The sequence below is a fragment of the Bos mutus genome, chromosome 16 (assembly GCF_027580195.1).
Source record: "Bos mutus isolate GX-2022 chromosome 16, NWIPB_WYAK_1.1, whole genome shotgun sequence".
Lineage (NCBI taxonomy): Eukaryota > Metazoa > Chordata > Mammalia > Artiodactyla > Bovidae > Bos > Bos mutus.
In genome coordinates this window covers 2416779-2549867 of record NC_091632.1, presented here as the reverse complement: position 1 = coordinate 2549867, position 133089 = coordinate 2416779, and the positions used below count along the sequence as shown (strand labels likewise).

The 133089-nt window shown below is 52.2% G+C and overlaps 3 protein-coding genes across 6 annotated transcripts; 2 read left to right on the top strand and 1 right to left on the bottom strand.

The window, feature by feature from the left end:
• Positions 1-20761: 20761 nt before the first annotated feature.
• KLHDC8A (kelch domain containing 8A) lies at positions 20762-27009 on the top strand. The gene is made up of 5 exons (XM_005909662.3): positions 20762-21137; positions 23789-23953; positions 24191-24406; positions 24980-25081; positions 26019-27009. Exons 1-5 carry the CDS (start codon positions 20762-20764, stop codon positions 26210-26212), a joined length of 1053 nt encoding a protein of 350 aa, XP_005909724.1. The 3' UTR covers positions 26213-27009.
• Positions 27010-43216: 16207 nt separating this feature from the next.
• Positions 43217-63227, top strand: NUAK2 (NUAK family kinase 2). Its single transcript, XM_070384569.1, has 7 exons — positions 43217-43597; positions 52562-52682; positions 55101-55252; positions 55546-55611; positions 57470-57589; positions 58083-58215; positions 59028-63227. The coding sequence occupies exons 1-7, from the start codon at positions 43352-43354 to the stop codon at positions 60122-60124; spliced, it is 1935 nt and encodes a 644-aa protein (XP_070240670.1). The 5' UTR covers positions 43217-43351; the 3' UTR covers positions 60125-63227.
• Positions 63228-82176: 18949 nt separating this feature from the next.
• Positions 82177-120210, bottom strand: TMCC2 (transmembrane and coiled-coil domain family 2). Of its 4 annotated transcripts, XM_070384566.1 has the most exons (6): positions 119737-120210; positions 119372-119625; positions 107479-107991; positions 85233-86176; positions 83758-83893; positions 82177-83520 (listed from the first exon to the last, which is right to left on the bottom strand). In XM_070384566.1, exons 2-6 carry the CDS (start codon positions 119576-119578, stop codon positions 83209-83211), a joined length of 2112 nt encoding a protein of 703 aa, XP_070240667.1. In that variant the 5' UTR covers positions 119579-119625; positions 119737-120210; the 3' UTR covers positions 82177-83208. The 4 variants fall into 4 exon arrangements, with proteins under 4 accessions (XP_070240667.1, XP_070240666.1, XP_070240668.1 ...); XM_070384565.1 differs by having other exon boundaries at positions 119372-120210; XM_070384567.1 differs by lacking the exons at positions 107479-107991; positions 119372-119625; positions 119737-120210 and adding an exon at positions 94441-104515.
• Positions 120211-133089: the final 12879 nt, after the last annotated feature.

The following is a 133089-nucleotide window of genomic DNA, read 5'->3' as shown; positions in this document are numbered from 1 at the left end:
TTACTGCTGCTGCTAAGTCGCTTCAGTCGTGTCTGACTCTGTGTGACCCCATAGGCATCAGCACACCAGGCTCTCCTGCCCCTGGGATTCGCCAGGCAAGAACACCGGAGTGGGTTGCCATTTCCTTCTCCAATGCATGAAAGTGAAAAGTGAAAGTGAGGTCACTCAGCCGTGTCCAACCCTCAGCGACCCCATGGACTGCAGCCTTCCAGGCTCCTCCATCCATGGGATTTTCCAGGCAAGAGTACTGGAGTGGGGTGCCATTGCCTTCTCCGACACAACATTCTAACACTATTCCAATATACAATAAAAATTGAATTAGAAAATAAAAGGAGGCTTAATAAGAGGCTATATACATGGGTATATGTGTATATATAAATATATGTTAGTAGTTATTATTAACACAGGAAGTGCTTCCTTAGCCAGATTGAGATTTTTTTTTTTTTACAGGAAGCTAATAGCAGTTTCATTTAAAATAACACACATAGGGGAAAAAAATCAATAAAACAAAATTCCATCAAAAGGAGAATGGGCCATCAAAAGGAGAATGCCCTCTGGGCATGGCCTGGCGTGCGTGGGGCACCCTGCCACCCGAGGGAACAGGCCGGTGCTCAAAGTTCTTCCTCCCGAGACACGAGGTGCTGCGGGGAAAGGCGGCTGCCCCCTCGAAGGTCCCGCACCGCACGTTCGTGCGGAACCTGGTGCTGAACCATTCACAGACGACGACCTGCTTCTGGGTCGAGGTTTGGAGCTCCCTCGCTGCGATCTATTGAAAGTTTGTAAGGAAGTAATAAAGATATGATAAATATCTTTTAAACAATATATAGAAAGGAAATAAATACAAAAAAGACCAAAAAAATAGAATTTAAAAAATAAAATAAAAAGGAGAATAAATAATTCAATTTTGATTCCACACAATGGAATGCCACAAATAAAGATTAAACTACTTCCCTGGTGTAGTTCCTTGGAAAGGTTACTCACCCCAGCATTCTGGCCTGGAGAATTCCCTGGGCTGGATAGCCATGGAGTCACGGAGAGTCAGACATGCCTGAACGACTTTCACATGGGGTTCTCAAGGCAAGAATACTGAAGTGGTTTGCCATTCCCTTGTCTAGTGGGCCATGTTTTGTCAATCCAAAAGGAAATCAGTCCTGAAGGACTGATGCTGAAGCTGAAACTCCAATCCTTTGGCCACCTGGTGCGAAGAACTGACTTGTTGGAAAAGACCCTGCTGCTGGGAAAGATTGAGGGCAGGAGGAGAAGGGGACGACAGAGGATGAGATGGTCGGATGGCATCACTGACTCGATTGATGTGAGTTTGAACAAGCTCGGGGAGTTGGTGATGGACAGGGAGACCTGGCCTGCTGCAGTCCATGGGGTCATAGAGTCAGACACAGCTGAGCGACTGAACTGAACCCCTGGAGTGGGGAGGTTACAGACCAAGAGAATCATGAGAGGAATATACACAGTGCTTGAAGAGACCCCTTTTCCTTGTCTTTTCTACACTTGCAAGCCTTTCCCCATTTAAATTGGGAAGCAGGATTAGGAAAAATTGAAACTGTTAAAGTTGATACTCTAGATACGCTAGACTTTCTTTTTTGCTATATACTTTTTTACATTATTTTCCAGTCGAACTAGTTAACCGTCTTTTCATATGTTCATAGGCAGTTATGCTTTCATGGCATGACAGGTAATTAATTTTCACAGTTCGTTTCAGTGACAAAAAAAAACACCACTGTGTGGAGGCTACAGAAATTGTGGTAGAACTTTTCCTTGCTGTTCTAGTCTTAGTTATACCCTCTCTTAGCCAATCATATACCCATCAAAATTACCTTCATAGAGTTCCACTCAAAGGATGTGAAGCTAATATAAATACTCCCTGCTAAGTTTGCTGTGCAATCTTGAACCAAAATTAGTTTAACTCACAGTGTCTTCTGAGTCTTCTAATTCTGAAGATTGTGTTTCAACAACTGAGGAATCTTTCCTAATTTTGTCATGCTATATGGAATTGCACAGTTGTAACTTCCTCAGATGTATAAACAGTCCCATAAAGATTTCAGAGAACACTTAATATGCTAGAATTAAGGATGGTCTGTGGTCACCCACAAAAGTTGGTACTCATCTGAACTTGGTTGCATAAGTAACATTAATTAAAAGCTTATTATATGCTTGGAACTGTGCTAGGTATATGACTGGCATTATTTCATTTAACTCTCTCAGCAACTGTGACATAATATTATTATAATATTATTGTAAAGTAACTATATTCCAATAAAAACTGATTAAAAATAATGATATTATAACAATTCTGATTTGACAGCTAAAGACATCGAGACCCAGAAAGTTGATTTATTCAAGATCAAGTGGAAAACTGGGATACAAACCCATACCCATCTGACACTAAAATTTGATCTTAAGACTTCACTCTTTACAAAAAAAGGCTTTATTGAGATATGATTAGCATACCATATAATTCAATCACATAAAGCATGCAATTCAATGACTTTTACCAAACAGTTGCACAATCCTCACTACAATCAATTTTAGAACATTCTTGAAAGTGAAAAGTGAAAGTGTTAGTCACTCAGGTGTGTCCAACTCTTTGGGACCTCATGGGCTACAGCCCACCAGGCTCCTCTGTCCGTGGGATTCTCCAGGCAAGAATACTGGAGTGGGGAGCCATTCCCTTTCTCCAGGGGATCTTCCCAACCCAGGTCTCCTACATTGTAGGTGAATTCTTCAATGTCTGGGCCATCAGGAAAGTCCAAAAAGAAACTCGTCTATCAATTAATGAATGGATAAAAAATGTCATTCATACAATAGAAGGTTATGAGGGAAAAAAGAAACAAAGTTCTGAGGTAGATTTGTTTCTTTTTAATGCTCCTCCTTTTGGTATCATATCTAAGAGTTACCAATACTGTCCTGTGTATTATACACTTGACAGTTGATGGAAGAGAATATTTTAAATGTTATTACCACATGCTCACAAAAAGGAAGGAAATTAGTGTGAGGTGATAGTCTTAACTAACCTTATTGTGCTCATCACTTTGCAATTTATACATGTATCAACTCACCTGTACACCTTAGACTTCCGTAGGTTATGTATCAATTCTATCTCACCGTCTTCCCTTCACCTGGACTCTCAGTACTCCAAGGTATCAGCAGCGTCAGTCAGACCTTGGGTGAATCCCGTCACATGTCAACTGCTCAGCAACAGCCACAAGTTGTTTAAACTCTAGAAGGCTTAGTTTTCTCACCTGTGAGATGGGTGTACTGATACTCACTTTACAGAGATAGCTGCAGTGGGTTACAAGTAACACTTCTAAGTGCCTGCAATATTGCAGGGACTTGATGGATGAGACTAGACATTGGCTCCTGCCATAAGGTTACCAGATTTCGTAAATAAAAATACAGGATACCCACTTAAATCAGAATTTCAAATAAATGACCAAATTTTCTAGTTTACCTAAATATTCTAATGTAGCTGAGTGTTCTGTGTCTTACCTGTCAACCCCCAATGGTGTTTTTTTCAACCACACCCGAGTCTGCACAAACCTGGATCTATTCCTTCGTCTCTGCTTGGATGCCTTCCACTCTACTTTGCTGAAATCTGCCACCTGTTTGAAGGACTGGCTCCTCTCTCTGGAGGTCTTCTCTGGCACCCTCAGAGCATTGCTTGCTTCTTCCTCTCCACTCTCAAAACGCAGAGCAGACTGATCCTGCATCACTTACCTGCTTCTACTCTGGATATGTGCATCCTGTGCCTTATTTCCCCTGGAGCTGGAAGCTTCCTGAATCCACAAACCAGACCTGAAATGCCACCTGGTGTTTTGATTCAAGAGGTGCCCCATAGCTATTTGTTAAATTAAAAAATGAGACTCAATTGTCCTAAATCAGAGTTGCTTTCTATTTTCATTTTCAGAGTGGATTTTCCCTTTTAAGTCTAGAATCTGGGCACCACTGCCATATGGGGCTTTTAAGAGACTTAACTGAACCCTTACAATTTAGGATAAAGGGAAGAAATGTTCATCGTTTTCTTCTCTGGACAAGGAAATGAGAGTTTGGCTGGTGGCAGGGGGAAGACTCTGGACAAGGAATCGAGAGTTTTGTGGGGAGGAGGGTGGGGAAGACTCAGCATTGGCAAACCACTGGTTACAAAATGAAATAAATACAGCATTAAATGAAAATGTCTCTATGTGAACAAAGTTCTCTTTCTCGCGTGCACAGGCAGACTGATGTATTCCAGCATCTGTCTGAGTAAGGTTTGTACTGAAAAGCAGAAAAATGAAATCTCCGGGTGCTATTTACTGAGGGATTTGCTCCCCTTCTTTGTCTGTTCTGACTAATCCCAGAGTGGCTGAGAGCTGCCTATTTTGTTTCTGGGTTCAGACAGAAGGGAGAAATGTTTTCCAAAATCGCCATGAGATGGCTGGGCTCCCTGAGACAGGATTTGAGGAAGGACAAAGGCATCGTGTGGGCATTTTGTGAAGGGTGTCTGGACGGGGCTGTCATCGGTAGGCGTCTGTGCCTGCCATTTGCACATCTTACGGTAATCCTCCATTGACCGCCGCCTGCGCGCCTTCCTGCCCACTTAGACTGTCCCTCCCCGCCGGGCCTTGATGTCAGGCCCCTATTTTGCTGCTCTAATTCAATGGCTGCTAATTGGATGCTCTGCCGGCCTAATGGCTTCTTCCCAACTGCAGAGCTGACATTTACTCACTTGATTTCCACCCCTCCCTGTGCTCTCTGGCCTCCTTTGTGAGCAGAGCTTAAATTAGGCAGGATTTCAGACCCAGCACCTTTTTACATTCCAGCTTGGGCCTCTTTTTCGGGAGGAAGGGATGGCTAAGTTGAGAAGAACCCTGGAAATAGACCCTGCTAAGTCGCTTCAGTCGTGTCCGACTCTGTGCGACCCCATAGACGGCAGCCCATCAGGCTCCCCCTGTCCCTGGGATTCTCCAGGCAAGAACACTGGAGTGGCTGGCCATTTCCTTCTCCAATGCATGAAAATGAAAAGCGAAAGTGAAGTCGCTCAGTCGTGTCCGACCCTCAGCGACCCCATGGACTGCAGCCTACCAGGCTTCTCTGTCCATGGGAGTTTCCAGGCAAGAGTACTGGAGTGGGGTGCCATTGCCTTCTCCAGAATAGACCCTAGGCTGGTCAATCTTGACACCCGCAGATAAACCCAGCTTTGTGACTTAACTGTATCCCAGGACACCAGCTGACTCTGCGCTACCTTCCTTTGTTTGCTCTTTAACCTGGACCCAGCCTGCTCATTTCAACTGGAACTTGCTTTATTTCATCACCTAACATCAGACCACTGCCAAAAGACCCAGTGCTTGTTTTCATCATTGGCAAGGTTTGGGTTGAACATTAGACCCTCTCATTGCTAGGGTTTCACATTCAGAACTGCAGTTTAGGGCTATGATCTTAATGGCTGTTTTAGTTGTCACGATCCCAACTTGTCCCCTTCTCTTCCCTGTCCCTAGACATAAGCATCTTTGGAGAGATGAAGGAAGTAATCCTGAGAGGATTTCACGTTTGAAACATCTTCAGCATGTCATCCTCTTTGCATTTGTCTCTTACTCAGTCTTGTATCCCCAAACAGTACAGAGAAGCAAGAAGCGCCAGGGCCCCCAAACATTGGCTTAGAATGGATAGTCACAGACTGAGTTTAAAATTATTCTCAGATTATGGATTAGAGATATGTTTATTTATAGGCACCAGTCCATAGGACAAACAAACAAGGGAGATTCTGGGGCCATTTGGCAGCATGGATTCTGTCTTCAGCGTCATCCAAGCAGCTATCCTTCAGGCAAGCTGTTTGCTTGTGGCCTATAATCTGTCTCCAGGGATCAGTTTTATTTGATTCTTAATTGTATTCTACTTTCACTCCCTCCAGTCCCCTTACACATGTGCTCATGCATACACACACGCGCACACACACACACAATGCTTCTTTAATTGGCTGTAGCAACCTCTCTCAGGCATTTCTAATGTGGCACACAGCTCCTTCTCGGGCTGCTCTGATGGACAGCTGTCTCCCCGGGCCAATGCTTCATTAGGTGTGACAGCCTGCAGCCAACCGTCGCCATGCCACCCTGCTCAGGGGGCAAAGTGCAGCTCCGGGGAGTCTGGGAGACAAAGAGCAGAGGCCGTGGAGGGGAGATGGCTCCTGGAGCGGCAGGTGAAGCGAGCTGAAGTGCAGCTCTGTCTTGTACCAGATGATGACATTAGGAGCTGGGTTAATAAAGGAAACTTGGTTACCCGGGTGTTGCCTCTGTAACTGAGACCGACGTTCAATCCAGAATATCTGAGTCTCCACAGGTGGTCCGTTACCTCCAAAATCAATGCGGCCCGTGTATGGACGCCCCCTCCCTACGCAGCCCTCCTCTCCCAGTATTCGCTGTCTATCCGCCTCTGTCTTCATGGAGAGAGATCGGGGAAAGAGAATGTTTCCTGTGTTCTAGACACTCGTGACTGATGCACTTGTTTATATAAAGTCATATAAAAATCAAAGTGTCATTTACACACAATAAAATCCACAGTTTGATGGGTTTTGACAAATGTATACCCTGTGATAATCACCATGCCATCGAGTATAATCTCATAATCCTCCCGTTTAATTCCCATGAGAGATATTGGTGTTATTGGCTCACTTTTATAGCTGCGGAAACAGAAGACCAGAAAAACTACCGACAGTAACAACAGCAATGGTAAGCACCGCGGGCCAGGTACTATTCTAATACTCTGCTCACAGATTGCCTCACTTAATCCCCTCCACAACCCCACCAGTCCCATTTTACAGATGGATAAACTTGTCTCTTAGGGCTTCCCTGCTAGCTCAGTTGGTAAAGAACCTGCCTGCAGTGCAGGAGACCCCAGTTCAATTCCTGGGTTGGGAAGATCCGCTGGAGAAGGGATAGGCTGCCCACTCCAATATTCTTGGGCTTCCCTTGTGGCTTAGCTGGTAAAGAACCCGCCTGCAATGCGGGAGACCTGGGTTCGAACCCTGGGTTGGAAAGATCCCCTGGAGAAGGAAAAGACTACCCACTGCAGTATTCTGGCCTGGAGAATTCCATGGACTGTAAAGTCCATGGGGTCTCAAAGAGTAGGACACAGCTGAGAGACTTTCACTTTCATACTTGTCTAAAGTCTCACAGCTGAATAGCTGGTGGGATTTCTGGGGCTCAGTTGATGGTCTTACTCCAATAGTACCTTCTCCTCAGAGAATAAAAAAAATGTTACCCTAGTTAGATTTTCTTTTGCCCAGAGAGACAATCCTCCCAAAATAGAAGAGCCATAGAATGGAGAAGCCACATGTACCACATCTCTGCAATTGCCCCCGCTGTCTGTCTTCAAGCTCTGGACAGTCTGCTGTGCCCCATAGAGGAGATGGGGCTTAAAATGCAGCCTTATCTGGCTACCCCTTGGGACACTGCACTTTTCATCATTTCTGCAAGCCATCTCCTCAAGCAAACTGACCCAAACTGCCCTGAAAGGTTGGCAGCCTGTGCCTAACGTTTCCAGCAGTGCTGGGTGTTTCGAGGGAGCTGCTCCCCCTCTCTGAATGCTGATGCCCACTCTGCACAGAAGGACAAAGGTGTAGGGTGGCTGTTTGGGGCTCTGATACCAAAAGGTCAACTCACGCCTCTGCATTTTACCCACAGCCCAGAACAGGGAAACTGGCCATCACTGGATCAGGGCTGAAGTGGACATGTCATTTTTGCATAAAGTCCTGCCACAAAGGCCAGCCGCTTTCTCTCTTCCCTCCTTCTCTCCCACCTGGCAGAGGAGTCCCTAAATCCTCTTGCTGGTTAGTTTCCATGGCAGTCATTGTCTGTGTGTGCGAGCGTGTCCGCCCTGCACCCTCTCTCCTCAGAGATCAGGCCCTGGCAGCTGAGGCCCACAGAGGGAGAGGCAGGCAAAGCCGCCCAGCTCCATAAAGGGCCGAGGCTCTCGCGGTGGGGGATCACTCCTCCTGAGTGGAGGACCCCCTCCCAGGCATTGGAGGCAGCCCTCTGCGTAGGACATGATCCTAGTTCATCAGCCAGAGGCGGCAGCGGGGGACTCGAGTCCTGGAGGAAGCCCTGGGATCCTGGGGCCCCTGCTGTCCCTGCCCCCAGCCTGCTCCTCGGAGGGGCCCCGGGCGGACCCCCGCCCAGGCCTCTCCAGCCCCGTCTCCTCGTTTGTCTTTGGCAGACGATCACTGATACCCTTCTCCCCGGGTCAGGTAAGTTTTATTTTAATCCGTCTCTGCACTGTCACCTTGGCATTCCCAGTGCCTCTGCTGGGGAGACAGGCAGCAGTGTTAGAGACGGGCTGGTGTGAGACTGGGAGGGGTGAGCGTCTCTAACGGCCTTTCTTCCTCAGCTGGGCCACTCTAGCTTTGCAGTTAAAGGTTTGCTCCCAGATTGGACAACACACAACCAATATCCAGAACTTTTAGCTTCTGGTCTGAACTCAGCTCAATTTACTGAATACCAGCTATGCACAAGTTGCTGTGCTTGGTTTTGAAAGGATGGCAAGAATGACACACAACGCTGGCTCCCACCTTCAGACTGCTGATCATCTGGTGAGTCAGATAGAACCTCTACCCAAACGGTGTGTGGACCCCAAGGTCAGCCAGTCTGGATTTCACTCCCTATTCTGGCTCTCTGACCTTCAGCAGGTCACTTAACCTAAGTCTCAGTTTCCTCATCTGCCAAGTGGGGATAATACTGACTACCTTATAGGCTAAATTATACACATGCATATGTATAGAACGGAGAAGGCAATGGCACCCCACTCCAGTACTCTTGCCTGGAAAATCCCATGGATGGAGGAGCCTGGAAGGCTGCAGTCCATGGGGTCGCTGAGGGTTGGACATGACTGAGTGACTTCACTTTCACTTTTCACTTTCATGCGTTGGAGAAGGAAATGGCAACACACTCCAGTGTTCTTGCCTGGAGAATCCCAGGGACAAGGGAGCCTGATGGGCTGCCGTCTATGGGGTCGCACAGAGTCGGACACGACTGAAGCGACTTAGTAGTAGTAGTAGTAGTATATTATAGAACTATAGTCACTATAATAGTAACTATCTTACAGGCTAAAATTTACACGCACACATATATAAAACTGTTCACAAACACTAATAATCACTATATACTTGTTAACTACTATTAAGTTCATATGAAATTTGAATGATAAAAAATATGTAAAGAGTTTGGAATAGCGCTCTGAATATCAGTGGTGGTTATTATCGCGAAAGAAAATTGTTGTAAGTCACAGATAAAATTCTACAGAAACATGGGAAGATTGCTCTTGCCTGCCAGGATCATGAAAGGCTCCTGGAAGAGGTGACATTGAGCTTGAGCACTGGAGAAGGAAAAGGACTTCAACAAGCAAGAATGCACAAACCCAGCAGAGAGCAGCAAGCCACGACCGGGCCCTGAGCCTGGCTGAGAGGCTGAGCTGGACTTCGGGCCCCAGCACCTGGGGACAAGGGCCAAGTTGGGGTGTGACATTGTAAGTTCTGGAGTAACCAGCCCAGCCAGAGAGGAGGGGAGTGTGACACTTGAAAGAGATCTGGGCTGAGAGCCCCGAGACTAAGGTTCAGGTTCTGACTGAGCTTCCAGTTGAACTGGGTGCTCTGAGGCTCACGTCTTCACCGCCCCTGGGTTTGTTTTCTCACCTGTGAAATGGGAATAATAAAACTTGGTGCACTTCTCAGTTTTGCTATAATTATTCACCATGGCATCAGATCAGATCAGATCAGATCAGTCGCTCAGTCATGTCCGACTCTTTGCAACCCCATGAATCGCAGCATGCCAGGCCTCCCTGTCCATCACCAACTCCCGGAGTTCATTGAGACTCACGTCCATCGAGTCAGTGATGCCATCCAGCCATCTCATCCTCTGAACCGTGGCATAGGAAGGTGAATTTATAAATCAGTATGTGAAACACAAAGTACAATTCCTCAAGACGAAGAAGAATGAGTGTATCATCTGCAGGGCTCTGGGGGCAATGCAGAGGAATAAACTATTTAACAAGGAGGCTTATGAAAATCACCTAGTACAGCACCTGAGTCATAACGGTAGTTGAATGAATGATCTCTCTCATAACTGACTGATTGGCTAACTTACTCATTCATTAAATCAGTAAGCATTCCTGGAGTCTCCACTGCATGCCAGGCATTAGGCTTGGTGATGGGAGAGGGTGGTGAATAAGCAACTCAGGGAACTGGCAACCTGAAGACGTCCCTCTGCCTGATGCTAGAAGCTTCATCCTGCTGGCCCTCTTCTTTCTTTCAAGAATGATTGCTGCTGGTTGTTTATTTTTGGGTGAGTTTAGGTTCCCAAGACACACATCCTTCCATCCTTCCATGAGAACGCCTCCTCTCTGCCCTCTGCTGGTGGGGAGTTGTAAGGGCTTTGCAGTAAATAGCAATAAAAACCGCTCATTCCTGCTGCCTTCCATCACCCAAGAGAGGTACTAAATGCTTTAATATTTAAAGAGGAATGAATTTGTAATTAACACCTTAACTGTTATATCAGAGCCATTCTGGAGGTTTTCTATTTAAATGCAAATTGAGCCTTCCCGAAGGAAGCCTAATAAGTGATGAAAGTAGATGGCAAGAGATGAGGAAACGAGGAGGGAGGCACTGACTGTGCAGCTGTCTGTGGTGCTGTTGACCTTCTTCCTGCACGGACACTCCCCTCACCCAGAGACCAGGCTCTGAGCCTGAGCAGGGTCTGGGTCCCTGAAGCCAGAGTCTCATCCCCCTGTTCATGGGGAGGCCCAAGACAGCAGCCATGGGGGTGGGTTCTCACTGGGTGGTTGGAGTCATCTTAGCATCACGCTGGCCTGGGGATGATCCTGGCTTTGGAAGAAAAGTATTTTCAGACAGAACTGGGCTTGAATCTAGAATCCTCTTCTGATCAGCCATAAGAGCTTGGGTGGATTTCTGAAACCCTTTGAGCCTCCAGGCCTTCGTAATGTAAGCAGCTGTTAGTGCTTGCCCCTCTCAAGACTGCTGTAAAGAGGATGTGATAAACAGAGGAAATGCGCCTGCTAGACAGTAGGTGCCCAGCAAAGGTTAGTTTCCTTCCATTGCCACAAGATATTCCTGTGCCAGCTTAACATGTCAAGGGAAGCGAGAAGCAGGTGGTCAAGAAAAAGGTGGTATCCCTCAGTTTCCCTTTAAAGGGGCCTAAATGTGGGACAGCACAGAGACACTTTCTGTAAAAGACCGGATAGTAAATATTTCACGCTTTGCGGGCCACGCGCTCTCTGTTGCAACTATTCCACTCCCCACTTCAGTGGGAAAGCAGCCACTACGACACATAAACGAGTGAGCGATGAGCGTGGCTGTATTCCAATCTAACCTTATTTATAGACGATGAAATGTGAATTTCACATAATTTTCATGTATCACAAAACATTTTCCTTTGGATTTTTTTCCCCAACCATTTAAAAATGTAAAAACTGTTCTTAGATCACAATGCCCTACAAGAACAGGTGGAGCCCTGGATGTGGCCCAGGAGTCATGCTTGCTCAACACCCCCACGCACAGCCCCAGAGTGTCATGAGAGAACTTCACCTGTGATTCGGGAGAGTCTGCACTGAGACACCCCTCAGAACATGACTCCCGAGGCCGGGACACAGGATAGTGGCGTCATCCAAGGGAGAAAACAGCCCTCTGGACCAGGACCGTCGAACGCAAAAGGACTCACAGGACCCTGGTGATGGTCTCTGCCGGGGTGTCCACCCCAGGGTCAGGGTGCGAATAGAGGTGTCACTCAGTATACTTCCCTGGTGGTGTCCAGGGAGGACTGAGGACTCATGAGCACCGAGCAGGCGGCATCCTTGGTGACACGTGTTCTCGCCTCAACTGGGCAAGCGGTGCACGCTCCCTGGGCGCCTCAGCCCTCCCAGATGGCCTGGTTCACCCCGGCTCGGCCTGCGTCTCCCCTATGCTGGGTGCTCATCTCTATTCCTAAGCATGCACGCGCACAAAGCCCACTTGCAGCCAGCCTGTCACGCCTCTCCCTTCTCTCTTTCTCCAGCACAGAGGGAACGCAGGTCACCACGCCAGATGGCAACCTTGCTTCTGCAGCAGATTGCCGGTCTTCCATGGGAGGGAGGGTTAAAGCAGGGCACAGGGTGATGCCAGCTCTGCCGTGCCCACCCCACCCCCATGTGCCTCCGCCTGGTCCCTTCTCCAGAACCTCTGGGGAGGAGGGCGTGTGTGTGCGTTTGTGCGCTTGTGTGATGCGGAGCACAGAGGACAAGGGGAGGAGGTGAGGAGAGACAGTGCCAGAGGGAAACCACCCTCTTCTTCCATAACGGTCCCAACGAGGGTGGACAGACACTCTTTCCAGCTGGAGGATGAGCCGACCCTGCTTCTCGGGCACCCGTGGGAGATGGTGGACTCCCGGAGGTGGAGGTGAGAGTCACAGGCTGGAGAATGAGGCTGCTCAGCTAATAATAGAAGCTGCCCGAGGCCTGGCAAGAAGGGAGAGGCAAAAAATGCTAGGACCTCTGACGGTAGCTGCTCCCAGCTCCCAGCTCTCTAGAGGCCCTGGACTGAGTGCCATCTCCTGCCAGTCCAACCCATAGACCCCGGTCCTCGTCCTCCCAGCTCCATAAACAGCCCCAGAGCCTTCAATCCCATTGCACATCAGGTTCAGACAAAATCTGGGGTCCTAGGGAGGCAGGGAAGGAGAGTCAGGCCGTGGGAAGCCCTCCTCCTAATGTAAGCAGCGATGATCAACAGAAGAGCAGTAAGTGTGATTTGCTATGTGAGCCATACTCACCTCTGGGCCAGGCCCTGGCTGAAGACAAGACAACAGCCTCCAGCCTGAGCATTTGTCCTCTCATGAGACAGTTTCGCTGGGAAGTGGGGGCCCCTGCAGGAGGTGAGCAGGCGAGCCTTTTGTTGAGGAAGGCCTTATTCCTGGGACCCGACTGCATGTCCTCTGCCCTGCTCACTGAGAACCTGCCAGCCGGAGAGCCAGCACCCCCATCGGGGCCCCCAGTGCATACACACACACGTGCACGCCTGCGCCCGCCCTGACAGGCAGGCCGGCCCATCTGCCAATCAATCTTCCTCGCCCATCTCCCAGCTGGAGCAGCGGGAATGGTGTGTAAATCATTCAGAGCCCTCTCTCAGCTCTGCCAGGACATGGAGCTCTTTTTAATTAAGAAGAATGGAGGACGCGGCTGGCTCTGGAAATGGCGATATTAACTTACTAATGGGCATTTAAAGAGCTGTGTTTGAGTGCTCCGCGGCTGCCTCCCCCAGCTGGCAGCCCCCAGCTCCTCTGCAGAGCCGCCCGGACCCCTGCAAAGGCCTTACTATCCTCCAGGTCAGCAAGGGTGTAGGATACGGCCGGCCCCATGCCCTGGCCTGGTGAGCTGGGATAAACGCGCCCATTTTTTTACTTTTAGAGGAGGCGCCAGAATCAGTGTGTCTTAAGCCCTGAGTCCTCTGCCTCCTGTTCCTGCAGCCTGTGGAAAGGCAAGAGGCACCCCGAAAATGTCAGGTCCAAGAACACAGGCTTCTGGGTGGGTGCCCAAGGTCTACCAGGAGCCAGTCCTCAGCCGCAGCGGCAGCTCGCCCAGGTCCCCGGATCCCTGGCTGAGCTGGAGAAACGAGGCTGGTGGCCACAACAGCTCCAGGGGAAGGTCCCTAGTACGGTCCCTTCTGGTGACAGAACCCTGGGGAGTGGGGAGCACCCATGAGAGCCAGGGAGGCCAGACCTCTGTACGGTTGCCCCACCCAGAAGAACGTGAGGATGTCCATTCTGGAACCTCCTGCTTTGTCACTCTGGTTAAACGATTATTTCTCTAGGGCTTCCCACCCTGCGTGCCCGCTGCGGAAGGACGCTCCAGCTGGGCCAGACCTCAGGCCACTGTCTACTTCCCTCCTCTCTCATTTTACAGACACCAGAATAGATGTGCTTGGTCCAGAGGTGTACAGCCTGGTTATGACAAGATGTGAGCTGGAACAGAGGTCTTTTGACTCTCAGCCCTGTGTCTTTCCTATTTCCAGTACCTCCCAGGGGAAGTGACACCATGGTCTCTCACCTCACCTCATGCTGGTATTTTAATTTTCTGATGCTCCCGGGGCAGGAAATTCTTCCTTTTTATAACCCAGATCCTCAGGCTTTATTACAAGCCCCATTTCCTCTTACAATTTCCTCAATAAACACAGAGAAGTAGCCGAGGTCTTTCTGAGAAGGCTCCTCTTCCTGCTGTCTTTTATCATCTGATGCTTTAAGGAGCAGAGGAATTTGTGCTCCCCAACTCTTCCTTCTAAATTGTGTATCTTGTGAGTCTGAAAATCAAGATGACCACCCTGCCAATGCCTTATCTGTGATCCACTTTCCAATGTCCTGGTTTTACCTAAATGGGTAGAGGTTGCTCCCAGGCAGACTGATGCGTGTATGGTGACCCCCGTTTCGTCCCTCTAGGCTCCAGGCTCTACTCTCTGTGCTGAGTGCCATGCTGCATGCCGCGCTCCGTGCACTGCGCTCCGTGCTATGGCAGGGTGCGGGTAGCGGAAGGAACGTGGCTGACTCCGCCCTCCAGTTGAGGCTGCATGGTCAGGAGGTGAGGCCCTCTCATTCGAGGCCATTCTAAGGGACCCCCGACTGCCACCCCAGAGGCTGGTGGTGTCGTGCGAACAGATGCAGATGATGGTTGTGACTGCTGCCCTGGTGCCGCCCTGGCTCCACTCAGGTCCACTCGAGCCCTGAATTCTTCCTCGGGGCTGGGCAGGAGGGGGCTCTAATGAGGCTTTTCCAAGTTGGGGAGGGATCGACCCTCCCCTTAGTCTGCTGTGGCCTCTGTCCTAATCGGATGAGTCATCCTCTTCCCTGGCTCCCTGAATCCAGCCCAAGCCTCAGATGAGGAATAAGAAGGTGATTATCTAAAGGAAGAGCACCAGCTGTTCTCCTGATCAGAATACTGTTCAGGCTGCAGTGGAAGAGATTCCAGTTAGCTAGGAGGAAATATCCTGTTCAAGACACAGACCCAGAAATGGCTGGATTTCTGGACAGGTGTGGGCTCTGGTAAGGTGCCTCCCTTGTGAGACTGGCGCCTGCTATTCAGGCTCTCTGGCCAGAAGTATGGAAACCTGCACGGGGAAGAAAGCACACTGCTCTTTACAGAGGACCTGCTGCCTGCCCCAGAGGCACGCCTGGCGTCTCGTTCCGCACGTCGTGCTACAAGTAGTTTCCTTCTTCCCTTTCTCACGGATGAGGAGCTGAGATTCAGGACGTCAGGGACTCATTCAAGGTCACACAGCCGGGAGTGGGCGATCCAGGATTCAGCCCTGTCTGTCTGACTCCAAAGTCCACACACCTTCCCAAGGCCGCCTGCCTGCGGAGAGAGAACTGCACAGGGACAGAGACGGGCCCCAGGGGAATGCAGGCTGCCGTCCCCCAGCATCACACCCGGGAGGGTAAACTGCGTTTCTGAAGACGGAGAAAGAAGCTACTGCAGCTCTTTAGAGCTACACAACTCTCCTTTCCCCACTCCCACCACAACTGTGTTCTGCACTCGGCACCCCACCAGCCCCCTGAGGCCCTGCACACACATACGTCACCACAGGATGCCTCGCTGGGACTCTGCCTGCTTTCCTGGGCAGAGACTGTCCCCTCACCAACACCCTCAGCTTCCCCACTACCTACCACAGAGTTCAGTGAAGGCCAGCCCCTGAATATCTAATAAACTCTATTGATGCTGAGTCAGACTGTGCAGTTTCTTGTATGTAAATTAGGCCTTAACAAACCCAAAACCTGGAGAAGGAAATGGCAACACGCTGCAGTATTCTTGCCTAGGAAATCCTAGGGACAGAGGAGCCTAGGAAATCCCATGGACAGAGGAGCCTAGGAAGTCCCATGGACAGAGGAGCCTAGGAAATCCCATGGACAAAGGAGCCTAGGAAATCCCATGGATGACCCCACAGTCCATGGGGCTGTAAAAACGTCAGACCTGACTCGGCAACTAAACAACACCCGAAAAGAGACTTCTTTAAAAATATACTTAATAAGTATTTCTGAGGCTAAATACCCCTTCAACCAATTTGACTCATGCATCAATATCACAATAATAAAGGCTCCTGAGTATCAAGGCTTCATGTTTAGAGACTTTCATGAACTTCCTCTCCCCATCTTCCTACCTTTCCAGTGCTACCTTATAACCAAGGCAAATACTCAAACAGTATCTAAAAATGAAGAGAAACCCAGACCAATGCAACACAAAGTCTGAAAGCAAGAAGGATTTAGGCTTCTAAATCCTTCCTCTAAAGAGGAAGACCTTCCTGACAGGTAATGTGGTTACTCACTGGAATGAGCTGGTGAGGAATCAAAGGGGATCACTGGACCCCCACCTCTGCTTGGCACTGCATAAGTCCCCAGCCTGGTGCACTCAGCCCAGGCATGGAAACGGCAGGTGACTCAGGGAATCCTAAGTGGCGGTTGCTAGGTTACAAGCTTCCTCAGTGTGCATTCAGTGTAAGGACTAAAGGATGTCACCTGGCTGGGAGGAAGAGCTGTGGGGGAAGGAGCGGGGGCGATGCAGAGAGGCCAGGACTTCCAGAACAAGCAACGAGGCCGTGGCCTGGAAGGCATCCTGTCTTAGTACTTTTCCAAGGGTTTGACTCCCTGGATCCCACAGCCTTCAAAGAGCATTATGATTGCAGGACATGAACATTAGGTTAGAACTGTCCTATTCGGGGGGCTGACTCTGGTCCTTTCCCAGCTATGCTGCCTGGCCCAGACTGTATGGCAACGGGGAGAGGGTAGTCCCTGAAACCTCTGAGGGCCCCTGCTCCTTCCTTCACTGTAATTGGGCTGAAAGTGAGAGGAGAGAAGTTTGACGCCCTTAGTAATATACAATTCTTTCATGAGTGATTTAACTGGAATATAGTGATAGGCACTGGATTTGGAATTCACCAACTAGACCCACCCTGAACGGCTCACATGGTCATAAGTCAATTACTTCATTTCACTAAGGCTCAGAGTCCTCGTCTTAAAAAGCAGACACTGATACCTAACTGACAACATTTCCTAGGGTTGTTTTCAAGATTATGGGGAAGCGGATGTGCAAGTTTATTTCAAGTTAGGCAAACATAAAGTAGTATGAGCTTTATATACCTGCTCACTGAGCTGTCCCAGCTGGGGTGGGTGGGGCCACAAGAAGCCTTGCCTCGCTGCTTTGGTAGAAGGCTCAGTGGGCAAAAGAGGCTGAAAGTGGACCCACCCAACAAACCCCTTTGAGGAATATGTACGGCTTTCGATACTTCTGATCACCATGTCCAAATCTTGTGAAGACTGTTTAAGTTGATGGTTGAGGGTTTGTTCCCAGTTCCTCTGGGCAGATTGTGACCTCCAGGAAAAAGAGAAATATTTGTTGCTTCCAGTGAAACTTCATTAATGCAGATCACATTTTTTTGAATTTATGCATTCTTATTAAATAAACAGAACATTACTTTTGGGGAGGGGGAAATATTCCCTTCCCCATCTTGAGTTCTTTCGGCTGGTCTAATAATTAAAAGCACACAAGATTATCAGCAGGGATAAAAAATTTAACTCACATATCCAGAGATCCCATAGAAATGGGACCCCCAAAGTGACCAGGGCAGGTTGTTTATATATCATTTTTAGACAGATAAACACTATTTGTGAAAATTTAACAAAGGAATTCATGCCTGGTGTAGCAGACTAATAAAATAACAAAATTTGTTTATACAAATTTCTTAGCCTTGAATTCCCTACCTCTGGTGGTGAGGTTGCTTTCTCTCCTCTTGGTTTGGGTAGGGTACTTTGACATGGAAGATTTATTTCCCACTTTCAGGTGTTTTTCAACATCAATTTTTTTCCCGCTGGCTGTTTCTTAAATAACTAACTTAAAACAGTCAATATGCCATTGTGGTATATCTTGGGGTGGGCTGCTCTGAGCCCCAGCACAACCGTCTTCTGAAAGGTTCTAGAGATGCTTAATATGTAAGTACAGGGAACTCAAACTAGAAAGCAGTGGAATTTTTAAGCCAAGAACTCAAGATGTTAAGATGGGCCTATTGGGAGCTGTGACTTCTGTTTCTCACAGGAAGTCATTTCTCAGTGAGGGGCAAATTTCCTTTTTCTTGGTTTTGTTGACAGTAGTTGTAATAGTTACGGCATTAATGGCGATTTACCAGGCCCTTGCCGTGTGTCAGAAGCTGAACTGAACACTTTACAAATGTCTTCTCTTTTAATCTTTGCAAAAATCTACAGTGATGTATCTATACCATGGAATGCTACTCAGAAACAGAAAGTAGTGAACTGGTGATATATGCAGCGACTTGGGTGAATCTCCTCAGAATTATGCTGGGAGCAAAAGAAAAGCCAGTCCCAGTAATATTCTTTTTTTTTGCAGGGGGTGCGGTGGTAGACCATCACTGTGGGATCTTAGTTCCCCAACCAAAGACTGAACCCCAGGACCGGCAGTGAAAGTGCCAGGTCCTAACCACTGGACTGCCAGAGAATTCTGTACATAACATTCTTGAAATGACAGAACTATGGAAATTATGGAAATAGATTAGTGGATGCCAGGGGTTGGAGAGATAGAGGCAAGAAGGAAGAATGTATGGGTATAAGAAGGCAACATGTACACCTGAAACTAACATTGTTGTTGCTGCTGCTAAGTCGCTTCAGTCGTGTTCAACTCTGTGCGACCCCGTAGACGGCAGCCCACCAGGCTCCCCCGTCCCTGGGATTCTCCAGGCAAGAACACTGGAGTGGGTTGCCATTTCCTTCTTCAATGCAGGAAAGTGAAAAGTGAAAGTGAAGTCGCTCAGTCGTGTCCGACTCTTAGCGACCCCATGACTGCAGCCCACCAGGCTCCTCTGTCCATGGGATTTTCCAGGCAAGAGTGCTGGAGTGGGGTGCCATTGCCTTCTCCGGAAACTAACATAGTGTAAATCAATTATAGCTCAACTTTTTTTTTAAAGAAGGCAACATGAAGAGTTCTTGTGGTGATGGGAATTTTCTGTATCTTGACTGATAACTTTCATATTCTGGTTAGTATATTATTATACTATACATTTTGCAAGATGTTACCATTGAGGGAAGTTGGGTAAAAGGTGTTATATCTTACAACCGCGAGGGAATCCACAATTTATCTCAAAATACAAAGTTTAATCTAAACAAAATAAGGAAACTGAAGTTCAGAGTAAGTAGTTAAATCCTTTTAGAGTCAGAATTTAAATCCAGGTCTGTCAGATTCCCAGGCCTGAGTGTTTCAAGACTTGGCTCTGTTCAGGAGAACTGCATAGGGGGACCCCAGAAGCCTGCAGTTCCTCACACCAGGCGGCTCACCGGCCTCAGGGGCACCTCTGTTACTGCAGACTGCTGGCCTGATAAGGCCATTGCCGGTCTTGAAAGAATTATTTGTCAAGCCCTGTGGGTTGGTGCTGGAGGGCCCAGATTTGGTACCCAGGTTTTCCCTTCCTAAGGTGTGTAAAGAAGGATGATGTGGAAGGGACCACTCACGTGTTTGCCCTTCCACTTCTGTCTCTGGCTGGCTGTGTGTCCGCCAAACTGTGCATTTGTCAGTTTCTCTGTGGATATGACCATTTCCGGGTGGACGGTGTGGTGGCGATGTGTAAATTATGCATGTGTGCACAGGTTAGCGTGTACATTGTTCGGATGCCCCTGTGTCAGGTCTGGGGGTGTCACACCCACATAACACGTTCCTATTAGGTTAAACCATCTGATAATACCTCCCCCATAGCAGAGCCCACTGTTGAGCCAGTCTGTCACGAACTGGGTCTGTGTATTGTAGATAAACTGGGTAATTGGACTCTCCGCCTCCTCACCCAAAACAAACACTCACAAACCGCCCACCCCGCCCTGGAGCGAGTCCCGGCCCGTCATCCGGATACTTGGCTCTAGGGCCCCGCTTTCCCCGAACAGTAGGCAAGGGGGTGCGCGCCTCCCGCCGGGCCCTTTCCCTCCCCCGCGGCCGTAGCACCGAGGCTTATGTAAAGCGGCCGCGGGGCGCACGCGGCTTCCCGCACAGGTGTGGCGGCCGCGGGGAGGCTGTGCGCGGGGCCGCCCCACCCCCGGCGGCGGCTCGGCTTCTCCTCGCGCTGCTCACTTGTTCTCCGCATCCGCCTGGGTGACGGCGGCGCGCGCTGGGCAGGACGGCGCGCCCCCTCCCCTGCGCCCCGCGCCGCTCTCGCGTAATGTGCTTTCCGCGCCCCGCCGCCCGCCGCACCCTCCGGCCTGGCTGTGTGAGCCGCGCGGGGCGGGGGCGGGAGTCGGCGGGCGGGGAGAGCCGCGGGGGACGGGCGGCGGCGCCCGGAGGTGTCAGCTCCTCGCTTCGCCCGCAGGCCGCCCGGCGCCCAGCGCGCAGGGGCCCTCCCGGTCTTCCGCGCGGCCCCAGGGTCTCGGACCCGCGGGGGACAGAGCGGTGCCGGGGAGACCCCGCCGCGTCTTCCCTTGAAAGTTGTCCGGGGCGGGGGGCTGGGAGGCCAGGAGGCCGCGCGCGGGGCCCCCGCCGCCCTTGATTCGTCCGGCTCATCCCGCGGGGCCGAGCGCAGACGTCGCCGGGCCGCCGAGTCTTGAGGGACCGAGAAGCGCTGGCCGGCGTCGGGGCCCTAGCCGGGGGGCGGGCGGCGGCGGACCCCAGCGAGATGGAGACGGCGAGGGGCGGCGCGGAGTAGCTGACCGACCTCCGGGCTCGCTCCGCGCTCCGCGGGGGCGCGGCGGGCGGGGCCCCCGGGGCTGCCATGGAGGTGCCCACCGTCAAGGACTTCCAGTGGAAGCGCCTGGCACCGCTGCCGAGCCGCCGGGTGTACTGCTCCCTGCTGGAAACCGGGGGACAGGTCTATGCCATCGGGGGCTGTGACGACAACGGCGTCCCCATGGACTGCTTCGAGGTCTACTCCCCCGAGGCCGACCAGTGGACCGCCCTGCCCCCGCTACCCACGGCCCGGGCCGGCGTGGCCGTCACCGCCCTGGGGAAGCGGATCATGGTGATCGGGGGTGTGGGCGCCAGTCAGCTGCCCCTGAAGGTCGTGGAGATGTACAACATCGACGAGGGCAAGTGGAAGAAGAGGAGCGCGCTGCGCGAGGCCGCCATGGGCATTTCGGTCACCGCCAAAGGCGAGTGGGGCCAGGGCTGAGGGCGGGCGGAGGAGGGGTGGGAGGCCCCGGGAAAGGGGTGGAAGCCAGCCCTGGACTGCAGGCCACTGTCACATTACATGGGCACTGAAACTAAAGACCCTCTGGCCTGGTTTCATAGGTGGGAAAATTGCGGCTCAGACAAGTGAAGTGTGTAGTAAATCCACATGATGCCAGAGCTCCACTCCACCCCAGCAGCCTCCTCCCAGCAAGGTGGGCAAGCCTGCCTGAGGGGAGAGCCAAAGGGCACTCTTTCCATATCCCTGTGGATACCTTCATTCAGCAGAATGGTTGGGCCTCCCACCCACAGTAGCAAATCCCTTGAAATCTGCCTTGCAGGTGCCACCACCTCCAGACACATATTTGGGGTCCTGGGCCTGTTCATGCCATCTTCATATCATCCCAGGCCCCACAGGGAGGGTCTTGGGACCTGATTCCAGGACCTTCTCCCTACAGTCTGCCTCCTAATCTCAGAGGTACTGATGAGTGGAGACCAGAAGGTTCCTGAGGTTCATGCTCCTGCGGCTTCTTGCCCAGGTTCACTAGGTTCTCAGGGCATGTGTGTGCTCACTACATAGCTTTATGCTTCTTATCTCAGTTTCTCCAAGCCCATCCTGTCTTTCTTTTCTGGCCTGGTATAGCCCAGAGCAGAGAATGGGCCCTGGAAACTGTTTTTCTAAAACACAGTTTTATGGGAAATGGCCCAGTAGAAGTTAGGAAACCCCAAATGCAGATCAGACAGGCTTAGAGGTTTGCAACCTTACCTCCTTCTCTTGCAAAATTATTTCAGCTCCCTGTCAGGTCTACTGTAGGTCAGAAATCAGTATTTCTTGAGCGCCTGCCCTGTTCCTGGCACAGTTCTAGGTCCCAGGTGGGAAGGAAAGATGCAGAAGATCCGATCCCTGCCTTTAGGAGCCCAGGTCTTACCAATGAAGATCAGACAGAGAAACTCAAGAAGCCCTCAGGGCAGAGTAGCCAACAGCGCCTCCTGAACTCCCAGTAAGAAAGATGGAAGGCCTGGAGGTCCATGGGGAAATGGAGAGGGAAAGGGGAGCCCTTTATCCCCAGGCCTCAAGAAGTGGTGCTGAACAGTTAAGAACTAACATTTATTGAGTCCTTACCATAGGTGCTTAATAGGTATTAACCCCTTTGACCCTCAGAACTTGTCAGATGAGGGAAGTAGTACCACTGTCCTCATTTTACAGAGAAGCAATGTGGGGCCCAGAGAAGTTGAGTAACTCGCCCAAGTAACAGCCTGAAGGTGATGGTCCAGTCTGTGCTCTTTTAACTATGGCGCTGAATGGGCTCAGCAGTTAGTTTACTAAAAATGTACATGCTCGTGTGCCAGGCTTTATACCATATTCCGGGGCCACAAATTAACAAATTTTCAGGATCTAACAATCTATTGAAAGAAACATACAAAGGTTATCCCAGTAACAGTGTGGGAAGCAGGGTGATGGCCACAGGAGCCACCACCTTCAGCCCAGCCTTGCAGTCAGGGACACCAAGGTGATTCTGAAAGCATGAGTAAGAATCGGACGCAGGATTGGTAGTGTGGAGTGGAGGGGCAGCTTCCCAGCTTCAGAGGTATAGGTGAGAAGAGGAATGGGAGACGCAGAGTGTGCGTAAGGTGAGTGTCTCTTTAGCAAGCCCCATCTCCTAGCCACAGGGTAGGGTTTGGATTTCTTTGTTTCTCTCTTTAGTAAGATTGGAAAGTAGAAAGAAGTACTCATTCCTGTAATTCTCTTGAAAAATAAAAGCCTCTTAGAGCCAGAAGTGGTGAGGACTGGCCTCTAGTAGACATCCCCCGAGCAGGGATGGGTCCCTGGGAGAAGAGGGCCCTGGGGGTCGGGCTGTGTCTTGAGAGGGCTGCCTGAGGTCCTGGGGTGAGGGGAGCCTGGAGGCTGCACGGCCTCCAGGTGTGCTGTGTCACCTGCGGCCACAAGGAGTAGAGAAGCTCTCCTTTCCTCAGAGCGCCCAGCTCGCTGCCTGCTCAGAGCTTCTTCCGTCCAAAGCCTCTCCCTCTTTCACCCCCAGCCCTATCCCATTCAGTGCAAGCTGGCTCCTGGAGCCCACAAGCTTTCCTGTGTGTCCAGGAGGATGGCCTTCCCTATCCAGAGAAAGAAAAGGACAGCAGCGGGCCAGTGTCCCACAAGGCCAGTGGCAGCAGGGCTGACCTCATCTCCAGAGGCTCCCTCTAGGTCTCGAGTTCCGGTCTGGGAGCGCATGGCATCAGGCTGCTCCTGGAGGGCGTCAGGGGAATACTGTCCCTCTTTGGCATCTCTCTGGCTGCCCTGGAAGGAGAATGGCGGGGACAAGACCTTCAAAGGGTTGTCCAGGCCTGGACTCCACTGCAGTCTACTTCTGGGCATGGCTTGGCATCTTGGGCTTAACCAAGGGCCAGGCACCAAGGAAGGTAAGGCACGTAGGCCTGACGTGGCTTCAAGAAGACCCAGGCTTGAGTATGGCAGGAGCTTTTAATGGTGCCACCAACCCATTCTCTGGCAGAGCAGTGGTTGGGAACGTGGCCGGGCTTCAGTGCTGGGATTCAAGGGGTTGACAGAGCCTGGCCAAGGTAGCGGCTGAGTGCATGGGCCTGTCTCATGGTGTCTGCCGTGTGCCCTTTCTCCTAGATTACCGCGTGTACGCAGCAGGCGGGATGGGCCTGGACCTCCGTCCACACAATCATCTCCAACACTATGACATGCTCAAGGACATGTGGGTGTCTCTGGCACACATGCCCACCCCGAGATACGCCGCCACCTCCTTCCTCCGAGGCTCCAAGATCTATGTGCTGGGTAAGGACATAGATGTGCTGTCTGGCCCATGTCCGTCTCTCCTTCTCTCCCGGACCAGTTCCTGTTAGAAGCAGTATTTGTGTGCCCAGCATCTCCTGGGCACTGGGGGTTAATCACACAGCCCCCCACCCTCAGGGAGCTTCCTATGTGATTGAATAACAGTGAGAAGGAGGAACCCAGCCCCAGTCCCCAGGGGCTTACTCTCCTGCCCAACATGTGCCCTGCCCTGGCCTCCAGGAGGACGGCAGTCCAAGTATGCGGTCAACGCCTTCGAGGTCTTTGACATTGAGACTCGCTCCTGGACCAAGTTCCCCAACATCCCCTGCAAGCGAGCCTTCTCCAGCTTTGTGACCCTGGACGACCGCTTGTATAGCCTGGGGGGCCTGCGGCAGGGCCGGCTCTACCGGCAGCCCAAGTTCCTCCGGACGATGGATGTGTTCGACATGGAGCAAGGTAAGCTGGACACCAGGCCCTAGCTACCCACCTCCCTTCTGCCCTCCTCCCACCTTACACCCATCCCACCCATCTGCCCCGGCCCGTTTACCCAGCGGCATGAACCTTTCAGAAGTCTGAATGCTCCTCTCCATTCAGGGCTACTCCTGGGCTCAAATTCTTTCATCTGTCCAGGGCTCCCTCTGATTGGCTGGCTGTTTTTATCAAAGCCTTTCCCAGCTGTTGTTCCTTCTTACAACATCCAGCCAGGGCCAGATGAGGGAGGGCTTTGAAACAGAGCATGCTGACTGGGACACTCTCCGTCTTTCCAGCTTAAAGTCCGTGAAAACGGAGGTGGGGCAAGGTGATTCATGATAAGAGCTGATGGTTCCTTGGCCTGCAACAGGCATGGAGAGGGTCGGTTGAGTGCCATTTCGCACGGCAGGAGGCGTTGTACACGCCCTGAGCATACAGGGTAGATGGAATCAAGGTGCCACTCAGGATGAGAGCGGTTTGGCACTCGGGCATATTTGGCAGGGGCGGTCAGCATCTCATTCTCTCTGTGTTTCTCCTGACATCGCCCACGGCCTGCAGGGGGATGGCTGAAGATGGAGCGTTCCTTCTTCCTCAAGAAGCGGCGGGCAGACTTTGTGGCCGGCTCTCTGAGTGGTCGGGTCATAGTGGCTGGAGGGCTTGGTAAGGAAAGAGCTTCCAGGCTGTGGCCTGGTGCTCCGTGGACTCTGGATGTGCATGCGCAGAAGAGGGTGCTGGCTCCTGGCACACCGCCTGCCTACCACCTGATTCCAAGGCACTCTCTTCTCCCAGCCTCGACGTCCTGCCTCCGTGGGTGGGCCTCAGATGTGGTCTCTCTGTCCTCTTACACGGGGGAAACTGAGGCTCAGAGAGCATAAGGGACATGCTGAGAACCACGTGACAGGCCGGCTGAGCCCAGGTCCCCGGGGCCCTGTACGGGGAGGGCTGGAGGTAGAAGGGATTGGCCTTGATCCTCTTTATTTTCTCCCTGAACACTCAGCTCTATCAGGAAGTAGGAAAGCAGTCTGATCAAATCAGCTGTTCTGATGAACTCAAGATTTGCTGGATGAGCCCTCCCAGAGATCAGGGAAATTTGATGGTGGGGTCCCACCATCAACTAGGGAGAGATAAGTAGGCAGTGGGGCTCCTGGGAACCCAGAGTTTACTCAGTGTGGACAGATTCCCCGACTTTACCATGCAGGAAAGGAACTTGAGCTAGACCGTGTGAGCAGCTTTCTTCGTCATGGGCAGGAGAGAGGCAGTAGTGTCTAGAAACGTGTAGTAAAAGCAGGCAGTGGGGGAAGAAAGCTGAGTCTTGCATCTTGAGGGGATGTAAGGACTGAGAAGGCAGGAAGGGCAGAATGGCTGTTTGACAGAGGGTGGGGAAGGCCTGAGGCTCAGGGAGTCCAGGGTGCTGGGCTTCTGCCTGAGGTTCCCGAGGGAGGCAGGAGGTGGGTCACCTCCCCCGGGGCGGAGGGAGGGAGGGCAGGCAGTGGGTCACCTTCTGCCTGTGGTTCCAGAGGGACGGCGGAGGTAGGCCCTTCCCCCGGGCGGGCTGGTGGCTGGACGCTTGGTGAGACCCGGCCCCTCGCACTTTCAGGGAACCAGCCCACGGTCCTGGAGACGGCCGAGGCGTTCCACCCGGGGAAGAGCCGCTGGGAGGCCCTCCCCGCCATGCCCACGCCCCGCTGCGCTTGCTCCAGCCTCGTCCTCAGGAACTGCCTGCTGGCCGTGGGCGGCGTCAACCAGGGTCTGAGCGACGCGGTGGAGGCCCTGTGTGTCTCAGACTCCTAGCTGCCTCTGGGCCTGGCCACAGCGTCCCAGACCGGACCACCCGCTCTGAACAAGAGTTGGGGCCACTTGCCCGGGTACCGGCTCCTGTCCGCAGCCAGTGGGGTCAGGCCCCGGGGCTCTAAGTGATCTCTCCACCTCCAATCCCTACCAACCCGAGGAAACTGGAAGACGTGTCTGGGACGCAGCCACACCTCCTCCCCACTGGAGCCGAGGTGACCAGGGTGGGGAGTCCTCACTTATGCTCAGGCAGAGAAAGTTACGGTAGCGTCTGCCACCTGCCTGCTGTGGGCTCACCTTTGCCATCTCCTGGGTTCTGACCCAGGGGATGGCTGCTCACGGCTGTCCTCTCCCTGGCTCTGCACCCGTCCGAGGGTCTCCTGGGATGAAGAACAGACAAGGGCTGTCTCCAAGCCCTCTTGCCTCCCTTGGGCTCCATCTCTTCCCCGCTGGTGGCCGGCTGTGGGCCTGCCCCAAACCTCATCTGCTCAGCAAGAATGGCCCTGGGGCTGGAGGCAGCTGGCTTGGGAGGGAAGTCGGGTTCACGGGGGCTGGCCCAGGTTGGCCACCCTGACCGGAAAGGACCGGTCCTGCTTGGGGTCCTGGTGGGAATGTAACGACGTGGAAGGGGCAGCCTGCCAGCCCAGGATCTGCTCCCTACCCTTTTCCTCACCCCGTTTCTCCTGCGGGCACCCCTCCCCTCCAGAGGCCTGGCCCTTTGTCACCGATGGGCTGTGTGAAACTTGCTCATTTACACTGTGGCATCCACATCCATGAAGGGTGGATTCGTTGCACTCTGGTTAACAGCAGCAGCACAATGATTAAAACCTATATTCCTATCTTCCGTGGCACCCTCATGCAGGGGTTGGGTGGACGGGGTCTGGATACGTGGAGGGGACCCCATAAAGCAGTCCCTCTGACGTTCTCAGGCCACACGGGACCCTGAGGGGCCACTCGTTCTTGGCCACTCTGGGAAGGTTCCTCCTTCCAACCACCTCGCGCCGATCAGTCGCCTCACTCCTAGGAAAACAGCATGCTTTCGGTCTCTGGAGTGCTGACGTGCCACGGGTGTGCTGGGAAAAGGTTGCGCTCGTTAGCTGAGCTCTTTGTCAGGTCACTCTCGACCTGACCTTTGTCAAGCCTAGCCTCATTTCTTTCAGCTCATGCTCATTTCTATGGGGTCGCACAGAGTCAGACACGACTGAAGCGACTTAGCAGCAGCAGCAGCAGCATGCTCATTTCTGTTTTGCCCAGAGCAGAAAGAGAACGGCTCACTGATGTGAAAACGTAGAGGATGGGCCTCCTTTTAGCTGGTACAGTACCTCTTCCCGATTCCACGTTGTTTTTAAAAGCTGTGCTAACACCAGGACTACAAAGATGAAAAAAATACCTGCCCTGGAGGAGCTGTGGGGGTCAGATAGCACTCACTACACAAGGGTATCGTTATGTCTCTTGAGGCAGGAACACCTGTCCGAGGGGACAGGGGGAGCCTCCTGGAGGAGGTAACCCCTCCACCAAACCTTCAGAGACAAGAGGAACCAGGTTCTGGACAGGATGGGGTTTTTCTTCCCTTTCTCTGGGCACCTGCTCTTCTTCACTGGGCCCTGGAAGGACACTGCCACCTGCTGACCAAGCTGTTCCTTCCCACTCTAGCATTGCATGGCAGCGGGTGCCCCCTGGTGAGCAGACTGCAGGAGGCCTTCCCCACTGCATCCAAACCCCTGCCCCGTTTTAGTTTCGCCCTCTGAAGAGACTGCTAGGAAAGGGGGCCGCGGAAGCCAACACTGGGAGGAATGGATGGTACGTTGTGGGGAGCATTGCCAAACCCAGCCCTGGCTGCCTCCTGGCTCTGCCCTGCCTCCTTCCCTCTCACCCCTCCCTAGGAAAGGTATTTACAACTGGGGCCCCTCCACCCTTTCTGATAAGAAGCCTAGCCTATGTGTAGGGGGCTTTCCAAGCACCCCAAATGGCACCAGACGTGTGGATTGGACTGAGGCATTTCAAATAGTCGGGGTTCCTTGGGGGTACAGCCTGCCCCAAAGGTTCTTCCCATCATGAGAATAGGGGACTGACCGCTGGAATGTGAGGGCCGTTGGACTCAAGCTGGCGTCTGCTAGGACTCACCTGTTGGAGTCCATGCTGGGAGGACTGGGGGAGCTCACTGAGGAGCGAGGGAAATAGGGGGTGTCAGGAGCACGCGTCGCAGCTGTGCCCCGTGGAGCTGTAGAGAGTGCTCAGCGTCGGGTCCAGTGGCCTGGCACCAGGCCTCACCCGCTCCCCGCCAGAGACCTTCTCATCCCCATACCTCTCGGGCCCCTCCGCTTTCTTGTCTCCACTTCCCAGCCTGTAAAACAACAGCAAGGACATGCCATCTCACCCGGTGCTTCCGTCCTCAGGTTAACCCTGGAGTAGCCGGTATTTTGCATTTGAGACAGCTAAGGCTCCAAGAGGTTATATAACTCGTCCAAGAGCACAAGCTAGTAAGTGACTGAACCAAGTCTGACTCCAAAAGCTGTGACCACAGCACTGCATTGCCTCAAACGGAATAGCACATAGAAAAAGGAAGACAGTCAGCAGCACTGCACAATGTAAGGGGTTCAAAATGGCAAGCCTGAAAAGGTAAAGGCTTGGTTTCCTGAGGAATGAGTATTTTCTGTTGCTGGGGGAGGGACAGAAGTGTTCTCAAGCCACTGGGGGACAGCGCACACATAGAGAATCCAGGGAGATGCAGGCAGTGCTGGTCTAGGGGCCTTGCGTGCCTTGTGTGCCTTGCGAAGGACTCTGGGCTTGATCCACATGGGACACTGGGAGCAAATTAAGGATTTTGACTGGAGAAGCATCATGGGAGCTTCTCCGGAGAAAAATGAAGTGAGTAAAATTACCAGGGCATATCTACGATCACAAAGGACCCCAGTGGATTTCCCTGGTGGCCCAGTGGTAAAGAATCTGCCTGCCAACACAGGGACACAGGTTCAATCCCTGGTCTGGAAAGATTCCACATGCCAAGAGCAGCCAAACCTGCAAGCCACCACCACTGAAGCCCACGCAGCTCAGAGCCCGTGCTGCTCACAGCAACTGGAGAGAGTCTGTGCACAGCCATGAACACACAGCACAGTGAAATGTGAATAATAATAATGTTAGGTAGTTAGAATAGGGAAAAGGAGTCCAAAAGACAAGGAAGAGAAAAGCCCACGAAGATAGAACAGAGGAAGGTCAAAGGAAGGTCCGAGGACCGGAGTGAGCACTTCAGGTAGAACAGCACTCCTGACTAAGCCCATTTTGTATAGGGCAGGCCCAGGGGGAAGGAAAACATATAAAAAGAGAAGCCAAAGGGCTCCCCCCGCCACCCCCGCAGGGCGCTCTTCTCCTGTTTTTGGGTCGACATGCCCTCACGCCTTGAAGATGAATTTTCCTGCTATCTTCTAAATAAAATTGAGCTGTAACACTGATTTGTCTAAGAGCTATAACATGGTCCTTTCGAGACCTGAGAGCTGTAACACGGTCTGTCCAAGACCCAAGAGCTGTGACACGCCGAGGGCTTTAATGTCCATCACTCCAAATCTTTGTTGTGACGAGACAGAACTGAGGAGCATACACTCGCTTGACAATAATAACAATTTTTTTTTAAAAAAGAATGAAGCCCAGTTGGTGTTGGAATCCTCAGAAAAACATGTGGGCCAAACCCTTCAGGCCTCCTCTGGAGGGAAGTCTGCCTGCTGTTCAATCAAAGTGGCAGGAGGGTTTGGGACCACAGGGCGTAGACGAGTCCCTCCTTTCCGTTGCTGCTTCTGCCCCAGAATTTCTTTCTGATGATCTCCTGCGTTTGATTGAGCTTTCTGGCCCATAGAGACCCTCACAGGAGATGGGGTACCGTTGGCCTTTTCCAACCTCCATCTTGTAGAAGAGACTAAACCAGTAACCCTGTGACTAAATCTAGCGGCACAGCTAACAAGCGGTGAACAGCTAACAAGTGACGGGAAGGAGATTCAATTTTAGCTTGGGGGTGGAGGGGCGTGTAGACCTCCGCCCCCACTGCAGGAAGAGATGGCACCCCATCCCCACCCCCACTCCCAGTGTCTGCAGAGCAGGACCAGTGCTCAGGTCAAAGGCCTCCAACTCCAGAGAGTTGGAGAAATCTGCTTGGTGAGATCAAAGAGTTGCGTGGGCAGGCGCTTCTTGTTGGAATTAAACAACTGCAGAAGCAAAGGCAAGAGGCGGAGCACAGGCAGGAGCTGAAGAGGCGGCTCATAAAAGCACGCAGACAGGTCAGGCAGATGAGTTTCCTAGGGCTGCCATAACAAAACACAGCAGACTGGCAGCTTCAAAAACAACAGAAATGTACCGTCCCACAGTTGTAGAGGTCCGGAATCCGGCGGGGAGGGGGAGTCTCCTTGCCTCTTCCTAAATCAGTGCCATCACTTCACGGCAAATAGATGGAGAAACAATGGAAACAGTGACCAACTTTATTTTTGGGGGCTCCAAAATCATTGCAGATGGTGACTGGAGCTATGAAATTAAAAGATGCTTGCTACTTGAAAGAAAATCTATAACCAACCTAGACAGCATATTAAAAAGCAGAGACATTACTTTGCCGACAGAAGTCCACATAGTAAGAGGTATGGTTTTTCCAGTGGTCATGTATGGATGTGAGAGTTGAACCATAAAGCTGAGCACTGAAGAATTGATGCTTCTGAACTGTGGTGTTGAAGAAGACTCTTGAGAGTCCCTTGGACTGCAAGGAGATCCAGCCAGTCCATCCTAAAGGAAATCAAGACTGAATATTCACTGGAGGAACTGATGCTGAAGCTGAAACTCCAATACTTGGGCTATTTGATGTAGCCAAACGGCTGACTGGTTAGAAAAGATCCTGATTCTGGGAAAGATTGAAGGCAGGAGAAGTGGACGACAGAGGATGAGGTGGTTGGATGGCATCACCGACTCGATAGACGTGAGTTTGAGCAAGCTCCAGGAATTGGTGATGGTCAGGAAGGCCTGGTGTGCTACAGTCCATGGGGTTGCAAAGAGTCGGACACGACTGAGTAACTGAAATGAACTGAGGTCTTCCCTGCTTACTTCACATGCTCAGCACATGGGCTGAGCAAGTGTATGGGAAGACCCGAATGCCCCAGTCCCAGTTCCTAGTTTGGCCAGACAAGATGCTCCTGGATCCTGAGACTTCTATGGTTTTTTTTCATGCAAAACCTCCCAGCCATCTACCTCCTCTGAAAAGGAAATATCTGACAGATGACTCAGAAGGTCAGTGGGGTGAGGGGCTGGAGGCCAGAAATGTCTGAAGATTTGGTGCCTAAGGTGACGCTTTAGAAGTGATGGGTTTTCTGGGTGGCTTCAGGAGAGCTCCATCTCTCTCAGGCTGGTGGGGTTGCTCTCCCTTCCCTGCACCGTCCAAGTTGCTGCCCCGAGGTGACGAGGTGGACGGGGAGCTCCAGGCTTGCCGCTGGCGGCCTTCTCACCTGCTGGGGCCCTAACTGGGCCGTCCAGACTCCAGCCTGGGTCAGCCGCGGAGGTGCGGGCGTCCCAGGAGGGCCGGGCCCCGGGCCCATCCACTATCTCCAGGACTTATCCGCCTTATCTGGAGGGCCCGAGGGAGTGCTGGGGGTCTGGCCTCCCAGAAAGTTTCTCTCAACAGAAAGTGGAGTCTGACTCTCTGAGGTCTCAACTCAGGTTAGCAATTCACATTCTTAACAACACATGTTTATCAGGGAAGAACAATTTCCAAAGCCTTTCCCAGCCTCCCTGGTCCGGATCAGCACCCCATCTGTAGAAGCAGGGACTGGATTGGAGCTCCCCTTCCAACCTGGTCTTACCTCAGATCTCAAGCCCCAGCACCTCAGGGAAGTCGACTCAACCCTGGGTGGAAAACGACCACCTCATCGCTTTCTTCCAACCTCCCTCGCCCGCAATAGATCATGGCTGGATCACCCTGCCTTTTGGGAAATCGTCTACAAGTTCACGTACATGGTTACAGAGCTTAGACACCGTCCCCCAGCCTCCCTGGTCCTCCGGGTGACTCCTGGCCCCGGCTCCTAAGACCCTTCACCAAAGCCCTGCCCTTCCAGCCACCCCTCCTCACCTCTGCCTTGCAGCCCCTGGGAGACCACTGGGAGCAGGCAGCTCCCCGGACCACCCCTGCCGCTCGCCTCTGCTTCCATCCCCAGCCCGGCCGCCCCCAGAATACAGAATGCCCCCTCCCTTGTGTACACCCACCTTACCCCCTGCACACAGGTTCCCCTCAGGACATGGCGATATCAGTAACCCTTGTGGGCCCACGATACTCTATGCCTAACCCTCGCTAGGCACCCAGAGCCTAAGTGAGTAACTGAATGGAGTGAAAGTGCAGCCAGTGACTGAACTGAATGAACGGCAGACATCCAAGAGCTCAGAGAGCACCAGCTTTGAGAATAACCTTTACAAAGCCCCCCATCCTCTGAGCACAGATATCTGACTGTGCAGCAAGGAACCAGAGCTAGGAAATCAGCAGGATTTCAAATCCTCCTGCTTAGGGCTAGGTTCCCTCTGCCCTTTGCCTCAGGCTCTGACAGGAGTGATTGTTAAGAACTGGGCTTTTCCAAAGCTATGCGTGAAGGCCAGCCGGTTAATCCAGGCTGGAGGTAACAGCCCCAGCGCCAGACTGTGCAAGTGTCATTCAGGGCCAAGGGAAGTGCCAGCTGCTGCTATCCCTTCCTGAGGGCCAGGAGCTGGTGACCTGGTGAAAGAATGTGCTTGGCTAGGGGTGTACATTCCAGGATCAGCTTGGGAGGCAAAGGGCTCAGGCCACGGGTGGGAGCCAAGCACGGGCAGATCCTCCTCCTGGGCACCCCCGCCCACCTCTGCCCTGTGTGGACCTCCCGGGACCTCCCCGGGTGCAGGGCGGCAGCTGTGGCGCAGGCCAGGAAGAGGAGGGCCTTCAGCCCCTTCAAGGGAACAGCATTTCAGTGGAGTCTGAAGTACTGAGCACTGAGCCACAGTAGGCACAGCCGTAAATCCCTGACCACTGGGGAGCCTTTTCCAGCTGACAGAGAGCATCAGAGTTCAGGATCTCCTCTGATGGACAGGAACCTAGCCTCAAGGGGACTGAGTCAACTGCCCCAGGTCACATGGCCAGCATGGGGTGGGGCTCCTCAGTATGGAAACCCATTCTCTGGCTGCCATTCTGAGTCTTATGAACCCCCTGCTTCATCTGGATCAACAGCCCTAGGGTTTAACCCAAGGCTCTGACTTCATAGGGTCAGTGATGGATCAGTCAAATATGGGGTGTGAAAGCATGGACCCCTGTCAAGGTAGGAGTTTATTTTTATTTTGGGTAGGAGTTTATTTTTATTTTCTTATTCTCCATCTCAGTCCATCAAGCATCTCAGTAACTCACTAGGGTTGGTTGGTGGGAAGGATTCAAACTTAGTGACTGGATACCCAGCGGGGAATCCAGTGAGAGCTGTTGCCCCAGTCATAACCATAAGTGCCCCCAGCTACTTCCCAACCCCACAGCAATGCGAGTTACACAACCTCAAAGACTGAGAAAAGAACACAGAAGTGAGGGGCAGAAAAAGACCTTATTTAGCCATTAACAAATGAGGTAAGGAGACCCCTTTCCAAAATACTGACTAGAAGTTCTAGACCTAAATCGACACAAATACCTACCCACCCCACCTCCCAGCTCGAAGAAAGAGCACTTGTCTGCATTAAAAATCAGCAGTGAGAGTAATTCAAGGGCCCTCATTTCCCCCAACCCCAGAAAGGCTGTTCTCTCCCTACCCCAGCACAGAGCTCCTGCCTCGGGCGGTTTCCAGGACCACTTCCCAGCACTGGGCTTATCTGACAGTTCTTTGTCCCAGATCAGATCATCTGTAGCTCAGGGAGTCTGATAAGCTCCCGTGCTGTCCCAGCTCCCATCCACAGAAACACATGCTTGGGTGTCTGCCAGAATGGGGGGTTTGGGAGGAAGGAGACTTGGGAGGACCAGAGTCCAGCAAAACCCCGAGTAGGCTGAAGAAACATCCGTCTGACAGCTTCACGTCTTGTTTCATCCGACAGCCAGCCCACAAGGAGGTCATGAGGAGCATTTCAGGTTGAATGAACTATGACTTAGCTTAGGCTACTGGAGACTTGAGCCACTCAGGAATCCTCTCCGGGCTTCCCTGGTGGCTCAGCGGTTAGGAATCCACCTGCCAAAGCAGGAGATGTACGTTCAATCCCTGGTCCGGGAAGATCCCACGTGCCGCCGAGCAACTGAGCCCGTGGGTCACAACTGCTGAGCCTGTTCTCTGGAGCCTGGGAACTACTGAAGCCCGCAGGTCCTAGAGCCCGGGCTCAGCAACAGAAGGAGTCACCGCAGTGAGAAGCCCACGTGCCCCAAGAGAGAGCAAGCAGCTCTCGTTCGCTGCAGCTAGAGAAAAGCCCGAGCGGCACCGAAGACCCAGCACAGTCAAAAAACAAGTCCATTAAAAAGAATCATCTCTAAGCCAAAGCCTGGTGGCTGAGAGTGCTGTTTTTGGAGCCAGATTGCCTGGGCTCCAATCTGGCTCTACCACTTGCCAGCTCTGTAACCCCACAAGGGCAGTTACTTAATTTCTCTATGTCTCAGTTTCTTCATCTGTGCAATGGGGATAATCATATGTTAGAATCTACATAGAACCGTGATCAGGAGTGAATTCATTCTTACGGTGACTAGGGCACAGTGAAAGTTAGCTGTTCAAAGGGGAATGATTCTTTTTTTATATAATGTTATTTATTTTTGGCTACGCCAGGTCGTTGCTGCTGCACGGGCTTTTCTCTAGTCGCAGCAAGTGGGAGCTACTCTTCGTTGCGCTGCGAGGCCTTCTCGCTGTGGTGGATTCTCTTGTGCCGAGCACCCTCTCTAGGGCGCCCAGGCTTCAGTGGTTGTAGTGGGCTTAGTAGCTGCAGTTCCCAGGCTCCAGAGCTCAGGCTCAATAGTTGTGGCTCATGGCCTTAGTTGCTTCAAGGCGTGTGGGATCTTCCCAGATCAGGGATGGAATCTGTGTCTCCTGCATTGGCAGTTTCTTTACTACTGAGCCACCAGGGTAGCCCAAAAGAAAATAATTCTTATCCAGAGAGGTGCCAAGAGGTAGGCTATTAGTGGCAGAGTGGAGCTTGGCGCGCAGGGTGTCAGACCCCTGAGCCAAGACATTACGTCAGGGGTAGCAGAAGGAACAGGGCTCCTGAGTGTCCTGTAGTGAGGCGATCAGTTGCCTGGTGGGCAAAAAAAAAAAAGGTGTGACTGAGATTTCTAATATGTTGCTAAATACCACAGGAAAAGTTACAGCAGAGTCGAAACGGAACTCAGATTTTTTCAATCCAAATATCTTGCTATAGATGAAGAAACTGCCCTCCAGAGAGAAAGTCCTCAGCCATGACCATACATGGATAGTGGTAAAAGGGAAGCTGGAATTCAGGACTCCTCCAGCATCCTTGCCTGGAAAATCTCATGGACACAGGAGCCTGGTGAGCTGCAGTCCATGGGGTCGCAAAGAGTCGGGCATGACTGAGCAACTAACACTTTTTTTTTCTGCCCATTCCGCACAGCTTGCAAGGTTCCCCAACCAGGGATTGAACCTGGGCCTTGGCAGTGAAAGCATGGAGTCTTAACCACTGGACTGCCAGGGAATTCCCTGGAACCCAGCGTAGAGTCTGTGCCAAGGCCACAGGTGCAAGACCTTTCACCAAGGCCACAGACACGGAGCCCAGAACCAACATCACCTCCGAAGCTGACTGAGCACCTTTGTTACCGTTGCCAAAAGGGCCTCTGATCATCACCCACCAGCTTCCTGACCCCACTTGGCAAAAGTGCCCACATCAGTACTCACCCTCTAGCGCCCTAACCAATCACCTATGCCAACTTTCCAGAGGGAATTATCTTTGTTTTGAGGCTATAAAAATTGACTACTAACCCACGAAGTGTCAGCTCTCTATTGAGCCAGCTTGCTGTTCTAACTTGTGTCCTGTCGACTTCCCAGGGCTGTTAGGAGGTCAGCTCACCGTGCTCACAGCCCTCGCGTTACCTCTGCTCTTAATAAACCCACTCCTTTCTGCAATACCCATGTTTGGACTGCCAAAACACCCAGGACTCCTGTTCATCTATGTGTATTTTCCCTGCTGCTGCAAGTGGGGGACAGTGCAAGTTGTCTGGCTTGCAGAGAAGAGCTAGCTTCTCCTTGGTCACATCTTTCCTAGGCCTGGCCTGTGAATAACATTAAATTTCCCGTTTTAATGGATAGCTTGGGGACTGTTTTCAGAGTTGGTAGCACAAAGTTTCCCAAACTCCTGGTAAGGCTTACTAGAATTTAGGTTGTAAGTAGCTCCATCTTGTATTTCCAGAGCCCATTTGGGTCCCACAAGACAACGTGATTCTTAGGGACTTGAGCTGTGATGTCAGACTGATGGGGTTTGCCTCCCAGCTTTGTTACTTCTAGCTAGGGCTGGGTGGTCTTGGACATGATACTATATTGAAGGTGCTTAGAACCAGAACTGGCTCAATAAATGTTATATAGAAAGTAAAGTGAAAGTGAAAGTCACTCAGTCATGTCCGACTCTTTGCGACCCCATGGACTACACAGTCCATGGAATTCTCTAGCCTAGAATACTGGAGTGGGTAGCCTTTCCCTTCTCCAGGGAATCTTCCCAATCCAGGGATCAAACCTAGGTCTCCCACATTGCAGGCAGATTTTTTACCAGCTAAGCCACAAGGGAAGCATAATATTATACCTATTATTGTAGTTGCTCAGTACATATTTGTTGAATGAATGAATGAATGAATGGCTCATTAAATGAACAAATTGCCTAAGCAGACATATACTTGTGGTCACAGCTTTCAGTTCAATTGCTCAGTCATGTTCGACTCTTTGCAACCCCATGGACTGCAGCACGCCAGGCTTCCCTATCCATTACCAACTTCTGGAGCTTGCTCAAACTCACGTCCATTGAGTCGGTGATGCCATCCAACCATCTCATCCTCTGTCGTCCCCTTCTCCTCCTACTTTCAGTCTTTCCCTGCACCAGGGTCTTTTCCAGGGAGTCAGTTCTTCGCATCAGGTGGCCAAAGTATTGGAGTTCCAGCTTCAGCATCAGTCCTTACAATGAATATTCAAGACTTATTTCCTTTAGGATTGACTGGTTGGGTCTCCTTGCAGTCCAAGGGACTCTCAAGAGTCTTCTCCAACACCACAATTGAAAAGCATCAGTTGTTCGGTGCTCAGCGTTCTTAAGAAATGGTCCAACTCTCACATCCATACATGACTACTGGAAAAACTATAGCTTTGACTAGATGGACCTTTGTCGGCAAAGTAATGTCTTTGCTTTTTAATATACTAGGCTGGTCATAGATTTTCTTCCAAGGAGCAAGCATCTTTTAATTTCATGGCTGCAGTCACCATCTGCAGTGATTTTGGAGAGCTCCCAAATAAACTCCACCTCTGTTTCCACTGTTTCCCCATCTATTTGCCGTGAAGTGATAGGACTGGATGCCATGATCTTAGTTTTTTGAATGTCGAATTTTAAACCAACTTTTTCTCTCTCCTCTTTCACTTTCATCAAGAGGCTCTTTAGTTCTTCTTCACTTTCTGCCATAAAGGTGGTGTCATCTGTATATCTGAGATTATTATTTCTCCCGGCAATCTTGATTCCAGCTTGTGCCTTATCCAGCCTGGCATTTAGCATGATGTACTCTGCATATAAGTTAAATAAGCAGGGTGACAATAATCAGCCTTGATGCAATTTTGAATCAGTCCATTGTTCCATGTTGGTTCTAACTGTTGCTTTTGACCTGCATACAGATTTCTCAGGAGGCAGGTCAGGTGGTCTGGTATTCCCATCTCTTGAAGAATTTTCCACAGTTTGTTGTGATCCTCACAGTCAAAGGCTTTGTCATAGTCAATAAAACAGAAGTAGATGTTTTTAGGGAACTCTCTTACTTTTTCTATGATCCAACAGATGTTGGTCACAGCTTTGGGCATTCCATAAAACATGCTAGGCTTAGTTTTGTCAGCAGAGGGCAGAATTGAGTCAAGAATCTCAAATTTGTCAGCAACGAAGAATTCCGTCCCCGTCCTCTTTTGAGAGCCCACCTCCCAGTCTTGGAAGGCCACCGCTAATAAGCAGGTTCATAATCAAGCAGTTCCACTAGCCCCTGAAAAAGAAAGGGCTATACTGTCCACCACCCAAGAGTGACAGTTACAGAGGGCTATAACTCAGAGCTCTGAGGAAGGGAAATGCAATAATTGTGGTCTCAGGCAAAGCAGTGGTAAGCTGAGCCCTCCAGATTGCAGCAGCCCTTTTCCCAGAGGAAAGGAAAGGGGTCCAGGTATCTATACCCAGATAAATCCCAAGGCAGGAGATGCTCTAGAGCTGGGGAGCCCCTGCAAAGCTCAGCAGATCTATAGAGCGCTCAGCTAGCCCTCATCTACTTTTCTCCCCTACTGCTCTCTCTCACCCCACTACCCCATCCCTGACGTCTTTCATCACAGTTTACTCTCCGTTTGGTCCAACTGGCCTCCTGTGAAGCCTTCCCTCGAACCCCTGAGCCAGACTAAGACCCATCCTTTTAACTGTACATGGCATTTTGTGCCTGTCTCTTAAAAACAATACATACATAATTTAAATGTATTATAGTTTGTTTTCATCTGTCCAAGAGAATGACAGAATTAACACTATAGATACAGGGATGTGAAATTTGTGATATCAGATGAGGCATAGGGCAACTGGCTGCAAGAAGCTGCTTATTTTTTGGTTAACATATAAAAGTTTTTCCTTCATATTTTCTTCAGGCATTTAAGTGCTCCTCTTGTGCCTAAATTTGTGCTAGTGGCCCAACCACCTATCTAGTTTTCTTATTTTTTATTTTACCTTTCAAAATTTTTATTGGAATATAGTTGGTTTACAATGTTGTGTTATGTGCTGGTCTTGAGAGCCTTCCCACTGTCTGCTTTGGATTAGATGGTAAATTGTTTACTTATCTTAAATCCCTTGCTAAACTGTAAACTTCCTGAGAGCAAGGAGCTAATTCTTGATCATCCCTCAAGAGTCACCTGAGATGTATTTCTTTTCCAGGAGAACTGCTTTCCCACCACTCCCCACCTCACCCCCAAAGCATGGCCTTGATATCTCTCACCAGCCCTCCCACGGGCACCCTGCGCTTCACCCATCACAGCAGTCCTTACTCTGAGCCGTCTTAACATCCGTTCCAGCTGATCTGGACCCACCCAGACACAGGCACAGATTGTGAAGTGTGTCAGGGCTGGGACGGATGTGTGTTTCTAATTGTCTTCCCAGCGAAGCATCTAGCAGGCTCAGTAAACCATTAATCCCAGAGCCCCTCACACCATGATCACCAAGGGTAAGCTCCTGCGAGCCCACCTTCAACCACGCCCACCTTCAACCGGAGGGCTCAGCTCAGCCCAGCCCAGCCGCCTAGGCACATCCACGCACACGACCCAGGAATTCCCCGCTATCTGCCTCAGCCGAGCTCCCTGACGTAATCCGATCCTCTGTCAGGCATTCTCACTCTGTGACAGACCAGGTCTCCCTTCCAGGAGTCCGAGCACTGAGTTTCAGCAGTTAGGATCATTTCCGAGTCTCATGCTGTTCCGGCTCTATGTCTGTTTGTCTGCCCCCCAGCCTGTCTGCTGCAGACAGACAGCAGCCACGTGTATTCATGACTAAAGCCCAGCCGGCACCTTGTCTGGAACTGAGACGGTCTCTTTACTCTGAAGACTTTGGCTATCACAGCTTGCCGCCTAAAAGGGGATTCACATTCTGATCAAAGGAAGCTGAAGTAGGGGTGGGGAAGGTCCAAGAGGTACAGGAGATCCCCCCGCTGTCAACCAGCACCTCAGCCCCCACCCCTGCAATAGTCAGTTTAGGTGGGAACAGAGGGAAATCCCTCGAGTCTTTGAATTCCACTGTATATCCATTCTTTTAGTCCATAAACGTTTGCTGAGTGCCTTTTTGTGCCTAGCAATGGGCTATGTATTAGGGATACCTGGAGTCTAGATTAGTCTGGACTTCTTAGGCGTCTAGATCAAGCTTGAAAGGAAATTTTAGATTCAACTGTACAATTCTTTCACCTTACTTATGAGAAAATATTGATTCATCTGGCTGTCTCACATCTTTCAGGTCTAGGCCTAAAATGCTCTGTCTGCAGGAAGCTGCCCGGGCCAGGCTCTTCCAGAGAGGGCTAGAGGTGCCCTCCTGAAATACACCCCAAGGGCATTCTGTTCTCCCCCATCATGGATACATCCACCTCTAGGATTTGCTTGTTTATTTCTCACTAGATTGAGAACTCTCTGAGGGCAGAAGCCACCCTGTCACCTTCGGATCCATAGGTAGTACCTAGTAGGCAACTGTATTTGTAATGCGGCAGGTATCAGTCAGAATTAGAACTCAGGGGTCCTAACACTCAGCCCTATGGCTGTTCTTATATTACCCATGCTTCCTCTTGAGAGCCCTTATCTATCTAAATGGCCCCAGCCAGCTAGATCCCAGGAATGGATGCTAATCTCATTGCGGAAAGGAAATAGCAGGTCGGGGGAACTTTCACCTGGACCTCATTCTGCTGCTGCTAAGTCACTTCAGTTGTGTCCGACTCTGTGTGACCCCATGGACAGCAGCCCACCAGGCTCCCCCGTCCCTGGGATTCTCCAGGCAAGAACACTGGAGTGGGTTGCCATTTCCTTCTCCAATGCATGGAAGTGAAAAGTGAAAATGAAGTCGCTCAGTTGTATCCAACTCTTAGTGACCCCATGGACTGCAGCCTTCCAGGCTCCTCCACCCATAGGATTTTCCAGGCAAGAGTACTGGAGTGAAGTGACCTCATTCTACTTTCAGATAATTCAGACCCAAAGGGGAGGCTGCAGAGAGGAGAATGCCAAACTGGCTACCACCTCCTGTGGCCCTCCAGATTTGGGGTTGGTTTCCTGAATAAGTGGATCCTCTGCAGCTACAAAGGAAGCCAAGGGCCCCATTCTCCAGCCCTAACTCAGACTAGAAAGGACAGTGGACGTAGGAAAGTGGGCAGAGTAAATACAAAATTCAGTCACTGCGGGTCTAGTCCTTCTTGATCCTCAACCTGCCCTGAATACACAGCTGGAGGCAGCACCCTCTGGGGCTTCTGAATCCCAGCTCTGCCAGTTTCTCACCAGTCGTGTGGCCTTGGACAGAATAATACACCCTTCACAGGACTGGACTACTATGAAGATTCAAGGGGAAATGTTCCTTTCTCCCCACTGCATCCCACATTTAGAGGAAAGAGGAGAGCCTATGGATAGTCTCTTTTCACTCTAAATGACACTCACAATGGGGATTCTGGACTAAGTATTCTGCTCCAGACCTTAAAAACCAGGCTCAAAAACCACAGAATGGAAAACTTGAGCCTTTTCCAGTAAGTGGCCTGAGATGACCCCTAAAAATGGTGCACTATTCACTTAACCCAGAAACCCCCACAAAATCATGCAAATCAAGAGGTTCAAATCTTCGTGTTCACTTTAAGAACATTCGTGAAACTGCCCAGGCCATAAAGCATATGCATATCTGAAAAGCCACCAAGTATCTGAAGGATGTCACTTTAAAGAAGCAATGTTTGCCATTCTTTACAACGGTGGAGCTAGTAGTGTGCACAGGCCAAACAGTGGGGCTGACGCAGGATCAGTGACCCAAAAAGAGTGCTGAATTTTTACTGCTGCTGCTGCTCAGTCGCCTCAGTCGTGTCCGACTCTGTGCGACCCCATAGACGGCAGCCCACCAGGCTCCCCCGTCCCTGGGATTCCCCAGGCAAGAACACTGGAGTGGGTTGCCGTTTCCTTCTCCAATGCATGAAAGTGAAAAGTGAAAGTGAAGTCGCTCAGTCGTGTCCGACTCTTAGCGACCCCATGGACTGCAGCCCACCAGGCTCCTCCGTCCATGGTATTTTCCAGGCAAGAGTACTGGAGTGGGATGCCATTGTAATGCTGAACTTAAGGGTTTAGATGTAGATGCTCTGGTCTTTGAGCAAATCCAAGTGAACAAAGCCCCCAAGATGCGGTGCAGGACTTACAGAGCTCACAATTGGATCAGCCCCTACATGAGCTCTCCATCCCACATTGAGATGATCCTTACTGAAAAAGAACAGATTGTTCCTAAACCAGAAGAGGAGGTTGCACAGAAGAAAAAGATATCCCAGAAGAAACTGCAGAAACAAAAACTTATGGCCCGGGAATAAATGCCACAAAAAATAAATGCAAATAAAAGTTAAAAAAAAAAAAGGAAAACTTGAATGGGCAGCTATTTACAAGTTAAATAATAGGAGTGTAATATATTTTTAAATGAATGGATGTTTCCCTTTGGCTCTGCCTCCTTCCCTTTCTTCAGCAGTTCCACCACATCCTGAGGAACTCACTCAACCTTAGAAGCCTTATTTGCTGAAGAAGTAGGAACTTCCCAGAACTGCATGTCTGGGATACATTTAAGGTTGATCCGACCGAAGGCAGAAGAACTCAGAACCCTGAAACGGCTCTCCCCTAACCCTCCAACTTGAGAGTTTGCTTCCATTCCAATCCATCCCTTTTTCCTCCTTATGGTCTCAGAGAAGTGGTCGAGTGACTTAATGGATTTTGACTCAGGAGAAGCAAATTACTCAGGATGGAGAAATCCTTTGGGGAACAGTATCATTGTCAGTTTGCCTCTTGCTAACTGAGAACAGCTTGGTGAAAGGGCAACAGGTGGCTCTAGGCAGTACCAAGAGCCTCTGAGAGGCACAGAGCAGTGCAGGGGCTCTCAAAGCTTCTGGGTCCCGGCAGCATCAACCGCAGCCCACCCCGCCCCAGCGGCCGCCCCGCGCGCCCCTGCCGCTGCAAGTCATCCCCGGAGCCCGGGTGGGCGGGGCTCCACTGTCACTCTCCCCGCCGCGCAGGAGGAGCCAATGCCAGCGGCCCTGGTCACGCGCTCCGGGCAGCCCGGCCAATGGGCGCCGCGGGGCGTGGTCCGCCCGCGGGCTCCGGGCATTTATAACTGCTTGCGGCCCCGCGCTGGCTCGCGAACGCAGGTGCAACCGTGGGTTCCCGGGCGGGAGCTGCACAGGTGTCCGGGTCTTCGGGTGTGCTGTGCCGCCGATCCCCCTTCGCCCGCGCCCCCCGTCTGGCCATGGAGTCCTTGCCTTTTCCCCGGCGCCTCGGCCCTGCGCCCTCGGCCACTGCCGCGCTGGCCGCCGAGCTGGTCCGGCCCCTGGCCGACGGGCTCCTCAAGTCGCCCAAGCCCCTGATGAAGAAGCAGGCGGTGAAGCGGCACCACCACAAGCACAACCTGCGACACCGCTACGAGTTCCTGGAGACCCTGGGCAAGGGGACTTACGGGAAGGTGAAGAAGGCGCGCGAGAGCTCCGGGCGCCTGGTGAGTGCGGCGCCCTGGGCGGCGCCGGCCGACGGGCTCCGGGCTCGGCCGCGCCTGGCGGGGGGCGGGGAGCGGGGAGCGGGGGCTGGGGGCCAGTGCCTGCTCGGTGGGGTGCCTGCCTCCAGTCTTCATCTTCGTGTGTGTGTGTGTGTGTGCGCGCGCGCTGGTGGTGTTCTGTGTACATTTGTCTGTCCATGAGTATAGGGACAATGGTCGTGGACCTGAGAACCCCCCGAACAACTCTGGTCAGCAAGTGATGGTTTCCAAAGTGAGGCAGGGTGAGGAGGCTCCCTAGAGATGAGACTTTAGTGGAATTTTGTTTGTAACAGACTGTCCAATGTAGTAGCATGGCAAGAGGCAGTAGAAGGCACTTGATCTTAGGGGGGTAGTGCGTATGTGTAGCCGAATGAATAAAGGAATGAGGCGTCCAGTTCCTCAGTTCAGTTCTGGGAGTTTGGCAGCCCAGGAGACTATGGAGATATCCCTCCCTCCTGAGGGGCGTGGGTGGGTTTGACATTTAGGTCCTTGCCAGCTCTGACATTCAATCAAAGTTTTGTTATGATGTGTTTTTAATTCTGGTAAATGTGAAACCAGGCTCTGGTGAAGGATCCACTGTGCCTGCCCCAAGGTGCCTTTGGATTTGGGGCCTTTTCAGGGACGTGTCCTGTTCATTTCGGATGTAGGTGTGTATAGTAGTAGTAATCTGTGGGTTGTTGTTCAGTCATGTCCAACTCTTTTGTGACACTATTGACTGTATAGCCCACCAGGCTCCCCTGTCCATGGGATTGTCCAGGCAAGAATACTGGAATGGTTTGCCATTTCAGTCTCCAGGGAATTTTCCCGACCCAGGGATCAAACCCGCACGTCTTGCATTGCAGATGAATTCTTTACTACCGAGTCACTTTAATGTGTGGGACCTTATGCAGTTTATTTTCTCTGTACTTAGTTTCTCCTTTTGCAAAAATGAAGAAAATATGGGCTCCCTCAGAGTTTCTATGAGGACTGAATGAGGTACAAATACGAATTTAAATTGTTTCCTGACAATAGAACCCGCATTGAGAACTGATTTGGAAAGACCAGCCCTAAAAGATTGGCAAGTTTTCAGAAGTTAACAGTGGTTCCCTAACTTGAGCTTAATGTACATTGGAATAACCTGGGTGCTTATTGAAGCCACTTCTCTGGTTCCGCACCAGGAGGATTTCATTCTGAAGATCTGGGATGGGGCCAAATAATCTGTATTTTTTTGGGGCCACACTGTGCAGTATGTGGATCGGGGATGAACTCGTGTCCCTACAGTGGAAGCACCGAGTCTTAACCACTGAACCTCCAGAAAGGTCGAAAGTGAAAGTATTAGTGTCTCAGGCGTGTCTGACTCTTCGTGACCCCGTGGACTTTAGCCTGCCAAGCTTCTCCATCCGAGGGATTTTCCAGGCAAGAATACTGGAGTAGGTTGTCATTTCCTTCTCCAGGGGATATTCCCAACCCAGGGATCCAATCCAGGTCTCCTGCATTGCAGGCAGACTCTTTACCATCTGAGCCACCAGACAAGTCCCTAAATAATCTGTATTTTAAGAAGCCTTTTAAAAGCAGGTGGTTTAGGGATTGTTTTACCAAATCCAACTGGGTGCTGGTTATGAGACATGCATGTATGCGTGGCCGTGCTTTGCCTATTGGCTATGGCAGCAAGTCACCTCCCAGATTGTTTGCTTTTGCAGCCAGTAGCTGGTTTGAAATTCAGGAAGTCATTTCATTGGTGAAGGAGAGTGGATGCTGGGGAAAGGGAGTGGATTATGGCCCCATCAATAGAACCGAGTATGTTTTTCCTGCTAACGCCTGGCACAGTCCCCAGGTGCCCACTGCCAGGTTACAGCTATTGGGCAATCATGTACTTCCTGACTTTCCTTTTCTTTCTCTTTCTATAAAGTGTGATGGCCCAATAAGCCTCCAGGCTTGAGACTGCTGGACCCAGGCTTTGTTAGGGGCTCAGCTGAAAAATAGCTTCTTGTGGCTTGTGGCTCGTACCTCTTGTTGGGGGGCAGACTGGATTGGGGAGGAATGGGGTGGCCCAGAAACTGACACTGAAATTCAGAAACCCCATTAAGCTCTTGACCTGGGTCACTGCGTGTGTATGGGTTTGTGTGTGTAAGAGAGAAAGGGAGAGATCATTGATTCTGGAATGAGATAAACCAGCTTTCAGTTTGCAAACCTCAGTGGCTGTAGGCAGAGATTTCAGCTCTTATTACATCAGAACAGAGAATTCAGAGGTGCTCCCTGGCTTCATGTCTCTTGTCTCCAGGGAGCCAAGATGAGTAGGAATGGGACCTGCTCCCTGATCCATAGATCACCCTGTACTTCTGCTGGCAGTTTGCTCAGGGCCTCCGACCTCCTTGGAGAGCAGCTCTACACACTGCTAAACTCTGGTTTCTCTAAATTCTGGAGGGAAAGCCTCTTTCCCCACTGCACCCCACTCCTGCCTCTGCAGTGTCCTCTCTGAAGAAAGACCGACCTGGTGTCCCAGGAGAGGAGTGTGGGAGCAGCCCATGACCTCCCCCAAAATGAACCAAGGTCTTTGGGGAGGAGGATCAGAGGAAAGCCTGCTGGTGACTTCCGCCCCATTCCCAATTCCCAGCCTGTCTGATCGGATTCTCAGGGGCCCAGTGGGATTGTCTAGGGGGAGGGGCAGGTGGGCAGGACTAAGGGCTACTCCAGGAGGACATTAAAGGAAAAATAAATATTTGCTCTGGATCTTCTAGCTCTGAGTACATTCCTGGTATCCACATGACATTTCCTCCTGTGACTCTCCTAGCTCTGACGCCCTCCCCCAGGAAGAAAAGCACCTCCTGGGTGCCTGGAATGGTGGAGTCCACCACAGCTGTTAGGGTGGTCTGCATAGAGTTCTTACCTGCACGAGCAGAGGGGAGTCCCAGGGGAGAGTGATCTGGGCCAGGGGAGCTTCTGTCTCATTTTTATATTGGATTATTGCATGGGATTTCAAAATGTTTGAACACGACCGAGATGGTCTGATCCCTTCACTGACAGATGGGGAAACTGAAGCCCAGGGAGGGCAGGTGACATGTCCCGGGGCTGGTTAGTGGCATGCCTGCAACATCGGCTCCTGACTTGACCACCCAGCGTGAGATGACCAGGACTGAGTCTCAGACTGGGAGCTGGCTCTGGGCTGAGCCCGGGCTTGCCTCAGTTTGCTTTGTCATTCCAGCAGCTAGCTCCGACTGCCCTTCCCAGAGCTCCAGGCACACTGAGAGTGGGAAGAGTCTTCGAGAACAACCCGCACCCCTGCGTCCTCACTGCCTGCGCCCAGGGTTCCTGAGTGGGTGAACTACACTACATTCGAGGCTTTTCCTTTGTCAGGAAAACTGCTCAGCTCATCATCAGGGTGCAAGCATTCAAAATCCCGGCTCTGCTTGCTTCCGAGCCGTGTGACCTCTCTGCGTCTCAGTTTCCTCATCTGTAAAGTGGGGATTATAATAACTCCTACCTTGTGGGGTTCTCCCAGGGTTAAATAAGGTGATGTGCATGTCAGCTGCCACACATTGTCGTGTTACCCTAGTAGGGCTGGCTTTGTCACGGTCCTCCTCGCCCTCTCCTGGGGAAGGGGGAGTCCCTCCATCCTGGGTCTGTCCTGCCCTGAGGAGGAGAACGGCATGTGCTTGATTTCCTAAGCCCTTTGGTCTCTGCCTCGTTCAGAGTCCCAGTCTCTCCTTTAGCCCCTGATCCAGAGAAGGGCTGCCACCTGGCCACGTGCCAGAGGCCTCTTCTGTGTGATGCTGCCCTCCCAGCGCCTGCTGCACCTGCCTGCTCAGGGCAGGGAGAGAGACTCTGGTTGCAGGCGACTCCTGTTCCTGGGCTTTGGCCAAGCCGTGCAGGAGGGCTGGGCAGGGAAGCGCTTTGTCTGGCAGAGTGGGCCAGAGGGTGTCAAGGAAGGGGTGGGCACAGCATAGGATTTAGGGGAGGCGGCGCCCCCTCCCCTCAGAACCCATTCCTGGTCCCTGCCGGGTTCTCTGGAAGGCTTGGTGGGATGGTGAGCCACCCCAGGCCTATCCTCACCCTGCCAGCCCAGCGCAGCTTCTCCTCTGTAATCTAAATGGGTCATCCTCCAGCTCCTCAACCTGCCTTCCAGAGGCAGCTGCTCCGTGAAAGGCCAAAAAGGAGTCAAAGATCTTGGCTCCAACTCTGGCTGATAGCTATGACCAGAGATGCCCAGCTTGTAGCTTCTCTCTTGTCGTCTGCAGCCAGTACCTGTAGGTCATCTTTTTCTAAAATCTTTCTGCCATTCTCTCCTGAATGCATATTATTCTTGATCTGAGTTCCTATGGGGATTAGAAGGAGAGAAGGCAGTGTTTTAACCAATTGACCTCAGCACCCATCTGTCCAACATGTTTGTCTATCTGTAAGTGGGTTGATGGTGGCTGGTGGTGCACAGCCCAGCCCAAGCCAGGGTGTGGGGCATTCCCTTCTCCAGGGGTTAGAGGCAGGCCAGAACATCTATAAGGACCTTTTGTCTTCTGAGATGGTAGCTTCTACACGCAGCAACCCTCCATCTTGGATCCTGACAGCCTGGCCTTGTTGAGGAATCTGGGAAGAGTCACCTTTCTGGACTTCAGTGTTTGCATTTGCAAAATGGGATAGGGAATTAACCATGCTGCCTTTCAGGCAGGCAGAGCCCCAGAGGCAAGAAAACCACTGGGCTGGTATCAATAGGAATTTTGCTCGGCAGGTTAACACGGTTATGGCACGGGGCCTCTGAATAAGCCCATTATAACAATCCTTGGCCAGCACCTTCCTGGTGTGGAAGCAGGTGGCCCATTTCTAAAGAACCTCATCAGAAAATGCCGGAGTTTAGAAGCGAGCTTAGAGATCCTAGTGTGCAAATTCACGAATAGTTCCTTTCCTTTCTTTCTGGTGTGTTCTCAAACCTTTCTGTCTGCCTGGAATGCCCTTGTTGCCCCCCTCCAAAAGCCTATGTGCCTTGGCTTGGTAAACCCCACTCTTCCTTCAAGATCTAAAACAAAATTTTCTCCCAGGGGTGATTGACCTTGCTCCTCCAGGCAAAGCTCTCCAGTGCTCTTGGAGCCCCTGGGTGGGCAGGGATCTCAGTCACACTGACTGGGTCAAGGGCCTTGGTGCAGGGACTGTCCAGGTTTTGTCTGAGTCCAGCACCTACTGTAGTGCGGACATGTAGTAGGCGTTCAGCAAATGCTTGGAGAATAAATGCCCTTTTATTTTTCAGGTGAGAACATTGAAACTAGCCAGACCAGTTAACCAGATCATTTAAGTGACTTGTCTTGAGTTGCATAGCTCCAAAGGGGCAAATAAAGATTAGATACCTGGGCTCTTGGCACCCCTCCACTGATCTAATGTTCACATTTATATTGTCATGATTGTGTTTCAGTTTCCTGGCCCGTCTGAGTAGGGTGGCCACGTAATATAACATCTCAGCCTGAATACTTCGGAGAGTAAAAAGGGCACTGTTAATTACACGGGGTGAACCAGGATTGTCCGTACGCAGGTGGCTTTCCTGCCTCTGGGTGATCCATTCAGCGACTATCTTTCTCTTCCTTTACTCTGGTCACTATATTTTAGAGAGTGGTTGCTCAACTATCTTGCACATGAGAACAAAGGTCCCTCGAAATGAGTTCTAGTAAACAAGGTTGTCTCCACCCATGCCTCACAAAAAGGGCAGAAAATCTTATTTGGGCACTGGTCCCCTCGGTCCCAGGGATCAGCCCAATGACATAACCAATAAATATTTATTTGTGATTTGTGTTCGCCAGTAAACAGTTGAGTGTTTTCTGTATGCTGAGCTCCTTATAAGCCTGAGCTGTTGCTATATCTCATATACTTTGACAGGCTGTCCAGCAGTTAGAGGCCTGTCTGGTGGGGCTAGGGTGGGTGGGGGAAGTGCCCCAGGCCCACTAGGACAGTGACACATCGCTCTTCTTATCTGTCACTTGTTTGAGGACTGGTGGTGGCTCAATGACCTAATCTGTTTCCTTCCTGGGAAGTGCCAGCCAAACTGTGGTCTGCTAAGACCTAGCATAGATAATGGGACCAGAGCATGAGCTGGCAGGGGGATGGAGCTGTCCATTGAGGATGAACAACTCTGGTTTTAATCGTAGGCTTCCAGAATGGATTTCAGGGTTCAATTGTACACCCTCTACCCATGCAGTGACTCCTCCTAGCACCTGTCAGGGCCCTTTCCTTTTCTGAGACCTCTCTTCTGTTAGGCTTGTCTTTAGAGCTCTGACTCCGCCTACAGTGGTTTGCTCATTGTCTATGTTTGTGTGTGCACAGTTGTACATCTGAGATATGCCTAGGTTTTGCATATGTATCTGACATTCTCAAATATTTCTGTTTCAGTATCTAAGTATGTGATTTATATGTGATTTTCCTTTTACATAAATAGATTCAATTTATGGCCCTTTATCTGAAGAGCTCCGGGTATTACCTGATTTTTAAAACAAAGAATTTAAAGAGAAAAGAACTGGTCCATAATATCTGTCCTTCATGGGGAGAAAAAGGGTATAGGAGAGGTGATCAGGAACCAGGCTGCCGGTCGAAGCCTGTAGTTAGTTGGAGGAGGATTTAAGCCCCTCCCCCGTCCCCACCCCCTGTCCAGTTCTAAGCGGGGGATTTTTCGCTTGGCTCGCTCCTTGGGGTCATTTGGAGCGGGAGGGGTGGAGGGCTTGAGGAGACGCCCGGGCGCAGCCGGCCCTGCAGCTGCAGCGGGGCCCCTGCGGGGGCGTGGGCAGGAGGCGCCATGGGGACCGCCCCTCGCGCCGCCATTGTCCCCCGGCCGCCCCTCTTTCAGGCTCGCCGGCCCTGGCCCGTTGCTGGGGTGACCGGCCCGGGCATTGTGAGCGCTCCTCTGCCGGATTGCGGCGGTTCCGCATTCCTGGCTGAGGGGACACAGGCCCGCGGGCGCGTCGGAAGCCGGAAGCCTTTGTCTGCCCGGAGCCCTGGGAAGGGGTGGGCGGCCCCGCCCCCGGGCTCCTTTTTCCGGCTCCTTTTGAACCTCGAGGGGCGGCAAACCCTCCTGGGAAATGAACTAGGGGCCGTTTTCCTCGGGTTTCTTACAACTCGCCAGGCTCCGGGGAAGGGGAAGTCTTGTGTCTGCCTCCCGTGCCCTCGCACAGGACCTGTCGGGAATGGTTCACCCTCCCCCGCCCGGCCCCGGTGCCTGCGTTGCATCTCCCGTGGCCCGTGGCATTTATACGGTCATCTCACAGAGGCAGAGAAGGAGAGCGTGGCAGACATACTCCTTAGTCCAGCCCGTTGCTCTCACGGAGCTCCGAGGCCGCGGGAGGACCGCAGAGCCTAGAGGGCCGGTTCCCCGACTGCCCACGCTCCACACCCGCGTTTCCTCTGTCACCCTGCTCCGTGTGGCAGGACAGAGGCCTGGGACCCGTCTGTGTCTAAGAGCTATGCTTAAGCGGCTGCTTGGCAGTTCTTTTTCCATTTCCTCTGCCTCACTCCACCCTTCTTGAACCCACTGCAGGTACCAGTCAGAGTTTAATCCTTATATGGCATGATCACCTTTACAGACAAGGTAGCAAAGCCCAGAGGACTGTTGTTTAACTGTCTGGTTGTTTGGTGCTGGAAGAGAGACCTTACTATTCATAACTTTTTTGAGTGATCTTTTTGTAAGCTGGGACTTCCCTGGTGGCTCAGACAGTAAAGCGTCTGCCTACAATGTGGGAGACCTGGGTTCAATCCCTGGGTCGGGAAGATCCCCTGGAGAAGGAAATGGCAGCCCACTCCAGTACTCTTGCCTGGAGAATCCCATGGACGGAGGAACCTGGTGGGCTACAGTCCATGGGGTTGCACAGAGTCAGACACAACTGAGCGACTTCGCTTTTGTATATGGGGGAAGACATAAAATTCACCATTGTCATCATTTTAAGTGTACAGTTCAGTACATTCATAGTGCTGTACATCATTACCACTATGCATTTCCAGAACCTTTTCATCATCTCAAATGGAAGCTCAGTATCTACTAGGCAATCACTCCCCATCGCCTCCGCACCCCCACCCCAGTAACCAGCCTCCTGCTCTCTGTGCAGTGCGTTTGTCTATCCTAGTTACTCAGATAAGTAGAGTTGTGCAGCGTTTGTCCCTGTGTGTCTGGCTTCTTTCACTGAGCATGCTTTCAGGGTTCGTCCGTGTTGGGCATGTATCGGTACTTCATTCTCCTTTGTGGCTGAATAATACTCCATTGTGTGAACATAGCATATTTTGTCTGATCAGTCATCCGTTAATGGGCCTTTGGGTTGTTTCCCACCTTTTAGCTAGAGACTGTTTGTAGCAAAGTTGAGGGCTGTGGTGGAAAAAGTATCAGACGTGGGTCAACAGTGCAAGCCAATCTGTGCCAGTGAGTGCCTGTGTGATGTTGAACAGGAAGGAAACTTAGCCTCTCTAGGAGCGCGCTTCCTCACCTGGAGATGGGGATGGTGGTGCTTTCCACGCCTGCCTCTCAGGCTGGTTGAGAGGGCCAGCTCAGTGACAGCTGCAACAAATGGCTATTCAGTGCCTACTGCGTGCCAGGTGCCGTGCTCGCCACCCAGTGGGGAGCAAAAGAGGCCCAGTCGTTTCCTCGTGGTGGACCAAGATAAATTTGCTTTGAATCACAAAGCATCGGCCTTACAAGTATAGATTGTTACCTACCGTCTTCACCTATCCATACTCTGAGTGAGGTCATTGATTTATCCTCATTCCTGCTACATAAACCGCACCCAACCCAGGCAAGAATCTTCGCCAGAGAAGGTTCTCTCTAGCCTCTCTGCTGCCTGCCCCAGTGAAGGGTGGAGAGGCTTCTCTGGGTGCAACCTATGGCCTTTGTAGCAGCTGGAGGCAGATCAGCAGGGTCAGGGCTCCCCCAGAGAGTCCTCAGGGATGCCTTTGCCTGCCAGGCCTTCCTCCTCACTCTCCTGCACCCTCTGTTCCCAGGTGGCCATCAAGTCAATCCGGAAAGACAAAATCAAAGATGAGCAAGATCTGATGCACATTCGGCGAGAGATTGAGATCATGTCATCACTCAACCACCCCCACATCATTGCCATCCACGAAGGTACAGAGGCAGAGCATTTGAAGCTGAGTGTGTGTGTGTGCACACGCGCAGTCGGAACAGATGACACACAGGAGTAGAAAAAGGCATGGGCTTTAGGCTTGGGCAGGAGCTGGATTTGAAGCCCAGCTGCATGACTTTGGGCAAGTAATTTAATGCAGTCTCTGGGTCTCAGTTCCTCTTTTGTAAAATGAGATAATCTCACCTGCGTCACAAGGCTGTTGCAAAGATCAAATTGAACGTCACCAAGTACTCAGCTCAGGAGAGGAACGCTACAGATTGGAGGCATTTTCGTTCTTAGGTTTTCCGTACTTAAACACTGCCTCCCCAAACCCAGTGAGAGCCTTGGCACTGTGGGGGTAGCTGAAACATACGGAGACCTGCACCTGTCTCCGGCGTGTGGGTGCTCTCTTTCTTTGTGCGTCTCAAGAGCCAGGCCCCCTGTCCTCTGAATCATTCCCGCCGTGAGGCTGGTTCCTACCCGTCCTCGTATCTTGCAGCCTCCTCTGGCACTGACATCAGTGCCGGCTCTCCCCTCCGGCTGCCCTGCCCCTGTGACCCAGACAACAGTGAGCGAGAGGGAAAGACCGGGAACAGCCTCCCACACGCTCCTGTCTGCTGGCAGCCTTTCCATGATATCAGGCAGGAAGCGAGGAATGGCAGGAGCAGCAGGAGGGAGGGGGGGCCTGTGGCTCTGCCCTCAGCCTGAATATTCCTGGTGGGAGGAAGAGAGGGCTCCTCTCTCAAGTTCTATTTAGAAGAAGGCTTAAGAGCAGAACCACTGCCATGGTCCCCTGGCCTGAACCTGTCCCATGAGGAGCCCAAGCAAGTGGCTGAGAAGGCTAATTGTATCTCTGTGTATATCCCCCCAGGGGAGAGTGGGCAGATGATAGAGTATTGGTTAAGCCAGGCTAAGCTTGGTGGTTGGTGTGTGTATGTGTGAATTCTTCCCCCGACCAGTATCCCCCATCCCGTATCTCCAGCTAGGTCTGGGAACTATTCTTTGAAGCTTAGGATGTAACTGCTACATATTGCACCTTCAGATTCAGCGGATGTTGGGGCATCATAGTTACTGTGTAATTGGCAGAGCTCTCCCAGATCCATCCCCATCCACAGACTTCAAGAGATAGGGACTAAGGAGAAAGCTCCAGTCCTGGGAACTGACCTCTAACATAGCTGCTCTCCAGAATGTGCCCTGGCTGGCTCCTGACCCCCAGCTCCGTGGCACAGAGTTTACACACACCCTGTAGGGTTGTAGAGACCCACAGAGCTGGAGTCTCTAGGCAGGCCCCAGAAGTCTGGGCCACGGTGCTCTCCTGGGAAAAAGCACAGTCTTCCTGGCCAGATGCCCAACTGCTTGGGAGCTCAGACTTTCCCTGGGAGTAGCCTCCTCTCTCAACTCCTTCTCCCAGGCTAGACAGGAATCGCTCTGGGGTTGGCTGAGCAAGCCAGACTCATAGGACCCGCTTGACACAAAGATGCAATGTCACAGACATGCGTGTTTTGACACACCCAGCTGAAGGGCCAGTTTGATGAACCAGCCGTTCCCTGCTTTTCCAGGAGAACAGACAAGGCCTGTGGTGGCAAGCGGGCCGCTCCCACACGTGGAGATGAGCCAGCTGGAATAGGCTGACCGCCAGGAGCCCAGCCAGTCAATTAATTATCAAATATGTATTGATTGTTTCTTCGTACAAGGCCCAAGCCTGAATACTCTGGACGGGAAATCAAAGAAGTTGAGAGTGATGAGTGTCTCAGCTCTCTGTGGATTACAAACCACTTTCCTATGCTGTTATCCCTCTTCTGATCTTCTGGGTATTATTTTTCAAGTCTATGCGTGAGGATGCTAGTAATAAATCAACAGTGGATTCCGTCTGTTGAGTGCTTGCTTGCTTGTCAGGCTCCGCACCAGCTTGCTCAGCCAGCCCGAGAGCTGTCACTTGTTTCTATCTATTTCTCGCCCCAGCCCTGTGAAGTTGCTGTCATTATCCCTCTTCATATGAGGAAACTGAGGCGCACTGATTGAATAACTTGCCATGGTCACCCAGCTAGTAAGTGATGGGGCCAGGATTCGAATCCCAAACTTGTGTCCTTACTGAGGTATCTGAAAGAGATTTGCCGAAGGTCACCAGGCAAAAAAGTACTGAGTTCTGAACCAGGGAGCCTGACTTCTCATTCTTATCCAGTGATGTCTTGGAATTCGTAGGCTAGTTTTAAGAAGGCTCAGAAGCCTGAACTTCCAAGGAGAGGGAGGTGAGCCAGTCCTCTTGGCCTGAACTCATTGCTCCTGGAAGGTGCCGGGAGCACCAGCGGGCAGCATCCTACCCCCTTACAGATTCTGGTTTGGGGCCAGGAGGAGGGTGTGGGCCCTGGCGGGAGCGTGCCCTCCGCAGAGCCTGACTCTGCTGCCGCGCTCTGCCCCAGTGTTTGAGAACAGCAGCAGGATCGTGATTGTCATGGAGTACGCCAGCCGGGGCGACCTGTATGACTACATCAGCGGGCGGCAGCAGCTCAGCGAGCGCGAGGCCAGGCACTTCTTCCGGCAGATCGTCTCCGCCGTGCACCACTGCCACCAGGTGAGCCGCTGGCCGGGGCTGGCTTCCCCAGAGAGGCCCCGCGGCTCGCCAGGACCACACGGGGACACAGAAATAAAGGCGAGGTGTGCTTCTCCACTCAGGAGTGTTGGCATCTCTGGCTTCAAGTCTCTTGGCTGGGGTTGGAAGGACCTATGGTTTGTTGTACCGATAAAGATGGGCTCCCTGCCTATCTGTGCGTACCCCGCCTTTGCTGCTTCCTCACTGTCCAGACTAGGTCTTCATGTCCGTCTCCCCTGATGGCCTTCCCCTGACCCCTGCCCTCCCTCTTTCAGAACGGGGTTGTCCACCGGGATCTCAAGCTGGAGAATATCCTCTTAGATGCCAACGGAAATATCAAGGTGAGCCTCACTTCTTGTGTAAAACTGCTCCCCCACCCCTCCCCAGACCGTCTGCACTGGCCCCAGCTAAGCATCTTTTAGTCTCTAGGAGGTTCCAGGAGGAGTTGAGTCCCGGTAAGGACCTCAGCCGTCCTCCATTTCAGCACTTCCTTCTGTGGGTTGAAAACTGCGGCCTCATGATAAGGAGTGTCTTGCACAAGGTCCCATGGCTAGCAAGGTCAGCTGGAACCAGTCTTCTAACTCCCTCAACGTCACAAGGTTGAAGGAGTCTAGATCTAGAGTCGGTTGCTGCTCACAGCCTTGGAACTGGCAGGGAGAGGCCGTGGCCTGCGTGTGCCCCACCTGCACGTGTGTACAGAGATACAGGCACACGTACACACGCATGTGTGTGTACTTTAATCTGCTACCATTAAGGAGCCCTTTGGCACCTTTCACCACAGCAAGCACTCCAGCGCCAGCTTCCTGCTTCCTTCTGCTGCTGAATTCCCACGGCTAAGTAGTTAAATTTAGGTCTGAGAAGTTCGTGTTGATGTGATAAGCTCGGATCTCAGGGCTGGAAGGGGCAGACAGCAAGAGCCTGCCCTGCAGACACCTGGGAGGGCTCTGACTCTGCACTTGGACCCTCCTCAGAATCTTCCCGAACTCAGGTCACAGCCTCTTCCCCAGTGGCCCCTGACCTGTGCCCTGAGGTGCCCTGAGTTCATTCTCCTTTCCAATTCCCGGAGTAGGTGGGGCTCACTTTGATGCTGACCAGGGAGGGGGAGGCCAGAGCCAGTAAATGCACACAATCCAGGCAGGCATGAACTTTCCCATCTGTACCAGTCATCTGCCTCGTTATGGGCGTCAGTAGGTAACTGCTTGATAAGAGGCCAATAAAACCCATAAATGAAGGAGCCAGAGTTCATAAACAGCTCCTCCCCACCCTGGACACACATGACCCTCTGCTGGGGAGGAAGGCTGGGAGCAAAAGGGCATAGGTCTCAGCCTCTGTCTGAGGAGAGCTGGGGGAAGGGTCTCTCTGAGGAGCGAGAAGATGGGCTTGAGGGCCCTCAAACCCTCAGTGTCAGAGGGCTCAGGAGGTCCTGTAAGAAGATTGCTTCTCCTGGGCCATAATGATGGCCCTAATCTTTGCTCTGCCTTCACTGTGGCTTCTCAGATCTCCTGGACTGACCCCAGCCCCACCACCACTTCCTGCCTGGATGTGGGCCCAGATGAGCCCTTTGCTGGGGAGGCAACCCCAGCCCATGGGGTAACTGTGTTCTGAGGCCCTTGGCACTGACATGAGACGTTGCCTCTCCCCCTCCAACTGAGAGCCGTCCTTCAGTCAGTAAGTGGCCTTTAGTCCCATCCATGGGTCACAGCTGTGCGAGGAGCTGCAGAAGGGGTCGGGGCAGGTGGTCCACGTGGGGAGCGTATTGACGTGGCAGCATGAGGAGACAGACCTGATGAGCAGGGGCTTCTGTGAGTCGTTGGAAATTGTACGGCTTTATGGGAAGAGGAGATCTCAGGGCAATGGAAGGCTTCCAGGGGGAGCCTTCTGGGTTGGTAGGACATGTGTAGGCAGACTGAGCGTCCCTGGAGTGGAGCGCAGCATGAGCAAAGGGCCTGGGGAACCGTGAGGACTCTGGAGCTCCCCTCACCTCTGCCCAGGCACACCTCATTGACACAGCCTCTGAAGGGCTCTTTCTTCCAGGGCCTGAGCTGTGTTGGTGATGCCCAGTATGGGGTAGAGGTCATGGGCACCCTTTGCTTCTGCCAGGGCCTGTGTTTCCTTGGAGTCTGGAGAGGAGCAGACCAGGAGCTACAAAACAATCCAGGCCTTGGTGTGACCCTGTCCATGTTTGACCCAATCCTACAGATCGCTGACTTTGGCCTCTCCAACCTCTACCACCAAGGCAAGTTCCTGCAGACGTTCTGTGGGAGCCCCCTCTACGCCTCGCCCGAGATCGTCAATGGAAAGCCCTACACAGGACCAGAGGTGAGTACCTGGCCTCCTCCTAATCTCTTGGCTTAGACCTTGAGAGAGGGATGAGCTGGTTTTCTAATGATTCCCTTTCTCAGATTGCAAGATTCATTTCCCTGCCAGAACAGTGCCCAGCCAGTTCTGTAGCTGGGAGTAGCAAAACTGACAGAGCTTAAGTCCTCTGACCCCTGACCCCTGACAGCGTGGCTCTGTGAGAGCTTAAGTCCTCTGACCCCTGACCCCTGACAGCATGGCTCTGTGCCCCACACCTTCTGCATTCCCGTTGCCTCTCCTAGCACCCGGCCAGCCTCCCCAAGCAGAGGCAGGTGACACCTCCGTGACTCCCAGTCCCGTCTACAGTACGGCCCTCTCTGACTCTGGGTACTAGAAGGAGGTGGTCCCTGGATGCTCTGGGCTCTGGGATCCCCTCCGTGGGTACTGAAGGGGAGCCTGGAGCCGTTCGCCCTGCGGCATGAGGACCTCCTGGCTGACCCCGTCTCTCCCTCAGGTGGACAGCTGGTCCCTGGGCGTTCTCCTCTACATCCTGGTGCATGGCTCCATGCCCTTTGATGGGCAGGACCACAAGACGCTGGTGAAACAGATCAGCAGCGGAGCCTACCGGCAGCCTCCTAAACCCTCTGGTGAGTGAGGGATGTGGGCATTCTCATCCAGACCCTGGGTGTCCTTTGCTAATTCCTGATGCAAGAATTAAACAGTGACAGTAAAGTTAAGCTTCCCTGGTGGCTCAGACTAAAGAATTTGCCTGCAAAGCTGGAGACTGGGGTTCGATCCCTGGGTCTGAAAGATCCCCCGGAGAAGGGAATGGCAACCCACTCCAGTATTCTTTCCTGGAGAATTCCGTGGACTGAGGGAATTATCTGCAATTGCAGCCTGGTGGGCTACAGTCCATGGGGTTGCAAAGAGTCAGATGTGACTGAGCGATTTTCACTTTCACTTTCTAAGTGAAGACGGCAACCCACTGTAGATGAAGGTACCTTCCACCCCACCTCCTGCTCTCATCTCTCTGCCTCCTGTGTCTGTGACCTGCAAGGAAGGAAGGGCTGAATCTTCCTTTATGGGCATGCTTATTTGGGAAGTGCTTCCTAAAGCCTGGTTTAGATCCTATCTGCCACAGTTGTCTCATTTCCTACTGCGTTTGTCCTTAGAAATCTTTTTATCCTTCCGTGTATGGTGTATAAGGTGAGAAGAAGGGTGTGAGGACCTTGGTTTACTCTTGAGCAGCACAGCCCCACCCCCAGAGGCCTGCATTTCACTGGAGCAAAGGAGCAGACATGTAAACATGGCTGTGGTCCTGGAGACTGGGGAGCCTGCCTGGGGGCACAGCTGACCTGGGGGGGAGCCCTGTCTTAGCATCCATGGGGTGAGCCAGAAGGGACGCTGCGGGTGCCCGAGCTCGTGGCTACAGAGCTGAAGCCTCTCTCTCCCCTTCTAGATGCCTGTGGCCTGATCCGGTGGCTGTTGATGGTGAACCCTACCCGCCGGGCCACCCTGGAGGACGTGGCCAGCCACTGGTGGGTCAACTGGGGCTACACCACCCGTGTCGGAGAGCAGGGGGCCCCGCAGGAGGGCGGGCACCCTGGCAGCGACCCCGGCCGGACCTCCGTGGCTCAGTGGCTCTGGCGCTCCTCCCGCCCCCTCCTGGAGAACGGTGCCAAGGTCTGCAGCTTCTTGAAGCAGCAGGCGCCGGGCGGCAGGGCCCTTGCCCCTGACCTGGAGCGCCAGCACTCGCTCAAGAAGTCTCGCAAGGAGAACGACATGGCCCAGACCTTCCAGGCGGCCCCGGCCGCTGACGCCTCCCCTCGCCCTGGGAAGGGCGGCCTCAAGCTGCCGAAAGGCATTCTCAAGAAGAAGACGTCAAATCCCGCAGAGGGGGCGAGGCAGGGCCCTGAGCCCGGCCCCAGCCCCTCCAACCCGGGCCAGGCCGGCCCGCTGCTCCCCAAGAAAGGCATCCTCAAGAAGGCGCGCCAGCGGGAGTCCGGCTACTACTCCTCGCCTGAGCCCAGCGAGTCTGGGGAGCTCTTGGATGCCGGGGACGTGTTTGTGAGTGGGGATACGAATGCCGGGAACGTATTTGTGAGTGGGGATACCATGGAGCACAAGCCCCCTCCAGCCTCGGGGCGGCTGCCGCATCGCAAGGGCATTCTCAAACACAACGGCAAGTTCTCGCATGCGGCCCTGGAGCACACAGCGCCCACCACCTTCGGCTCTTTGGATGAACTGGCCTCCCCACACCCTCCAGCCAGGGCCAGCCGCCCCTCAGGGGCCGTGAGTGAGGATAGCATCCTGTCCTCTGAATCCTTTGACCAGCTGGACTTGCCCGAACGGCTCCCTGAGCCCCCACTGCGGGGCTCTGTGTCTGTGGACAACCTCCTGGGGCTGGAGGCACCCCCGTCGGAGGGCCCCGGAAGCCGAGGCCTGAGGCGCTGGAGGCAGGACCTGCTGGGGACTAGCTGCTTTTCCCTGCTGGACTGCCCGGAGGGGACAGAGGACGGCCAGCAGGGACTGAGGGTCTGCTCGGAGCTCAGCTGAAGGGGGGTGCATTGCCCATGCGGGCAGGCTTTGAGATGCAGCTGGATGCACCCTGAGGGGGAGACTGCCTTCTTCCCTGCCTCCCAGGACCTGCATCCCAGCCCAGAAGGCTGAGGTGGCTTCAGTTGAGCCCTGGGGAGGGCTGGATGTGGGCAGTGGGCAAGTGAAGTGCATTGAGGGTTCAATGTCTTCAGCCCCGTGGAACCAAGAAGGTAGCCCTAGAGGGGAAATGAGTAGAGAAGCAGCGAGGAAGGCCTGTGGCTGAGTCTAGGTTGCCTGTTAATTTCCAGGTTGCCTTGCCCATTGCCCCCTCTGAGAGGGTCGACGCCTTCTTCTTGAGAATGCCTTTGGCAGTTTGAGGCCACCCTTACCAGGACGAGGGGCGGCATCCCCCTGGAGGGTCTGGGCTGTGTAGTTCTTACCCCTGGACTTGTTAAACAAAGGCTGGCGCCGCAGCCACTGAGCCACGGAGGCCCAGCCAGGGTCGCTGCCGGGTGCCCACCCGTGTGCGGGCACAGGGTTGCCTGTGCCCTCCCCATAGTAGGGCTGCAGAGAGCTGGAAAGAGCACTCTATTAGTGCCTAGCTCCTGTAAAGAGTAAGTTTGTGTGTGATGCCATCCTGCCAAGGTGGGGCTAGAAGCTCTTCATTCACATACACATTCCCATCTCCACCAACTGTTGCAGGAAGGGGGACCCCTTCCAGGGCCCAAAACTGGGCTCTTGTCTAACACTCAGAAATGAATTGTCCGAGGAGACACATGCGCTGACAAAGCAAGAGATTTTATTGGGAAAGGGCACCCGGGTGGAGAGCAGGAGGGTAAGGGAACCCAGGAGAGCTGCTCTGCCACGTGGCTCGCAGTCTCGGGTTTTATGGTGATGGGGTTAGTTTCCGGGTTGCCCTTAGCCAATCATTCTGACTCAGAGTCCTTCCTGGGGGTGCATGTCTTGTTCAGCCAAGGTGGATGCCAGAGAGAAGGATTCTGGGAGATGGTGGGACATGTGGTGTCTCCTTTTGACCTTTCCTGAATTCTGCCAGTTGGTGGACGCTTATTAGTTCCGTGTTCCTTACCAGGATCTCCTATAAAACAACTCATGCAAATGGTTACTATGGTGCCTGGCCAGGGGGGGCAGTTTCAGTCAGTGTGCTTCCCCTAACAGAACCACTCAAACTGGAATGTGGCCCTCCCCGCCAGTTTTCCCTGGGGTGTCTTGGGAATGGTCTCCTAGAGTGTGCCCTTCCATACTTAGCTGAACAGTAAGAGAACACAACCTCTGTTTCCTCAAAGATTCTCTCCCCTTTCCCATCCTCCAAACTTGGAAAGTGAGAGTGAAAATTGCTCAGTCACATCTGACTCATTGCAACCCCATGGACTGTAGCCCACCAGGCTGCAATTGCAGACAATTCCCAGTCCATGGAATTCTCCAGGAAAGAATACTGGAGTGGGTTGCCATTCCCTTCTCCAGGGGATTTTTCAGACTCAGGGATCAAATCCCACTCTCCAGCTTTGCAGGCAAATTCTTTACAGTCTGAGCCACCAGGGAAGCTTCACTTTACTGTCACTGTTTAATTCCTGCATCAGGAATTAGCAAAGGACACCCAGGGTCTGGATGAGAACGCCCACATCCCTCAATCACCAGAGGGTTTAGGAGGCTGCCTGTAGGCCCCGTTGCTGATCTGTTTTATCAGTGTTTTGTGGTCCTGCCCATCAAAGGGCATGGAGCCATGCACCAGGATGTAGAGAACGTCCTGGGACCAGCTGTCCCCCTGAGGGAAGGTCAGCCAGGAGGTCCTCATGCTGTAGGGCAAATGGAGTCGCTGCTATGAATCTAAAAGACTTGAAAAGGCTCAGGCTGCTAATGGACTTCATCTCAAGGGGCTCAGATTCCCCTGGACCCCACTTTGGACCTCAAGGACTCTGAACTTCTCCAGCCTCCAAGCTGCTCCTGCTATTGAGAATGGATGTATCTGTTTCTCCAGGCCTTTAGGGCCCTAGAAAGTTCTTATTTATTTTAATGTTTTCAGCTCTGTGTTTTTAAAAAAGCAAATCTTACTATTTTCAATAATGTGAATGCTGTGTTCTGGGGAATTCCACTGTGACATCTAAGTTCTGTGTACATGGAGGTATTATTGCAGTGCTTCCCTACTGATTAAAGGCGGGGGTGGGGATCTTTTGTAAATCTACATGTCCCACTGCACTATCTGGAGGGGGTCTCTGGCTCCCTCACTCCACGCCCTGATTCTGTCTACCTGATGGTCCCTCTTCCCTCCTGTGACTAGAAAGAACCACCCCATTAAAAATGAGAATGGTGATTGGAAAATAGCTTCAGTCATTCTGTTTGGGGAGTGGGACACAAATCTTTGAGTTTTCTCCTAACACACACTTCCTTGGAGTCGCTGGGGTGAAAAATGGAGACCCTGCTTAATGAAAGCAAAACACACAATAAAAACCCGGCTCTTAGCTCCAAAAGTCTCCCGGCTATACCTCCATCAGCAGTTCTGCCCTTGTAAGCGCACAGAGGGGAGAGAGCCCTGGACTGAGCGTCCCAACTTGCCCTTTCTGCCTTTAGCACTGAAGAGCTGGGTTTGTCAAGTTATAGAGCCCTTCCATTCCTCCCCATCCAGCTCTGTCCCCGGCTGCTTGAAGGCACCCCCGCCACCTTCATTCTCTCCTTCCAAAGAAATCCTTTTCCCTTTAGTGCAGGGCAGCTTCTCCTTTCTCTGCGCCCAACTGCCTGGCTCCCGGAGGATGTAAAGAATGCCTGGAATGCCCCCCTCATTGGCCAGCCCTCTCCACCCCCTGCAGAGCATTCCCCAGACGCCTGTTCCATTGAGAAACTCCCAGGCTCTGAGGGCCAGGATGAAAGGGAGGATAAGCACAAAGTGCAGGCCAGCAACCGGCTGGCTCCGGCTCCAAGCAGACTCCCTCCCCCATGCCTTACCCACCTCTGCTGTGCACAGGCCCCCAAACAGCCCCAGTCCTGGCCAGCCCCAGCTGCCCGCTCCGTGCACACCTGCTCTCCCGCCAGCCTGCAGTGCCTGCTGGCGTGGACCACCTGCCCTCTCCTCCCCTTTCTTGCTTGTGTGAAGCTGGCAAAGTTGCTGAGTCTGGGAAGAAGTGAGGAGGCCAGGTAATGTGGGGTCAGGATGGGAGAGGAAGCAAACTGTTCAGGCTGCAAATGGGATACTTCAGTCTGATATCTTTGTTTGTGGTCCAAATGGATGCCAGAGCTCTGGGCCAAACTCTGGGTAGACACAGGAAAAGCTTAAGAGAAAATCGTTACCCAAGAAGCAGAGAGTTCAGATGTGGAATCACTGTGTTCATTTATTCACTGACTCAGGAAAAAAGTGAAAGCTCTGTAAAAGACAGAGGTGATTGCTCTGTTGCTGGTGCGACACAGAAGATCATAACCTCGAAGAGGATACAGACTGAGCAGCAAGCCAGCATGTATTAAAAATAAAGTTCAGTAGAAAAATTGTCAGTTCAGATAATGGTGAAGGGGAAATGGGGGTGGTGGAAAAGAATAATTGCGATTTAGGAGGTAACGGGCTACCATTTAAGTGCTTATGTATCAAACACTTGGTGATGGTGGTTTAACCGCTAAGTCATGTCCAACTCTTGCGACCCCAGGGACTGTGGCCCACCAGGCTTCTCTGTCCATGGGATTCCCAGCAAGAATACTGCAGTGGGTTACCATTCCTACTCCATGGGATCTTCCTGACCCAGAGATCAAACAGTGTCTCCTGCATTGAAAGTGGATTCTTTACCACTGAACCAGCAGGTGAAAGTGAAAAGTGTTAGTTCAGTCATGTCCCGTTCTTTGCGACACCAGGTTTTCCATGGGATTTCCCAGGCAAGAATACTAGAGTGGATTGCCACTTCCTCCTCCAGGGGATCTTTCCATCCCAGGGATAAAACCACATCTCTTGAAATCCAGGTCTGGGGGAATGCCAAATCTCAGCAGGAGTAGGCGATGTGGGATTTATTTAATCTAGATAGGCTGTGGAGAGTTGGGACAATACCAGTGTATATCAGTGAATGGAACTACAAATGTACAGGCCCCGCTCTTGTCTAGGCACAATGGAGGTAGCAGTTATTTCTGCCCCAAATGCCTTCCCCTTCCCTCGAAACCCTCAAAAGGGAGCTGGAAAAGCAGAGGGTGAGTGAGAACAGGGAGAAGCTGGTGTGAGGAGCCGGGATCGGAGAAGGGACACCACAGCTCCAGCAGCACATCCTACCAGCACTGCTGGGGGTGGAAAGTCTAAGAAGGGGCTGTGGCTGTGAAAGTCTCTCAGTCATGTCCAACTCTCTGCAACCCCACGGACTATACAGTCCATGCAATTCTCCAGGACTGAGATCTTTTGTCCTCTTTGAGGTTTGTTTGCTTAATCTCTTTCAATCCAGGGGCTGGGAGGGGTGGGCAGGAGAGAGGGGGAGGCGGGCAGGCCGCTGGGGAAAGAGACTCTGAGGGGAAGAGAGTATCTATTACACCAGCCCCTACGGAGACCCAGGCTCTGGGGATGTGGATTCCATATTGCTGGGCCCTTCCCCTCACCTGCCAGATGCTTCATACCAAAAACATTCCAGAAAGTAGACTCAGAGAGATGACTCTGAGCCCCAGGGGGGAAGTCTGGGGCCCTAGGAATATTTAGTGCCACATCAGCGCTTCCGGAATGTGAATAACCCAGACAACCACCGGGGGGCAACTCTGGGAGACAGGAAAGGGCCTTCAGAAACCAGACCAGAAAGTCTTGGTCAGAATTCTCTCCACGCCCTCAGCCCTTCCCTGGGGCAAGTCCATCCAGGCTGTCCCTGGGTGGAAACCCCCTCGCTGGGGAGCATGGAAGCTCCACTTCATGCAGTGGGGAGAACCCCCCAACCCCGGCACATCAGGAGGAGCCGTCCGATCCCCCAGGGACCCCATTCAGTTGGGCTGCCTCGGACCCTTCTGGTGGGCTGGTGGGAAGGGGAAATGGCAATTCAGATGGGTGGGGAGCAGCAGTCCTCTCATGAAATAGTGCCCACACTCCACCAGAGCTTCTGCTCAGTTCTGCCAGTCAGAACCTGGAGACTCACTGAGAGCCAGAGCGTGACTGAGCTGGGAAGGACCAGGACAAAGGGTTAGCTGAGCAGCCTCAGCATTTATAAGAGACTGGGGCTGGGGCAGGAAGCTAGGGAGCACTTAGATCTCCAGTGGAGATGAAGGGTATCAGGAGTCTGGAATTTCGGAAAGACATGTGAGTTGGAGATAAAGACAGGAGTTGTTAGGAAAGAATTTCTGCTTTGGGTGGAAAGTCAGCTTAGTTGATCTCTGAAGTCCCTGAGTTCTAAAGATTCCTGGATTTCATTGACTAGGAAGGACTTCCCAGGTGGCGCTAGTGGTAAAGAACCAGCCTGCCAATGCAGGAGATGTGAAAGACACGGGCTCCATCCCTGGGTCGGGAAGATTCCCTGGAGAAGGGCATGGAAACCAACTCCAGTATTCTTGCCTGGAAAATCCCCATGGACAAAGAAGCCTGGTGGCCTGTAGTCTGTGGGGTCGCGCAGGAACAGACGCAACTAAAGCAACTTAGCATGCACACACGCATTAGGAAAGCAGTTATTCTGTGGCTGATCAGTTTGTGAAAGCTCGACAGTGGAGGAGATGGTTATTGCTGAGTCAGGAAGGCAGTTTTGCCCGTATGCAACTGACTTTCTCCTCCTAAGGAAAACACAGGCTTCTTCCAGGGATGGAAGGAGAAGACTGCGGAGGATCGTCCTTTGTCTTCCTGTACAAGAGGGCTGTGCTAAGACCTCTCAAAACCATGCAGCCGTGAAACTTCATGACCGCACACCTTCTAAGGTTTTAGAGATTTTATAAGCACATTGGAAACGTCACTCTTGGGCCAGGGTTCTGCCTCTGACATTGGCAAAGGGGAGGGGAGTTGCCTTGTACAACCCAGGCCCCAGAGAACAAGCCAGCTCCCGGATTCCCAGGTCTCTTCCGCTGTTTCAGAACGTCCTGCTTCAGATCATGGGCAAGCTTCCAGGCAGCCCGCATTTTAACAGGCCTGGTGAGTGGCTCTGATGACACCAGAGTTGGAGGACTGACTCCAAGTGAGGGCTTTTAACCTCTCTCTACAGAGCTGCTGCCTTTAGAGAAATGTCACGCCACTGGGCAGGCAGCTTCCTCTCTGGGTTGCAAGCTTCTTTATCTCTCTCCCTTTTATTCTGCCTGGTTTTGGCTCTAAAATCTTCCTTACTGATTGTGTTTCATAAGCAGGTGGCACTAGAGGTAAAGAACCAGCCGCCAGTGCAGGTTAGACATAAGAGACCCAGATTGGATCCCTGGGTTGGGAAGACCCCCTGGGGGAGGGCACAGCAACCCACTCCAGTGTTCTTGCCTGGAGGACCCCACGGACAGAGGCGCCTGGGGGGCTACAGTCCATGGGGTCGCACATAATCGGACACGACTGAAGCCACTGAGCACAGCACCCCATGCTTCTCAGGCTTTCCCCTCCTCACTCCAGCTAATCCCCTGGCTCAATTTCACCCTTTCCCCTCTGGGGATGTTTAGGTTGAGTTGGGGGAATGAGTCATCCTAGAGTTGGGGAGGGGGCTTCAAGTCCATAAATGGGCAAAAACTTTGATTTCAGGTCTCACTCTCCAATTCCTACCCCCACAGGAATTCCCCAGAGAAAAGGAAGCTGTTGGGAGAGGGGAGTACCGGCTTTGACCAATGAAATTCTAGAAACAATAGCTTTTTAGGAGATAGGAGACTGACTCAGCTTCCCTAATAAACAGAAAAGCATAGTGGGATTTTCCCAGCCCGAGAGGCCAAAATCCCATTTCCGGGTGGAAGCGAGGGCCCAGCCGGTTCCACCTACTCCCTGCTCATCCCTGCTTTCCCTCCTTGGAGGACGCCAGCTCCCAGGGGTGCTGACCCAGCTCCCCAGCAGGGCTGACCACATGCCTCACCCAGCAGCAGGGGGAAGAGCGCAGTGACCTTTCAAGGTTCTCTGGCTGGATTCCGAATCCGCCTCCAGCCTGATCTGCAGTGTCTTCCTGGTCCTTTGGCTTCCTACTGAAGCAGGTCGGCCCCTGGCATGGAGCCCCACTTCTGCTGTAGGACCCCTGGCTTGGCTCTGTCTCTAAGCGCAGTGCTCTATGAATGGAGAAGCCGTGGGCTGGGTGGCACCTGGGGGGAGCTGGCTGGTTCCTCCTCAGAGTCTCACGTGGTGGCCAGGTCCCCTTTAAGATGCTTTCTCAATTCAGGGTCTGGGCCTCACGTGGCTGCTCAGAAACCTTGCTAGCCACAGGCCGAGGAGACTCAGGGCCAGACTTGCAAAAAATCTCCAGGAGATGAACAGGCACAGCCAGAACGTCAGTTTGCTGGTTTGTAAACTGCTGTCAAACCAACTAGGCCTTTGGGTTGCTGATGAGCATGTTCACCCTTTGCTTCCACATGAGGGGAAGCTGAGATTCAGAGGGAAGCTTACTCAGAGAACATGGAAACTGGGCAGAGAACACTGTGGCCATGAATGGCCTTCGTGGCGTGGCAGCCTCTCAGCCAGGACGCACCAGGTGGCTGGTTCAGGGCGCCCTCCCCCAGCAGACCTCTGGAGAGCCTCCCACACACACTGCCCCAGAGACAAGCTCCCTGGCTTAGCACATTCCTCCTGTAGGCAGAGCCCAGTGCAATCACTTAGACAGTCACTTTCCCAGGGCACTCACGTCAGCTCTGCTGCCCCGGGATATCACAGGATGACTCCTGAACGTGCTTTGTAAGCAACACCTCCCCAAAGAAAACGAAGGAGTGGGAGAAGGTGCTCAATAAATGTTTAATAAAGGGCCTCCACCTGCTCCCGTGGCCCCAGCCCCTTAGAAAAGGGGATCTGATAGTTACATCAGTGAAAACTCACCCCCTAATAAACCCGTCAACACGTACCGAGACCTTACTTTGTTGTAGGCGCCATGGAAGACACAGAGGCAGTCAAGACAGGGCTCCCTCCCTCAAGGAATGTGTATATAATAAAGTTGAAGGCATAAAATAACACCCACAGGATGACCGTGAACAGCACAGATGTGAGCGTGCTAAGGCTGTGTGTCTGGTACAGGAAATGTGTCCAGGTTCCCCTGGACTTGGTTGTAATGGGACCACTCGTGTGGCTGAGGGGTAGACCCCTGGCTGTCTTGGGCCCCCAGGCTTTGGTCACTAGGTTGGTCACAAAAGGAATAAACGCCCATAACTAAGGCTCATGGTGTTCCGGCCCCAAGGCAAGGTCTCCCTGAGTCCACTCAGCAGAAATGGGAGGGCCCAGCGGTCCTTACCCACAGCCACTAGTCATGGCAGGAAACGAGGGTGAGGGCCAGAATGAGCAGCCGGCACTGGGCAAGGACAGCTCCCGCCTCGCCAGCCATGCGTGAGGGCGGGTTGGGGCATCGAACATGCTGGTCACTGACCATGTCCTGAGAAAGGCATCCACTGTTTCCTCCCTGCCTGGAGGAGTTTGCCTTCTTTAGTCTCTCAGAGCCTCAAGATGAAGCAGAATTGTCTCTCTCTCTAAGCCAGCTTGGTCTGCTTCACAGCTTGTGTGCCATTTGCTAGGTCCCGAGTCCCGAGTCTTTCCAGGCCCATTTTTTTCATCCCTGCTAGGGCACCAGGCAAGAGCCAGCCTCAGTCTCCTCCCACCCCCACCGCTTAGCTCAGAAATGAGAACCAGCTTGGAATCACATTCAACCACGTGTGTGCTGTGCCATACTGCACCCACCCCAGACGGAAGTCCAGTACTGGCCACCACTGAAGGAGCACCAGGTCTCCAGGGGTAGTCGGGGTCCCCTGGATCCCCAAGTCCTTTCACAGGATACGCAAGGTCAAACCGTTCTCATCATAATGTGAAAATGTCATTTGGCTTTTTGCTCTCATTCTGTCATGAGTGGACAGTGGAATCTTCCAGAAGCTTCACAGTGTGTGAATTATAGCAAACTGAATGTTGAGGAGGTACAAGAATCCAGTTCTGCACAATGTGGACATACTTAATACTATTGAACTGCACACTTAAGACAGTTAAGATGGTAAATTTTATGTATTTTATTACTGCAATTAAATTTTTTAATTAAAAAAATCTTTCTCTTTTTCATTTAACCAACCATTAAAAACATCTGCAAAAACGTAGAACAATGCTACTCTTCTAATTTTTTTGTTTTGAAAAATATAGCTTTTTTTGTAAAAAGTGTTTTGTGTATATAAACGTGTAGTAAGTTATTATTACCATTGTTTTTTAGACTGTTTTTTTAAATAAATTAATATTTTAAAATTTATGTTTTACTTGATAATATGGTAAACATCATTTCACCTAGATAAAAGCTCTTTGAGTGTCCTCAATGATTTTTTAGAGTGTAAAGAGACCAAAACATTAAAAACTGCTGCTCTACCAATAGGGAGTATAGCAGGTAGGGTTGCCAGACAAAATACAGGATTCTCTTCTCAGTTAAGTTTGAATTTCAATTAAACAATGAATAATTCTGTAGTGTAATATTACCTAAAACATACTAAACTAAAAGAGTATGTATTATTTATCTGAAATTCAAATTTAAATGGGCATTCTGTGTTTTTATTTGCTAATCTGTCAACCCTGACAGCAGGAACGATTTAGGTCAGGCTTAGAACTTGAATCAGATTTTGGGATCCTGACCCAGAAACAGATGGAGAATTTCTGACAACTTTTAACAAAAACGAATGGGCCTGAGGGCCCTAAATGCTTAAGGTTGGAGGTGCCAACCTGGAGGGGGTATGAGCAGTAAAGATCTTCCCTGGGCTGGCCTGAGGTTCACTCAGCCTCCAGGAGGAAACCCAGGTAGCTGGAGGATGAGCAAAAGCAAAGGAAAGTGAAACTCAGCATCGTGTTGTTGTTAAAAGGAGGACGTGATACTGGCTGGGTGAAGGCTGGGTGGGGGCCGGCGAGGACTGAGGTCTCTGGAGGATGTCAAAAACAGGAGGCAGTGAGGTCACTTAGCTCTGCTAAAAATAGCTGTGGCTGCCATAGGGGTGAGTGCGGTCAGGAAGCCAGGGGTGAACCTTCGTGTCTGGGTGGGGCTGTGCAGAGGTGCAGCTGGGGTGGTTGGGGTGTCAGGCCAGGTGGCAGGAAAACCTAAGAGGCATATTTGGGGCTAGAAATAAATAGAAACAAAGAATTAGTCTCAGGAGCAGCCCAGGGGAGCAAGGCCCACCCCTCCAGCTAAGAGAATGAAGACCAGTCACAGGTTCCTCCTCCCATCAGCAGGGGGAAACTTTAAGAAGCTCTTTCCATAAAGAGAAGCAAGGGTACCCCAGAGATAAGACTAGCAGGGAGGTTAAGATGCTTTTTTAATTTTTTTTAATGGCCTTTAACTATGTAACTGAGCATCTACTGTGTACTTGGCATTGTATCCAGCCTTGAGGATCTCAATTTGGATAAAATGTGATTCCTGCCCTCCAGAGCAGTGGAGGAAGTCCAGTAGAGAAGACAGGCGTATAAAACCGACACGAATTTATGAATTCATTGTGCTAAGAGTCACCCACCCACTGCAAACCTGGGCCTCTGCCTCAGCAACCACCAGCCCAGGCCAGGCTACAACCCAGCTGAGGACAGAGAACCGCCCAGAGGCTTGCAGAGCAACGCTCCAAGTTCCAGACCCTTTCTCTCCCCACACATCTCTGCTGGTTGTTTGGAGCAAAGGAAAATAATCCTAGTTTGGGGAAAGACATAAAAATGACAGTTTTCTTTCTTGAACCTTCTCTCTCACCCCATGCCAGCCTGGGAAAAACTGTTAGACGCCTCTTGAGAGGGTTTCTAAAGGCCATTATTGGCCTCTGATTAAAGGGGCGTGTGTAAGCAGGGCTGGCCTTCTTTGACCCTGGATGTTTCTAAACCTCCCAACCTGAAGTCACACAACAGGTCGAGACAAAAGACGGTTCCTTGCTTCTGGTGTCTAGCTTATTGAATAACATGGATTGATCCCCTGTTGCCAGGGGCCAGGGGAGATGCTGAGTCCAGAGCCCTGGCCTGCTGGGCACAGGCCATTACAGGGATCAGTTAGTGACCAGACAGTGCCTGAGGAGGGTGTGAACACAGGGCTGGAGCAAGCCCTGCATCACAGCCAAGGGGGGAAAGCTTCTTGGAGGGATTGAGCTGGGTGTTGCAGGCAGAGGAGTTTACTGGGTCAAGTAGAGGTGTTTTACAGGAGCCAGAATTCCTTGACAACTTAAAACTGACCTCAAATAGTTGTCTGGTGCCTATACGCAAACCTTAGTCCTTCGGGTATTCTCTGGGTCCTGACTCCCACTCTTTCCCGGGCCCATTTGATCTGCCCAGGTGTCCGCACCCCAGGGAAAGGCAGGGTCCAAAGGCTCTTTCCCGGTCCACTGGGTTCCTGGGGTTCAGGCTCTAGGCCTGGTTTCTGCCCTTGTCTCTCTTCTCCCTCAGGCCACAGCCTGGCACTGCTTTGCCAGAATGGAGGCTGTGAGAAGCACAGCTCAGCATGGAGGCAGCTGGGTGTGTCTTCCTGGAGCAGCGGTGGGGGCCCGCTGGACCCGTCAGGACCAGTCAGGACCAGTCTCCCCTGTGGCCAAATGCATCCATTCCTCTGTTGTGTTTTCCCTGCTGGCAGACAGACTGTGGGGGCTCTTCTGAGGCCCCATGTGGGTAGGAGCGTGTTGACTCTGCCCAGATTGTCTACATGACCTTAGTCAAGTCCCTGGACCTTGGCATCCTATTTGTTCAATTGTAGTCTGTACTCTGGGCTTCCCAAGTGGTGCTAGTGGTAAAGAATCCGCCTGCCCATGCAGGAGACATGGGACGTGGGTTCGATCCCTGGGTAGGAATACCCCTGCAGGAGGAAATGGCAACCCATACAAGTATTCTTGCCTGGAGAATCCCATGGACAGAGGAGCCTGGTGGGCTATGGTCCATAGTGTCGCAAAGAATTGGACTTATGGAGAAGGCAATGGCATCCCACTCCAGTACTCTTGCCTGGAAAATCCCATGGATGGAGAAGTCTGGTGGGCTGCAGTCCATGGGATTGCTAAGAGTCGGACACGACTGAGCGACTTCCCTTTCACTTTTCACTTTCATGCATTGGAGAAGGAAATGGCAACTCACTCCAGTGTTCTTGCCTGGAGAATCCCAGGGACGGGGGAGCCTGGTGGGCTGCCGTCTCTGGGGTCGCACAGAGTCGGAGATGACTGAAGCAATTTAGCAGCAGCAGCAGCAGAGGCAACTTAGCACGCAGTCTGTACTCTAGGGTCTGTCTGGTGCCATATGTGTGAACATGCTTTGTGAGCTATAAAGCACAGCACTGGTGTGAGAGTCTATTAACTTGTGGGAACCCTCAGACCCCACAGTTAGAACAGGAAGGCTATCTCAGAGTTTATTTTTCAGGCACCATCTTCCAGCTGGGGATTCCTAACCCGGGATCCAGATGTTCTTCAGGGAGTCCTGGTGTCATTTGCAGGGTGCATTTTCATTTCAGAAGGTACATTTTCTGGGAAGAGGGTGCCGAGTTTTTCATCAGACCCTCAAGAGAGTCCACAATGAAGACCTGTTGAGAGCCATTGCCTGAACCTGGGGCTTCATCCCTGCAGATACTCTGCCAGGGAACCCTGACCCAAGGAGGCAGAGGGGCCTCCAAATCGTTGGAGGCCACAGTCACACAGGCCGGGTGACCTGTGTACCCACTCAACATGGACATGGCTAAACAGCCACATGAGTCCAAAATCGCCAAAGAGGTGTGTGCTGACCCCAAGTTCAATGCAGACCAGCAAGACAACAGAGCTCATGGGCTCTACACCATGCCAAAATTTCGGAGGCAATGATTCTGTACTATTCTCTGTGCTGGCCTGATTTTGGCTGGAAAGCCAAGTCCCATTCTAGAGACCATGTTACAAGAAAAAAGCAGATAAATGGAAATGATTCCAGAGGACATAGGCCAAGGTATCAAAATGTTTTAAATCCAGTCTTCTAGGAGGAATGACTTTGGTTGAGAGCAAAGAGTTATAGAGTAGAGGAAGACTGGGAGTGGATATTAAATTCTTGAAATAGTATCTAGTGGATTCTATAGGGAGGCAGATAGAAACTCAGCAAAAGGGAAATGTTTTTTAACAGTGAGCTCAGTCCTTCAGGGAGTAGACAGACTGGAACTCTCCACTTATTTGGTCTGGCGGAAGGGAATAAATTGTGGGGTCCAAGCTCTATCCCAGAAGAAGAGACAATGACCACTCCTCCTCTGGGATTCAGGGAGAGTTGGTGTTGCCTTGTAGAGGCGAGAAGGGGCAGGGCAGGGAAGAGCAGGCCAGATATGGGACCCTGTGTCTGCTTTCACAAATGAATTCTTCTCTAACTGCCTGGATCCCCTGCAGTCGAATCCCTCCCTCCTCAAGCCTGATTTTCTGCAGAGGGCGGCACCCAGGGCTGGGTGAGGACAGAGGAAGGGACTAGGCTCCAGCCCCCTTGACAGACAGGCTGGGATGCTCTGGGCCAGGCCAGGGGTGGGGATGGAAGATGGCTCATTGGTGAGTCACCCATGGCTATTGTCTGCTCCCGTTCCCTCTGGGGGAGGGTGGCTGGGGCAGACGAGGCCTCTGGCCAGCTGGGCCTGTGAGGACAGGTCTCCCATGCCTGGCCTCACAGCTCCGGGGCCCCTCCTCACCCACCACCCAGCAGGGCAGGGCCCTGGACCGTGTTGAGGGGAGTGTGTCCACCTCCACCACTCTTCACTAAGGGCGGGGGTCACACAGGACAGCCCAGGGGCGCAGCCTGTGGGAGAAGCTGCCCGGCCCGTCTGGCACAGCCGAGGAAGCTGGCGGGCGTGCCCCCTCTCTGGTGGCTACACCTGAGCCTGCCCGGCGCGCCCTCTCCACCACACCCATCCCAAACCTCCTTCCAAACTTGCTCTCATCAAGCAGGCCTGTTGAGCGCCACGCCCCGCCGCAGGGCCCCAGGGGAGCCTGGGGTGAGCAACATAACCATGGGTTGGCCCCTCACCAGGGCCTGGTCTGCTCCGAGGGGCAGGCAGGCCTCCCACCTCCAGGCGAGTCTGGGTCCCTGAGGCCTCCTGGGGTTTGAGGTCGCAAAAGCGCAGAATGACGGGACAGTCACGGTTGTTATATGTTCGGAGACACTGAGGCCCTCAGAGAGCAGATGCAAGCAGCAGGCTGCCCAGTCTGCTGCAGGGGGGACTGCTGTCCTCTGGGCCCGGCAGCCTCTGACCGGGGAAAAGCCAGAGGGGTGGGGCCGCCGTACAGCTCTGCTGCTGCCATCCTTGCTTCTTGGCTTCTCTGTGGGCCCATGTGAAGGTGCTCCAAGGGACAAAAGAGAGGGGTGGCCTGTGGGGACAGCAGCGTGGGCTCCAGAGCCAGACACACGCAGTCAGAACCCCGGTTCCTGCCACCTCCTACCAGCGGGAACTTGACCGCTGGTCTCATTGAGTTTCAGTTTCGTCACCTGCAAAATGACAACTGCTTAGCATCTCGAAATGCAGAATGTATTTCAGCACGCATCTAGCGTCTCACGGCGGAAAAGGCAATGGCACCCCATTCCAGTACTCTTGCCTGGAAAATCCCATGGGCGGAGGAGCCTGGTGGGCTGCGGTCCATGGGGTCGCTAAGAGTCGGACACGACTGAGCGACTTCACTTTCACTTTTCACTTTCATGCATTGGAGAAGGACATGGCAACCCACTCCAGTGTTCTTGCCTGGAGAATCCCAGGGACGGGGGAGCCTGGTGAGCTGCCGTCTATGGGGTCGCACCGAGTCGGACACGACTGAAGTGACTTAGCAGTAGCAGTTAACAGTAGCGTCTCACAGAAACCCTTTGAGGTGAACGCTGTCTCCAACCTTCAGATGAGAAAACAGGCTCAGAGGTCACATCCGCCATCAGGATCTTGGGAACCCCATGAGCGGTAAAGCTGGGACATCACCCACGACAGTCTGGTCAGGGCCTGCGCTCTGGGCCGCCCCACTATTCTGTGCTTGTCCCCCCAGGATGGCTGGGAGAGATGACGGGTCAAGTGAGTGAAAGGCCGCAGCACCCCCGCCCCAGGCCCTGATGAGGTGTCGCAGGGCGCAGAGCTGGGTGAGGGAAGACGAGAGAGGGGCTTCCGGGTCCAAAGCAGGATCCACTGAAATGGCGCTGGGTCCAGGGCCCGCAGCACTTCCGGTTAGTGGGAGGGAGGCGCCGGAAGTCCGCTGGAGGCAAAGCCAACGCAATGGCTGCCCTGTGGTTAAAGCGGCCCCTCCGTGTTCCTGAGCCTGGGGCGGAGGAAAACCAGACTCGGGAACCACGTGTGCCAAGCTACCCCCAGGGCTTTCCTCCGGCAAGGGACATTTTTACTCTCTCTGCCCTCATACTGTTTGCACTTTTTACACCAACTGTGCATTATTTGAATTTTCTTTTAAAGAAAGAATAAAGGTGGGTGGATGGCATCTTCTGTTTTGGAGTTTTCTCCAATTTTCTACAACAAACATGTATTAATGATCTTCAGGAAATGCTATTTAAATGAGATTATACGTCAAACATGTATTAATGATCTTCAGGAAATGCTATTTAAATGAGATTATACGTGTAGTGTCTAGAGCAGCACCCCTGCCATGATGGAAATGTGCCCCATCCATGCTGCCCAGTACGGCAGGCACTGTCTGCATGTGGCTCTCGAGACTGGAAATGTGGCCAGTGCAGCTGAGGAAATGAATTTTTAATTTTATCAAATCTTTATTAATTTACATTTAACTTAAATAGGGCTGGCTTTTGAGGGTTCAGTAAGACAGACAGTGGATGATGCTGCTGGACTTTGGAAGTAAGCTTTCTGCCCTGTCCCCATCCGAACCCCTCCTGACAAGGGCCTTCTTCCCACCTTCCCTCTCCTCCCTGTCTGCAGTGCTTCCTCTAGTCAGGGTGGAGTCTGGACCCCCTCTGCGTCCCTCAACCACCTAACCTTCCTTCTCCGACCCTGTACAGAGTACAGGGGCTCCTCAGTCAGACCCTTCCAAGTGTCTGTGTCATCTGCAGTGAGAGCGCAGACTCAGCTGCACCTCACTGTGGCCATGTCAAGCAAGTCACTGCCCCCTTCTGGGCCTCAGTTTCCACATCTGTATAATGGGAGCATTGGCTAGAGATTTCATGAAGGCCTCACGGCCCTTCACTTAGCTGCTGAAGTCACAGGCTAGAATAACTGGGCATGGCCAGGAGTACTGGGCACTGCTGAGCAAGAGGGACTTAGGGGACAGAAAGGACTGTCTGGCTGGAAGGCTTCCAAGGCATGGGTGAAACGTTTGTGATGAAGGGTGTGTCATCAAGGGATGAGAACTTTGCTAACCCAGCCCTCCTCTGGCAGCTAGATGCTCTTTATATCATAGCTTCATTGTAGCAGCTCCCGAGCTCTATTGTCATTTACCTTGTTTTTACCTCCATCTTTCTGGATAGATTTTGAGATGTTCAAAGGGAAAGAGTTTGTCTAGTTCACCTCAATATCTTCCATCTCTGACATAAAGACCTTCGGTGAACAGATGAATACATCGTCTCTTTGGATCTTCCCTCGCCTTTTCCCTCTGGGGTTGGCAATAAGCTCTGTGCCTCAAAGGACTCAAGCTGGGGAAAAATAGAAAGTCAATGAAATTTGCAGAAAAAATTTTTTCCCTTTCTTCCTCCTTGAAAATGTTTTTTCCTCAATCTCTCAAACTCTAACCTTTTTTTCTCTGGCAGAGTAAATAAAGTGCTCTGAGGGATAAACTAATTCATACTAACATGTGAAGGGCTCAAGATTTACTCCTCCTAGGGGCACCTGCATTTGTACATGTAACAAGCAACACTTAAGCTGACTGTGGGTATCAGGTTTCAATTACAGGCAGTGGCATTGTCAGCAAGCCTGGGTTTGTCCTGGGGCTGCCGTTCACCAGCTGTGTCCATGAGTAAGTTCCCCTCACCCTTCTGAGGCTCAGTTTGCTATCTGTAAGTGGAGTCTTATGACATCTCTCTAGTCACCCTCTAGGGTTATGATGGAGATAAAATTAATCCATGCACACAAAAAGCATTGTGAGCTGTGAGTTCCTGGCTAAGAAAAGGGATTGATATTGCCATGGCTTTGGGCCAGGGTAGGGCCTCCCCACGCCCTCAAAATCATACCTGAGCAGATGACGGCTGTGCATGGAAGCCACCTCCTTTTTGATCTTATAGCTACCAAGCAGAGAAGAAAACCCTGGCACCTCTCTCATCTTTATCCCCACCGCCAGGGGAAGGTAAGAGGGAGGCCAAGAGAGACTTCAGGCCCAACCCGGGTCTCCCACGCACCCTCAGATGCCTCCCACGCACCCTGGGCATCAGCACTTAGGACCCCAGGGCTGGAGCACTAGTTTCCTGACTCCTGTCTGCCTGCGTTCCTGCTCACAGACCTCGCCCAACTCAACCCTCCCCTCCACCACTCGAGTCTGCTTCACAGAGACACATTCTAAATCTCCCAGACTCACCAGCCTTGTCAGTCTCTCCATCCTAAATTCTCCATTTGTGTGAAGATAGGGACCCTAAGGCCCAGAAAGTTTGCATGATATTCCCAGTACCACACAGCAGAGTTGAATGTGAGCCCCCGAGTTCCTAGTTTTCCAGATTGTCCCAGCTCTCCCTGCCTTATCTCCCCAAACTCCCCACGCCTTCCCTCTCACTTCCAAGCACAGACAACCCCTCTGAGACCCCCAAGCCTCAGAAGTTCTGGAGTGGGGTTCCCTTCCCCTCTTTCTGCTCCTTCTCCCTGGAGTGGCCTTAGAAGCCCCTTTCCCAGGTGGTCTGCCCTCTGGGATGAGGGCCAGGAGTATGACGCCTGAAACACTGCATATTCCTGCAAGCCTTCCGTGATGCCTCTGCCTCACCTGCGAAACCGGGACCTGACCGAAACCGTCTGCTACAGGACACTCCCCCTGCTTGCCTCTCGCCTGGCAGGCGTTCTTGCCTTTTGCTTGTCCTGTGTTTGGAGAATCCTCTCCAAAGGTCCCCATCAGAGTAGAGCTCTCACTCCCTGGGCCTCCCCCACCCCCAGCTCTGCTGCAGCAGTTATCTCTTCCTGCCTGTGTGTGTGTGTGTGTGTGTGTGTGTGTGTGTGTGTATGTGTGTATGCGTGTCCCCACACTAGGCCGTGGGCTCCCTATGGATATGGACCCTATGTTGCTTTCCTTTTTGTCTCCAGTGCCTGGCACAGAGTAGGTGTTCAAAACTGCGCTTCTGAAATTTCACTGAACCCAAGGCTCAGGGAAACTGGGGGCCACCCACCTGGACTCCAGGCTGCCTGACTGTGATAGGAACTCCAAGACCAGTGAACGAAGAGAAAGGAACGGGAGCCCCGCTCAGCCCCTTCTTTCTCAGCATGTGTGCTGCCGTTTTCCAGGTCTCTCCATCCCTGGCCTGGCCTGGCCTGGCCCTGCCTGGCTGAGAAGATGAGGAGGGAACCAGACTGAGATACACGACAGGTCTGTGCTGGTGACCTGTCTCTTGCATGAGTTTTTTTAAGGCCCAGTTTCGTGGGAAGTCCTCTCCTCCTCACCTCCATCTCAACTCTGAGTGCTAGGCCTGGGCTGGGCTCAACTCGAAAAAGAACAAAGGGACCCAAGAAAGCAGCACCAAGAGAATTCAGCCTTCCTTAGGAGCCCAGAGATCAGAGTGCCCAAACCAGCCGGAGAGCTAGATCTTTCTAAAGCCTTTACTCTAGTCTTACCAGCAGTACACTGAAATTGCTCTAAGAACAAGGCAATCAAAGAACTTTCTAGCTGGGAAGCTGGTGGGCCGCAAGGCAGCTCCCAGCTCCTTTGGGAGGTTGGCTCCAACGCTTCTGCCTGAGGGCCCCTGCTGTCCCTTCTCAAGCCCTGCCCAGGCCTGTCCCAGAGCAGGTCAGAGCCTTCCTTGGGGACCCCGGGTGGCCTGCTGCCCCAGGGAGACACCCAGAGCTTGTGGAATCTCCTGTGGAAGCAGAGCCAATCAGTGGGTGGCTCCCCAGAGGCAGGGTCATGGCCAGGGTGGCCCGTCCAGCACCCCTGGGCCCAGGACAGTTAGCCTTGGGAGGTGGGGCCCCAGGGATGGGCTGCAGGGGGGTGCACGCCTCGGGGAGGACCCACGTTGGGAAGCAGAGCTGGCGTCCACAGCCTGGACCGTCCTTGCAGGCGGCTGGATGACTCAGGTCCTGCCGGCAGGTCTGGATGTGCTGAGGCAAATCCAGCCTCCCCTCCCTCCCCTCTCCTGTCTCAGCACTCCAGGTAGAGGCCGGGCCTCCTCCTTCCCGCTCCACTGGGAGGGTGGCTGCAATGCGTCAGCCTGAAGGCCACCGCCGGTCACCTTCTCAAGCCCTGCCCCAGAGCAGGTCAGAGCCCTCCTCCGTGGGGGACCCCAGTTGGCCCAGCAGCACCCTGACATGCATCTGCCTCAGGGAGAGATTGGGAACCTGGAGGGTGGGCACCCACATTTCACATCTTCTCTGAGCCTCACAAGCACCCTGCCCCTTGGCCAGCCCCGGTGTCCTTATTTCAGACGAACGACAGAAGCCCACGACCTCATAGCTAGTGCTGAGTGGCTGAGCGTCCACTTAAACCTGGGCCTCCAGATGTGGATTCTCAAGTGCACACCAGGGCCCACGGTCTCGGGGAGGCAGGGCCTCCCACACTCAGAGGACCTGGGCCAGGCAGGCCTCACCTAGTCCTGTCTCAGGCTGGGGCCTGATTCCTTGGGACTGGATTTGTCTGTAGGTCTTAGGGTAAAGGTGTCTGGAATAAGCAGGTTCTCAGCTACCAGGGAAGGGGAGCCGTGAGCTCCCCTACTGGGCCTTCAGGAGTTGAAGTCCACGACCTCCTCAGTCACCCTCGGCCTCACTTGTATCTGTGGGGTCTGCTGTAGACGTCTCTTGAGCAGTTCTGCACTTGAATATCCCTTGACTTCAGAAAGGAGGAGGAGTCATAACTGCCTTGGGTTAGTCCTTTACCATGTTCTAGGCACCAGACTAAGGTCTTGACACACAGAATGTCTTCTCCCCTGCACCCCAAACCTGCGAGCCAGGTATCATTTGCATTCCTATGGGCAGAGGAGGAGGCTAACGGAGACACCGGGGACCTGGTCTAACCTGAGTGGTGGTGCTGGATTTGAGCCCAGGTCTGCAGGCGCCAAAGCCCAGGCTCTTACACGGGGAAGCTGACCCTACCTGTGGGCCCTGCCACACGGATCCAGCAGGCGCCCTGGCTAAAGCTCCCCTCCTCCCCCACCTGGGGCTCCAGGTCTCTTCTCCAGACCCTGGAATCACCCTTGAGTAACCCTGTGTGGGGAGGGTTAGGTGGCGCCCTCTGCCTCCTACCATCGGAGACCTTTGGTCTTGGCCCAGGCTGCACCTGCTGCAGCTCCAGTCTCCACGCGGCTGGCACAGCAAACAGGCCAGCTCCAGGCCGGCCAGCTGCCCACCAAGTGCTGCTGGAGCCCTGGCCCCAGGCAGTTCTGCCCCCACCCTGGGTGGCCGAAGCCGCGGGAATATGCCAGCCAGGCCGAGCCCTCCGAACCCCAGTGTGGGGCTTGGGGCTGAGAGGACATGCGACCTGGGACAAAGGCTGCCTGCTGTTCTGCAGTCCAGAGAACAGCGGGCCCTGATTCAGCGTCTCATCCTGAGGCAGGTGGGTTCAGACAACAGCAACTCATCCACTGTTTACAGAGCGCAGAGAGGCTCGGACATAAACACAGAAGGGCAGTGACTGTCAGAAGAAGGAAACTCAACTCCTGGTCAGGCTAGGCTTTACACGAAGGCCTTTGTCACAAAGAGGCCAACATAAGGCCCGCCAGTTCCTCTTTTCTGCAGAAGATGGCTCTGTAGGTGGGTGCCGTCCCCCTCCCCAGGCTGTTTGCTGTGTGGCCTCAGGATCTGCTGAGAATGTCCCCCTTTCCCCCTCCCACTCTGTGTGGACTGCGGCTGGCAGTGACATTGAAGAACCAGTGCAGAGAAGGCGCCTGACCTTGGGGAGGAATGTGTGAAATGTTGGCAGCCACCCCCCACCTGGGGCCCAGGAATGCGGGTTCCTGGCCCAGCAGCCCGTGGCCACCAAGGGAGGTGCATGTGTGGCCGGAAGAGAAGGTGGGTGCGGGGCCCAGGAATGGCATTGTTGGAAGGCCCTGCAAGGTCACGGGGTGAGACTCCCGCCTGGTTACAGAAGGTGAAGCTGAGCCGTCTGGCTGCCCTCCTGGAGGTGCCAGCCCAGCACGCACTCTGATCCAATTAAGGGTGCAGTCCCTCACCCCTAAAGGCCCCTGAAGCCCACGGCCATGGGTACAGCTGTGACTTGACTTCTCAGACCTTCAGAACCAGATGTCAGAGCCCTTCATCCACCCATGTTACAGATGCAGAAACTGAGGCCCAGAGAGACAGGAACTGGCCACAGGAGCACTGACTATGAGCCAGGTCTCGGGGCGGGGGTGCTTTCGCTACACCCCTCCCACTTGCATGAAGCCGGGGGCGTCTCCTGCTCACAACAAGGGGACTCAGGTGGGCCCACCAAGCTCCCACAGGTTTCCAGATGGGAATCCAGCGCCTTCCGTGGGTGCCCTTCCCTGTCAGGGCAGACACTGAGGGCTTGGCCTCTATGCTCCAGCTCCTGGTGAGCAGGGGAACCTCAGCTCTGGCTACACAGCATTAATAAGGCCAAGCCAACTCCAGCTGATGCTCCTCTCTGCAACTGAAACCCAAGGAAGTGCTGAGTAAGGACACTGCTGCCCTCTTGTGGCCATGCCTGGGCATGACTGCTGTCCTCCGGGCCTCCAGAGGCTTCTCTCTGATTCCCCTCCTCCTAGAAAGCAGTGGGGGCCAGACAGGGTGGGCATCATCTCACCCGCCTATCACCAAGGCCAGCGCTTCAGCTGCAGAAAGCAAACGGGAAGGCTGGATCTGTCCGACGTCAGATCTGAGAGGAAGGAAGAAGGTCTCGGGCCCACAGGTGAGGCCTAGTCTGTGTTACCCAGAATGCTGGAATGTTGGGAGCAACTCGGTGGTTTCCATGGAAACAGCCTAATCGATCAACACTAGACAGGGTGGTTTGAAAATCTGGAGGATTTATTTCTCGGGAAGGTCCACAGCAACTGGCAGGCACTCCCCTCCCCTGTTCCCAGGAGGTTCTCGCTCCTCTGGTGAGAGATCCCCTCTCTTCTCAGAAGTGCCCCTGGGGAGACTGGGATGTGGAGAGAAAACACACACAACACTCCAGAGCCTTAAAAAATACAGCCACAACGACCTCCCCCACGCGAGGACACACATAGAAAATAAACACGTATAAAAGAGGCCAGCCCCACCCCAGCCAGGACCACCCAGAGCTAAATCGACGGAAGTGCCGACGGCCAAGACGCGGCCCTGGCTTCAGAGAGGGCACCCAGGAGGCGGGCAGGGGACCTCTCCCTGGAGCTCAGAACAAGGTGCCAAGGAACAAATAAATAAATAAATAAAGCCCTAAGAGTGTGGGCTGAGGCTTGGGGCCCCCGGGGGCGTCTTCCCTGAAGAGCAGATCCAGTGACCAGCAGAAAGAGAGAAGAGGGAAAACACCATCACAAAGCCGCACCCACCCGGCCTACAGAGCCGGCATCCTCAGATCCCAGAAGGGCCCCACCCAGGACCCAGCTCTGGAGGACGGAGGGGTGAGCTGGGGAGCCTCCTGGGCCAGGGAGGCCACCCGTGCTCCTGCCTTCATCCCGACCATCTCCACGAGCCGGGGCTAGAGCTGTCTCCAGCGTGGGCTCCCCACCAGGAAAGCTCTCTTCGGCCTTCCTGACCCCAGGCGTCTGCTGGGAGAAGTTCTGCTGTGACTGTAAACAGTCCATCCGGGTCCTTAGCTCCGCGTGGCCACAGGCATCTCCCCAACCTCCTGCGGGAGCTACACTCAACGCTCCCTTCAGCCCAACAAGGAAAAGGCATCAGACAGAAGAAGCACACACAGAGAAGGGGGCAGAAGTCGCCAGGACAGACAGTTTGGGCAGGAGGTCAAACTGGACACGTGAAGACGCCCCACAGACTCAGGAGCCCCAGGGTCCCCCCTGGAGCAGCAGGGGCCAGCGGGGAGCTGGGGGGAGCACGGGGCCCTCAGCTGGGCAGCAGCACGTGCTCTAGGAGGTAGGTGAGGGAGTCCCAGTGCTTCCAGAGCAGAAGGAGGACGAGGGCCAGGAGGGCGGTACTGGAGACGCGCAGGCGGGTCTTCATGAGCGGTGTGATGAAGCTGGCGACGGTGGACACGAAGACCAGCAGCACGGCCATGAGCGCCAGGATCACGTTGATGAACTTGCCCAGCAGGGCCCGCGCGTTGGCGTTCTCCACGCCCTCCAGCTGCACCACCTGCTGCTGCTGCTGCTGGAGCTCCAGCTTGGTGACCCGGGTCAGGCAGGACTCCACGGCCTCCTGCAGGGGCACAGGGCGGGTGAGCTTAGGATGGGGAGACCTCCGGTCTGAACCCCACCTGCCCCTCGGGAGGTGACAATGCTCAGGGCGCACCCCTCCGGAGGGTGGTCAGCTGCAGCTAGGGGCCCTGGTCCTTTAATGCTTACTATTTGGAGAGGCTGAGGGGAAGTGGAAGTCTTGATTAAGGGGAAGGGGCGGAAGCAGCCCACTCCCAGCTTCCTCTCGGGGCCATAGTACCTGGATGTCCCGGGCCCTCTCGTAGGACTGGTAGGCCACTTTCTCCTCCATGCTGGCCAGCTCCTGCTTCAGGTTGGTCATCTCGTTCTGGTGAAGTTCGGTCAGGTCGTTGAGCTGTTCCTCCAGCCGCTCGTACCTGCAGGAGGGAAAACACATGACACCAGCCCTGGCTCCCCGTCTCCCAGCTCCTCCCCAGGGTCAAGGTCACTCATTCTCAACAATGACTCAGTCCACCCCGTGTGTCCAGCCCTGTCCGATTTTAACAGCAACAAGAAAGCGACTGTGTACACAGCGGGCTTCCCAGGCGGCGCTAGTGGTAAAGAACCCGCCTGCCGGTGCGGGAGACATAAGAGACGTGGGTTCAACCCCTGGGTCGGGAAGATCCCCTGGAGAAGGAAATGGCAACCTACTCCTGTACTCTTGCCTGGAGAATCCCATGGACAGAGGAGCCTGGTACCCCGTAAGGTCGCAGAGTTGGGCACAACTGAAGTGACTTAGCACACACATGTATACACACAGCCCTTCTTAGAGGTGGGCTCTGTGGTAGGCACTTTATCCACATTGCCTCCTGGGGTCCTCCTCACCAATCTTCGGATAAGGACTGGCGCCATCTGCACTTTACAGACGAGAAGACTGAGGCCAGAGGCGCTGGGGACCGCCTGAGAGCATGGAGGTCATGGGAGGGGGTCGGGGCCTGACTGCCCACAGCCTGGGCCCTGGGCCTGGGCTAAGGTGCTCCCCTGGGGACAGGGACACAGACGCACAGTCCCTGTCCCAAAGGCACAGATATCAGAGGACGACTGTTACGTGGGGGCACTGAGTTTTCAGGCAGGTTTCTCCCCCCATTTTCCAAACCTTCTTCAAATATGTCAAGGAGGAAAAGTGCTATCTAAAGAGCAACTCTCTAAGGATCCCAAGGAACAAAAGCAGAGCCAGCAGAGGGAGGGCGTGGGGGCTCTAGCTGACCCCAGGCTGGCTTGGGAGCTCTGGCCTGATGTTCACACGGACCGGACCGCACCGGACACCTGCACAGGGCGCCGTCCTCACAAACCCTGTGAGCTGGGATTCGCGTTATTCCCACTTCACAGAGGAGGACCCCAGGTGCAGACAGCAAGTACTTTGTCCAAGGTAAAGAGAGGAAGAGTAGAGCTGGGATCCAAACCCAGGGAACCTGGCTCTGGGGTCAGTGCTCTTAGCCAGAGTCTCTCCAGATAAGAAGCTGGCCCCTGCCTCGGTTTCCCCTTTTGTACAACCACCATGTAATCAAGTAGGGATGCCACGACGCTTCTTCCAGAGGCCCCGTCATCCTATCTTCCAATCGCCCTGAAAGCGGGTGGAAGGCTCCTCGGGGGCCTCCTCCTGGCCCCTTCCAGCAGCCCAGGGCGCTGGGAGATGCTGCGTCTGCTTCTACCACCGAACCTGAAATCCGGCCCCTCTCACAGGCGGGGCGGGGCGGGGCGGGGCGGCGCACCCACCTGTAGCGCTCCTCCTGCAGGCACTGGGTCATGTAGGTGTAGTCCCTCTGCAGCTGCGCCTTCAGGTCCTCCATTGAGTCCTCTAGGTGTGACTGGCCCTCCTTGATCTCCCGCAGCTCTTCCAGCACAGCGTCCACGTTGCCAGGGGCCCCGTACAGCTGGCCGGATTTGGGGCTCCCCGGCGCGGCGGCGGCGGGCCCAGCCCCAGAGTTGCTGCCCGCACCCGCTGAGCTGGCGCTGGCGCTGGAGCACTCGTCGTCGCTGGCGTACTTGGGGCTGGACACGAGCGTGGCGCTGCCGCTCAGCGCCCGGGCCGCCTCCTCGGGCGGCCCGTCGTCCAGGGGGTCCTTCAGGTGCGCGATGTTGTCGGCGCTGCCGAACTTGTTCCGGATGAGGCTGGCGAACTCCCGGGGCTTGGATACCACGGCGGAGTGCGTAGCCTGCGAGAGGCCCGAGAGGCTGCCCTTGACGCCCTCCACCACGCCACCCCCGAAGCCGCTGATGCCCGCGCGCACGTTGGCGCCCACGTCCTTGAGGCCCTGCTGCATGTCCCGCAGCACGTCCTTGGGCTGCCGCGACGGCCCGTTCTGCTCGATCTCCCTCAGGCGCCGGCGGTAGTGCTCCAGCTTCTTGTGCAGCTGGGCGATGGTCTGCGCCGACTTCTGGTTCTTCTTCTCGAACACCTGCTTGATGCGAGACGCCTGCTGCTTGTCGGCGTTGTTGGCCAGCTTCAGGTACTCCGCCACGTTGTCGTCCCGCGCCTCCTGCTCAATCTTGATCTGCTCCGTGATCTTCAGGATCTTCTGGTGCAGGTGCTCGATGGCCGCCTTGGTCCGCTGGGGGTCCGGGGCCCCGTCCGGCACGTCCAAGCTGATGGGGCCATCGGCGTCACCATGGCCAGGGCCGCCGGCAAGGTTCAGGGCCAGGAAGTCCCCCTTGTCGACCTGGGGAGGAAGGCAAAGGAAGCTGCAGTCCATCAGGAAACCGAGGGAAGGGGGGCCCACAGGAGGCTCTCCTGGGTCCCCGGAGCCTCTGGACTTGGTTTCACTCTCTGGAAAATGGACGCAGGAGGAATAGGAAATTTTTAAGGAAGGAGTCCAAGACAGTCCCAGCAGTGACAACAGAATCCCCTCCCGCTGTCATTTATGAAGGGCGTGCACACCTGCCCCCTGCCTGATCCCTACAATGTCCCTGCCGTGCAGTTAGGCAGACCTGCGCCTCCTTTGGCGCAGAGTTCAAGCAAGTTGGCTGGGGATAAACAGCTACAGGAAGACAGAACCAGCAGCCCAGGATTCTTGCTGCCCCATCACATGGACCAAGCAGGCCTGAGGCTTCACCGTTATTCCAGGTTATTTCTCAGGGAGCAGACACACCGTTCCTCTGGACTCAAGTGTCCATAAGGCTCCTGCTTGGAGCAGGCCTCCCTCTCAGGCTGACCGGAGCCTCACTTGGGAAGCACCCCCCACTTTCCCACGTGGGCTTCCCGGGTGTGGCTCAGCAGGCCGCCCAGCTCTGCCGACACCTCTCCCCGTCCTGCCCTTACCTTGCTGCTCCCTGGAGTCGTCAGCAGCCTCTTGCGCTTCATGGTGGCGGGGGCGCCTGGGCCCGCCCTGTCCCGCAGGAGCAGACGAGGAGCACACCCCCCTGCCTGCCAGTGGGGTCTCAGGGGGCTCGGGTCCCAGAAGGCACCCACAGGGCGAGGGACGCGGGGCCCAGGCGAGGGGCCTGGGGACACCTGCCGCCCAGCGTGGAAGGAGCTGACTGGGCAGCAGGGAGCGGACAGTGCCTTTTCCTCTCCGGCAGGCGGGCTCCCTGGGTGCATCAGGGCAGCACAAAGAGAGGAGCCCAGAGACAGAGACAAGATGGGGAGGTGGAGCAAGGGGCAGGAAGGGGCACAGAGGATGGGCGAGGGGGAGACAGGCTGGATGGAAACAGGCAGGCCTGGAGCCCCACTCTCCAGGGCCGGACCCCCCTCGGCCTGCTGCAGGACCTCGGTCCACAGCCGAGTCCCCAAGTGTCTTATCACCATGCAGCAACGGAAGCAGCAGGAAATGGCTCAACCCCATGTATTTTTACACACAGCACACCCCAGGACGGCGGCCGGGTCAGGTCGTTCGCTCTCTATGCGTATGTTGTGGTGGGGGCAGGATGAGGTATACGTGGGGGAAGGGGTTAAACACAGACAAAGCGGCCCCTTCAGCTCACGCAACGGAAGCAGCCCGTGCCAATTACAGGCAGAAGTCACTGGGCTCCATTTCTCGCAAGGTACAAAGTTATTGGAAAACACCATGCAAAACAACAGCCCTGCCAAACTCAGGAGCCAGGGGAGGGTGGCTCCCCTGTGGGCTTCCTCTCCAGCCTTTCCAGGTCATGGTACCACTGGGGATGCTGGGAACAATACCATCCCTTCCCATCCCTCCTAAAGTCGGGACTTTCCTCGTGTCCCCATGCCCTCTGCCAGGTGCTGGTATCTTCATGACTTTGTACACCAGACGAGCCCACACTGATCCCAAGGACCACTCACTGCATCACACGGACTTCAGACAGCATCCTGCAGTTAAACTCCTTCCACCTGTGCTGTTCCCTACAGTGATGGCAAACAGCCAGCCTCTGGACTTTCCTGATCCTCGGTCTTCCCCCCTGTAAAATGGGGACACTCGTATCTCTTCTCAGGCCTCTGGTGAGGGGCATGCCACGTGATGTCCAAGGGCACTTGGCATAGTGTGGGCACACAGAGGTACTCATCTGTGCTGGCTGGGTCTGGCAGCACAACTTTGTGTGGTAGAGGAAATGAAGTTAAATTATTTAAAAGATGATACCAAAAAACTCACTCATCATTGAAACTATGAGACAAAATTAAATTCTACATGCAACACAAGTTTTAATACTAACTCGTTATTGATTGGGGGATTTTTGCAGAAACTAATGCCTGTGCCTGGCAATTTGCTGCACAGTGATATTGAAACCTCTCTGGTCAATAACATTCAGGTAAAAAAGATGTTGAAAGTGTTAGTCACGCAGTTGTGTCCAACTCTTTGCAACCCCATGGACTGTAGCCTGCCAGGCTCCTCTGTCCATGGAATTCTTCAGGCAAGAAGACTGGAGAGGGTAGCGATCCCCTTCTCCAGGGGATCTTCCTGACCCAGGGATCAAACCCAGGTCTCCTATATCGCAGGCAGATTCTTTACCACCTGAGCCACCAGGGAAGACAGCACAGGCAAAGCTATGGTTTTTCCAGTGGTCATGTATTGATGTGAGAGCTGGACCCTAAAGAAGGCTGAGTGCCAAAGAATTGATGCTTTTGAACTGTGGTGTTAGAGAAGATTCTTGAGAATCCCTTGGACTGCAAGGAGATCCAACCAGTTAATCCTAAAGGAAATCAGTTCTGAATATTCATTGGAAGGACTGATGCCGAAGCTGAAACTCCACTACTTTGGCCGCCTGACATGAAGAGCTGACTCATTAGAAAAGACCCTGATGCTGGGAAAGATTCAGGCCAGGAGGAGAAGGGGACGACAGAGGATGAGATGGTTGGATGGCATCACTGTCTCAATGGACATGAGTTTGAGAAAATTTCTGGGAGACAGTGAAGGACAGGGAAGCCTGGTGTGCTGCAGTCCATGGGATCGCAAAGAGCTGGACACGATGTAGTGACTGAACAACAGCCAAAGATGTATTCATACGTCTCTGGTCAATAATGTGTTAAAGAACTTGACCCCTTTATAAGGCCGCTTTCCAAAGGTGCTTTCCAAAGAGACTCAACACTTTTTCTCTCTTCCGCTCTCTTCACAGGAGAAAGAACAGCCAGAAACGATTGTGATCTGGCTGCCTCTCTGGCTGGTGCTCAGCTGGGCCCTGGGCTTGTCTTTATAAAGAGGAGCGCGTCAATCCACCCACTGGAGGAGTGTGGGAAGACCTAATGAGACAAGGACTCAAAAAGCCTGCGAAAAGCAGAAGTTCTTGGGATTACAAGGGAGTGTAAGACGGCAAATTCCCTGCCTGTCCTGGCTCCAGCCTGGCAGCTCTGAGCCTTTTACCCCTCGATCTGGCGGCTGTCTAGCTTACAAGTAGAAAAGCAGAGTTGAAACTGGCTGTGAAATCCCCATGAATGAGAGGACAGACACTCCAGGAAACCAGCAGGGCTTGGTGGTGAGCTCCTCCTCACCAGCCGGCCCTCTTCTCTGCTGTGGGGCTCAGACTCAAGCCTGGGGGTCCTGCAGCAGGGTCCCAGCTCCCTCCTGCCCCTCCACTGAGGTCTACAATGCCTGCAGCCTCTGGTCACCTCAGGTTACAGAACACCCCACTTTCTTCCTCTGTCTCCCCCGAGGGAGGCAAGTAGGAAGTTCTCCACTCCCTCACGTCCCCCAAGCCGCAACACCCTTTTAGGACTAAAGAAAAACAGGGTCCCCAGGGAAAGAGAGCCAAGGAGGCTGCAGACAGACGGGCAGAGGCTCAGAGAAGGATTATGGTTTAACAAAGGAAGGAATATTAGAGCGTTAGGAGGAAAAGATGAGAAAGCTGTTAAGAGGGCTGCAACAAGCAGCCCCGGAGGAGAATGAGATTTGCCCACAAAAAATGAAGAAGAATGGCAACGAGACAGGATGCAGGACCCACTCAGGCCACTAGAAAGGGCACAAAGAATGCAAGCGGACACCGGCTTAGAGCGCTGGCTCTGTCCCCCACCAGCGGTTTGCCTTCGGATATGTCACTAACTTTCCTGGGACTCAGCTTTCTCGTCTAGGAAAAGAAGGGGTAATTCTACCCACATCGACAGATTGTCAGGGGAATGAAACGAGACTGTGAGGACAATGGCTGGGGTACAGCCTTGGGGCACAGAGACAAGCCGCAGGCAACTGACAACACACAGCCGCCAGGACAGCTGCAGTTTAAAAAGGGAGATAACCAGGCTTGCCGAGGATATGGGGAAATCAGAACCTTCGTACCATGCTGGTAGGAATGCAAAGTGGTGCATCCACTGTGGAACACAGTTTGGAGGTTCCTCAAAAAGTTAAACACAGACTTATCATATGACCCAGCAACTCCACTCCTAGCTACACCCGCAAGGAATTGAAGGTGGGTATTTAAACACACACTGGTGCACATGGGTTCCCAGAAGCACTGTTTACCATAGCCAGAGGCTGGTGGACACAAGTCAAACGTCCACTGATCACTGGTAAGCAAAACTCGTACAGTCACACCATGGAATATCACTTGATTGTACAAAGAATGAAGAAGGACTGACATACGCCACACCACGGATGAACCTCAAGAACACCAAGTAAAAGGAAATAGGCACTAAGGGTCATATTCCTTTTATATGAAATGTCCAGAATAGTTAAACTCTTCATGACAGAAGGCGGATTAACGGCTGCCAGGGGCTGGGGAAGGGAGAAATGGGGAGCGGCCGCTTAACGGGTCCGGGATTCCTCTGGGGATGATGAAAGGGCTCTGGCGCTGGACAGAGGGGACGGGGCGGCACAGCCTGGGTGTGCGAGGCCTGGTCCTAGCCTGCCGGCCTGCGCTGCAGGTCCAGCCCATGTCCTGTTACAGAGCGGGTGGCAGGAGGGCGTCAGGCTCCTTCCTCTTACAGCCACATTCTGAACATGGCAGAAGCTCTAACTCCCTCAAAAGAGGAGCAATACAGATCACCGAGCTCCAGGTCGCTAGCAGGAGAAAACTCCCAGGGCCCACCGGCCCCGGAGCATGGCGCTGGGTGGGCTACACGGGCCCCAGCCCTCTGTCCAGGTCTAGCCACCAGCACCAAGGCCTCCTCTCCCCGCTGTCCCGTCTAAGAGGCCGGACGCTCTGCAGGTACCTGGCCCCACGATGAATCCCTGAGCGCCGTTCGGGTACGGGGAAAGTTCTAAGAAGAGGCGAACCATAGAGGGTGAGCCTGCTTCTTCCATGACCCCTATCCACACAAGGCGGCCAGGAGGCTACCAGCAGGCAGTGGTGCTCCCTGCTCAGGGTGACCAACAGCCAGGGCTGAGGCCACAGACACCAAGGTCCCAGAACTGCTGATGAACATTCTGGAAGAGCCAAAGTGGGGGCACTGCCTGCGTCTGGGATACAACTCTCCCCACTCGTCTCCTTGCTCTGGTGAGACCCCTCCACACACCCCCGAGAGCACCCTAATACAAGGCTTCACAGCGCCTCAGACTCTCCTCCCTGCCCCCTTCCAGCAGCACCCAGTGAAGCCAGATCAGGCACTCCGCCAGATTACAGGGCTCCCGGCCCAGGATCCCCGGGGCCTCCCAAGACCCCCAGCTCCTCTGGGGCCTGAGCTCACGTCCTCGGGTTAACCCCACTGGACACGGGTCTTCCTCCCACACGCTAGCCCAGCAGCCTGGGTCTCTGAGGCTCTCATGAAGCCCGTCCGTGCAGAGGGAAAGGGCACTAGCGTTTCAGGGGTCGGTTTCCCCAGCAACAGTACATCATAAACATTCTTCAGGATGGACCACATACACAGTCACACCTGCAAGGAGTGCGTGCTCCACACCTGCGCTCCCAGGTTCCCAGGACAGCACAGAGCTCCCCGCTGCGACGCCCCTTCTCTGGGGACAACAGCCCTGCCTACATTTACAGAGTGCTCCCGGCTTACAAAGGGGTCCCCAGAGCAGGCTGACACAGAAGTTGGGGCCTTCCTGTTCTAGCTCCCTGTTCAGGAATCGAAAAGCCAATGCTAAGGTCTCTTTTAGGGAAAAAAAGGGGGAAAAAGCATTGGGGCTCCTCTGCTTCCCTTTAGTAGGTCAGGGTGGCCCCGACATCCTGGGCCAGGTGGCCTGTGGTCCCCTTCCAGGGTGGAGAGCAATGGAGTCAGGCGTCCATCCCATCTTGTCCGTGGGTCTGGCCAGGCGGGCTGAGCCCACGCAGGGTACTACCTCTGGGCAAGGCCTGGGCAGCAGAGGCCAACAGCCCCGCAGGCAAGGGTAACGGGGCTGTGGGCCAGGGTGACTCAGCAGAGATGCCTCCATCTGCTGACTTCTGGCCCCGTGACTGTGATCTGAGCACCTTTCTCAGTAGAGCACGCGGATTCCTCTTCCACTGGCTCCCCGAGGGAAAGGGAGGGGAGTCAGGCTGGGGTGGAGAGGGGCAGTCATGGCCGGCTAACACCCCTCTGCCCAAACAGGCAGGTGCCCCTGTGATGAAGCTGGGAGGGAGGCAACCTGACGTCTCCCATCCCAACCTGACGCTCGGGCCAGAACGGGCTGGGAGGAGGACGCCAACCCTGGGCCCTGAGTCGGCGGCTGGCCCGTTCTCCAGGATCAGCAAGCGTGGCCTGCGGGCTTTCTCCTGCTGCTAGGGACAGGCAGGCGTGTGAGGCCACTCACCCCAGCTCTGGAGCATAATGACCGCCAGCCCAAGCCAGTGGGGGAGGGCCGGGAAGGCAAGAGCGAGGAGGGGAGGGAACCACCTTCCGCTGGCGCCTGGGAGCCGAAGCGGCTCCACTCCCACGGGCAGGGAGGCCAGTGTTTCGATAAACGGGCACACGAGGAGGAGCGCACACACGCACCTGGGTCTGGAGAAGAGGAGGATGAAAAGCTCCTGCAGTGAGGCCCCAGGGATTCGAGGGTGCGCGCCGAGGGGGGCTGGCTCCTGATGCAGTGCCCCATCCTCCTGACACCCCGCCCTCAGCGGATTAACCAGGAGCTTTACCCTGCCGCCAGGGACTGCAGGGCCAAGTCCACACAGATGGGGAGACTCACTGCCTCCCCGTTCCATGCAGTGCCCATGGCCTCCAGGCAGCAGGCATTGAGGCTTTGATCAGCCTTCCCCAGCAGCCCACGGGCGCCTGCCCACCCTGGTCCTAGGGGCAACTCTGCCTGGCAGAATGTCACGGCTCTCACCCAGCCATGGGATGCCAGTCCTTTCCTTGAGGCCCACCCCCGGCTCTGGTCGGAACCACACCCTCAGCTTAGCGGCCTCCTTTCAGCACTGCTGAGCACAATGGCCTTCTGTCCAGCAGGCGGCCTGCGATCCCCTCTGCCTGCTCACCCCTTCCGCCTAATTTCACGGCGGCTCCTGTGGCCTGAGCGGAGTAACACACGCTGCTGGTTTCTGCAGGGCTCTGTGCCAGAGTCCCCTCCCCCAACCCCAGGGGCCTTCCAGCGTCCAGCGGCCCAAGCGTTGAGGCCTGCTGGTCAGCCTTGTCCCCCTCCCATCTTTCTCACGCAGACACTAGAGGAAAGGGGCTGTACCCCGAGAGAATGTGGGGAACCCGACTCATCTGACAAACTGCGTCTCTCCTGCCCCTGCCCCTGCCAGGGCCTCACCTGCGTGGGCATTGCTTCCCGCAGCCGGGCTGGCGATGGGGTGCCAGGGGCTCTGAGGGCCCAGCCTTCCGCAGGCAGTGCCAGGCCCCCAGGGTCACAGTCCCGGGGCAGCACTGGGCTGGCCAAGGGAAGCCGGGCTCTGCGAGCAGGTGTCCCGGAGCTCCCGGGCTCTGCACCCGCCATCTCCAGTCTGAGGCCAGGCCTGGGGATTAGGGGCGGATTGCTCAGGGACATCCCCCCCGCCCTGGGGCTCATGGCTGCTCCTTCCCATCTGGGAGGAGGAAGGGAGATCACAGAGCAGAGCGGGGGCACTGAGCTCTGATGAGGGGCCCCCTCCACACCGCCCGTCCCGAGGCCAGCTGTTGCCACTCTGAGTCCAATGTGCAGGAGGACATCTGGGTGTGACCCACAGCAACTCCTGCCTGGAGGCAGGTTACACGAGCACGTGGTGACGCGGTTCCTGCATCTTTCACCCGCCCAGACGCATGCTCAGCCTCTCCCACCTCTCATGGGAGAGAGACCCTCTCATGGGTGCAGACGCTTCTCGCCCTCAGAAAGCCCTGACAAACAGGCACGGCACCACTGATTCCCTTCATCAGCCTCAGAACAGAAGTGCACCTCCTAGCCAGGCTTCCAGGATGGAGGCAAGCTCTTCGAAGCCATAAAGGCTGGAGCCTGGAAGGGACTCCCTGACAGATCCCAACATGGCCGGGTCAGCCTGAGGTCCTCTGCACCTCTCCCTGTGGCCCTGCCCACAGCTGAAGGCACCCTCACTCCCCAGACATCCTTCCTAATCAAGTGGCTGTCTGACTTTCTCTTCTCTGAGGTTCTAGAAATCTACTTTCTGCGCTGGACACCACTGGATTCCGCTTCCCATTCCTCACCCCACCCCCCAGCAAAAGCACCCAAGATAAAAAGATGGATGGCAAACTCACAGCCTTCTCCTCTTCCTTGGACTTCATCTTGCCAGTCCCAGCAGGAAATCCAGCAAGCGGCCAGCAGAGGGGGCCAGAGATCCACAGGTGGGGCGCGCACGCCGTGAGGAGGGCACGGGGTGGCCGGCGGGGTGCAGGGTCTGCTGGGTCCAAGGACAGCCTCCAACAGCAGGATCACCAGTCAGAGATGACGCAGATTCTGTGCCCACTGGGGGCTGACGAAAGACTTGGGGCTTAAATATGAAGGATCGGCATGGATCATGCTGACGGGGCGGTCCGCGGTTCAAGAAGGTGCACCCAGATAAGGGCCCAGTGCTATCTCCAGGCCCCAATGCCAGGGCCCTCAGCCAAAACACCAAGAGCATGAGTCCCCACACCCCGGGCTGGGGGAAACCTTACAAACATTTGTGGTGGCGATGACCTGGGGTCTGCGAGGACAGGAGCCCAGCGAGGGCACAGCACACAGGTCCCAGTTTGGGGGCCAGCTTAAGTGGGAGACCCAGGTTCGATCCCTGGGTCTGGAAGGTCCCCTCGAGGAGGGCATGGCAACCCACTCCAGTGTTCTTGCCGGAGGATCCCATAGACAGAGAAGCCTGGTGGGCTACAGTCCATGGGGTTGCAAAGAGTTGGACACAACTGAGCAACTAACACTTTACTTTTTTTTCCAAGCATGTGCGTCAGGGACACACGGGGTCAGGAACACCTTCAGCAGCTCCCCTCATCTGTAAATGACCTCCCGCCTACGGCACTCGATTTTCACTTCATGCTTCTCTGGTGGCTCAGACAGTAAAGCCTGCAGTGTGGGACACCCAGGTTCAATCCCTGGATCAGGAAGATCCTCTGGAGAAGGAAATGGCAGCCCACTCCAGTACTGTTGCCTGGAGAATCCCATGGAGAGAGGAGCCTGGCGGGTTACAGTCCATGGGGTCGCAGAGTCAGACACGACCCTCTTTCTTTCTTTGGGCACTGTGCGCTGCTCCTCTTGCATAAATGAGTCGTAATGCTCTGAGACAAGCAGGGGTCAGATCTTAACTATATCTGGCCCTTCACTGTGCCTAGCATAAGACGTGTGTATAAGGACCACCTAACCTACCCCACTGAGCAGAGATGGAAGGCACGCCATCTACTGCAGTCTGTCCGAGGTAGCCCCGGAGGCAGCCTGGACTTCTCAGTCAAGACGTCCCTCCTCTGCCCGCCTCCTTTCTAGGCTCTGCCAAGCTAGTCTTTGTAGCCTTTCCTTACAAGCGTAACAGTGGGAGGGAAAAAGAAGGCAGGAGCCCAGAGGCGAGGAGGGGGCTGAGTCAGCTGAGCAATGGGGCTCTCACGACACTGTGCAATCTCACTCCCGGCTGCTGGTGTCAGAAAGGCTCAGAAACACCAGGAAGAAGTCCCTTCCAGGCCTCACTGCACCACCAGGAAGATCCTGAGTAGGCGTCTGGCATCCCCCTGATGGGAGGCTCAGCTTGCCTGCAGGGACACCTCACCCACCAGCACAATATCTGGAGAGCGAGAGAAAGGAGGGCGGAGCTCAGGGCAAGAGAAGAGACAAACAGGAGCCGGGGGCGTCTGCCAGGCAAGCCAGCCAGGCGAGGTCCCTTTTCCTCAAGTGTCGGTTCTTGTCCTTAGGTGTCAAGGATGCAGAGCTTCCTGTTCTAGGGGTGAGGAGCAGAAGCCCAGGGCACCGCGACATGGTGGGGTCCCATACCAGCTATGGGACCTGGGTCAGGTCGGTACAGGTGAGACGCAGTGTCCACAACTGCACTGGGAGAGCAAGTGGAAGCGGGGCTTGGAAAGTCCCAGCAGGAGGGAATGTGTTGCAGGAAGACATCTGGCTCCCTGGGGGGCAGACCTGTCTTTCAGTGGCAAGGCCGAGGGTCAGGTCCGAAGGCCCGAGGTAAATCCGCACCCCGCCAACTCACTCCTGCTGTGCCCTCCACAAGCCCTGTTCGAACCTCTTCACAACAGCAAGAAGAGGTGGCAGCACCCATAAAGCAGGGGCTTGGAGAAAGAAGCCTCAGGGACGAGACCGGTGGTGTCAGGAGCCAGAGGAGAGGGTGGGTGAGCTGAGCCCTGAAGCCTCTGCAGCTGAATCTGTTTTCTTAGCTGCAAAACTGTACATACGACTGTTACCTCCCAGGGCTACACTGGGGATCAAAGGGGAACATGAGTAAAAATACCTGACGCATCTTACGTTTTACTGAAATACAGGAGTCCTGAGGCCCCTTCACACGAGTATGTACACACACCCCCCACAGTCACTCTAGGAGGTGCGTGGAAGCGTGCACTTGGGACAGACGAAGCCAGAAAGTAGTTACACGTGGAGCAAAGCTGAGAGAGGGGCAGGCGGACATGGAAGAGTTGCACTAAAGCAACAGGCCCTGTGAAGACAGGAGCCCCAAGCATCGGTCCTTGCACAGAGAGGAGGTGCCCCGGGTACCTGCCACCAACTCCTGGACACCCTGCCACCTCCTCTCTGGCCTGGCAGAGACGGGCCCCAACTGAGCGGGGCAGGGCAGTCGCTGGCCTTTTGTAGGCGTGCCTGGCTCTCTCCGCTTGCCTGCATTAGCCCCAGTCCTGAGGCCACTGATGGGCTCCCATCGTCCTGGAAGGGGCCGGCCTTCCTCTGCACGCCCCGCAGGCCTCAGCCCTCTCTTTCCCTGGGTCCCCTTTAGCTTCCTCTTCCTCTCATTTTCACGCTGTGCCCCCTTTTTCCTTCCATTTTTTCTTCCTTTGCCCTTACTATTTGGAGAAGGCAATAGCACCCCACTCCAGTACTCTTGCCTGGAAAATCCCATGGACAGAGGAGCCTGGTAGGCTGCAGTCCATGGGGTTGCTAAGAGTCTGACACGACTGAGCGACTTCACTTTCACTTTTCACTTTCACGCATTGGAGAAGGAAATGGCAACCCACTCCAGTGTTCTTGCCTGGAGAATCCCAGGGACGGGGGAGCCTGGTGGGCTGCCGTCTACGGGGTCGCACAGAGTCGGACACGACTGAAGCGACTTAGCAGCAGCAGCAGCAGCCCTTACTATTATTCTTCAGGTTCCCCACCCCCGCCACCCAACACACACATTTTAAACCTTATTTCAAATCTTCCTACTTAGTTTTCTTTCTCTTGGGGGAAAAAAACACACACCACACACACATTCTGAAGGGTGGGAAACCTGAGAAGTCATAGGCTTTGGGAGCAAAGACAAATGCTGAAGAGCAGCTAAATTTAGTCATTTCAAATACCAGGTGAGGCCTTAAAAAAAAACTTCAGGCTTCAAATGTGCTGTGGAATATCTCCCAGTTAGGATTCCTCCATAACAGGTGAGCCGCTGCTCCAGGGTCACCTCTCAGAAACGAGGGGCAGGAAGTGGTCAGTCCTCAGCGGTCCCTCCCCTAACTCTCTTACAGCCAGCCAGTCAGTGCACTTTCTTAGAAACTCAAGCCACCCAGGCGCCCTGCTTCCTCCAGGGAACACACAGGAGAAACGGGCATCTTCTTCAGGGTGAACTGGAACAACCAACGTGGGTGCACTTCCCAGGAGCACGTGCAGAGGCTCGGCCACACGAGCTGGGAAAGCAGGCCCGGAAGGCCAGGGTGGACTGCTGCTGGGCACGCAGTCCACGCCGCCTCGCAGCTGCTTCCAGGGAGGGGGGACCATCTCTTCCGCCCTCAGGCTCCCGGCCTGTCTAATGCCACGGACACTCATGTTACAGAGTCCTGCTCAGGCACGGTCACGAGCCAGATGCTGGGCAGTGGAGACGACCACACACCTAAGGTCACTTTTAGGAAAATCAGAATTGGTGCCAGGAAGGTAGGAAAAAGGGATGATTCCATGCCTCCTATGGCTGCTCGACTTCCCTGGGGGAGGTGATACCGGGGACAGGCCTGGAAGAAAGTGACCCAGAGAGGAAGCAGCCTCTCCTTTTGCGGGAGTTTTGAGGAAGCAGAGCACCCTCCACCCCACCCTACTTGCCAAGAAAAATTTAGAATGACCCCTTTCTAGAAGCAGAGGGCTGAAACACAGAACTCTCGGGGCATCCTGTTGACTCAGGGGATCAGAGTTTACCATGAACTGACGGGAATTCAGGGAGAAATGTATGTGGAAGCAAAGCAGTCTGCAAACTGCAGCGTGTTCCCCAACGCAGTGCCAGTGCCAGGAGGGCTCAAAGGGACGCGTCAAAGGCCAGGGCTGGCATGGAGTGGGGGTGCCCACAAAGCCAGCAGACAGGCACAGTGCCCAGATTATATCTGCATCTGAAGCCGCCTTCTCAGGCACTGAAGAAACCTTATATAATGAAGTTAACATTACAGAGCACTTTCCTTTCCAGGGCAGGGTTCGCCTTTCTGGCCACCCAAAGGAGGCCTTCTGGTTACAGTATCACCTAGGATCTGGTTTAGCTTCTGCGGAGCACGCTGAATTATTCACTAATTATGGATATTGGCCCAGCTCAGGGTCCCAGTGGTGGGGCACCTGAAGAGGCTGAAAAGGACGCAGCGAGCACACTTCCCAAATCTTTGGCCTGAAGGAAGGCCAAAGAGACGAAAGACGCAGGCGCAGCAGGCTCAAACTATGGAGGACACGGGTATAGGGGCTGCAGCAGTAGAGGGGTAGGGAGGCAGAGAACAGTCGGGCCCGCCGCCTGTCACACCCTGGGGCCTGTCACTGGAGAGGGAAGGAGGTCAGAGAAGGCTCCTGTTCCCCGGAACTTCGCTCCCTGCCCCCAGCCCCCGCTGCAGCTTGGGGGAGCCCTGGGTTCCTCGGAGCCTGGAAGGAATGCAGTGCGGTGTGTGCAGCCCCCCTGCTCCCGTTTCAGGGTCCTCTGCCCTGCAGCACAGGTAGAAAGCCTAAACTGTGCCTTTGAAGAGCAGAAGAGGAGGAGCAGGGATCAGGTAAACAATACTGTATTTCCATTGCCTCATCTGGCACCAGAGGGGACCAGGGTCAGGTTTCGCATCCCAGGGATGGGCTGGATTCACAGAGGAATGTGCCCGGTGGCGGGGGAGACCCGGGCCAGCTCCCGTGACCCGGCCCACACCACCAGTGCTGGCTCCCCATCAGCGGGAGCCGAAGACACAGCCTCCTCTTGCTGCTGTCATCAGCGCAGGCGTTGGGGGCTGACACCCAAGCCCTGGGCACACCGCCCCCTGGGCACTGGGCCGGGTGCAAGGGGCTGAGGCTCCTGAGGGGGAAGGTTGGGCCTGATGGGGCCTCTGGCCTGTGTCTGAGCTGGAAGCACCTCAACCCCTGGGGCAGGGCTTGGAGTGCCATCTAGGCATTGCCAGGTAAGCTGGATGTTATCTAGCTTCACCTCCATACCCAGGGGGGATGCTGTATTTCCAGAAGCCAGAGCTAACCTGGGGAGCGCTGGGTACTTTCTATCTGGAAAGAGTCGTGGATGTCAGTGCAGAAAAGATGACTAAAGGCTAGTTCCAGAGGCCGGCAGCCTCCTGGGCCAACTGAGCCCCAAATCCTGCTCTAAAGAGGCTGCTGCTTACAACCTCTGCTGTCAGAGCGGGGAGTACGGGGCAGAGTCCTCTGTTTTCCTGGCCCCTCTCCTGACTGCAGAGGACCCCTAAAGGGCACAGGGATTTCACCTGAACATGAGGCCCTCAAATCAGACTAAAGGAAGAATGTCTCAACTCACCAGATACCACAAACACGCTGGGAGACAGGGGCTTTTAATCACCGGGACTGGAGAAGGCAACGGCGCCCCACTCCAGCACTCTTGCCTGGAAAATCCCATGGACGGAGGAGCCTGGTGGGCTGCAGTCCATGGGGTCACTAAGAGTCGGAAGCAACTGAGCGACTTCACTTTCACTTTTCACTTTCATGCATTGGAGAAGGAAATGGCAACCCACTCCAGTGTTCTTGCCTGGAGAATCCCAGGGATGGGGGGCCTGGTGGGCTGCCGTCTATGGGGTCGCACAGAGTTGGACACGACTGAAGTGACTTAGCAGCAGCATGGAGGCACCGGCCCGGGTCTGACGAGTGGCCGGCAGCCAGAGGCCGCCAGGTTGGGCTGGGTGCCCCCCATCTGAGGAGCCTCCCCACACACAGAGGAAGCAAGGACGGAAGAGGAGGTGACGGGAGAGGGCAGCCGTCCTCCCAGGCACTGGTGGCGAGCTCGGGCTGGCAGACCCCGCGTGCACACAGGGACTCTGACACGGCTCTGAAGGTGGACACTCTGGTGTGGACGGGCAGGCAGATGGGGCCCTCAGCCTCTCAGGGAACCTGGCCGCTCACACATGTCAGCAGACCTTGCCGACGAACAGGCCAGCCTCCCCGCGCTTGAGGGGCATATTCGGAAACCTCTCTCAGCAGAGCGGGCCCCACCCACCTCCGAACCGGCTCCCAGCCATAAATAAACCAGGCCCCTCGACGCCTGCCAAAATCTGTCTACTTGGCAGCAGCCTAGGCCTGAGGGCGGCCCCTCACTTGGCATTCCTGCCAGTAAACAGGGTTGCTTGTTTATGCCCCTTATTTACCATGGCAGAGCGGAAATTTTGTTGTTGGATAAATCTGGCCAGAGTGTACCAAACAGGCTGTCCAGAGCTCTGGTTTACACGATGGGCGGACCCCCCAGCCTTCCCGTCTGGGACCTGGAGATAACACCTCGGTGAGGTCACGGCGAAGGTCCATGACGACATCATCTCCACGCCCTCCCCGCAGCGCTGGGCCTCTCTCCCACCCCACCTGCCCTCAAAGCCAGGGGCCACAGACTGGCCTGTTGCTAAAGTTCTCAGGCCAATGGGCAATCTGTGCCAGTCTCCTAAGGCTCTGGACACCCTCTGTGAGCTTCAGACACCCACCCCCCAACCTGTGCCATGCCTCGTCCTTAGGGGGACCAGCCTCTCTGCACAGACAGGGCAGGATGACCAGGGCAAGGTCAGGGCCAGGCTGGCAGAGCCGGCTGTGAGCTATGAGCATGCCAGGCTCTCCCTCTCCAGAGACCCTCCCACCGCAGCACCCAGCTCAAGCCTTCCCTGAAGCAACAGCTACGGAGAGCTTCTGAACAGGGCCAAGAGAGAAGCAATGACCCAGCCCAACTTGGGAGAAAGGGAAAACAATCTCTGACCCCTTCGACGACGAATCCACTCTCTGGAAGTCTAGGAGCAGGTTATCAAGGCAGGACAGAAGAGCTGCTGGGCTTTCCTGACAGCGCACTACATTTTCTGAGAACTGCTGCTCAGCAAAAGAGAGACTGGGAAGAGGGCTGAGACTTCCCTGCCGAGGAACCAAGCGGCCTAACTACTGCCACTGCACGCACCACCGGCGGCTCCTGCTGAAACCGCCAGGGCCCGGGTTTCCAGAGGTTAAGCCCACACGCAAACGGGAACCCGATGTCACTGCCTGCTCATCTGCTGGTGGCCCAGTGCACCAATGGCGATAACTTCACGTATCTGCTTTCTAGATTATAAGAGTAGTGATCTTGCTCAGTGTCACACCAATAGTAGAAAGCAGAATGGCGAGGCTGAGGTGATAATCTGTTTCTGTTTTGAAAGGGGAATCATTTAAGGCACAATCTCGAAGTGGATCTGGAGGCAAACCACACCAGGGCTGAGCTGCCTCCTGGGACTACAAACCCCTCTCTGTGCCTCTGCTGCACCCTGCCTTCCATGGGGCTCCAGGTGCCCCACTTTCCTAGGGAGGGGCTGGGCTGAGCCTCTCAGGACAGCTGAGGAACTGAAGCTGCCTCCAGGGTGTATGGGCAATTCAACCCCTGGCAGGGCCAGCTCTGGGCTGAAAGGCAGCTGCTGGTTTCTAAACAATGGCAAGGGGTGTGGGTAGTGGGGGAGGCTTATGAATTAAAAATAGATGCTAGTAATCACCAGGGAGCTTGCAGAGAGCATGTGGGGCTGTGTTTACTAGAGAGAGAAGAATCCCTTCTATTCACGCCCAGAGACCAGGGCGGGACTACCACCAGCTTCGCACACCAGCCAAGGGCCTCTGGGTTTGAGGGAGTTGGCTGACCACGCAGGGTTCGCTGACGCCTGGAAGACCCCTTTCCACAGGACGTGAAGGCATCCTCGCTTCTCAGCATCCCCCAGGGCCACACCCATTCCTAGGGGACAGTACCGGGTCAGAAGGGATGTACACAGAAGGGGAAACAGCAACCAAGAGATAAAGTCACTGTCCTTGGGAGGAGGCAACCCGCTCACCACAGGTGTTGCATAAAAGGTCCCTGGCGGTATTAGAGACTTCAGATCTGTTTGGTCTAGTGGACGAGCTAGAAACACAGGATCTAGTCGCCTCTCTGCCACAGACTAGGCAGGTGCCCTTAGGCAAGCAGCCTCCTGATTCCTCTAGACCTCGGTCTGCTCATTTATAAAATGGAGATAACAGTACTGCTCTGGCAACTTCACAGAGATGTCATCAGGATTAATCAGGCAATGGAATGGGAAAGACTAGAGATCTCTCCAAGAAAATTAGAGATACCAAGGGAACACTTCATGCAAAGATGGGCACAATAAAGGACAGAAATGGTACAGATCTAACAGAAGCAGAAGCTATTAGGAAGTGGTGGCGAGAATACACAGAAGAGCTATAAAAAAAGATCTTCGTGACCCAGATACCCACAATGGTGTGATCAATCACCTAGAGCCAGACATCCTGGAATGTGAAGTCAAGTGGGCCTGAGGAAGCATCACTACAAACAAAGCTAGTGGAGGTGATGGAATTCCAGTTGAGCTATTTCAAATCCTAAAAGATGATGCTGTGAAAGTGCTGCACTCAATAGACCAGAAAATTTGAAATACTCAGCAGTGGCCACAGGACTGGAAAAGGTCAGTTTTCATTTCAATCCCAAAGAAAGGCAATTCCAAAGACAAACTACTGCACAACTGCACTCATTTTGCATGCTAGTAAAGTAATGCTCAAAATTCTCCAAGCCTGGCTTCAACAGTAAGTGAACCAAGAACTCCCAGCTATTCAAGCTGGTTTTAGAAAAGGCAGAGGAACCAGAGATCAAATTGCCAACATCCGCTGGATCATAGAAAAAGCAAGAGAGTTCCAGAATTCTACTTCTGGTAGAATCTACTTCTGTTTCATTGACTACGCTAAAACCTCTGACTGTGTGGATCACAACAAACTGTGAAAAATTCTTATAGAGATGGGAATACCAGACCACCTTACCTGTCTCCTGCAAAACCTGTTTTCAAGTCAAGAAGCAACAGTTGGAACCAGACATGGAACAACAGACTAGTTCCAAATTGAGAAAGGGAGTACATCAAGGCTGTATATTGTCACCTTGCTTATTGAACTTATATGCAGAGTATATCACGAGAAATACCAGGCTGGATGAACCACAAGCTGGAATCAAGATTGCTGGGAGAAATATCAACAACTTCAGATATGCAGATGACATCACCCTTATGACAGAAAGCGAAGAGGAACTAAAGAACCTCTTGATGAAAGTGAAAGAGGAGAGTGAAAAAGCTGGCTTAAAACTCAGCATTCAAAAAACTAAGATCATGGCATCCAGTCCCATCACTTCATGAGAAATAGATGGGGAAACAATGGAAACGGTGACAGACTTCATTTTCTTGGGCTCCAAAATCACTGCAGATGGTGACTGCAGCCTTGAAATTAAAAGACGCTTGCTCCTTGGAAGAAAAGCTATGACCAATCTAGACAGCATATTAAAAAGCAGAGACATTACACTGCTAACAAAGGTCTGTATAGTCAGAGCTATGGTTTTTCCAGTAGTCATGTATGGATGTGAGAGTTGGACCCTAAAGAAGGCTGAGTGCCGAAGAATTGATGCTTTTGAACTGTGCTGTTCAAAAGAAGATTCTTGAGAGTCCCTTGGACTTCAAGGAGATCCAACCAGTCCATCTTAAAGGAAATCAGTCCTGAATATTCATTGGAAGTTCTGATGTTGAAGCTGAAACTCCAATACTTCGGCACTTGACGCCAAGAGTCGACTCATTAGGAAAGACCCTGATGCTGGGAAAGATTGAGGGCGGGAGGCGAAGGGGACGACAGAGGATGAGATGGTTGGATGGCATCACCGACTCAGTGAGCATGAGTTTGACCAAGCTCCAGGGGATGGTGAAGGACGGGGAAGCCTGGCGTGCTGTAGTCCATGGGGTCACAAAGAGCTGGACAGGGCTGAGCGACTGAAGAACACAGGTGACGAAGCTTTGGAAAGACGAACCTTCTAAATAAGGATATAAAACAGTCACAGGAATAACCATTTTCCCCATTTCCACCCTGCACCTAGGGAACCACCCCAGTGAGCTCACCCAAGAGTCTGCAGTTATGTCTTCCACCAGCAACAAAGAACAGAACCCTGTCTGCCTCCTGGATATCTTGGGGGCAGTGTGAAGACCAAACATGAACCTCGTGGAAAAACTACCCAGTTGATGCCCTCCCATCCCCCTAGCTCCCTGCATTCCCACTCAGCAAACAGCAACAAACTTTGCCAGCCTCCAAAAGTGCCCGCTGTGTACCCACTCCATCTGCTCAGACAGCTTCAGGACTACAATGCCCACGTTCTCTCTCCTCGTGAAACGGCTCCAGGACCAGAGACCCTGTTTTAGGATTGTTCTAAAGGTATCCACTGACTCAGCAGCAGCAAGAGGCGGGCCTGGTGGCTGCTGCAAATAAAATACTTGCTCACTGGGAATTCTGTAGCAGTCCAGTGGTTAGGGCACGGCACTTTCACTGCCAGAGCCCAGGTTCAAGCCCCGGTGGGGGAACTAAGATACTGTAAGCTGTGCTGCATGGCCAAAAATAACCCAAAACAAACAAAAAAAACTTGCTCATGAAGGGCTGAACAACTTGGTTCCTGCTGCTAGTTCCCTCTGGGTCTCCCTTCCTTCCACAAAGCCACGTTTTCCTTGCAGCCGACACATCCAGATCTCATTCTTGGCACAGACGTCTCTGCAGTTGAAACTAAGCTTGCAGATGGTTCAGGGCCATCGTTTTAAATACTCTATATGCTGACAACCCCTAAACGTCTGTCTCCAGCCTGGGTCTCTTCCCAAGACTACAGACTCCAACATCTGACTGCTTATTTGGCATGTCCACATGGATGTTTAACAATCATCTCAAACGGAACGTGTCCAAAGCCTAGCTCTGATTTCTGCCCCACAGTCCCTCTAGCTGTGCTGGCCCAACTCAGCTAATGGCAATTTCTTCTTCTCAGCAACCAGGCCAAAACTTGTGAGCCCTCTCTGCCTGCTCCCTTTCTGCCCTGCTCCGCATCCTTCAGGAACCGTTGTTGTTTGATCTCTGAGGGGAGTCCAGAATCCAGCCCTCCCCCGACTCTCACCCTGCAGCAATCCCTGGCATCTCACCTCTGGGGGCTTCCAACAGCTTCCTAGGCTCCCTGCTCACAGCCTGGCCTCCACACAGCACCCAGATCCGTCTCCTTAAAGGGTGTCCCTCATCTGTCCAAAACCTAACGGCTTCCCATTTCACTGAGCAAAGAAGTCAAAAGCCTTTTTCCTGACCCACTAAAGTGATCTGTAGCCCTCCCTGCCCGTCTTTTAAAAACTAACACAAACCAGACTGTCTCAACCAATTCTGTCCTTTCTCCCCGCAGAAGAGCTGCCCCTCCACTTCTACCATCTCCGCAGTCTACTAAAACCAGTTTCTTGCCACAGTTATCAGTGACCCTCACTGCTTGATACCATCGACGTACGTGTTCAAATCCAGATCTGACCTTTCACTCTCACCGCATTTCACTTTGTTGAAAACTTCCTCCCTCTGAAAACTCCTCTGTCATGCTTCGACATCATCCCTCCCCAGGTTCACTCCTACAGACCTGCTGCTGTCCCTTATACGTCAGCTCTCGGCCTCCATTGTCCTTAACACTTGCTTCAAAGTCTCATCCACACCCAGCTCAGTTCCATCTTCCACGTCCACCTTCTTGCCTAGTGCCATTGATGAGAACTGCCAGAGGCCCTCTGAGTTTGTCTCTGCCCTCCCATCCTCACGGATGCGGCCTAGGCTCCAGCAACAGCTCTGATAATGGTTTCTTTGACTCCATTTCTGCCCCTCTTCCTAACCTACTGTCTACACTGAGACCCAGTGGGGCCTCCTCTGGCCAGTTTCCTGCCTAACACCCTCTGACAATGTCACACTCCCCCAGGCTCCACATGGCAAGACCTGGTGTGATCTAACCTCTGCCTACCTGTCGGTCCCCAAAAGCGCTGGACACGCCAACTGCAGTGAATCCGAGGCAGTCCCCAGCAGCGGCCTGTTTCTCTGTACACTATACCCTTCCGGCCCCCACGCTTGCCCCCAGTCCTCTGGCTAAATTGTACTCCTTCTTCAAGATTCAGCTCAGTGGCTTCCTCCAGAAGGTCCTCCCCGACAAGTTCTCACATCCTCTGTCACACCCTCATCACCCCATTCTGCCTGCTCACCCGTCTGTCTCCCTTCTATTCAGTGAGGACAGCCCTACCCCCACTTATTCCCTCGAGCTCATTCATTCTTATAGCGCATAATAAGTATGCATGAAATACTTAGTACATGAATGAAAATGTGAACATAGAAATTCAGAAATATCCAACTAGATTTTCTCCCTTCCAAATAGCCCTTCATGGATTCTTCCTCTGTCATCTTGGGCTGGCAATAATAAAAACTATACCACACCAGACTCTATTCCAAAAATGTGACATATACGAACCTATTTAATCCTAGAGCAATTTTACTACTATTATCTCTATTTTTAATTGAAAAAAACTAAAGTGCAAAAAAATTGACTTGACTCAGGCAGAAAGTGGCACAACCATGGTTGATGCTAGTCCAAACTGCCGCATGTATTGTTTCTTGAGAGCACGCTCAAGGAAAACACACCAAAATTACTATCAGCCCGATCAAAAGATAATTTTGCAAAACTAAATTCCTAAGCAAACAAAAATCGGCTTTGGGGAGCTCGCCCCTTGCTTCTGGCTTGGTCCTCTCTCTGGCTCCTTCCATGAAACAGACAGTTCCCCAGAGGCGGTGTGCCGCACCCACCAGGCCAGGCCCCAGCTCAGGTCCTCGAGGCCTGAGGCCCCCTGCACGGCGGCCCCTGCCCGGAAGGCCAGCCTCACCTTGTCACCGAGACCCTCGGCCTCCTCCGCCAGGAGGGAGCCGCCGTCAGGGAGCAGCAGGGCCGTGTCGGTGGTGGAGGAGGAGCGGGGGCGGCCCTGGTGCTGGTGCAGGATGGCGGCCAGGCCGCTGTCCTGGGGGGTCTTGCGCAGCAGGTGGGGGCTGCCGCGCTGCGGCTCCAGGGAGCTGCTCTTGGCGCGCCGGCTGCCGCCCCCGCCGCCGCCATGCAGGCTGGCGCCCCGCTTGATGGAGGGCCGCGCGCGGATCTGCTGCAGCACGCGGTTGAAGGCGGTGGGCCGGGCGGGCAGGTCGTGCAGGGACATGGCGTAGGACACGCGGTGCATCTCTGGGGAGCGCTCCTTCTCGTCCGGGGACTCGTGGTCGGACATGCCCTGCTGCTGCTGCTGGGGGTCCTGAGACGACGGGTGCTCCCTTTCCCGCGACCGGCGGCGGCTGTGGAACAGGTGCTTCAGGCCGTGGCCAAACATGGAGCCCTCTGAGAGCTGCTGGATTTTCTGAAGGGAGAAGGACGAAGAACGCTGTGAGTGCAAATCTGGTTGGGGGCAGAGGTAAGGGGTCTGTTCCTGGGATACTAGTGCAGCTCCTACAGCCACCTGAAACTGGAAGATCCCCGTGAACGGCTGCGGGAAGGGGGGAACCCACACCCACTCCTCTCCTTCCCAGATATATGTATCCCCATGGCTTCCCTCAGGACACTCCTAATCCACACATGGTTCAGGGTTCCTGGTCACAGTATCCTTGTGGCTACAGTCTGGGGCTCAGTGGCATATGCTGGCAGCACTTGGCTCATGAGTTTTATCCCTCTGGATGGATTCTCCCTCCACCCATGAGACCTCCCTCCTTCTAAATCAGATCCTTCCTCAGGATCCTCTTTTGGCCCAAAAGATGCCTCATTGCAATGCTCCTTGGGAAAATCAGGGTCATGCAGTCAGATTATACTATGTAGCAGATATTGTTAATCACCTACCCAATATCTATTCTCAATCACCTACCCAATATCTATTCTCCTTTCTTTCTTCCCAAATTGCATGGCCTTACTGCACCACACTAAAAATTCTTGCTTCATCAGAGGCCCCAGGAGCCTGGGGTAGCTACATGACACAGTCTTGGCCAATGAAAAGCAGATGAGCTTTCTGGGGGAACTTTTGCTTTCCTAATAAAGGCTTTGTGCAGAAGAAGCCCTTCTTGCTTCTTCCCACCTGGAATGTGGAGGTAATGCCTGGATCATGCTTTACCAACAGCCATCTTGATAAAGCCCCCAGGGATATGCTTGGGAACCTGATGACCCCATGGAGTCACCAAACCGGGTGTGGATGCCTACCCTGGGATTCTTGGTTCATGAAATAAACAAGTCTATCATTACCTATACAACTTTAGAATAAATTTCTCTTATTTATAGCCAATCTCATTTCTGACATAGCAATAAATTTTACTGAAGCTTCCAGGTTGATGAACACTTCCACATGCCAGGAGGGTAGCACATCCCAGTTCCAGGGCAACAGAAACTCCTGTACCCAAGACCCTTCCAAACATCTTCACTGGAGGTTAGTCGCTCAGGGCCTAACCTGTGCACTCAGGTTAATCGCACCCATGAAGTGTGCCTCTTCGTTTGGCTGTTCATTTGTATCCGGCATAATAACCTGGTAAATGTAAAAAAGCCCACAAACTACGTTTACAGGCACACCTTGAATTGCAGGCAGTAAAGTGACAACTTCCTCAGCACACACATCAGAACCAGCTGTCCACAGGCTGGAGCAGACCAAGGGGGCGCTGGAGCCCAGTGGTGCCCTGGCCCCAGGCTTTCACAGTCCTGCCCCTGAGGTGCTCCACCTGCTCTCCAGGCAGAACTGCTCAGAGAGGGGCAGTCTACGGCCTGGCCAGGGCGAGGCCACGTGTGGGATAACTCCAGACCACTGCTTCTGCATGGGGGCCGGCTCACGTGGTAGAGCCGACCCTCAGCAGAGAACTTCAGAGCCAGCAGGCGGAGGGCTGGGACTTGGAGGGCCAGCGGAACCCTTAACTCCTGAGAGGGGAACTCAGAACCAAGCGACCCGGGGCTCCATGAGCTACAGGATGTCTTCATCTGTAAGGAACGGCCTTGGGAGGCAGCCTGTCAGCTAGGAAACCTTCCAAAGGATTACAAGTACTGGATTTTCTTTTTTTCTAGAAACAAACTTACAGAGGAGAAAACTTGAACCATGCAGACACCAAGAGAAAACCATCTTCAGATCTGTATTAGCCAACCCCACTCTAACTGTAGGCTACCCACTCCAGTATTCCTGGGCTTCCCTTGTGGCTCAGCTGGTAAAGAATCTGCTTGCAATGCAGGAGACCTGGGTTTGATCCCTGGGTTGGGAAGATCCCCTGGAGAAAGGAAAAGCTACCCACTCCAGTATTCTGGCCAGAATTCCTTAGACTAGGAGCCTGGCAGGCTACAGTCCATGGGGTTGCAAAGAGTTCGACACAACTCAGCGACTTTCACTTTCACTCTGGTAGGGCTTCCCAGGTGGTTCAGCTGGTAAAGACTCCGCCTGCAATGCAGACCCCAGTTTGATTTCTGGGTTGGGAAGATACCCAGGAAGAGGGCACGGCAACCCACTCCAATCTTCCTGCCTGGAGAATTCCCATGGACAGAGGAGCCTGGTGGGCTATAGTCCGTGTGATCGCAAAGAGCTGGACGCGACAGAGCGACTAAGCACAGCGCAGCAGCACCCTCACTGCTACTTGACACCTCAGCGTGCTTTGTGCAGATAGCTGCACTTACATCTGATGTCAGTAGCTATGCACACTACTGTGGATTTGTGTCAAAGTGGAGGATTTTCACTTTTCACCCCGTTTGAATAGTCCCACCATCCTCAAAGTAGGTGGGGCCTTTATAACACCCATTTTACAGACCAGATAAGTTTTATCACCACAGCTCACTGTGAACTTCTGGTTTACAGTTTTCAATATGCTCTTTCTCCTGCATGATCTCACTTGACTTTCCCAGAAACTAATAAAAGCGACAGCAGCAACATTTCCATTCTTAGGTGCGGAGATGAAGGTGACCACCACTGCTTCTTAAGAATTTAATCCTGGGGCAGCCCTGGAGGTGCTGAGTCTCTCCACGGAGCCGCCATCTCCAGGTCCAGCCCGGGGCAGAGTCGGCTCAGGTAAAACCACCACGTTCAAGGAAGGCTGGACTGAGGCGTGCATTCTGCCAGACTTGGAAACCGCCAGATCCTGCGGCCTCTGGACCAGAGACAGACCAGGACACCCTCCCCCTCCTCGGGCCCAGGCTGATACCAGACCTTCCTGCAGACATCACGGATGGGGCCAGCTGGCTCTGGCACTTGCCCAGCAACTTCTGCCAAGTGGTCACATTACATATTACAAACGGTCTTTCTAGCATTCTACTCCAGGCCTCTCCCTTCCCTCCCTGGCACTCCCAGCCTAGCTTCTCCAACGCTGAGGCCCCTCTTCCACATTGACTCGGACACAGACTTCCTTCAAAAGACGGCACTAGACTTCCGAGGCACCTCCTCTCCCGGAGCCCCGGGAGGTAGGGGTGGGCGCTGGGGACAGCAGTCACCACTGTCTGCCATATTGCTCTGCATCCAAAATACCTCGGTCAGGCTATTCTAAACATCATACGACAGCATTTTTCAAAGTGCTTTCCGATGTGTGCTGTCCTTCTCGCCTGACACAAGTGTAAGCCTGGGAGGCAGGATGTGTCTCCATCTTACAGATGAAGACACGTAAGCAGAGCACAGCTAAGCGGCTCGTTCCGTTCCCGGAGAAGAGTCTCCAGCTTCTACTCGAGTGAGCCTCCACTGGCTCACACACCGATTCCGAGACTAAAGCAGACACAGTATTTACACAGGTCCCAGAAGAGAATCGGAATCACTGACTCAATGGACATGAGTTTGAGCAAGATCTGGAGATGGTGAAGGACAGGGAAGCCTGGTGTGCTGCAGTTCATAGGGCCGCAAAGAGCTGGACACGACTTAGCAGCTGAACAACAGCAATGGAACAGGCAGGATGAGAACAGGACAAAATGCCTGAGTCGTGGGGAGCTCAGTCCCCTGACCCGTGGCGGTGGATCTTCTCGTGTTACGTCGTAGGACGTGGGCAAGAGCTGTAACCGGTGTAGGTCTTCCTTGCCCACCCTGCCCTCCGTTCTGCAGGTCAAGGAGAGACAGGGTGACCCAAGGACCTTTGTCCCAGCAGCACGGAGGAGTGTGCTAAAGTCCATGGTGGGGAAGAAGAAAAAGAACAAAACAAAGAAGACAAAGAATGATGGGCGGAGGGAGGTGGCTCCGTACAAAGGGGTTTATCCTCACAAAGAGCAAGGCAAGAAAGCCGAGTGTTACACGCATGTGGGTGTCAGAGAGGAGATGGTTAAGGAGTTTTGACGTAACATGGTAAGTATTTAAAAAAAACAAAACAAAAAGCCCGGCACACACACATAACCAGCCACAAGTTTTGGAAATGAGGAAAACCATGGTGACTAGCTTGAGGGAACTCAGCCACCAACGCAGCAGAAAGCACCACCTGCTCTGACTAACAGGTTCCAGCTACTAAATGTCACTTGCTTCTCCACGCTGACTCCTGCTTTTCCCCAGCTACCAGGAGCCATTTTGGTGGCCGAACGCAGCCATGTATGTATTAGGAGGAGAGAGCTGAGCTGCTTCGGAGTGAGAGGTGGGACACAAACAGCTATCCCAATCCACGAGAATGAGCACAAACTGTCCCACAACTGCCCAGAGGCCAGAAGGGAGGCAGAATGCAGAGCGCCCCAGGGCCAGGTGCCCACGCCTGCAGAGGGAAATGAGGGATGTTTGCTACCCTCCCCTGAATCATCTTTAAGGGCAGGAAGGGCCCCGCCTCCTTGGGGTGCCATCATCCTCTCAGGAAGAAAGGGTGGACTAAATGGTTTCCGAAAGATCCTTCCTGAGAAGGCTGTGGTCTCCGAACAGTTAGGCTTCATCTGTTCTCCTCCCTGGGTGTAGGTCCCCAAAAGGGGAAGTCTGCTCCAAAAGCTGCAAACACAGCTGCCTGAGATCAAGCAAAATGCTTTGGGGTGCAGTGACTTTGGTACCATCTGGTTAAAAACAGCCAAAAGAGGCTTCTAATTCTTCCAAGTCCCTGTGTTCTTAATAACTCCCATTAATGCTGAAAGGATCTTTAAAAGTGATGCTGACCTATAGCTAATTACCCCACCTGGCAGCTGACTGCATCTCCCCTCCTCCCAGCTGGGTTTGAAACGCCCTCTGCCCCACCACTGGTTCGGCGGGTAGGGTTCAGTGGGGTGACTGGGTCACCGTGAGTCTCAGCAAGCCTAGGTCGCCAACGTTCCTCTATTTATAGGGTCTCTATGGAAACAGGGCCAGCATTAAAGAGCTAATCACTGTAAAAACCCACAGAGTCCTACTCTCAAGATAAAAAGTGCATTGCAGAAGTCTCCAATTGCCCTTAAGAAGCCTTGGGTGGGGAGCCTGGGGCTGGAGCGTGAGAGGAGCAGTCACCCCAGGTCTGGCGCTCATGGCCATAGTGATGGAGAAGAGTGAGCGGCTGCAACTGTCTCTCTTAAAAACACAGTGATGAAAGACTTTCGGAATCATTTTTTTCTCCCCCAGCAACCCAGCTGACATAAAAAAAAAAAAAAGAACAGATTTCAACTTAGGGGCAAATGATTTTCCCATTCTCAATTTTATTTAAACTTCTTATTCCTTTATTGCTCAGAGAATTCTGGAGTCAATGCAAGTCAGGTCAAGTGACCTCATACAATGGGTCTTTAGGCAGAATTGGCTCAACATATACCAGCATAAAAGATTCTGATTAAAGTTATCTTCTTGGTATGCCCTCTCTCTGCCTCTTCTCGTCCTACCTACCCTTCACCACCCACCTCCCCTGCTGCATACAGTCCTCTCGTACCACGCCAGTCTAAAGAGATCTCACCACCCTGCTCTGAACTCCAGAGAGCTCGTTATCTACACCATTCATCTTGCCATTAATCACATTCTGCCTTGTGACAGGGCTCTCTCAAACTGTTATCCAACTTTTCACTAGCCTCTGGATGGAATCCTCAATGAGTACATAGAGGGCAGGAGCTATATCATCTATTATCTCTGTGCCTCCAATGGTAGCGGGCAGAGACCTTCACACCAATATGGCCATTGAAAGTGAAAGTGTTAGTTGCTCAGTCATGTCTGACTCTTTGTAACACCATGGACTGCAGCCTGCCAGGCTCCTCTGTCCATGGAATTCTCCAGGCAAGCATACTGTAGTGGACAGCCAATCCCTTCTCCAGGGGATCTTCCCGACCCAGGGATCGAACCCAGGTCTCCCGCATTGCAGGCAGATTCTTTATCATTTGAGCCCCGTCGCTGCTTAATAAATTTCTGAGCGGAAACTATGCACATCTACAAGATCATCTTAAAAAGGAGATTTAATCCTTAGACAATTACCTTTTCCAAAGATTTAAAAGCTCAGCTGCACAACTTTTTCTCATGTCTAGCCCAGATCTCTCCTGCTGCAGTTTAAACCTCATCTCAGTCTGTCATCTCAGTAACTGCCAAGATCGAGCTTCCTGGGGAAAGATGAACAGAGACCCAGGAGCCTGGATGTGTTGACTGTCCTCACAAATGGCTTAGGTCAAAGCCCATGTTCTCCCAGCCAGCTTTGTTTTCCAAGTGGACATCATTCAGCTAACCTGGCTGGACGCCTTTAGCCAATAGGTATGAAAAATCAAATATTATCTTTTTCGTACAGTCACAAAACATACCTGTGATCCCTCAAACAGCTTTGTTAAGTTCTTAACATAGAGAGAGGCTTAAGTGTTTGGTTGATAAAGGTGGACCCTACCAGTGTGGCCTCGTTCTAAGAATGTATTCATTCTTTACTATGAGAATTTCAAAGCCCATTTCTTAGAGGAGAAATGAAGTCAGACATGAGTTTTGAGTTGGCCTCCAAGACCACCACTGAGAAGCCACCTGAGATTTTTTTTCCCCAGTCCTGACACGTATTTTTTAAAACTTCAGCCTCCCAATTCAGGTTCTATCAGATGTTTCAATTCCTTGCTGAGGGAGAGATTCTTATTAATGGGATTGGCAGTGAAGACAATTAAATACACAAAAAATAGCACATTCTGTAGATGCCAAGCCTGCAAGACAGTTCTCACTGGGACAAGGGCAGCTGGGGATTCATCTAGAACGCAATATGCAGCAGAACAGACAGCTTCATTTGGCATGTGCTTTCCCACTGGCCACCAGTCCCTCCCGAGTCCATATCCAGAACATCTCTGAAAATTCCTGAACGCAGTGGGGGTGGGGGAGGGGCAACCCCAGGCCCAAGGACCCTCCATGCTCCTCCCGTTCGGTCCAGGTGGGACAAAAACAGACACCCTCTGCATTCTTCATCACCCTCCACTGAGCCTGACTACTTACAGGGCTGGGGAGCTGCATCTAGTCAGTGGCCTTACACGGGACCTGACACTTGCCCTCTCACGCAGAAAGTGCTCTCCTCTTCTTCGGTAATTAAAGTTCCACCCTTTACAACTTGCTCTAAGCACACCTCTTCTGATCAACTTCATGTTTCTGATTTCATCAGTGATGCTTGAAGCACCCTTAAACTTCGGTGTGCTTTGATGAGGACTTTCTTGCAAGTGTTTCAGCCTGTTTGCCTGGAGGCCGAGGCAGCACCTGCTGCCAAAGAACTGATTCCCCATTTCCTTATTCTTGGCTCTACCTCAACTGTACCTCTCCAGATGAAACCTCTCCTAGGGTCCCGCTCCCACCTGAGACTGCAGAAATCGTCACGCTGGAACATGTCCCTTCTGCAGGACAGCTGGGGGCCCCCTGCTGCAGAAGGCCACAGAGAGCCCTGCCTACCGCCGGAACCCTTCCCCAGGCCCTAGAGCACAGGCACCTTTCCACCTCACCAGCATTCCCCGAAGCTGCTGATCTTCTCCGTTGAAAAAGTAGAGAAACTGAGGCCCATAAATTTCATCAAAACCCAGGGCCTTAAAAATCAACAAAAGAACAGAAAAATAAGCAGAAGCTTCTTGGGAATATACATGTTCCCCCTCTTGGGTAGTAGGTAGCTGGGGTATCTATTTTGCCCCTGTTATTTAAAGAGTACACATACTCTCAGACACTTTTACAAATATGGCATGTTTCACAATCTAAAACAGGCTTTCCCATGGAAGGTCAGTATCTGCTGCCCCGTGAAGCCTTCGCCAGCGGGCGCTCCGGGAGCGGCGAGGAACGTGGTGCGCCCATGCTCAGCACAGGCTGCGAGCCAGCAAGCACAGTCCTATGGGATTCAGCTGTGACTCCCTCAGCTCTTTGGTTCCTAATCGCTCTTCACTCCGAGCAGACAGGAAGACTAGTGAATGGTACAGATGAAGGCACCCAAGTGAGTCCTGAGTTAGAAGCACTTCGAACCAGGACTGGGATGATGCACTTCAGAGCACCCCCTTCTTCTTCTTGGAAAAAATATTAATACTGTTCAGAACTCTCTGGGGAAATGAATCGCAGAGGCATCTGTGAAAGGAAAAAGAAGCTCAGGGAAAGTCTAGGGGACGGTTTCTGGCCAGCATACCCAGAGCCTTCCTTTCAGGAGAGGCACAAGTCCTCCAGTTGCGCAGGGGTGGGAGAGATGGCAAGGCTGGCGATTTCCTCCCCTGCCCTCGGGCTTCTAAAAGGCCTCAGGGCAGAGCCAGCTGACTCTCGTGCTTAGCCACCCATCCCGGGCCTTAGCGACATCTACCACATGTTGTGTTTCTAACAGGAACATGTGCTCCATGTCCCTTTCTGCAGTTTTCCCCTGAGCTCCTCCCACTCCCGCTCTCACTAGCACTGGGTTTACTTGCTGGAAAATCTCAGTGTACTTTTGGTCAGCCAACACTGTCTGTAAGCAGCAATCTAGCGTGTCCTCCCAGCTAGTAAGGAAACTGGCAGGAGCAAAGGCCTGGATAATGACCACAAATGAATCCAAGACATGAACTCGAGTGGGTCAACGGAGTCCAAGCCACAAGCCAAGGGGGAAGGCGATGTGACTCTGAATTTTGGGGCTCCTGTTGCAGGAGTGTCTGGTGACATTGCCCCTGAAGGTCACATTAAGTGTGCAGAGTAGCTGAGAAGGCCTCCAAAGCACCTGCATAAGCTGCTTGTGGGGCAATGTACTTTTTAAGGCTATTTTTCAGTTAGAGTTTTAAAATTGCTGCTTAACTATTTTTCCTCCTCACTGGTCCTCCATGGCCCCCAATCTCAGATCCCAGGCCGCCACAGGAGAAGTCTACAGTGCAGTCCTCCAGGACGCTGAAGGACAAGAAGGGAGACCACCGGAGCCCCTGCTCTGGGGCTGCTCGACAAGCTTGGCTATCAGGGCACAAGTAGATCATTCTGTCCTCTCCTTTCGCCCAACTTCCACGAGGTGCTTCAGACAAAACCTTTTTTTTTTTTTCTCAAGATGATTTCCTCCACTGCAGCTAATCCATCACAACACCTAGAGCTATTACAAGAAAACAGCAGTGGACTAAGGGACCAAAAATTCCTGTTTCCAAAGTTTAAAATGAAAACAGAACTGCAGGTTGCTCCAGGCCAGACACAGGTAGGGGACAGGGGGTGTTAAAAAATCACTTACCCTATTCCAGTACCACCATCACATCTAAAACAAGTTAGCTTATACGCAGCGCTAGAGCCAAAGATAGGATTTTTCCGTTGCTGGAAAACTATGCTAGTGCTGGAAAACAAGTTTGGACAGACTTCAAAATTCCTAGTCCCTTTCCCCAGAAAAAGGCTCAGAAAAGTTGAGTGACTTGCCTGAGATCACACAGCAAATTAAACTGCGATAGCCCCCAAGTTCGTGTCTGTCTCTGAAGTCCCTACTTTGTAAACACGTGAAAAAGCAGATGGAGACAAACAGGAAAAGGCCCTGCTTGTCTCCCTGAGCTCCTACGGAGCAGGCAGCAGCTAGGTTTTCCCTGAGCTGCCAGCCTGGGTTCACATGGCTGTGGTCAGCTCAGAAATATGTTTTCTGATGGGGGTGGAGGACAACTTGGAAGGACAAGAAAAGGTGTGTCCTGATCTCAACTTTGGTTCAGGGACGGCCCGCATTTAATATCAAGTGTAGAGCTGTTGTTGCTGTGTCTGCCCCAACCAGAATCAGAGTGTCAACCACCACCCCCACCCCCACCCAAAAAGGAGAGAGAGAGTAAAAGAGGTAAGCGGGTGGAGATGAATGAGCTTCTTTCAACAGCTTTATCTACAGAGACAAAGACACTGCAGCCCCCACACCACAAGCCCACCTTCCCTCCTGAAGGCAGCGGGGGAAATGAACGGAGCCGGTGGTTTTCACTGCGGCCGGAGCTGAATCGTGGGGGAGTTTCCAAGGCTGCTTTTCACGGACTTGGGGTGAGGATCCCACCTCGCCAAGGAATCAGGATGTGCTGGCCAGACCCATCTGGATCAGCCCAGAAGGAAGCTGAAGTTTGCAGCAGAAGGCTGCCCCCGCCCCACGTCAGCACTAAGGGCAGCCCTTTTGCTTCACCATCTCATTGAAAATAGGAACCACGGCTCCTGACCACTCAGGTGGGCTCAGAGGTGGCAGGCGGGCCAGGTACCAAGGACTCTCCCTGCACTGCCTACCCAGTGGAGCTCATCTTACACATAAAGCTAGCCCTGATCCTCTGAAAAAGGGCAGCAGCAAAATCAGAGGTTACGTTCAAATATCTGCCACCAATTTTTAAGATACACACATGGAGGCAGAAGTCATCTTACCTCTCCCCAAGAAACAGACAGGTAACACACACAGGTAAGGGCACACTCACCTGCGCTCTGACTTCCTGACTCTGTGCCGCTCACGCCAAACGAGGAATGTCATTGGTTTATTCTGGCGAGCTCCTTAGTGGCTGCTGCCATAGGAGACAGGCTTTATTTAACATAATGGAGTCCTTTTGCTCCTTCAGCCAAGACCTTGCACCCCCTCTGGAGAAAATCTCCCCAAGGCATCAATCTCCAAGGCATCTAAGTTCCTTCCTTGAGCTGACATCTCTCTCAGCCCGGCTGTGAGCTTGCTTGAGAAGCCTGAGCCTGCAATTCCTGTGGCAGCTCCAGCAAAGGTGCATTATTTATCACAGCTGCTGTTTTAGTTACTATAGAGACATATCCAGTACAGCTCAATAATTGTCTCCACAACCTCAGGCTGGAAAATAAGGACTCCCAGCTGCATGCGGCCGCCTCTTTCGGATCCTGGTTCTCCCTGCCGGCTCAGCATGTGTGCAACTTAAACCGAGGCCCCAAACCAGCGCAAGCACCAAGCACCCACCTGTCAGTTCTCCACCCTGGGGGCTGGTTTAGGAAACCAGCCCGGATCTCCAAGCACTAGCTTAACCTCTGGCTCCACCTAACGGCAGGAAGCCCACACTCCCCTTTCACAGATGGACAAACTGAGCTTCAATCCAGGAAGGTCCCAGGAGGGAACTAATTCAGCAAAGGAGCTAATGGTCCTTTGCTTGGGTTCCCACCCCTGTCATTTTCTTGCCCTTCCAAGGAGGGGAAGGGATGTCAACTTTTTAGTTAGCATTTCGGATTTCTCCAGCTCTTTGTCTGCGAATAGCGCTTCACACACATTATTCAAACAACCTCGGATGCGTGAGTCACTAGAACGTCTGCTGAATAATGAGGAACAAACACAGAGGCCTGAAATAAGCTGAAAGACAGAGGCACAAACGGTACCCGAGATCTAGCCCGGGGTCTGGCTGAACATCTGACCATCGTCTCTGACCTCTGTCTGGCTTCCTCATCACTTTTAGCCTGTTACAGCACTTCTGCGTGGGGCGGAGAAAGCTAAGTCGCCGGTTGGGCTCTCAAGGGGAGGGTCTGCGCTCACCTTTAAATCGGGAGGCTTGCTTCGGGGACCCGGGTTGGGCGCCGCGGCAGCGCCCGCATCCGAAGTTGGCCCGCCAGCAGAGTTAGCACCCGCGGCCTCCCCAGGCCGGATGTCCGCACCCGGCAGGTGGCAAGCAGCATCTTCCAGCCCGGCTCCATCCTCCTCGCCCTGCTGTTGCTGCAGCTCGTCCGATTTGCACCTCTTCATGGTGTAGATGGGTCGGCAAGGGGAATCTGTCCTTCCAGCGCGCCGTCCTGGAGGGAGACCGCACCCCCTCTTACACTCAGAAACGAGGCTCGGGGTCTAAATTATTAACGAGGAGGGGAGTCGAGCGGATCACAATCTCTTGAATTGAAAAAATAAACCTTTTCAAGGGAGGGTGAGGAAAGGGCGAGGAGCGGGGAGCCTTGGTTACAGCTTGGAATAGTTCATCGCCACCCGGGGAGAGAAGGCAGGTCACAGTCGAGGCTAGGCAGCAGGAGTCCTTGGGCAGTCATTGGAGCGGGAGGAGGAAGACGGCCCCCGGCCCCCAAACTTTCTGCTTCAGGGCACGCGCAGGGCTGAGGAGAACCGGGCGGCACCGCGCATCCCTCCCGGCGGGCCGGGCTGCTGGGCGCGGCAGGCATGGGGCGGCCGGCCGGGCAGGTCCTCGTCTGCCGCCCTTGGCGGCGACTGCGGCCCCCCGCCCCGCCGCGGGCCCCCGGCCCGCACCTGCCGGCGGAGGAGCCCGCAGCGCGCCCCCGCCCCGCCCGCGCGCCCGGCCCCCGACCGCCGCACCGCCTGCTGCAAAGCCGCCGCCGCGGCCTGAGCCCGCGGCCAGCGTGCAACCTAGCCGGCCGGTGCGGCGGCCGGGCGGGGGGAGGCGAGGCGAGGAGGGCGTGACGACGGCCGCGGGCCAATAGGGAGCCCCGAGGGCCGGGGGGGCGTCGCGGCCGCGTCCTTGGGGTTGGTTGCACCGCGCGATCCCCCAGGAGCAATCGGGAGGGCTAGAGTGCTGCGTCTTAGCATTGCGGACAGCGGGCTGCGGAGTTGAGATCAGGGGCGTCGGGCCACCAAGGCGCGATTTTAGCAGAAGCACCCGAGGGACGCTTCCAGGAAACACTGGACATGTCGGGGTGTCCCCCACCCACTCATTTTATTTGGCGGGGAGGAGGCGCCGTAGTGATGCTTATCATCACGCCTTTTTTGCTCTAACTTCGCACATTATAGCATCTCTTCGGTGAGGAAGACGCAGATCCTAAGACCCTTGATCTGAAACGCGGACAGATTGCTACCTTCAGAGCTGCAAATGCAAAGGGAAGGAAGAGAGCGGGTGTTCTGCCCCATCGCCTCCTCCCCTATTTTTCTGAAGAGTCTCAGCTTTGTGCTCAGAAATAAGAAAGTATCTCATTTTTGAACACAATAATGTATGTGAGAGTTTTTGCTAACTGTGAAGCAGCTTTTAAATAAGAAGGGGTTTTAATGGCAGGACATTGAAACATGGAAGAGAGGAAAGGAATTCAATCTTTTCCCCCCATAAATCTCAGCAAAACTGGGCTGAGTAATCTGGAGGCAGAAGAGAGCAAATACTGGGGTTACCAAGAGATGGAGCTGGGTAATAATAACAACCCCATCCGAGTAGCTACCTTGTGGTTACTGTGGATACCATGGGTTTTGCCCACCCAGCAGGCTAAATGAACAGTTCTGGAAGTAGGTCCCAGGACCAGCACATCAGCATCACCTAGAAACTTGATAGAAATGCAAATTATTGGACACCATCCAGACCTATTGAATCAGAAACAGTGGGTCCCAAGATCTGTTTCAACAAATCTTTCAGGTCATTCTGATGCATACTAACGTCTGAGGACCTCTGGCCTAGACCCTAGTGAAGGGGCCACTTAGTGTGTGAGTCACAGTGATCTCTAAAGCGTTCACAGTTTCCCAAGCTCTTTCACACCCATGGTACCATTCTAGCCTCACTTCACTTACCCTTTCAGTCCTGCTAGTCTGTGAGTTTCCTGACTGTTCTTTTTCCCATTCCAACCACTTGTTTTAATGCGTGTCCTAGAAGAGCCTAAGTTGTTTTTACTTCAGCCAAGCAGCTACTTTCTAAACAAGGCAGCTCCATTTTTAGAACACAGAAATTTAGAATGGGCTAGAAATGTAAAGCCCCCTCCACTTCCACTACTCAGTGTCAGGCACAACGTGGAAAACGAGGCCACAAGCCTCCAGCATTTTCAGTGGTGAGGGCAAAGCAGAATACCAGTGAAGTCTGTGGCAGGACATGGCAGAACCAGTCGGGGCCGATGACCCTGGTGCACGATGTCGCTGTCCTCTGATGGCTCACCCCAGGGAAGTGCAGGGGTCCCACAGACCCTGGACAAGTCTTGGGTGGCAAATGGTGAGTGCATATGGATGTACGTTCATGACCTGACTCTAGGCCGAAGAAAAGTGGAGGCTGTCAGTGTGAAGCTTTAAGGAAGCAGAGACCATTATCATCCTGAATTACATCTCCTTTCCATACTAGGTTGAAGCTGACTTTGAATTTTATATTTATATTTTCATGTACACATAGCATGATACCCAGATTTCCTGTTTGTGCCCATATTTTCCGAGGAGTGATGCAGGTCAATATAAAAGTGGTGTGTTTCATGAAATCAGCCAATACTTTACATTCCCTTTTGGGGAGACAGTGTTGAGAGGTTAAGAGCTCAGACTCTGCAGCCAGTCTGCTCGCGGACAAATCCTCGCTCTGCTATCCACTGACCGTGGGATTGGAGGCAAATTGTCTAACCTCCTTAAGCCCCAGTTTCCTCATTTAGAAGTGGGGATACCAACCTTATAGGGTGTTGGGTAACATAGGGTGTTATATATATAACATATATAAAGCACTTAAACATTGCCTGGCAGAGTGAGGGCCATGGCTTTAAACAGAAATGTCATCCAGCTTCAAAAGTTGAACATTCCACTCCAGTGATTCTATCCTTGGGAGTTCAAATGTGTCTCACCCATTTCTGACTTACATTGAGTGTCATATTATGCTGCCAAAGAAGTTTTGGTGAGAAGTTGTGTAAAGAGCTGTGTGACATGCAACCACCAGTTTGAAGACGATGACAAATTTTCATTAGCCACAGTCAATTATTGAGTACCTAAAATAAAGAGAACTTGAAAATACTTGGATTGAAATTTAATTTAAAGGACTAGATTATTCTATTAAAGGTTTCTTGGGAAAATGTAGGCACATACTATATTTTGATGTTCACGATAAGATAAAAATGTGTAAGTTTACAATACAAGAGATTATATTCAGTATGTAGGAGTAGCATTTTACAGTTTACTTTGGTTCCACTGGTTAATTATAAATAAATAACATGATGTGGTGGGAAGAACACTTGTCTTGGCATTAGAAAATTCATGTAAGAATTCTGGTTCTGTTACTCTCTGCATGTTTTGGGGCAACCAAATCCCTTAACCTCTCTTATCCTTGGTTGTCTCTTCTGTAAACAGGGGCTAATAATATCTATCCTCACATGGTTATTGTAAGGATTAAACTGAAAACGCTTGTTGAAAAACGAGCGTGAAAACACTTGACACACAGTATGTGCTCAGCGAGCCTGAATGAAACAAAAATAATTAACAAACTCGTCTAAACCCACTGTCCGCCTCATGGAAGAGGTGGGATTATCCCACTAAGCTTAATGCTTCTTGTGAAAGGAAATCCCAATTAGGCTGCTGAAAGGGAACACTCCTGGTAATAGCAAATTTGCTAAAGTAGTAAGTGTATAAACAAGGAGGATAAAGAGTAGGCTTGTAGAATCCTGTTTTCCTTGTCAACAGCCAGTTCATTTACCTTGAAAATGATGAAGCCTTAAGTGTTGAAGATAAGGTGTCAAGATCAACAGGTAAGCATAAAGTTGTTTCTTTTTGTAAATGCAATTAATCCTAAGAAATAAAAGACTTCTCTTTTCCCAATAGCAAGAGGCAGGAAATTGTTTCCTATTCTGTGGGAATTCATAAAAAAATGTTTAAACATCAAGTGGGTTGTCAGAGAGCTATTTTAAGATTTAGCATACTAACTAGAGTGCTTTGCTTAGAAGGTAAAAGTACTCTCTTCAGACACTAAATGTAATAATTTTAATCACTGTATCTTGATACCAACATCATTACAAGTATTCGTTTGTTATTGTAATTTTCTTCCCTTTCTTTTGGAGATTTTCACTTACACTCAGTGCTCTCCCTAAAAGAAACTGGGTTCTGTTGGCAAAGGAGGTGTAAACTATGCAAATAACCATCAGGGAGATTGGCTGAATAGTTGCTGATGTCACAGTCCCACCACCTAAGTACGCGCTTTTATTGGCTATTGTAAGAGGCAGGCAGGCCTGGGAAGGCTCTGCATCACTTGTGAATTGGAGAAAGCTCTTAAGTCTAAACTAAATTTTATTCTGTTTTTTTTTAGTTAAAATGTGCTCAGAAGCATTTTCCAATATGTTTTTACATTTTCCCATGTTATTCCATATGGTATTACTTCAACATATCTCTGTATGTCTAAGTAAACATTTTAAATGATTGTTTACCATTCTATCAAGTGACTATATCATGGTTTATTTAACCTCTATCCACCTTATTCTCAGCTATTCATTTCAGTTTTTTGCCTTCAGGTATAAAACTGTAATTACCGTTTTTATTGAGAAACTGTGTTTATTGTTTCCTCCATTGCACAGAACCTCTGATACCTAACTAGCAATGCTTTAAAGGAGTAAACAAGTCTGGTTTGTTACTTTTGTAACCATTTTCCTCCCGGCTTTCCTAAGACGTACATGGGAAATCCAAAGTCTATCTCATCCCTGGGAGTAGTGAATCTCCTATCTGTGATACAAAAAGGGGACCTTCTAATTTCGGGTCGGATGCATATTCTTCACTCTGGGTGATTGTTGCTTCTTAGTAATGGGAGAACAGTCACAAGAATCACGGCCAGAACAGAGGAGGTTTGTGAAGCATGAACTTAAACCCTGATTGTCCTGCTCTGTGTGAGAGCCCGGGGCTGGAAAAATGGCTGCTTTGTGTCCTTTCCCATCCCCAGAGGGAATCCATACAAATCCCTGGACAATCTGTTACTTAAAGCTGAAAATGCTAGACCTTAAAATATCAGAAAGAAAGAAGAGAAAAGAAAGAGAAAATATCAGCTTTGCTCGGAGAGTATCAGTTGTTTATTATTTTACATCTGAAGATAAGTATCTGTGGCAGGTCCATCTATTGTTCTATGTGGTACTTTTAAATATAACAGTCAGAGCAAGCAGAAAGAACCATAGGGGTTAGGCATTTTGCTCGGAACCCTATGAATTCTCTCTTAATCTGCATGTCCAGTCCGCGAGGTGAGTGTTACTCACCCTACAAATGAGAAAACAGGCTCACAGAAATTATAGCACTTTCATAGGCCTGAGACCTACACTTTGCTGTGTTTGGCTCCAAACCTAAAAGCCTGATAGTCTTTTCCTAACTGTAATTTTGAGCCATTCTTGGGGTTAAGAATTTATCAGTGATTATTAAGCTATAGTCAGATGCATCTCCATTCATTCAAATATATTTATGAAATAAATATAATTTATAAAGGCTTTGCAAGATGCTTGTGGGAGATAGAGAACAAAAAAGACATTGGTCCCTGCCTTTGGACTTAAAATCCAGTTGGGGAAATGAGACACAAATGAAATGTAAAACAACCACCTAAGATTTAAGCGGAGAAGGCAGTGGCACCCCACTCCTGTACTCTTGCCTGGAAAATCCCATGGACGGAGGAGCCTGGTGGGCTGCAGTCCATGGGGTCGCTAAGAGTCGGACACAACTTAGCGACTTCATTTTCTCTTTTCACTGTCATGCATTGGAGAAGGAAATGGCAACCCACTCCAGTGTTCTTGCCTGGAGAATCCCAGAGACGGGGGAACCTGGTGGGCTGCCGTCTATGGGGTCACACAGAGTCGGACACGACTGAAGTGACTTAGCATAGCATAGCATAAGATTTAAGTGGTAACGTCTGTCAATATTCCTAGGGGGAGATAATTAAGTGTCACAGTCCAGAGAGAGAGAGAGATCTCCATAAGGGGTTAAGATGACTCCAAGTAAGAGTCATTCATCCATGAGTATTAAAAGGATAAAATGTCACTTTAGGATGATTCTGAAGCCTTTAAGTAGGTGAGAACTGTATAAATCTTCCTGAATATAGAATCACTCACTATTTGGATCTATTTAATTTTATATCTGCATGTTTTCGAGTTTTTATGGCATATTAGTGATGGGAAAAACTTTTTTTTTCCCTCTCTCTTTATTGCCTGAGACCACAGAACAGTGTTTCTCAAAGTATGGCTTACGTACTACCAGCAACATAAATTACCTTCAAATTGAGTGGCACATGTCGATTCCTGTGCCCCATCCTAAACTAATGGAAACAGAATTTCTGGGGTGGAGCCTGAAAACTGCACTTTAACCAAATAACCTAGATGGTTCTTATGCTCACTAAGTTTGAGAACCACAGATGTAGGGGAAGACTTAGTTGACACACTTATTGATAGATTTGTGAATTAGTAGTAGCTCTGGTTCGATTCTTGGGTCAGGAAGATCTCCTGGATAAGGGATAGGCTACCCACTCCAGTATTCTTGCCTGGAAAATCCCCATGGACAGAGGAGCCTGGCAGGCTTCAGTCCATGGGGTGGCAAAAGTAGGACACGACTGAGTGACTAAGCACAGCACAGCACCTTTTTATCAAGCATTTTATGTTTGGCATACACTCCCACTTAGTCTGTAAGACAAACTTTGTATATAAGTATCGTAATCTCCATTTTACAGAAGAGGAAAATGAAGCTCAAAGAGAATTAAAGATTTGCCCTAGGTCACCTGGCTAGAAAGAGCTAGCTAGACCAGTTCTGCTTGTCTTCAGTGTTTATGCTTTTCCCACAATGCCTGCTGTGCCTTGTGCCTTGGGATTGAATGCCTATTATATGTCATATAATTTCAGGCTAAATCTTTTAGTACCTTCCAGTGGCTGGTACTCTAGTCATGTAAGATAACTAGGATTCAGAGATATTAATATATATCCCAAAATTACCTTCCACCAGTTGGAATGGAGCTGCTTATTCTAGTATGAACATGAAATTGCAAGTTGATCAGTCATGTCCAACTCTTTGCGACCCCATGGACTGTAGCCCGCCAGGCTCCTCTGTCCATGGGATTGTCCAGGCAAGAATACTGGAGTGGGTTGCCATTTCCTTCTCCAGGGGATCTTCTCGACCCAAGGATCAAACGCCGGCCTCCTGCACTGAAGGCGGATTCTTTACCCTCTGAGCCACCAGGGGAGCCTGGTGGCTTTTCCTCAATTTTCTCATATGACTTTCCCTCAATTTTACTTCCTCCTGAAATTCCTAAAACATTTTCCACCTGCTACTGGGGCCTCCTTTCTCTGGTGTTATTCATCCCAACCCTTTGCAGCTAGTTCGGAATAGAAAACCGTTAAGTGAAGTCCAGGCTTGTTTCTAACAGCTACCACACCTCTTCCCAACACAGAAATGAAGAGCTCAGTCTGCCTGAATCAAGATGGAAATGTCAGCTGCTTGAAATATCTTCTGCTGATCTTGTGACTACAAAGAGAAAAAGACAACTTAATCAAGGAAACCTTTCCTGGGAAGGGTTATCCCACATTATCCCACGTGAGATCTTATTCAAGGGTATTCATGCTTATGCTATGAAGTGTTTTCAGGGAGTCTAATACACCCCTAGGGCACATCTAAGCAGATAGAGGGACAAAGGGTTGTTTTCATTGGTAAATCTCCCAGGCTCTCCTTACACCTCTCACAGGGCGCTGGGAAAGAAGACAGTATATTTGTGTCTCTTTTGCTGTCTCGCATACAGGGTTATGGTATGGGGAGGGAGTTGGGAGGGGGGTTCAGGATTGGGAACACGTGTACAACTGTGGCAGATTCATGTTGAGGTATGGCAAAACCAATACAATATTGTAAAGTAATTAGCCTCTAATTAAAATAAACAAATTTAAATTAAAAAAAAAAAGAAGACAGTACTCTCTTTCAAGATGCAATGACGTGGCATAATTCAGTAATATAGAGCTAGAGCCATATAAATGTCTGTACTCTCCAGTAAAACCATCCTGGGAATTATCCTGGGAAATAATTCAAAAGAAAAGAGGCAACATCACAACAACAAAAAAATGTTTGTAACAATGAAAAACCCGAAACCAGCTAAGTGCCCAAGAATAGGGAGTGGATGAGTAACAGTGGTGTAAAAGTACAATGGAATGTCAGGCTGTTCTTAAAAGACGTAAATATGGAGAATATCTAGACACAAAAAGGCTTCTTTAAATAATACAAAAGGAAAGCATTAGAAAGCAAATTGTGTTGAGCTAGAATAAGGGTTTTGGAGTCATATGAATGTGTTTGAATTTAGATAAATCACTTAACCAGAGTCTCAATTTCTTCATCTATAAAATAGGGTTAGAAATATATAACTTACCAGGGTTGTCATAAGAATTAAAGATGATATCAACTAAATGATAAAATTTGGATAAAGCCTGTGTAAGGATAGAAGGGGAGTGCTAAGAAATAATCCTAAATTTTATGCCAAGATTTGAGACTATTGAAAATTTATTTGAAATGAATTATTTTTTATATTTTAAAGTTAAAACTATTTTTCTTTTATTCCTTCTCACCCTTAAAAAAATGTCATACTCCTTATGTAGGAGATGTGTGTCCATGTCATCTGAAAACCTGCTTATGGATCAGTTCAGTTCAGTTGCTCAGTCGTGTCTGACTCTTTGCAACCCCATGAACCGCAGCACCCCAGGCCTCCCTGTCCATCACCAACTCCTGGAGTTTACCCAAACCCATGTCCATTGAATTGGTGATGCTATCCAACCATCTCATCTTCTGTTGTCCCCTTCTCCTGCCCTCAATCTTTCCCAGAATCAGGGTCTTTTCCAATGAGTCAGCTCTTAGCATCAGGTGACCAAAGTATTGGAGTTTCAGCTTTAGCATCAGTCCTTCCAATGAACACCCAGGACCGATCTCCTTTAGGATGGACTGGTTGGATCTCCTTGCAGTCCAAGGGACTCTCAAGAGTCTTCTCCAACACCATAGTTCAAAAGCATCAGTTCTTCGGTGCTCAGCTTTCTTTATGGTCCAACTCTCACATCCATACATGACCACTGGAAAAACCATAGCCTTGACTAGACAGACCTTTGTTGGCAAAGTAATGTCTCTGCTTTTCAATATGCTATCTAGGTTGGTCATAACTTTCCTTCCAAGGAGTAAGTGTCTTTTAATTTCATGGCTGCAATCACCATCTGCAGTGATTTTGGAGCCCAGAAAAATAAAGTCAGCCATTGTTTCCACTGTTTCCCATCTACTTGCCATGAAGTGATGGGACTGGATGCCATGATCTTCGTTTTCTGAACGTTGAGCTTTAAGCCAACTTTTTCACTCTCCTCTTTCACTTTCATCAACTCTAGTTCTTCTTCACTTTCTGCCATAAGGGTGGTGTCATCTGCATATCTGAGGTTATTGATATTTCACCCGGCAATCTTGATTCCAGCTTGTGCTTCCTCCAGCCCAGCATTTTTCTCACGATGTACTCTGAATATAAGTTAAATAAGCAGGGTGACAATATACAGCCTTGACGTACTCCTTTCCCTATTTGGAACCAGTCTGTTGTTCCATGTCCAGTTCTAACTGTTGTTTCCTGACCTGCATACAGGTTTCTGAAGAGGCAGGTCAGGTGGTCTGGTATTCCCATCTCTTTCAGAATTTTCCACAGTTTATTGTGATCCACATAGTCAAAGGCTTTGGCAAAGTCAATAAACAGAAATAGATGTTTTTCTGGAACTCTCTTGCTTTTTCGATCCATTGGATGTTGGCAATTTGATCTTTGGTTCCTCTGCCTTTTCTAAAACCAATTTGAACATCTGGAAGTTCACGGTTCACGTTTTGCTGAAGCCTGGGTTGGAGAATTTTGACCATTACTTTACTAGCGTGTGAGATGAGTGCAATTGTGTGGTAGTTTGAGCATTCTTTGGCATTGCCTTTCTTTGGGACTGGAATGATAACTGACCTTTTCCAGTCCTGTACCACTGCTGAGTTTTCCGGATTTGCTGACATATTGAGTGCAGCACTTTCACTGAGCCGTATTTTGAGAAGGGTTCTAGATCAGAACTTCTGAAATCAGCTCCAGGGAAATGACAGGAGCCCTAAACACTGACACGCAGGAAAGTTGCTCAGCTAGGTTCAAGACCTACTTTCCAGGTACTTAGAGATCTGTGTGAGGATTGTTGGATAGTGCTCCCTCTTTCCACTACAGTTTGAGGATGGGGAATGTTCTCATGACCAGAATGACATCCATTCACCTTTGCTCCAGCATCCTAACCCTCACCTCCATTAAACCACCTCCCTGCAGAGCTTGATTCATGAGAAATGGGGTAGGCAGGAGGATGATATGAAATATTTTCTTCTGGCTAAAATATATAGAGCATGTTTTTTTGGGGGGAAGCATATTCTTTATGTCAAGCATTGTATTTGGCATATATTAATAGATACATACTAAGCCAGTTGGAATATGTTTTGAGACTCAGGTTTCAGAATCTTCCAGAAACCCTCCACGAAGATAACATAGACAAAGGAAAGGGTATTATTGATAGGTTTTCAATTCTCCATCTTTCTTCATGCAGATCAGCCCAGAAAGATAAAAATACAACATGTTACAAGGTCGTAGGCTGGGCAAGCAAAGAAATTAACCAAAAAGGAGTTCCACCAGAATGGCAGGTAACGTAGTGAAAAAAGCATCAAAAACATTTAGATATGGAAAAGCATTACCAATCTTCCAGTCTTATTGATGATAAATGAATTGCAGCAAAACAATGTTCAGGGCTTCTTCTGGAAAGCTTTGAGTCAGTTACTCTAAAAAACTTCTGGAAACTTTGTTCTTCTACTTGGCAATAAAACAGATGACCTCCGTTTGGGCTTATACTAAATTTCTTTTAATTGATTGTTTTTCCTTCCATGCTCTGCACCCTAACAGCCAGGAATGCCACTGATGAAATATTTAGCATTGGAATGATACTTGATGTATAATTAAATAGAATGCATTTAGCAATTCAGTTTTATAGACCTTTAATCTTCAAGTTAATGAAACTTCATGTATAGAATCTCTAAGTAAAATCAAAATATTCTTGGAAATACACAATTTTCCTTGGAAAAATATATAAACCTGAATGTATTTACTGTAGGTAGGAGAGAAACATTTATTAAGCATTCTTAATAAATGTTAAGAATTAAGCAGGTAAAGTACTAACTGCTTTATACATTCTCATTTCTTCTTCCCAATTCTGTGAGATAAGCATTAGTAACTGAGACTCCAAGAAGTTAAGTGATTCCAAATCACAGAGCAGCAGAGTAAATCACAAAGTTAATCATAGCTCAGACCAGAACTCAGGTCAGATTCTGACTCCTGTGCTTTTTCCTTAATTTTTACATTTCATTTCCAAAGCATTTTCTCTTCCTGTGAAGAGGGGATGGACTCACTCCATCCTCCCCAAACAGAGTGATGTTAAGCACAATCAGAGCACTCTCCCTTTTACAAGGCACAGATACAGGAGTAGAGCCCAGCTTGTGACGGTCATCGTCATCTCCATTATCTGTTACTGAATACCTTCTGTGTGCCAGGCTCTGTACTAAGCATTTTAAATACTTTCCCCCCCATTTCAATTCTCATTATAACCTTATAAGGTGGTCATAATTATTATCCCACTTGATGACTGAAAACAAAGATGCAGAGGAGCCAATATTATGAGTCCAAGATTATGCAGTAGCAAGTCAGGACTAGAATTTAGGTTTGTAAAGATGATCACACAATTGATAAATAGCAGTTGTCATTTATAAATACTTATGTGTTAGATACTGCTTGTTGTTGTTTGGCTGCCCTGGGTCCTCGCTGTGGTGTGCGGGCTTTCTCTAGCTGTGGCACACGGGCTTCTCTTGTTCTGCAGCACAGGCTCTAGCGTGCAGGCTCAGTAGCTGTGGCATGTGGGCTTAGCTGCCCGACCAGGGATTGGACTCATGTCCCCTGCATTGGAAGATGGATTCTTAACCACTGGACCACAAGGGAAGCCCCCAGAAACTGCTTTTTAAAAAGACTTTTTATTTCTACATACTTAGAGATTTATAATTGCATTGTTCTTTTTAATGCTCACAAGAACCCTATGAAGAAGGTACCATTATTCCCATCTTATGGATGAGGAACTAAGACTTATAGAAAATAAGTAATGTCTCCAACGGCATACAAATGGGACAGGGTAGAGCTAGGATTTGAACGCAAGTATCTTTGGCTGCAGTTCTATTTTCTTAATCCTGAGGCTTTGCTGATTCCTGGTCTGTCTCTGTGCACCTTTTCTACTCAAAGTGTGGTCCACAGGCCGGCAGCACTGGCATCACCTGGGAGCTTGTCATAAAGGTGGAACCCCAAACCCACCCCAGATGTCCTGAATCAGATGTGTATTTTAATAAGATGCCCACATGTGTCTTGTGCACCTTAAAGTTTGGGAAGACTGCTCTGCAACACACCAGCAATGTACAAGATAAGCAGAGAAGGTAGCAAGATTGTCTAGAATAGGGATTCTCAAACAGGTTCCCTTGGAACTCAGTTTTGAACTAAATGGAGATATGTTCTACTGCTCAACTTGATAATGGTAATCTTTCCCCTAATTCATAGATAAAATTAAGTTAACAAATTGTATTTTCTCACCTTCCATAATCCTTCCTCTCTTCTTTGGAGTCAAATATCACTTGCCTTTTAGTAACTTTAGAAGATGACAACAGTTGAACAAGCAGTAAATACCTAGGGAAAACTCACAAGCATTGTTTGTTGTATTTTTTCTTTAATTTTTAGGTGTTTTAAAAAAACACCTACAAAAATATTTATTTATTTATGGCTGTACTGGGTCTTCGTTGCTGTGTGCAGGCTTTCCCTAGTTGCAAAGAAGGGGGCTACTCTCTAGTTTCAATGCATGGGCGGTGGCTTTGCTTGCTGTGGAGCAGAGGCTCTAGGGCACGAGGGCTTCAGTAGTTGTGGCCCATGGGCTTACTTGCTCCGCAGCGTGTAGGATCTCCCCAGAGCAGGGGTCAAATCCACGTGCCCTGCATTGGCAGGCGGATTCTCCATCACTGGACCACCAGGGAAGCCCTGTGGGTTTTTTAATTCTTGGACTTGTGATTGTGATTTTATGTTGAATAGTTGAGAATAGTCACATCTTCTCTTAGTAAACTTGTTCCAAATTCACATTACAGAATTCAATATTAATGTCTGTTGGTGTTGCACAAAAAGCACTGATTTCCACCTATATGAACATGAGGATCAGGTCTGGGATCTCTCTAGCAATCATCTAACCTATGATTAAAACTCAACATTCAGAAAACTAAGATCGTGGCATCCGGTCCCATCACTTCATGGCCACAGAGAAAACTCGCCACAGAAAAGTTAGAAAAGGTAACATGTGCTGTGCTGTGCTTAGTCAATCAGTCGGGTCTGACTCTTTGTGACCCCATGGACTACAGGCCACCAGGCTTCTTTGTCCATGGGGATTCTCCAGGCAAGAATACTGGAGTGGGTTGCCATGCCCTCCTCCAGGGGATCGTCCCGACCCAGGGATCAAACCCAGGTCTCCTGCATTGCGGGCAGACTCTTTAAACTGAAC

Excerpts from the sequence above, each read along its gene's own strand:
- KLHDC8A (XM_005909662.3), top strand. The coding sequence starts at position 20,762 with ATGGAGGTGCCCACCGTCAAGGACTTCCAGTGGAAGCGCCTGGCACCG. Across the intron at positions 21,138-23,788 it reads CATTTCGGTCACCGCCAAAG|ATTACCGCGTGTACGCAGCA; the intron begins GCGAGTGGGGCC and ends CCTTTCTCCTAG. Across the intron at positions 24,407-24,979 it reads TGTGTTCGACATGGAGCAAG|GGGGATGGCTGAAGATGGAG; the intron begins GTAAGCTGGACA and ends CACGGCCTGCAG.
- NUAK2 (XM_070384569.1), top strand. The coding sequence starts at position 43,352 with ATGGAGTCCTTGCCTTTTCCCCGGCGCCTCGGCCCTGCGCCCTCGGCC. Across the intron at positions 43,598-52,561 it reads GCGAGAGCTCCGGGCGCCTG|GTGGCCATCAAGTCAATCCG; the intron begins GTGAGTGCGGCG and ends CTCTGTTCCCAG. Across the intron at positions 52,683-55,100 it reads CATCATTGCCATCCACGAAG|TGTTTGAGAACAGCAGCAGG; the intron begins GTACAGAGGCAG and ends GCTCTGCCCCAG.
- TMCC2 (XM_070384565.1), bottom strand. The coding sequence starts at position 119,578 with ATGAAGAGGTGCAAATCGGACGAGCTGCAGCAACAGCAGGGCGAGGAG. Across the intron at positions 107,992-119,371 it reads GCAAGCCTCCCGATTTAAAG|AAAATCCAGCAGCTCTCAGA; the intron begins GTGAGCGCAGAC and ends TTCTCCCTTCAG. Across the intron at positions 86,177-107,478 it reads CCGAGGGTCTCGGTGACAAG|GTCGACAAGGGGGACTTCCT; the intron begins GTGAGGCTGGCC and ends CTTCCTCCCCAG.